A 123,640-nucleotide genomic window follows, 5' to 3' on the forward strand; every position below is an offset into this window, starting at 1 on the left:
ATTGCAGAAGCCCTTCTTAGATCACGCTGAGCCGTCCAAAGTGCCACTGCAGTGAAAATGCCACACACTTCATGCAGGTGAAGAGATTTACTAAACTGCATGCTGAAATATAATTATAGTTCTGCACTTTTTCAAACCGTCTGAATTCTTCTGTGGTTTCATCAAAACGTCTTGCCCTCACAGACAAACAGTTCTTCTGAGTACTTGATTCTGATTAGTCAGGTATAGCATTGTGGCGGTAAATGTTTTGAGTAAATAGTACTGTGCACTCTCTTTATGGAATATTTTGATTATTTTTCACCCTTAGATTCCAGATTTTCAAAATGTTGTATCTAGGCCAAATATTGTTAAAATTTAAAAAAATTTACCCTTATGACTGGTTTTGTGGTCCAGGGTCCCAATTTGGATCTCAAATGAAATAAGGACACAGTGTTGTTGACATTTTGCTCATACAAACATCCAGGCTGCTGAAAAGAAGAGATTTTTCCACATTCCGGTCTGTCCACAATATACTTAGTCTGTCAAATCGTCAGTGCTGAAAGGCTCTGATAAGCTGCTAAAGTGAGACCAGTTTAATGTCAGCTACTCATATGACATTGTAGCTCATCACACTGTCCAGTAACAGAACAGAATGTAATTGTTGACTACTGCCTCCAGCTTTAAAAGAAGTAGTTCTGACATCCTCAGTAAAGCAGTTAAGAATAGAGGTTGTGAATACATCTCCACCAAGCCATTCAAACCATGTTCACACGGTTCTTAAAGAAATCAATCGAGAGGTTTACTGCCATTCAGCTGAAATGAGGCAGAGTTGTTGTTTTCTCTACATCTGGGCGAGACCTCAAGGTTTTCTTTGTAAAATCAATAAGACTCCATTTGCTGTTGGTCTGGTTTCTGTCTGTCATTCACGTCTGGACAAGAAAACCAAAACAAACCAGTTTATTTGTAAAAAGCCACTTATATGTGTCTGTCTGCCGTTTTTAGGTCATGTTCACTTGTTTTCAAGAAAGACAAAGCATTATACGAAAATAACAAAACACAACAAAACAAAAAACTCGTCCTTCTTCTGAATTTAAACTTAGGCTATTAGAGATTCAAAAAATTATTTCTGTAGTTAATGTGACTACTCTCACATTTAGATTTAGCTGAAATTTTACTCTACATACCAGTTTTAGTGAAAATGCATGAATATAGAATGTAAATGTAAATTAGAATGTAAAGTTACATAATTTATCTAATACATACATTTTAGAAAACATATTGACAAACATCAATAGAAGATTATGCTTTGAAAAAGAAGACACAAGGTTTAGGATGAATCCATAAATCATTTATTTCATTTCTGAATCATTGTAGTTAAATGTCATGTTGGTGCCACCAACAGTTAATTTTTTCTCATGGTAGGTACAACAATACTTATTGTGCTTCAATGCTTCATTTAATTAAATTATTATAATTAAATCTAATTATTATAATTAAATTCTGTCATATAAAGATTTGCAAATAACTTGTCTAAATGGTTTAATCTAGATTTGATTTATAAGTAAATTCAAGGAGTGCTGGAATGATCCAATTAGTTGACGTGTTATAAATCATGTGGTTAAATGCCTTGTTGTCACAATACACACATACTGTATGAGATACCATGTGAGGGCTTGTAAACTTTTTTTTTTTTTACAGAAATGTGGACCAGTCAAGCATTTTATGTCCAAAAATGTGATAATCAGGCCGAAAATTGTTGTGACAGCTAGGGTATAGAAATGCATATTTATATATAAATGTTTTTCATGTTGTTGACATCTGTTTTTAGGAATTTGAAGTTTGGCTCATGCATGTAAATTAAGTGAATTAGTCGTTTTTTTAAAACTGATTTTTCAGTTTTTCAGAGTACATTTTACATTATACTAATTTAGTATTTTTATGTTCAATTTTCATGTTTAATTCAGTGAGTTACTTGATGTTTCTTTGTAACTGATGTGAAATTTAAAAGCAGAGTGAAAATGTCTACATCAATTTTTTTTTATGTACCATTGAACTCTCAAGAAGGTCTTTCTCTATCATTTACTGATAAACAAGAGCCCAGCTGGTTATATTCTGACCAGACTTTAGACATTTTAATGTCAAATTAGCTAAATGCATTAACTGTGTTAAATTTAACACTGTTAAACATATTTCGTTTAATTAACCTCATAATTAACCTCATAACTTTGGCAGCCCTATGCACATGTCATGTATGCTTTGATTGGTGTTTTGGTCACTTTCAAGTACAGAAGACCAGTCAGAAAAGTGTTGGTCTTTGCTTTGATGGGCTTATGTGAGTAACGCTAGAGATGATGAGGTGAGAAAGTGGGGGATAACAGGAAGACACTGCTGTGACGGAGGTAGAGAGGGCGGGACGTCCCAGCTGGACCCGTCTTTGAAATGTGGAAACAGGGAAGAAAGAATCTGATTCAGGGAAATACCAACAAGGTGCTCTTCACGGGAATCAGAGGAAGTCCCAGAGAAGGACTTACACTCCATTAAGTCGTAACCAAATGCATGCGCCTCTGCTTTCAACTCTGTGCACTACTTTGTTATTTGTCTATTAGCATTAGAGGCTCAATGGCTGCAGTTAAATGGAGTCCTCTTTTGCTACAGTGGTTTCTGTGGGGTTTAACTCAAATGAAAAGGCAACGTTGCGGGCTGATGTGAAAATGAATACAGAGTTAGAAAGCAGATATGAAGCAGCTTTGAAGTGGCCTGTAAAGATTTTGGCCGGTCTTAAGAGAAGCAGTTTCTCAAACCCTGGCACCCCACACATTATAGTTTTTATTACAATTGGCAACCTTCAGGAGATCTGGAGAAACGAAGATCTGGAATAATCTTTTAAACCTCTCTCCAAGTCCTTTCTTCTCCATAGTCACGGAGAGCTTTTTATTTTTGATCTGTCTATAATAATAGGTTTCACTCTACATATTAAGTTTTAAGGAGGAGTATATCCAGCCAGTCGTATTGTTAAAAGTATATAAATGCAATTTCAACACACTCCATCTATTCCTCCTCCACCTTTATTTTCCTACTTAGGCTTATTGGTAAACTTTGCTGTAGAGTCCATTCTCACCTCTAAAGTCCTTCTATTTTGCATTACCTGACCAGTTTAACCTTTGCACGATCGCTTGTTTTTCAGATATAATTAAAAGGAAATCTGTTTTAAGTAATTATTTGGTTAGACTGGATTTGACCTTCATATCATATATTGAGATGCCATTTCCTAACATTTTAAGATTTATTCCCCAAGATAATGCTAGAGTAATGTCTTTTCTAAATAAACATGCAAACATTAGTGTTTCTTGGCATCGTGGTGTGGCTGATGTTTTTCAACTCTCTCACATCTCCCGAGGGTTGGATGACGGCTGACCCTGAGCAACAAATGCAAGGGCGGGAGTGACACGGGTGGCTTCATGCTAACAAAACTGAGATGGAAAAGTTACATGCAACCTTATGGGTATAAAACGGATCCCCACCAGCTCTTTAGGGAGTTCATCAGTGGTCGAGATGTGTGTCTGTGCCGCAGAGGTCCCTGAGGTTATCAGTTCACCTGGTTTCCAATCGAAACCATCTGAGACTCGTTCACTCACCATCACACTCACATGACTCTAGCTAACTGCTTTGTAATGTTTTTAAGGTTAAAATGATGCAGTATGTTTTCAACCCTCAGTTGAATTGCCCATTAGATCTGTGGTTGCATGTAATTATTTAGAGAAGACATTTAGTGTAGGGTTTGTAAAGTGGCTTGTCACACACAGAAAGCACACACACCATCCCCCTTGCCGAGTGATTTCCCAGGGGTTGATTCAGAGGTCACAGAAAGGCCATCAATAGCTGACCTGATAATAAGTTCATTCTACTTTTTGACTGCTTTTATTTAAAGACAACATGGTATTGGAATTGATCAATTTACAGTTTTATTAAATTTCCCTGCTAGTTTTGTACCATGTTGTCCTAACATGACCAAGCTGAAAGGAAGCCATCCAATTAGGATTTGCTGCTAAATAAGAATGGAGGCTCATTCTCATTGTTAGAGCCCAGATGGTAATATAGACTTTCCTGTCTCCACAGGGCCTCCTGAGAAGAGCATGGGGTAGAGAGCAGCCCACAGCCAATTTATCCCTTCGTTGAGTTGCATGTGCTGCTGGTGAAATGCACCCTGAAACTTTCATGTTCCCTTGACTGGAAGTTAATTAGGAACGTCTGTATTTGGCAGCAGGGGCAAGCCATGACATGTCACCGACGAACGATAGGGTTATCAGTTTTATTTGGCACTGAGTAAAAATGATGACTCATTGACATTGTCTTTTACGTTGTTTAGAGTTTGCCGAGAGCTGATGAGTGATCTGAATGAATCATCGAGCAAGATCACAAATAATCAATCAATGATGTGATGGTCTGCTACCTCAGTGACAGTAGATGAAGCCAAGACATGTGCGAGCATGCAGGTACATATGAGATTGAAAGAAAAAAAATATGAGCATTAGTGTTTGTCATCCTAGACTAAAAAAGGAGTTCATATTAGCTTGTCTAATATTCTTCTTCTGTGAAACATAAATTAAGATATTTTTAAATATTTAGACTTTTGTATGAACAAAAGCAGTTGAAACGTTCTTCAGAATATCTTCCTTTTGTGATAAAAGAAAGTCATAAAAGATTGGAATGGCATGATGTAAATGATGAAAAAAAAAAATTTTTTAAAGACATAATGTAGTTCATCCAAAAATAGATTTGTTTCATTATTTACCCAACATCACGTCATTACACAACCATAAGACTTTAGTAAATCTTCAAGACACCAATTAGGATATAAACAAGCTTGATTTAGGTTTTTATTCACATATGAATTAAAATATAATGTTTACCATGTAATGTGTACTATGCATTTGATCATTGTTTAGATGCAAATAAAACCATAAACTAAATCTGTTCATCATATGAAGCTATTGTATCACTTCATAAGACAACATTAAAAAAAATACCATGGGAGTCAATGGGTTACCACAAACTCTTTAGTTAACCATTTTCTTCTTTTTTTTTTTTTTTTTTTTTTTTTTGGGTGGGGGGGGGTGGGTGAACTATCCTGTTAAACCAGTCTATTCATGTTGATCTATTTTACAATGCCTGTATGACCTTTTTAGATCTTTTATACTTGTGTTACTTGGACTTTCAATGAAGGGAGAGAAACATCTCAGGATTAATTAAAAATATCTTAATCTGTGTTTTGAATGTTTCCCAAATTTTAGGTTTGGAATGACATTAGGGCAAGTTAATGATGGAATCTAAATTTTTGGGTGATCTGTTCTTTAAGTCTCAAAGTTATCTCCTTCCTAAAGAAGAGTGATAGAAACTGCATATGAGTGGGCCGTATTTCATCTGTCTGATTTTTCCACGTTTGTGACAGTGAGACATGTCCTCTGCCAGCTGTGTTTAAGCATGCACAAGCTGTTGCCAGTCAGAGCAACTCCCCATGAGTTTCAGAAGCAAGGTGACTGGCCTTGTTATTATCTCATCAACCAAAAGAACAAAAGATGACTGCATGGTTGCAGTCATCCATGCGTACTGCAGTTGCCTTGGAAACCAGCTGCTCAGCAGGAATGTTGGAAGTAGGTACGGGCGGGGGGCCAGTGGGGTTACAGAAGGGGGCCCGGGTTACACCCCTCTCCAAAATTGGAGATTAAGCCCATTGAGAATGTAACGGTTCAGGAAACTGATCAGAGCCACAGGTCAGCACAAACTGAGCTGTATGTTTTGCAACTCTAGAGCTGACCGAGCAGTTTTCCAGCTTGGAAAAGCCTCATGTTAGAAAAAAGTGGCGTGACTGGGAGAGGAAGCCATTCTTAATTAGTTGTACCCACTGCATGGCACGCTGCAAGTCAAGTATGCTTTTTCCACATGATACAGGCTAAATGGACGTCAATATAGACCATTAGACTAATTCAAGTGATTTAACAGAATGGGAGAAGCTAAAGCAGACTGAGAGAGGTTTCTTATTTGCACCTAATCCCTGTAATTTTAAATCCATCAATCTAATTTATATTTCATGAGTTCTTCTCCATCTCAGGCCACAGGGTTCAGAGATTGAGCAGGGATATGCATTTCCAGAACCCTCTCGAAAATAAATCACACTGGCTATGGGCCTTATTCATGAAACATGAGCTACCAAAATTTTGCTCAAACCTTTTAAATGTTCTATTTGTCAAAGAATCAGCACAACTAGTTTCACATTTCAAATCAGCGTGTTTGAAGGATTTCTGAAGACTGAAGTAATGCTGAAAATTCAGCTTTCCATCACAGGAATAAATGACATTTTAAAATATACTAATATTAAGAATGATTATTTTAAATTGTAATAATATTTCAATATTTAACTGTATTTTTGATCAAATAAATGCAGACTTTGTAAGTATAAGAGACTTTTATCAAAAAACTAAAAAACTAATAAAAATATATTATCAACGTCAAATGTTTGAATTAAATGTATTATGCTGGTGTTTAATAAACAAATATTTGTATTTGGAATAAAACAGAATTCAGCCAACATTTCAAACAGAATTACTGTATGCTACATTGATGACACTGATAACTTTGTCATATGACACATTAGATTTTTTTTAAATACAAAAAAGTTTCATTAAAACACAATTTTGTATAAAAAATTCTAACAGTAAGGAAATGGGTCAGGAATGACATTGTAGATTATATTACTTCCAGTTTACTGTTAAAAATTGCTGTAAAAAAAAAAACGGGCCAAATTTTGACTGTTTTATAACTGTTTTTCTACAGTTTGTTGCTGTAAATTAATGGTTGCCAGCAAAAAAGTGTTTTTCTACAGTTTGTTGCCATTAAGTCAAGGAAAAAACAGCAAGATACTGTAAAATGTAAAAGTCAGATTTACCAAATGAAAAAAGTTAATTTGACTAAAATATTTGTGGATATCCATATAAATAAAGTTATGCGAAGTCAAACACTGATAATGAGAGTAAATATTGACCTCGACTGTATTAATGTGTGTTTGCACAAGAGAGATCTATTATTTTAATGTATTAACAAATTGTATTACAATAGTTTAATGTATTATAAATTACTGTTATTTAACGGCAAAATTTTTTACGGTGTATAAAAATGGTGAAAAGTTGAGCACATTGCATTGTGGGATAAGTGTGGTCTGTGATTTGACTTTTGTAGTAGGTCATGTAATGAATAGGAAATGCTAGAAGATAGTTTTCTCCAATATGTTAGACTTCTTTAAGTCATATTTACATACTTGTGCATGCTCTGAAAAATATGCATGCTGCACACTGCAGAATTAGTATATGTGACATTCTATTCTCATCTGCAGAGCTCATAAGTCTGTATTTGGCCTTGACTTGAGAACTGGGGTATAAAACCAATGCCTTACACAACACTTGATGATTAATGGTGTTATCGAGTTCTCTTGGTGCATTAAAATACCCACCAAATGACAAGAAGTGGTCTTCTAAATCATCCTAAAACAGTGGTGTGGAAAACAGAAAGCTTGACACAAAAAGATTGCAAGCAATAGCATTCGTAGCTGCAAGCAAAAGATGAAGGCAGAGATTGCTCCAGGGAAGGAAATGAGGTGGTCAGAGACCACTCCACATGCTAATCCTCTCTTTCCCGGCTCATAGTCAGGCTGCACCGGTTCCCGTCTCCGTGTCTGTCTCGCAGGCGAATGGGAACGTATCTGGTGCTCTTTCAGCGCCAGCACTAGAGCGCTCCGGCCATGTTTTTTCAATTGTGCTGATGAGACAGGCTGGCTCCTAATAAACGTAGCCTTTGGTTTTAAATGACACGTCTAATTTCACATACTCTGATGAGAGACTGTGAAAAAGTGTGGCACAGCCTGAGACACGCAAACCATGCATGAGTCATTTAGATCCTTCTAGATTAATTCCATTTCCTGTGAAGATAAAGTGTGCCACAGCTTTTATATCTGATTAGGGTACTTGGGGGAGTTGATTACAATTAGTTTGGGTGTAATCTCATTTCACAGCACCTCATGGGGAGGCAAATGTTTTTTTGCAAATGTATCTGCATGATTGGTCGAGGTGTTAATCAGGTTTGATCATACCTGCTGGCTAAATAAAGCAAAGAATAGACCTGTTCTACATAACATCACTGAGGAATTGTGGGTAAATGATATTGCTCAACATTATTTACATCATACAACATCATCCACTGTGAAATAGATAGTTGTCTTTTTTATATATATACAATAGTCAAAACTAGTGGTGCTTTCCCGTGTAAATTCCGTTGCCACAATGCTATGTTGTTGTGGATGGTGGCATAAACTAAGTGATTGCTAGGGTAGTTATCAGGGCATTACTAGGTGGTTGCTTACTGGCCCAAGTAAAAAGAAACCACTCTCAAGTAGCAATCCTCATTTATGGTGACAGATAAACATGTACTACCAATTTTAGTCATTGTTTCTCATTACTTCATTTGTGTATTTTTGAAACTGTATCCATAATTGCAATTTGAATTTTATTTGAAGGACAAAGAACACTACTTCCAAACTTTCAATGATGGCTTTGTCAAAGTCTTGTTTGAAACTTTTGGAAAACACAAAAACCTTGAAGGTTTATAGGGCTTACAGACAGAGAGAAGGATAGAAGGATAGAACGACAGACAGACAAACAGACAGATACACAGATAGATAGGCATCACTTAATGCATTAACTTTTTTCTAGTCATGACTCTTCATTAAAGTCCCAGTTTCACACAGACCAAAGTTTGACCAAACGGAGAGCTGTTCACCAGACAGATGGTTCCTTTTGTGTTTTTCACTTCCACCCTCTTACTTTAGCTTGCATACAGGTTAGAAGGAAAGACTCAAGACTCAGACACATTCCAAATGAAACTCCACTGCGATAATATTTGTCTTGACACCCAAAGCTTCCTGAACTCTCTGTGAAGGAAGAGATTGGAGGTGTCATCTGTATGGCACATTAAAGAGCTCTGGCTGTTTATTTGTTGTCAGATGGGGAGGCAGGGTGAGAAAAACCAGGTCTGTCCTGCTGTTCAGCACCACACAACCAAAGGGAAGTGAACCTTTCTTGGTGACCCCCCAACAGGGGCTCACTCAGGTTTTTCCAATTTATGGATGCTCCTGCACAGTTCAGTCACAAAGAGGGTCTATATTTGGGGCTCTGCAATGAAGCAGATGTGATTGAGGAAAACATCAGTCAATTCACTGGAGAGAGTGAAAGTAAAAAACTGATGAAGCTTTCTAATGCTGCATGAACGCCATATATTCTCTGAGACAGACAATGAGAGACAAAACTGCTTCAGCATATGCTGATAATGGTATACAACAGCATTCAATTATTCCCTTAATATTTATCTTGTGGCCTGTATAGTGATGAGAAGAAATCTATTTCGCGTTAAACAGGTTGTTTTTGAAAGTCGGTGCACGAAATAAAAGCTTAAGTTTGATTGATGACTGCAGAGTTAATAATTTTAATTATAGGACTATAATTCATTGTATAAATTAATAGACCTGTTAAAAAATTTTTTCATCTTCAATGAGGAGTAAGCTAGCCTAAACTTGAATTATCCTCACAGCGTGTAATGCGGTGATGCACTATGAAATTATAGCGGGGCAATAATTTTATGTAGGCCTAATTTAATAATAAAAGTAACCTACTACTACTACAAAGCTACTACTACTACTGTGATATTGATATTATTAATAATAATAGGCCTAATGATAAGAAGAATGTAACAGGCCTACATTAATTGGAAATGCTAAATCCTCTTAATATTGCTTGTATCTCTGGCTATTGTCAATACATGCATCTCAGCATGGGGAGGTAATCGCGTGCCCTGCGTGCCCGTCCACTATGCCACTGTGTGGAAATATTTGTATGAATCGTCTGCACTTTATCTATTGTAAAAAAAAAATTAAAAAAAAAATAGTTTGAATTTACCATGTTTTCCTGCCAGTTGGCATTGAGAGTGACTGACACTTGATGGTCAGAAAAAAACATTAAATAGGCTAGTGTAAAAAAGAAAAAAATCCCTACTTTCTTTCTTTTCTATGCATGTTCATAAACTGTATTAATTTGTAAGTGTCATATTTGTATCATCAAAGGTAATGTAAATGGATTAAGATTTAGCTGGTTAATATAGCCCAGGTAGTCTCTGCTGGTAGATGTTGTAACTACACCATCTGGCCCCAGAAGCCAAAATACTTAATTTCTTTAACTGGGTATTTCAGTAACACTTTGAGGAAACTACCTGCAGAGCAACATCATTTTATAAAGGGTGAATTATACTGCCAGGAGAGGGGTTCAAACCCAACAAGGACATTTGTCCATTGGATTGTAAGGCCAATGCCTAACCACTCATCCTGGTCCCTATGTGATGCTAATAACCCCTCTGTGTGTTTCACAGGTCACTTCAGGAGCACTTAAACAGCAGTGTAGCATTATTGTATGAACCCACAAAGCATTTTTATCCATGGGATGCCATTTAAAGATTGCTCTGTATGCTGACAGCATCAGATTCTGGTTTTCTCCAGGTATTAGTCAAAATTTCATAATTTTTACTCAATCTTTCCACATTACACTCAGTGCATTAATGCACAGTGAATAGTAAATGAATGAATGTACACAGCATATGCATGAATGTATGACACTTTTTGTGCTTTATCAGCATATAGTAAAGCAGTGAGTGATGTATGCAATGACAAAAAAGAGATTAACCCCTAAAATCCAGTCACAAGTAGTTACAGGCTACGAGATTCGTCTCACAGTGCCAGGTGTAAACAGATGTTTGTTAATAACTACATGCAGCCACACGATTGCATTCAAAGTTCACATTGCTCTACCAGGACTGGGGTTCAAACCAATAAAGTCACTCATCCACTGGTTCTTATTTTCAACACCTTTAGCACTCATTCTCATTTTTTTTTTTTTTTTTGATAAACTAATTTATGAAAACACAACCACATACAGTCATATTGCTGTTCTTTTAAAATTCTCACTGATTTACCAGGAGTGGGGTTTGAACCCACGAGGACATTTGTCCATTGGATCTTAAGTCCAACGCCTTAACCACTCGGCCATCCTGGTCAGTCTATTCTGTGTTACTATGTATGAGGACATTTGTCCTATACATTAGCCACTCAGACATCCTGGTTACTTTGTTGTTTTGAAAACCCCTTTGTTTCTTCTACAGGTACTTCATAACCACTTTGAGAAACCAATTGGTGGTAATGGGACCACATACAGTCACATTAATATATTCCATTGAAAAATCACATTAATCTACCAGAAATGGGATTTGAACCCATGAAGACAACTGCATCCATTAAGTTTGTCCATTGGAACCAGTGCTGATAACACAACCACATACAGCTGCATCACTATGCAGGGCAAATTTCTTATTGTTATTATTAAAGAATTCAAGATGGCCACTGGTTGTCTGCTGGCTTGTTGTCACTATGTTGCTTTGCAGGCTTGCCATGGCCTCTCACCTAGGTCAAGTGTTTTGTATATATTGTTATGGGTGATATGACTGTTAGTGGTAGAAACCTGTTCTTACTCATGTTTGCCAAGCCCTTCTTTATTTACATCTCTTTAACACAGACTGCTGCAGACATATGCTGAATGATGACCACTCCTTTAACTCATGGATGTCATCTACCTTTCCTGTGGTTACCTGTTGCTCAACAAGTTGCTGTCTTCATAATAAAAAGCGCCTGAGGAAATTAGGAAAATGCAGCGGTCTAAAGAGGCTAAAGAGATGCAGGTTTTCATTGATATGGTTTCTATTTTTGGCCCTTTTAGCTCTTTGCCCCATATTTTTAGTTATTTGGGGAAATGTTCATCCATACGCCAAAAATCTGGGTGCCGTTTTTTTTTTTTTTCAAAGTTGAGTTTCCTAAAAAAAAAAAAGTTAATACTTGTTGAAAACTACTTTATGCTACTTAAGATTAAACCAGTGCTCACATCTAGAGATTTGGTTATCATCCATGCTTTTATATCATCTTGACTGGACTATGGAGATTTGATTAATTTATGCTAACTTTCCGGGACTGTCCATATTAAAATTGAAGTTTTATTTTCATGACTGGATTTTGAGATTCCGTCCATGTTTTCTGCTTCACGGAAATCATAGCGCTGTATGCGTCAAGAACAGGGTTGACCGGGCAATCAGTACCACCGGTACTTAAAGAAACCTGGTACCGTGACATTTTCATTTTTTTCGTAGCTACCGACTTGGTACCGAAGTACCGGGTCTTTTGACAACAACTTGTGTATTTAGGAATTTCTTATTCATTGGTGAATCAGTTGCATCTTGCACAAAATGCTGCTGCAAGACTATTGACCAGTATGAGAAAGAGGGTCAGAATCACTAAGATTTTAACATCCCTGTAATGGATTGATTTCAAAGCCTTCTTAAGAATTATTATACATTTTATTATTTTCATATTTGTCAGATCTTGTTACTCTAAATAAGCCAGTAAAGAGATCTGCTGATAAACTATTGCTCCAGGTACCCTGGTCCCGACTCCAGTGAAAAGTGATTGGACATTTTTGATAGCCTTAATTTCTTTAAGGAGTAACTTACCGCTAGCCATCCACTCAGCACCCTCTCTGATCGCTTTTAAAACAGCTTTGATGAAGTACTTTTATATCTTTGCTTTACAGTTGGATTTAGGAGAGTTTTTTATGATGCTGTGGTTTTTTATTGTCTTTATTTCTTTTTTTATTTTATTGTATATCACTTTTGGCTGCTCATGTTGCTGTAGCATGTGCTTTAAAATGAACCACACTTCTTATTCACCCTTAATGCAGAATGAGCACATCCCCTTAAGTATCTTCCCCATTTGTGACACGACCGTGTTCGGCTTTGATCGCCTTCTGTACGGTTCACCAAGCAAACACTTTAATTAGTGCTTTATTGACTAATGCTTTTTTCTAGGTCTTGTGTCACTAGCTTTACCGGCCACTGCCTATTCTTTGTGGATTAACCTCTTTCTGTGCACAGTTTAACCAGCCATTGTCCTGCAGTAACGTGAACTGTTCTTCCAGGAGGTTTCCACACAAAAGCCCTTCAGAGCCCAGGCAGACCTCAAAGACCCATCATCCCTCCATCTCCAGCTCTTCAAAGACTCCTTCATCATTCTGAATCCCTCTGTTCCTCCTCAGCCCCTCATTTAGGAGCAGGACCCCACTGGCCCTCACCTCCCCCACTGACCAACACACTTATCCCAGTGTCTCTTGGGAGCTTGGAGCTCATAAGTAAGACCTGGACAGCTGATAATGACTTTGCAGCTCTTGAGGAAGGAGAGTACTGCTGCGTTTTTGTGGTTATGGCAGTGGTGGTCTTTGTGTACATTCAGGGTCCAAAATCAATACTCACCAAAAGCTAGAAGAGAGTAAAAAATTTCTTTTGGCAAAAACAGTATCATAGTGGTCAAAATTGCAAGGTAAAAACAACAGACTGAGCCTTTTTGGCATGCTTAAATGAAAAAACAAGAGAGATGCAAACAATTTACCAAAGAAAAGCTGTTTATATCTAACCACTTTTACCATGAATTTCACTACAAATCCAAAAGTTGTATTATTTTAGTTATATTTTAGTTATGTATGCGTAACTCTAGAATTCCATGTGGAAACTGATTCCTGGTGTTGGAAACAAGAAACAAAATAAAAATAGGTCTTTTATGTTTTTGTGGTGTTTCGCTTGATGGGACTGATAGACTGGCAAATAGGAGAGACTGGGGCTAGTTGTCACACTTTTATTCCAATGAATATCTCTCAAAGTAAATTTCTGTTTTAGATGCCACAAAAAGCTACTGAACATTATTGCTTTTAACAGATGCAGTTGATTGAACACACATTGACCTTTTGTGGCAATATGTCTCAACAGCAAGGCAGTGATGTCACATGAATGGGTTATCATAGTTTTTGTATTTTTTATTAAATCAATGAAATGAAGCCCTGAATGCTAAAATGTAAAAGGTAAAATCTAAATAAATTATATATAATAGTTATACGTTTTTTTGTTGTTGTTGTTTTTAGATCATGTCATATAATTTGAATCGGGAGCGGGGGGATTGATTATCCTATCCCCGTTTCTGCCAAGCACTTAAAAAAAAAAAATAGTCCGAGCAGCCCTTTCATCTGAGAGCAACTCCTTTTAATGAGCAGACCTTTGCCATGCTAATGAGTGTTCAATTGTTCCTGATTATCTGTGGCTTCTCCATCAGCAGGAGCAGCACTCTTGATTGGGGGCTTCATCCTGTCCATCTCCTAAAAACCCTGTTGGATCTCAGCGTAAAGGGGGGCAGATAGTCTCCTTTGAAGCACAAGCAGTAATTTTATTATCTGAGGCCTCTTGTTGGGTAATTGCGGTGGCTTTTTGGTGTTAATGATTTCTTGATATTGTATAGATGAGTAAATCCCAGCATGGGCTTAATTATAATTTAATTGTTATTTTTTCTCTTCTTTTGTCCATCATACCTGACAGGTTACTAGGGAAGGGTTCGCTTACTGCAAGGTGCTGCGAATCAATACACCACACTAGTTCTTTTTCGATTAAATGGCATGGGGATGGAGAAAGATGAGTTAGACAGACAGAAGGGAACTGGTTTATTGGAGACTCAATAACTGAAGCTATTTATATGCGCAGCCTCCTCGTTTCCTTAATGACCTCTTTACCTATTTCAGGCCACCCGAGATCTTCAGTCTGTGTTGAACGGACTGAACAGAGCTCTACCGCAGTCTTTGTCTCTTGATCTCTCTACAGTTACATGTCTGAAGAATGTTCTTAAGTTACTGGAATACCAGTGTTTCTAAAAATGAGTCTGTGCTCCCCCTGAGAAAAACAGTGAGAGATTTACACAGCTGGTCCATGAGCACAACACAAACGGTTCGTTCTTTTTTCTCTTTTCAATATGCAGAGGGCAGTGGGTACATATTACATTCCCTCCAGCATTACTCACCCCTCATCTGAATCCTGCGATCTGAGTGATTTGTGTGTATATTGATTCATTCTTCCATCAAATAGCAAGAGTTATTTATGTACCAGTTTTTTTTCTTTGCTCAGTTGCCATAGTTGCCAATAAAGAATCTTTATTTAATTTTTTCATTTTGATCAATTATCTTATGTTTTGTTGAGTTGATTGTGCTCACTTAAAAACATGCAATTCTGTTGGATAAATGTATGGAAATCAGTATGACGGTATCAAAGTTTCACAAACTTAAATCTTATTATATCTGTTGAAGTTACTAATGATACTGTCATTGCCTAAATATTTAAATTACAAGATTACTGATAACAGTTAAAACAAGTACTGCAGCAGGAACATCTTTACAATAGTAAGTTAGCCATTATACAGATGTTTGTGTAGCAGTCCTGTCATAACCACACAATATAGTTTAACTTAATGGATGCCAGATTTGTTCTTTGCTGATGACATGTTACCATCATCCTCCATTACTGTATTTCATTTGAAACTTGCTCTTCTCTACCAGAAGTGGGGTTCAAACCCACAAGGATATCCTTTCACTGGATCTTAAATCCAATGGAAACTCTTCTCTGCTGTTCATGAGATTTGAAAAAGGTAATTTAACATTGTTACTTTTATTTCTTGATATCCTTTTCAGATGCCATATGTCACCTTCTGGTCTATCTAGTGTGCTAGGATGGATGAGTTTGACTCAAGGATGCAGTGTGGTCATATCTGTGAGTTTATCTGAGGCAAGTCTTTAAATTCCTCTTGAGGAAGATAAGAATTGCAATCTTAACTTGCTGTCTTTTCAATCTGTCTTTGTCTGTCTGTTTCTTTTTCACTCTCATTTCAGCTCAAATTGCATTACATTGCCGTTTCATACTGGCATTCCTGTTTTCCATTGGCTATATCAATTGAAACAACAAATAGCCCAAAAATTAAACCATAATATTTTTTTCTCAAGTGTATAATCTTACTTTATAGAATATAATACACTTAAGAGTTTTTCGCATGTCACATGTCATGCAGCAGTGATTGTGTGATCAATGCTGATGGACATCTGCTCAAGAGGAAGCACAGCATGACATGTGTCCTTGCTTTTGTATCTTGACTGGAATTACTGTAAAGGCAGAGAGTTCTGAGTATAGTTTATAAGCTTCTGTGTTCATAAATCAAGCCAAAGGCTTTTTCATTCACTCATCTTTAAAGCTTTCCTCCAAACAGCTGTTAACAACAATGTTTTCTGGAATGTATCAGTTTATTGATCGAATCTTTTTAAAAGAAAGCTCCTTTCATTATTGCAACACCAATATATCTGTCAAATGCTCTGGGTAGAAACATAAACCATATATATGTGTCCACAAAATGATCTATGTACTTGATTATAAGGGGTTTCGAGGAGCAGCTGTTGTTCTCTTGCATTGTTTGTTGATTAATTATTCTCATTTCACTGCATTTGTTATATTTGTTATGTGTGAACCATTTATATTAGCCCTACATCAGTGTTAACCAGAGCCATATAGTTAACATGCTGATGTTAGCAGTTTATCAGGAGGTCTCAGCTAACCATTTAATGTTTTAAAACATTTTCTTAACATTTCATTTTGGTTTTGAGAATGTTAAACTTTCTATCTGCACAGAGCAGTAAGCTATTTTGAATGTATTGAAATGTTTCTAAGAGTGTTCAACATTTATTTGTAATATTCATATAGTGAGTTGCATTGCTGAATATGTTTAAAATACTTTTTTAATAAAGCTAAACTGTCCACATTATTTAAACATGATTTACTTTTTTTAAAGGAACTATGTAAAAAAAATGTGTCTGTGATGACATTTCTTCAATATGATCATATGCACCTTGCATGTTTTGCAATGCTTTTAAAGTGACATTCAGCACATTCAGTTTTATCTGAAACAGATGTACGTGAATCTGTCACCCTTTGATTACACTGGTCATAGTATCTATATCACTCTATATATGTAAGTGTGAACTTGTGAGTGCTCTATAGTGTTTAAAAATAACATACAACCTAAACTATACACTATGCTAAATATAAGGCGTAAATCATAAATTTGATTTCTTAGGAATGTAAGAGTACAGCTATATAATTTGTGGTCAAATTATACCTCTGCAGTGCAGTATGAATTAGTTGAATACTTAGAGTTAAGGTTTTTTTTTTTTACCCTTTTGGCAATAGTAATAATAATGGATGCTTGACTTAGCAAGCACTACTAACTAATGTTGTGATGGTGAGCCACAGAGCTGAAGGGAAGCAGGAGGTATGTGTGCAGATGGTCATATATTTATTCGTGGTCAGTCAATGGCTGCCGTCCATCACATATATATGATCAGGACATCAGGACAGCGTGTCAGGGTGAAAAATGACTGCAGCAGTGGGGGAGCAGACGATATTTCAAGGAGGAATAGCAAAGACATTACACTCTCTCACAGACTCTCACACACACTCAGCACGCTGACCTTTCCCACGCAAGGATCTGTGTGTGTGTAATCCCCGGTTGCACAAACATAACAATCTATACTACTAACTCAGCATTCTGGTCGGCCGTATCACCTTGCAATAAATAAGTGTGCAATAAATGCTTGAGTATTTAACATGCCTGAGATGAGAATCATGGCCATTGATCCTTATGATGAAGGACAATATTAATTATTGATTTATATTCAATACAGCTGACCTCCTGTCTTTGTCCAAAGGTCAAAGGTTAGTGAATATTTCTTATATGTTAAGAGACATTTAATGATAGAGATAAATCATTCATTATACATGCTTTTAATAATTAATTATTTTTTATTAAACTATTGTGTTGATCTTTGAAATTGTTCTTTCTATAATTTTTCCCGTTTGAGGGCTGTTGGACATTATTCGTTTGAACTATTACTGATTTATTAATTGTTGTTAAGAAGGGAATATTAACTTTGAAAATAAATTAAAATAAAATAGCACTCTTTTATTAAAAAAGCTCTCTCTTGAATTGTTTCTGTTCAAGGAATGTCGGAGGTAATTAGTCATTTTAATTATTTAATTTTAATTTTTTAATTATATAAAATTTAATAGGGAGAATAAACTTTGATAGTAAAATATAATAAATGTTGATCTTTAAAATGGTTCTTTCTTGAATTTCCCAGTTTTAGGGATGTTAGAGATAATTAATAATTTTTGTAAAAATTATTACTATTTAATTACTATTACTATTACTATTACTATTATTTACTATTTAATTACATCTATTAATTTTTATTCTATGTATGCACTTTACTCTTGAAAGTAGAGAAATGAAATAAAATAAAATTAATTAAATCATTATATATTTATTATTTAATTATGTCTATTTTATGTGTTATTCAATTCTTCTTGTTAATCTTTATTTTTAAGTAGGGTGATTGAACTTTAAAAATTAAATAGTTCTTTCATAAATATGAGGGACGTTGGAGACCGATTTTTTTCTTCTGATTAATCCTTTGTGGTTTTTGGGGATTTATTAAAGGTATTTTCTCTGGATCCTTTGCATGTGTGATTAATGGCTTCCACAGTGATTTCTCTTTCCTGAATCCTAACATACACACAGAGTGTTGAACTTTGGCCCTGACCCCTGGAGGACATTGGACCGCCTGCAGTAGTTTTTTTTTATCTCTAGGAGATTCCTTGTTTAATCTTGCCTCTCTGTGTTGTCTTTGGCCTCCTCCTCCGTTTGTTTGTGATTTCAAACAGAGCTTATGATAACAGAGTTGAGCTCTCTCATGAGACAGAGCTCTGATAAGGGTCTTGATATCAGGTCACAAAGAACCAGGTCTGGTTATCCCACAACTTGACCCAGACAAGGAAAGCCTCTATTTTATTGTCTGAAGAAGTGTAAGGAGTATAGATTAAACATGAGCAAGGTCACTGCGATCTTCTGATATTTTTGTAGGTCAAGGGCTTTTGGTTTTACGTCACCAGGAAGGGATCTTTAACACACATTCCTGCTCTTTTCATTTTAAAGTCCCTTATTGCTTGGAATCGTATCTCAGTCCACATCTGATTGCCATCATAAAGTTCATGTGCGGGCTTGACATGCTCTCTAATGCTTTCATCACATGTACTCAGGTTAAGGAAGATAGAGATTGTGGTTATATCACATTTTATGTAATGCATGAAATAATTTATAATTTCAATTATTATGATTTTTTTTTATTATTGTTTCTTTTTTTCTATTTTAATTATTTTATTAATTAGCTTTTTGTATTATTTCTATTTTTAATTAGAGAGATACATTTTTTATAAAATAAATAGTGCACTTTAAGGACTGTTTAAGCACTATTTATTTAATTTCATTTCTATTTAGTTCAGTCTCCTTGCTTAAAATATAAATAATAAAACTTAAAAATTAGTAAAAAGTAAACAGAGTAGTTAAATAATAATAAAAATAAAAATAATTAAACAGTGAATTCATAATAATTAAATAATTAAAATTAAATTAAAATGGAGAAAAAAGAAAATTCTGAAAGAAGAAAGTTACGTACACCTAGGATGCTTCGAGGGTGAGTAGAAGATGGACAGATTTTCATTCTCGAGTGAACTATTCCTTTAAGTTTTGTGGTCCAGGGTCACAAATATTGCTTAGTGCACCTTTAAGAACTAGTGTTTTAAGAACAATAGTCTTTATGATTATGACTGCGTACACAAAGCATGGCAACACTTTGTCTGTGAAGAAGTAGCTATAGTGGATGAAAACTGTCGAACAGTAAGAAGGATTGTGTCCAAACAACAGAAGTACTGCAGGAAAGTGACAGCTCGAAGATCCTGTTTCCTTTGTAATCGGAAAATTATGTGACAACAGGCTCTTACATGCAAAACAGATTTTTCTCACATTCTTAAAGCATAGTAATATTTAAAACAAAACATATAATAAATGACTGATGACGTCAAGTAGAGTGCTTTAATGCTTTGAGCTGTCTGGTGGTCAGGACCTCTTGTTCTTATTATGGCAATGATATTAATCAGTGATGAATGTGTTGACATAACTGCATGCATCTGTTCTTCAGCCGTTTAATGCCCCTATATGTTGTCTCACCTCTCCTCTTCTCCTACCATATTCTAAGGGACTCCTTCTCTTTTTGTTTTGGCATTTACGTAATATTCAAATTCTTCCATTCCTCCTTTTCACGTAAAACAACCGTCTGACTTTGATCAAGCAAACCACAAACTTTGAGTCAAACATAACTGAAACATCACACCAGTGTCTCTTGCACAACATTGGAGATTTGGTTTCTTTCAGTTTTTCCATCATCATACCATCTGTCACAACAAGAAGTGGACTGGACAGAGCTATTAAACATCCGTCAACCCTCATTAATATCATATCTAGAAAATGTCCCTGATGCTCTTTTGATTTCAGACAAAAGGCTGCCAAATGTATAGTCAAGACCGAGTACTCTCAAAAAACAAGCCTTTTCCACAAAAAAGGTAAACATTTTTCCAATGTTCTGTTGAAAAATTGGCTTAACTTTTAGAAAATATGTACATATATATATAACATTGTTTGATCATATGTTTATGATCATATCATATATATTAATCTTACTAATATTTTAAATCATGTTGTACAGTACTTATTATGGTATTGGCAAGAAAAAGTTAGCAAAATCCACCACGTGTAGTTTAATCATATTCTAACTCAAGAGCCAAATACATTTGAAAGTCTATTCCTCATGAAAGGTTGCTTTTGGTCAAATGACTGAGACTCTTATCGAGTGTCTATCTCCCAGAGAGCCGCTTTCTACAAAGCTTCAGGTACGGTGGACAGCAGACAGAATGGCTCCAGACAGCTTGTTAACCTTGAATCCACATAGAAGCAAAGAGGTGCAGGACTGCTATATGTGGCCAAATGAGCTGGAAGCAGCGGACCTCTAGACCCCTGTACAGTCTGTTTTCATTCCTCTACATGTCCCAGTGTCTCTGCCGAGCTCAATGGGAAAACGATACCGGTTATACACTCTCCTCAGACCATAGCCTCTGTGTTCAGACGGGGATTTGATAATATCAAACCTGACATCATGGAGAAAAAACCAGACAGAAGGAAAAAATTGGACTTCTAACAACTTTCTCAGCTGTTTCTCATAGAGTTAGCTGGAGAAATAAAAATAGACAGAAATTAAACAGCTGCTGTGATATTGTAATTGTAAAGAGCAATGAAGTTAGTATAGATAGTGGGAGAGAATTTGATGAGAAATTCTCAAAATTGTTTGATTGCAGATTTTGCTATATTGGTGGTCTGAGACATTGTTAAGATCTCTTATGAAACTCTAAAACTTGAGATTGCTGGGGATTCTTTTTCTCACAAAGAAACATTTAGAAGCTTTAAAGGAGCAGTTAATCCAAAAAACAGGAAAAGTGAATAATGACAAAATACTGTAAGCAAGATTTTTGATTTACGTTCCAATTTTTTGGTAAATTTAGTCTAGGAGAACAATTGGGATTATGAAGATTGCGTTTGTGAATTTTCTTTCTTTTGAGATGAATACATATTTCAACATAATGGAGGACATTTAAGAACAATCAGATATCAAGGCGTTTTGCTGTAGGTAAACAGCTCAATTACTTATAATTTACTTCTAAATTACTAAAATACTTCTAAATAACGGTCATAATGATCGTGACTCAGCTTTGTGATTTGAAATCCTTTGTAATTTCAGACAATACTGTGGTTCTAATTATGATTTACTATTCCTCCATACTTTCGTTTTCTTATATCTCTCCCACTGTCCGTATTTTGTCACACAAAGTGGCACAGCAGCAAAAGTCATGCTATTACATTCCTCTCTGCCCTTATTCTTTCCAGCTGTTTGAAAGACCCTGCTTGCAAATTCATCTCTGAAGATCTTATCAACCCGACTGTTTACTTTAACATGCAATGCAGCTGCAAAAATCCACCACAACTGAAGTATGCATCAAAGAAACCCAATCTGTCAAAACAAGCAGCTTTCCTCTGCGCACGATGACTGGAGACGGCGTGAAATTATAAATGGGCTGGCGGTCTGGGATTCAAACAGAGCAATTATTATGTATTCATACTGGAAGTTGATTTGAGGGTGCATGTTCCGATTTTAGTGGCTCATTTATTTTAGGCTATTACTAAATTGCATTAGATAAAAACACACTTGTTTGCTCTCTTGACAATTATTATTTTTTTTTTTTTGCTTTTTTTAGTAGTCTAAATGTATCCGTTATGGCCTAAGAATCTTTTATCTGTAACACAAATTTATTTGAGCTTTTTTGGCTCTTGTTTCCCACTGTCAAAGCCATAATACACAGCGCTGTTGTTTTGTGAACAGCAGTGGATATATTTGACAGAAGTGACATCCACTTTGTCATTGCAGACCCTGGTGAGTCTGCAGAAGAAAAGTAAAACAGCAAGAGCTTGCGCCCTCTTTCACTCACAAACATTGAACACTAGATAAATGAGACATTGTGTCTGGCTACAAGCTATTGTCAGCGTGAAAGAGAGGCAAATTCAATGTGCATGTCAATCACTTGACTTTTAACCAGTGGGTCTCACTTAATGGGAATTTGACGGGATGACAAACAGATGGCCACTGTTAAATCAAATTACTCCAAAGATTGTTCAGTGGAGGATGAATTCAGACTGGAATTGATTCAGGAGTAGCTTTGGAATTTAGTTCTGTACTTTCCAATTATCCTTAATCTTCCACAAAAGTGATTTTGTAAAGAATCAAGCTACTGCTAGACATTTTTTTTGCATCTTAGGTTTTGTGTATTGCACAAATCTACAATTGAATGATGCAGACCCCACTCTGAGTGTTGTTTTCAAGCCTGTCTGAGATTTTTAAAGCATTGTTAACTCTGGTAATAAAACCTGTTGATATTTCAGGGCTATGCAAATGGTTGGTTTGATAGGGACAAAGAAGAGAGGGGTCATTGCCTGTTTGTCTAGTAAACAAAAACAGTTCTTGGCAAATCTTTGGGTAAACATCTGTACAGTTAATGAATCACATGTGTAACTTTATGTTTGGGTGAATGACAAGTACTACGAAAACAAAATCCTCTTCATTTCATAAATCACCACTGAATAAAGTTGTTACCCTAAATCCATTGTGTCGTGTAACCTATTTACTCTAATTTGAGGTCATTTACATGTGGATGTTAATTGCACTGGATGGCTCGCTGATGACGCTGTCCTAAATAAACTGTAGGGTGGCTGTTCCTTTTTAGAAACACACTTATCAACATCTTGTCAGCTCCTTTTATAAGAGGCCTTTTGCCTTTTAGGGGACCGAGACTCGCTGTTTGAGTAAGTCTGAGTAAGATTGTCTGAGAATGTGTTTTGGGCCTATGCTGGATCCCAGATGATTCATCACCAACTTCAGTGCAGTTTTTATACAAAAACAGCTAGATGGAAAGTTGAGGATTGCTTTACAGTATGTACTAGATATGCAAAGAGTCCCAGTTTGCAAACTAAGAATACACATTAAAAGTATGTACGTGGCTGGGGATGGGAGTATGACAACGGGAATACACATTATAAACTTCTTCTTGATTGCACAGGCCCTTTTGTTGTAAAATTAAAACAAAAATATATCATTTGGACACCCTTTATTGTGCTTTTTTATGTCATTTGTAACACAGTCGACAGATTAAAATCGTATATATTATTTATTATGGACAGTATGCATGCACTGGAAGCTTCATTAACAAAAATGGCAATAAAGCTCTTTCTGATTCAGAATGCAGGAAGATATGACTTATTGTTTTTAAATCTTTAATTGATTGATGATTTCTCTTTTCCGTATACACCATATGAAAAAAATGCATGTTTGTTTATTTTAGCACATCACCTTTTTCGATGTGCAAACCCTGAATCCCAGGTTTCTTTATGAAGTATCACACATTTTTGAGCTTTTCTAAAACTGCATGCTAATATCTTGTGTATTCTTGTGATGCTCCATGTATGAAGTGCAAATAAGGGAGCTTTGCTTCATTTTAATTGATTGTCTGAAAATATAACAGGGCCCATGCTATATTTATTCATTGCATAAACCTCTTTATAGGCTGGAAGTCTGTGTTCCATCACTTGTGTTTAATGGTGATGTCAGCACTCGCAAACCTTCATATTTTATATATATAAATATATATATATAATTTATATTAACCATACCGCATAATCATGTATGGAAAGTCATTCAAAAATGTATGGAAAGTCTTACTTACTAACGGCACAAACTCATTCATACTGATAAAATATCATAGATTTCAGCTGAGCACGCTGAAAAGAAACTCAGCACTGTTCTCCCAGACAGGAAATGAAAGCAGCTTGAAATGAAAGGAGTCAGAAGCAGACAACTTTCCCCCTGGCTTCTGACCCTGGCGGCTGTGTGTTTTCATAATTTTCTCTCATGATCGATTGCAAGAACATCGACAGGCCAGTCAGTCACTCTGTGCCCCAGCTGGTATAGTTTTCTTGGTTAACCGCAGAATTCACAGTACTTTATAGTGCTGAAGTCAGGGGCAGAGTCTCTGTTAATCTCAATTATGAAGTCAGAGCTGTCATCATACGCTGACCCTAAGGAGAACAGAGCATGACTTATAGCCTTATAGCGATACTAAATTGTTTTAATGGGATTTTTAGTGAACTACTTCAATCTTGTGCTATAGGCAATGCAAATAGAGAGTGAGACCAGTGCACAGAACTGTCATCAATACCAGTTTTTCAGATTCTTCAAACAATCTCAAGTGATCAACAAATCTAAAGTAATGCTGTTGAATGTAATAATTTACATCATAAAAGAGGCTTGTTTAATTTATTTATGTGCACAAAAACCATACAAAAATGTGTGTATCTTTAATGACATGTTATCATAAGGACAGACAGTCATTAAATGATACTCATTAGAAAGAATCATAAGAATCATTAGTTCTGGAATCAGACTACAACGGTAACGTTGTTTTTTGGATTCACATACAAGAACCAATTTTCAAGAGTCATTAGTTTAGGAATCAGACTATACTGGTCACGCAATATGTTTTGATTCTTTACTGGCCACACAGTAATCAGAAATCAGGTATAAATATATATATATATATATATATATATATATATATATATATATATATAAATGGGAGAATATATATATAGTGAAATGTATATTTATTATGTAAAATATATATTTTTGCTAAATATAATGACAGATTTTAGCCAGTTATCCCAGTCTGTCTTACCCATGACATCTTACCATAATTGCATCATACTAACAAAAGATTCATGTTTTAATACTGTTGCTACTTGAAATGCACATTCTTCCAGAACAATTACTGCCCACTCTCAAGTGTTCGGCTGTTGTACCATATAATTTAGTATTCACAGAGTTCATTGCTCAAAATTCCATGATGCAAAGCCATGAAGCAAATCTTCAGTGTGTAATTAAATGTGTGAGTGCTCCCTGCGGACTCAAGGTGTTACTGAATCATTGTGCTCTAGATGAGAATAAACTTACGCACTATAAATGACCTTGGGGATGGCAAGGTCATCGCTGATGTGTTGTGCTGTTTGCAAGCGAGTGAGCATGCCTTGAGAACTCATAATCTGCACAGAGATGCCCTTCACATTTCCAATTTCTTCTCTCTCTCTGACTGTTGGCACTCTGTTACTGATGGGGTTGCTATGGTGATGCCGTAGTGCTTTCTGAAAGCATTCAAAAAAAGGCTGTAAAGTGTGTATTTTAGGTCCTGTATTTCCCATGATAAATTACAGGCCTGCAGAAAGTGTCATTGGACGAATGTGCAGTAGTCTGTCCCTTCTGAAAGCTGACAAGGTGTCATATTTAAAGGAGAAATGTCCTTGTAAGAGAGTGTGCTTAAAGGTCCCGTTCTTCGTGATCCCATGTTTCAAACTTTAGTTAGTGTATAGTGATGTTGGTAGATATAAATAATATATAATAAATAATAAAAAATATAAATAATATATAATAATATATAATTGTATAAATAATATCTGTAAAATTCTAAAGCTCAAAGTTCAATGCCAAGCGAGATATTTTATTTAACAGAATTCGCTTACAAAAAACGACCCATTTGGACTACATCCCTCTAATTCCTGCAGTAATGACGTCACTAGAACAGTTTTTTGACTAACCTCCGCCCACATGAATTCACAAACAGGGGGGGGCGTGGTCTTGTTGCGCTCCGACGGAGAAGAGGATGAGCTGCGTTTTTGTTTGTCTGTGCAAAAAAAACTAATGCAATTTTCATGTGCATCTCGTCAGTAAAAACGGTCCTGTGATTATAAGTACATCCAGCACATGCTCCTGCCCACTTGCTTCTCAAAACTAGACCAATCACGTTTCCAGGAGGGCAGCGTGTGCTCAGCTGCTGTCGAATCACAACACAGGAACCGCTGGCACTATCAGAACTCGTTACATATTTCTGAAGGAGGGACTTTATAAAACAAGGAAGTCATCAGCCCGTTTTTATGACAGTGAAAACAGCGGTATACAGATACTGTGTTTTTTTACACACAAAACATGAACACATGTTATATTGCACACTGTAAACACAATCAAAGCTTCAAAAAAGCACGAAAAATGGGACCTTTAAGGAACATACATTTCCTTACAAGGTTTACAGGGGTATATAAATACACTCAAATACTGACAAATACAGTATATTAAAGCAAAAGAAGCTGTGACCATTGCCATTATTGGATGTTTACAAATTGAGAGTTGATTTTTAAAAAATATTTTTAATGTTTTTTATCATTTTAAATTAACATATAATCCATCATCCAATTAGATTTTAGAGTTGGAACTATCTATTTTGTAAAAAACAATATTTATAAGTTTACTTTTTTCTGATATATTTATGGTATATAATATTTTTATGTAAGATACATTTTTAACTAATAATTTGTGATGTTGTTTAATTAATATAAACATACATCCCATCATTTAGAGTTGGAAATCCATTTTATATTTTGGATTTAAAAAAAAAAAAAATTTGTATTTAAAAAAACTTTAGTTACCAAAAGTTTTTTTTTTTCACATCCAGTTACATTTTTGAAAATATATATATAATTTCTTTTTTTTGCTCTAGCCACCTCTTGGCACTCCTCCCCAAGGGGGGTGATTTCATTACAATATTAAGGATTACATATGAATCATTTGTTCCAGGCTAAATGTTCCATGTTTCTGTCACCTTAGGGGAAAAAGGAGTTGATATTGATATGAGCACTACACACACCCACACCCACACCCACACACACACACCAATGCAAACACATGCTCCCTAGAGCAGGAACCTGTCAGCGCATTACAGGGATGCCTCTTTGTCACGATGTGGTCAAGGCTCGCTGGAACTGGGCCACATATCTTAATCTAACAGATCAGAGCGCTCATGCGAGCCCTGATGGCTGAACATTTGGGTGTCTTTTCATTTTGAGGATTAGGCTTTTTTTAGGCCACCCTTTATTCGATTGAAAATGCAATTTCCCAAGACAATGGGGGTTGAGTGGAAGCCATGTCACTGCGGCCGACCCGGGATGATACGTCATGTACCTTCACTAATGTCATTATTGGCAAGCAGCTTTGATGGAATATGTTGACTGATTGCTAGGGTGTTCTGTGTTGTTACTAGTTCTGGTTGGTTACTGGGTTTTCTAGGTTGTTGTCTATGATAAATATAGATAGGTCTGTAGGTATGTGACACATCTTCAGCATTAAGTTGAGCAAACAAACTATAAAAAGTAGTTTGAAGCAATAATTGTTCATCCTCCTCTAACTCCTGTGTGTTTCCTTAGTGTAGCATTACACAAACATGGGCAGCCAATATAGTCTAGTATTTTTGTATTTAAAGGCAGATAATATGCTATCTCAGAGTCTCAGTTCCCTGACTGATGTCCGATTCAACATCAGTCAGCTTCCTTGATTTATCTTTGAAAGACATCTGAGAACTGGACAGGTTGATTGACCGCTCTCTCTCTATCTCTCCGTGCATATGTGCATGCATGTGTGAGAAAAAACACATGCATGCATGTTTACACTCTGGATCCGCCTGGAGTGGAAACATATCGGCATAAATGCAGCTTCATCTCCCTTCAAACTGGCTCATCCAATTCTCAGAGCATCTAAAAAAAATTTATAATTTCAGAATAGGCATGCAGTGGGTTCTCCACAGAGCAGCTCTTTGTTGTCTGGTTTTGGCTTTACAAATGTTTGCATTAATTTAATCTCACAGTTTTAATCCAGTTGACACAGTTGGATGGCTTGATTGTCTCTCCATTGCTTTTGTTTGACAGCTTGTTAGCTTTGTTTGTGTCTGTTGATGCACGAGTATTTGCTCTTCACATGCATAGCAGTAAAGCTCATTAGTGAGACTTTGTCACAGCGCTCTCCAGCCAAGAAATATGTTGATTACAGTATCTCATGTGCAATCAAGTGTCAGAGATTTACTGTATGTGGTTAATGAGGTGAAAACTACTTTTTATGTAATCTTCATGAATGCAGATTTAGATTATAACCAAACGCAGACTTTTAAAGGAATTATTCACCCAAAAATGAAAATAATGAACATTGGATCGCTTTAATTGCATTTGCCCCCATTGTTGAGCTTCATAGATGCGATGAATTGTCCTTGTATTCAAAAGATCCTTATAAATATTGTTAAAATGTTCTCTTTATACTGTTTGTTTCACAGAACAATAGATAGCATATGGCCTTGAAACGACATGAGGGTGAGTAAAAAATAATAGAGCTGTCATATTTGCTGAAATATTTATTTAAAGAGTTCTTTTAACAATGAATGCAATTCACGTTTTCCCAAAAGCATTTTTTCTATTCTAAATTATCATAAAACGAAATACGTTCTATTGAAACTGTTTTGCAGGATTCAAGGGAATAAATGTCTTTAGCATTCCTTAATAAAGACTGGGCACCTTGAGGAGAGAAGCATCCCATTATAAGGGAGCAAATGAAAATACCATCATCATATGATGCAGGAGTAAGTGCTAGCACATGATTTTGATGACATTTATAACATTCCCAAAGCTTCTGCAGAAGCAAAAGTAGTTTGTCACTGTCGTGCACTGTTAAGTATTTCGCCGTAACATGCTTTTGTGACCTTGTAACATTCTACAAAATGTCTTTTTGTAAATTTTTCTAATTCTCTGCCATGTACTGAGGGTGTTTTTGTTAGATCTTTCTGTTTTGTATCTCACCCAGCAAATTTAAAAGGTTCGACTAACATTAGCAGAATGGTTTTCATCGAAAAGTACGGAGCGTTGGTCAGCAATATCCTTCTACTCTTCTCTTTAAAGCCAAGACTGCTGCTTTGAGTCTGGAACACTGCTGATCATGCATAAAGGGTAAATAAATTGTGCGTCATAGTGGGTTTTATGTAAACGGTCAGCAAATGAAAAATGCAGAATGGGTTCCAGCCCGTGGAAGGTCTGATTGCCATCCCTGATGAGAGAACCGTCTGCCTTTAGAATGCGTTCTCCTTTGGTTTGGTTTCTCAGTTGCAATGATCATTCGACTTTATCATGTGGGTTCCCCTCGTGCCGCAGAGGCGTTCTGTCTGCTTCTGCCATTAAACGCCGGGCTTCCAACAGGATCATAGCGTAGCCAAGCATTAGATTTAATGTTGTGCTTAGTTAAGCGCTTCCAGTCGTCTCTGAAGGAGGAATAAACCAACCCTTTTTATCATCTTGGAAACAAGCTTCAAACTAATTTCTTTCAACTCTCATCCACTTGATCACAATCTTCCTACATCATCAAGAGCAAATTAGCTTAATAATTCATAAACTGCATAAGTGCAATCGAAGATTTGTGTGTGTTCTGGTTTCATTTCTGCTTTTTATTTGTATTTTTATTTGTTTTTGTTTTTTTTTAGTAAAAAAATAGGAAAAGTAGATTTCTTTTTACTTGGTCAAAATTTTGGGGCTGGTATGAAATGTTATTAATTTATTTTGTTATTTTTTAAAAGACGTCTTTTAAGAAGGCATCTATTTGAACAAACAAATTATATTTAAAAGTATTTTCAAGTTTTCAGTTTTTTTCTAAACTGAATTTTTCAGTCTTCAGTGTCACATGATCAATCTAAAATCAATCTAATATGCTGATTTGCTTCTCAAGTAATGTTTCTCATTATTATTAAGGAATGCAGTTGTGTCAATTAGTCAATTAATTTGTGAAAAAAATAAAATAAAAATTCAGGATTCGTTCTGTAAAAGCCCATAAATAAAAGACCCTCCAGCAAAACTAAGAGCAATTCCAGGGAACGGCAAAGAGAGAGTGAATATTGCATTTACAAGGCTGGCTACGTGTATACAAGGAGGTTCTTGTGCAGTTGTGGTAGGGGTAGAACAGACCTGATGATGTTCATAATTAAGATATGAGATCCAGAAATAAGAAATAAAAATGGAGTGATTGTTTTTGTTTTGATTCTGCTGGGACAGATAAGAGAGCTCTCGCACAAAACAATCAGACGCTGCTTGTTGAGGTTTTTTTATGTTTGGACATGGTGAAATAGTTCAGATAATCAGACAGGCCTAAACAAACATGCCCTCTTTACACTAGTGCTCAGGAAGATGCTAATAGGAAATTCCAATAAAGCTGTTCGGTAGGGAGTATTTTTAATAATAATAATAATAATAATAATAATTCCTTACATTTATATAGCGCTTTTCTAGACACTCAAAGCGCTTACATAGTCAGGGGGTATCTCCTCATCCACCACCAGTGTGCAGCATCCACCTGGATGATGCGACGGCAGCCATAGTGCGCCAGAACGCCCACCACACACCAGCTTACTGGTGGAGAGGAGACAGAAAGCATTTGAGGAATGTTCTACAAAACAATCAGATCACTAAATATTAGTTCATAAATAATAGTACATAGAAAGCTGCATCTTTTCCATGTGAAAAATAATCACATTCTCACCTGTCTTCACAACAGCAGTGATTCTGTCCAAAAAAAATACAGTAAAGCATTTCTATATACACTAATCGCTTCCACAGGCAATTCTTTGTAACGGCTCTGCCAGATCCTACCGGATCCAGTTACACAGACTTTATAAGCTGTGAAATTCCTGAATGTTCTGATAAAGGCAGGTGCTGATGCTTCCAATGATGATAAGCTAAGATCTCAGTGTAATTATCTGCAATGCTAAACAAAAGACTGGACTTCAACGTATACATTTTCAACATATATGAACATAGTACAAAAGTTGGCAAAATAAAGAAAGACACTAATGAAAGACATCGGTCAATATCTGAGAAATCCATCATTTATGTCTGCTTACACTCAGAACAACTGAATAAGGGTAAACATGCACACTGAGAATTATTCTTACCCCTGACCCCTATCAACCAATCACCTTGTGACCTCTCAACTCTGCTTTGAAGTCATTGATTGACACCTAGTGTTAATAAATCAGATTCCAGCCTTCTAATAACAAATTTCCTGATGGCCAAGCAATAGTTATAGATATCAGTGAACAATTATGTAAAAATCTACACCATACATAATGTAAGATAGATCTTTATTTCCTGTTAAGCATCTTGAATAAATATACAGACAAACTGTGAAGCATGTGCTCTGCTGTAAGTCTGTAGAACCATTCTAGAATATACAAAGTGATTCACGTTTTGTTCATGAATATTAGCCTTTGTATGATTTGCATTTATGCCAAATTAAAGCATTTAAGTCTGTCTGGAAAATACTGTGGCATATTTAAACAAAGGCTCTAAATCTACATTAGTAATCACACATTACTCACACTTATTTACAGAGTAAACACGCCATCTGGTGGTTTCGCAGTGCATGACTCTTTCAAATACTGTATATAGATTTGGAATCTATTACTTAGATGACTTCTCCTTGTATTATCCCATGAAAACGTTTTCCTCCATGGATATAGTCTTGGAGAAAAATTTTTTTTCAAGATCCTCAGCATATATATATATATATATATATATATATATATATATATATATATATATATATATATATATATATATATATATATATATATATATATATATATATATATATATATATATATATAATATCATGTTAAATTGAATGTCTGTTGAGCTATAGTAGAATTTATATGTTTATATTTATATAGTATTGTTTGTATTTATACTTTTAAATTAAATATATTTTGGTTAAAAAAAATATTTTGAATTATACATCAATATAAATAAAATATAAATATAAAGAAATAGTAATTTCTTATATCGAAAAGATATTGATTATCTTTCCTCTCTTGTTGCTTCATGCATATAATGTAACATTTATAATTGATTTAAGGATTGCTCCGATTACTATGCATTATTTAATCATTACACAGAATGACCTGCTGATTCAATTATTTTTTAATGATTAATAAGGTAAAACGTAGGTTTGTAACTTTATAGTTCACTCATGAAGAACTGAAGATCTACATTTGTAGAAACAAATTGAACCCAACATGATTTTTCTAAACAATTTTTGCCTTTCAAAAGTACAAGTTGAATCAACATTATGTAAATATAACCATGCTGATATGAATTCAAGACCTTACAGTAGTAAAACTTCTGGATACACTTTACTGAATGTTTCTCTTGATCTTCATATCTTCTTGATTTAAAGGTATCTTGAAATTTGTTTCTTTATAATTTGTGCGTATGAATTTGTTTATATGTCAATATTATTATTAAGTTCCAGCATTCCCTTGAACCTACACTGGATAAGGCCTGCACCATGAGGTCAGTTTAGCTGGCCAGGTACAGTAAGTTTCAGTTTTTTTTGCCCCATCTCTTGGTTTAAGGTATAGGCTACCATCAAAGTAGCTCAGCTTTAATCAGTGTTCATTACAACAGTAACTTACGCTCCATGGATAACCTGCTCTGGGGCAGGTCATGTTCTGGTATAGAGATCCCCAGCTTCTCTTGCTTCAAATTAAAGAACACTAAAAAAATGTTTTTTTTTTTACTTTTAGATGAGTGTTTATTATTATTATTATTATTATATATGATTTATATAAATATTATACCCTACACTAGTCAATTTAGTTTAATTATAATTATTAAGCTTTCATTTTAAATGAATATAAATATATAAAGATATGCAATATAAATAAGGTTTAAAATCAATAGTTTTAAACATGAGCATTTCAACTTTTACGTGCACTGATGTGGCAAGCTGTCCTCTCTCATGGATAGATCGTTTCGTCTTGCTTTATTAATGTGTTTAAATTCTTCATATTTTTCAATCTTTTGATCTTTGGTAGTGAATCACACTGACTCTCTTGCAAGAAGTGAGTCAGAGTTTCCAGGCATATGATTGGCTGTTGATGTCACACTTCATAAACTCAGGATCAAAGCCTTATTTTGAGAAAGAAAGTTTATATCAATGATTGTGATGATGATAATCCTGTAACCCTAAGTTTGTTCGGTCACCATCATGGTACAAGCTCATGTTTTGAAGTGTACAGCATGCATGGGAACTCCTTTGATACTGTTTAAATTAATTTGCTTCACATGAGTAAGCAGAGTCAGAGCTTTTTGTAAAGGGTTGTGAATTTAAACAAGCTAAAATGTTATTTTGTTATATTTGTGCAGTATTTTTTTTTTTTTTTTGGTCACAACACTGTTCCAATACTGCAATTTGTGTTAATTAATCAACTTTGATTATTGCACTACTCTAATGTGGAAAAATAATAATAATAATAATAGCCTAAAGGAATTAATAAACTTTCATACATTGGGTGTGTCCACTACAAAAACAGTCATGTAATGCCAGTAACCATGCAATGCAACATATGTTTTGAACTATGAACAGCTCTTATGATCCTTTGTTGCCAAGGCAAATTGGCTTTTTTTCTCTCTCTCATTCTTCTGTTATTTTGTTCAGAAAAATCCATAAAACGCATGTAGCCTAAACCGGAGGTTAAGCAACTCAAATGAACAGAGGCGCATAGCCTCCAGACCATAGAGGAGCCAACAATATACAGATGATAATAGCGTTTCACATTGTTACAAATATTATTTAGTCTGTCCTCTCGTCTATTTCCCTATGTAAATCATTCAGCCCTATGTTGTAACACGTGGGTGCGGTCTCTTCTCAGAAGGGCTGGGGGTTTTCAGGCGCGTGCGTGTGTTTGTTTATGAACTCCACCCGGAATTCCTGTCTATACCTACTGCTTCTACACAACAGCAGCTGTGTGACACATACAAATACAGGTATTTGCCTTCTTTTAGCTTCCTCTCTCATTTTCAAAACTTTCTAAGCAGCGTGAAGGTTAATAGATTTGAGTTTGGCGTTTGTGTTTGCATAGCGATTTGTGTAACTGTTGAGTTTTGCCAATGTAAACTGAAAGTGGTCCTCTCATATTAACATGAAAGTCATCTTGATAGTTTTACAAATAATAATAGTAGTAGTAGAAATAATTAATTGTATCTATGGGCGCCTTTACTCAAGTAAAACTTACATGCAAATAAAACACAAGCAACAATAAAATTCAAAGCCCACATTCATAGTTTTAGAACCATTAGGCAATACATAAAATATCACCGGGGTGCCTGCCTAAAAAGATGCGTCTTCATACGAAATTTGAAAGGAGGAAGAGAGTCACTATTACAAAAAGTAAATTCTACAGATGAGGAGCAACGTAGCTAAAATTTCGAGATCCCATAGAGACAAACAAACGTGTACGAGGAAGAACTAAAGAGAATGTAGACGAGATTTTAGAGTTCGAGAGGAAGTATATGTCAAAAGTAGGTCAGTTAAGTAAGAAAGAGCCAGGTTATGTAATGCCTTAATAAGAAGAAGCACAGTTTTGAATTGTATACGCAGTTTAACCGAAAGCCAGTACAGTTTTTGGAGAACAGGGGATGTGTGTTCCAGGAGTTCTAATTATTCGTGCAGCTGAGTTCTGCACTTACTGTCTCTTGTGTAAAAGTTTATCAGGAAGACCATAAAAAGAGCATTACAGTAGTCAATACATGAACCATAATGGCAGCGCCATTTTAAAATATAGTTCATAACAGAAAAAAAGTTTTTACATTACCATCACTATATGTGATAGGATTTGAGTAATAATCAGATTTATCTGACGAGATACCAGTTTTGTAGCTTTTTATATGCTCAGCATACAGTACATCTGTTTGTGAACAACTAGTCAACACTCCAGATAAGCGACCTTGAGCTTTTAGCTTGCATAAATATGGGCCTCTTACCTCTAAGAGTTGTCCCAAATAGCAGTAAAAGTTTTTAGCTAAGAGTTTTCTTGTAAAACCTATTCACAAAGCTGCTGAGAAAAACTTTTACTAGATAGAAGTCTTAAAGGAACACTCCACCTTTTTTTGAAAATAGGCTAATTTTCCAACTCCCCTGGAGTTAAACAGTTGAGTTTTACCGTTTTCAAATCCAGACCCGGAGATCAGCTGAATGGATTCAAAAACTGTAAAACTCAACTGTTTAACTCTAGGGGAGTTGGAAAATTAGCCTATTTTTTTTTTTTTTTTAAAAAAGCTAATAATAATGGTGGGGTTGACCTTGTTGTTATGGACTAATTATGCACACAGTGATTGGCTGATAGGGGAGGGGTCTCTGTCAGTGATTTATTCATATAAAAATTGCAGAGCATGATTTTGCCAAATATAAAGGTTTAAAAATAAAAATGTTGCCACATTCAAATAAAGATTTTAAAATGCAGGCTAAGTGTCACTAATTAAACAAATATATGTTCAGCTAATTGTCAGCCTCTTACATGTATGCTTCTCATGAACAATTAGTGAATATGCACAATCATAAACAGCCTTTTGATTAACAAAGTAGAATAATCATGGCTAATAGTAATACATTTAAACTTAAAAATAAAATAAAATTAATTAATTTTAAAAAACTGGACGCAAGAGCAGCTATTAGCCTACTTCTTGCCCAAATGGTTAATCAACACAAGGATATAACCAAAGGAAAATGTAGAGTTGGAATAACCTCCAAAGGTGATACCTTTTTAAAAGGTCATTATCATCAAATGTTTCTAAAATGTTAATATTCACAGGCAGACTGATGGCAACGGACATTTTAGGATAGTTTGTGATTTGATCTTAGTTACTTGCAGTGGCGTAGCCAGGGGAGGGGCCATGGGGGCACTGGCCCCTCCTGAAAACTGATTGGCCCCCCAGTGTGCCCCCACATTTCTACTTGTCTGTCGCTCACAAATTCAAATAATAATCTTTCAGTTTAGTAAATAACTCATGATTGAGTCGCGATGCTTCTCAACGAGGACTAAGAATAGCGAGCTGCTGTTTTCCAAAAAAAAAAACACCTATTTTAAATAGCTGATGTTTTTCGATTAGCGAGTTGTTGCAGTGCAAGAAGTGTTTGGTACTAACGTTAACGTCTTTCGGTGTTAGACAGACCAGGTTCGATGACGATGTTATCTCCTAGAGCAGACCAGGATGCTAATCAATATATTTACTATGCTCCTCTGATGCTGAATTTAAAAGGGGTTTACTGCGTTACGATTTCGGCCGAACGAGCCGATAAAGGCAACAACGCAATTTAAAGCAATGGTTTTAAAAAAACTATAATAGCAATTCTAATAAAGTCATTATTGAATCATGCAGTCGATTAGCGACTTTTTTCACTCAAGTGAGGTGACGAAACAAATCGTGTAATGTTTATCTAACGCTCCACACTTAAGACTTTTTTTTTAAAAAGTCTATATGGGTGAGACACATGCAGAGGTGGGTAGTAACATTTACTTCGTTACATTTACTTGAGTAATTTTTCGGGGTAACTAATACTTTTCGGAGTATATTTAAAAATGGGTACTTTATACTCTTACTTGAGTAAATTTTTTGGGAAAAATCTGTACTTTTACTTCGTTACTGTGAGCGACGCACCTCTCGTTACTTTATCTTAATGCAATAAATGTTATAAATGCTTCAGTTTATTCCAAACGCGCCGTCTATTTTTCTCTGGGCAATGAGCGATGCCCATTCGCGAATGATTCATTCTTTTGAGTCAATTCTGTTCAAAGGCTTGATCAAACCAATTGGCAAACAAGTGAATTGGTTCATGAATCAGTTTGAAGGAGTCGTTTAGTTCCCTGAAGCAACGCGCTGAGCGTCTGAAGCGGTTCACTCAGAGTTGTAACGTTTATCATCAGCAGCGTTGAAAACGTGGCTATGGAACTGCACTGAATTGAAAGCAAATCTGTAAAGGCTATTATTTGCTTGCGATGGAGATCCTTATTAGATGAACGTGTGTGCTGTCTACTGTTTAACAGGTAATAACTTGGGCTACATTCGATTACAGTACACGATACCACTATGACAGTAGTTTGTTGTACGTGTGTGGCTTATAACAGAGGGGAGTCAAGTTGAATGCAGCTTCAAAAAGACAAAAAATAGCCGATTAAGATTTTATTAATTTTAATACAATCACACCGGTGCGAGTACGTTCAGCAAGTCATATCATCAGCTGCTAAATTCAGATCTGTGATCGCTTGCTGGCGCTGAGCCAGAGATAGACGTGTTTTTACAGCGCTGCGCATTATAACCAATCACACACGATTCTTTTGAATGCAATGGCCAATCAGAGGTGTTCCGATGAGTCATCGCTGAAATGCCGGTGCTTCCTTCACTCGCTCACTGACTGAATACCTCTTTCTGGCGAATCCTCTCGTCAGAAACAACAAAGTGCCGATGTGTGTACGAATCTATAATTAAGATATTGATTTCACAGTGTTAACAGTTTCAGTGATTTTAATGGGAGTTTCTGAGAGTGATTGCAATCTAGACTGTCAGTGAAAATTATCTTTAATAATGTAAATGTTATTTGCTCTCTTTCTGAACAATGAAAGATTAGTAGCAATATTTATATCACATTATATTAAATGTGAATTTAACATTGAAAGTTAAAGTCAGTCGTATTAAAAATATGTTATGGCATGAAACCTATATCTGTTACTTAAGTAAACAGACAGGGTTTTATAATAAATTGGAGTAAAGGCTGATGAAATATATACATTTACACACGCACACATACATTACATACATTTATCTATATATCTAAATAAAAATAGGCTCCGTATATATGACCTAAAGAAACTAGTAACTAACTACTTGAGTAGATTTTTTTATCCGATACTCTTTTACTCTTACTCAAGTAACTATTCAAGACTAGTACTTTTACTTTTACTTGAGTAAATATTTCTAGAATTACTTTTACTTTTACTTGAGTAAAGTTTTTGGGTACTCTACCCACCTCTGGACACATGCAAAAACATCGGGTTTTTTACTGGTCAATTTTGAGATTTTGGCCTGTTTGTCTTCAGTAACATGTCTTCTTTCAGACTTGTGGTGAAAAAAAAAAAAGTCCAAAATACACATATAGGTCTTTATTTTTCTACACCTTTAGTCTATTTGCGTCTGTAGATTCCTAATAAATTCAGTTGGCGTTCTAAATCACCATGGTGCTCCGCGATTGCTGTTTTATAGGATCCACATATTTTACATGTTAAACTAAAGCTACCTTTTTGAACAAGTAGCTTTCTAACAAAGTATGGATATATGATATTTTTAAATCAATATGCTCAAGATTAATTAGCCTTGACATAAGTAGATTTTGTTTATTCATCAATGCAAATTTACTGCAACTGCTGCTATGCAAATTGAATGGGATGTGGATAATAAACAAAAACATTATGAAATTATATTAAATTTATATTAGTTATATTAATTAATTAATTGTGTATTTATTTCTATGAATTATTAATGTTATTCTGCATTTATATAAATAAGGCTATTATATATATATATATTATATAAGGCTATTATAAATAAATTATATTATTATTATTTGTGAGTTGTACACTATTCATACATTGGATTATTTTATTTATTACAGTTTTTCTTTCACTTTTGTAAAGTGAAAAGTTAATACAAATTGTATTTGATTTTTTTTTTTATTTAGAGCAGTGAATAACTGCTATTAAAATATAATAGGGTATCACTGTTTATTACTGATTTTAAAGGTTACTGAACTCTTGAAATGATTTGGATATACAGTTCAAACAACACAAGATTGGCCCCTCTGTATTAATCGTGGCCCCTCTTGTGCCCCCCAGTTGAAAAAATCCTAGAATCGCCCCTGGTTACTTGGGCATCCTCTTCACTACTCCTAACCTTTCACAGGTTTAGAAGCTAGTTTTAGAGCTAAAACGCTTTGTGAAATACTCTAGGATTGACATGCCCATTATTTTTTAAGATTTTCTCCTAAATCTGCAAGTTATGAGCTACTTTTGGTCTTAAGATGTTTTTATGAATACAGGCCCAGGTGTGTACCAACAATTTTTGAAAGAAAGATAGAGTTTAGCTGTACTTTTGCTAGTTTTAAAACACATGCCTTCATGTGAGCCACAGGCCTAAATTCATGTTTTTCCTTTCAGTAAATTGTAAATCAGTATTACATAAACATTACCATGTTAACATGAATCAGTGATATACATTCTTCTTACATTAGCATATCAGTCAAACATCTGGATACGCTTGACTAAATGTTTCTCTTGATCTTCAAACAATCTTCATATTGACTTTTGAAAGAAAGATTGTTACTTTTGCAAGATTTAAACATGTCTTCGTGTGATTCAGAGTCCAAGTGAAACTACTGACGAGTCTAAACTTGCAGTGTTCAAGTGGCAACTGAATGCAGATAAACTTTTGCTACAGGGGAATAGTTTAGATTGATCTGAGGTTGTAGAGATGTATGCTTATGTGCAACTATTCAGTGTGAAAATTTGTACAAATACTCCACATTCTTACTTTAAAAGCCAAAACATGTTAGTCATGTAAGTTATAATGCACCATTTCAAAGGAACTTTATTTTATTTAACGTGCCTCTCTGTTAAGAGTGTGCATTTATTACTATTCACAGAGTTTGATAATAATACTGCATTATCTGCTATTGTAATCATCATGCATCCCCTCTGGCTCAGTGCAATGGGTGTGGTGGGAGGTTTTACGGACGAGTGAGTCATAGAAAAATGGAAGCATGTAATGTACTCCAGGGAAACCAGTAATAAACTTTACATCATTTTAAACAAACATTGACCAAATTTATTGCCGTTTTCAAAAACTGCTTAACTTTTAGCACTTAAATGCCTAATTTACCTTAGTTTAAATGTTAGAGACTACGAATGTTATGTTTTAGTGAAAAGATTACCCTTGTGCATTCAGGATTGTGAACGTGCTTAATTTAATTAATTCAACCAAAAATGAAAATATGTTGAAAATGTTCTAACCTTCAGGGCATCCAAAGTTTAAATGAGTTTGGTTCTTCATCAGAATATATTTGGAGAAATACAGCATTATATCACTTGCTTACCTACTGATCATCTGCAGTGAATGGGTTCCATCAGAATGCAAGTCCAAAAAGCTAATTAAAAACATCACAAAAATTCACAAGACTCCAGTCCACAAGTTAACATCTACTGAAGTGAAAAGCTGCATGTTTGTAATAAATTTTTCATTAGCATGTTTTTAAAATCAAACTGTAAGTTCTGGCCAAAAGACGTTACAAAAGAGTCATTTAAAGATGTTAATAGAGTTGTCTGGATTACTTGTGGATTTTTGTGATGCTTTTTATCAACTGTTTGGACTCTCATTCTTACGGCACCCATTCACTGCAGAGGATCCATTGATATAAACTGATATAATCCAACTGATATAATGCTACATTTCTCCAAATCTGTTCTGATGAAGAAATAAACTCATCTACATCTTGGATGGCCTGAGGGCGAGTACATTTTCAATTGAATTATTTAAAATAAAATTTTTATAAAAAATTTTTTATCTGCTAACAGTATAGCAAGGCCAGTGCATAATTATTTTTTTTTTGCAAAATTAATAATATCTTCTCTCTATGTGAATTTCAGATATCATGGATGTAAGTACATTTTATAATTTCAATAATTCTATTTATCTTATTTAGCACAACAAATTCCATGTTATAATTTCCATTATGTTCCGTTTTAGCTTTCAGATGCCCTTGACTTCCCACAACAAAATAATCAGCAGGCAGGAGGCCCAGTATGGCCCGGCCAACCAGCCAACCCCACCTGGCCCGGTCAGCCCGCTAACCCCACCTTGCCTGGTCAGCCCGCTAACCCCACCTGGCCCGGTCAGCCCGCTAACCCCACCTGGCCCGGACAACCAGCCAACACCACCTTGCCTGGTCAGCCCGCTAACCCCACCTGGCCCGGTCAGCCCGCTAACCCCACCTGGCCCGGTCAGCCCGCTAACCCCACCTGGCCTGGTCAGCCTGCTAACCCCACCTGGCCTGGTCAGCCTGTTAACCCCACCTGGCCTGGTCAGCCAAACCAACCAGCTTGGCCTGGACAGCCTGGGCAGCCTACAGCTCCTGGGTGGCCTGGACCTGCACCACAAACCGGCCCTTATGGTGCTCCTGGTGAAGCTCCAAGAGCACTAGTGAGATGTTTTCACTTTTCTTGGATTTGTACAACCATCATAGAGTTTGTTCTTTGGTCTATACTTTGGATATTTTTAAAGTGTTACATACGATATAGTGGTTCTTGGTTTCTGCTTTTTTACTAAGTATTTACATTTTTTTGCAAGACTGTGCCATTTGACCTCCCACTGCAAAGTGGAGTCTATAACAAGATGCTCATCACCATCGTTGGAGAGGTCAAACCCAATGCTAATAAGTAAGAACAACAACAACAACACATACATACAGTATATACAACAGTTTAGCAAAGATCTTTCATTGATGATAGAGTATATTAACTATTTAATATTTAAGTCTAAATTTAAGATGTATATGTTGAATTCCATATAGAATTTCATCCATTACACAGCTTTAACATAAACTAATAAACTTAATGTGAAGCATATACGTCAGTCATACACAAACAAAATACACTGGTTTATTATTAACTATTTAATTGTATTTAAATATTTTTTTCAAAATGCATTTATTCAAATTGCTTAGAATCAGCATAAATCTTTTACTTAAAAAAAAAAAAAACTTACACTCATTGAGTTCGAAAGTTTGAAAACTGTTAAAATATGGCTAGCTGTGAAACAATAAATATTCACTAATACTAGTACTAGCACTAATACGACTAATAATTATCATCAGTACTGATAATAATTAGTATTATTAGTAATATTCACAACTAAAAATTATTATTAGAACTATTACAGAAATCTTACTTATGTATGACAAATATGCATAACATTAAGTTGATTAATTTGTTAAAACTGCATAATCCGCATGGATGGAAATGTTAAATGCGGTTAAACATTTTGTGGCATTCCTGTGTATTCTTATGTTCTCTTCCCCAATTAGTATCACCATTAATTTAAAGAGAGGCAACGACATTGCGTTTCATCTAAACCCCCGGTTCAATGAAGGTGGAAGGCAAGCGATTGTGCGAAACAGCTTGATTGGAAACCAGTGGGGCAGAGAAGAGCGCGAGGTCCCCTCCTTCCCGTTTGTCCCAGGAAAGCCTTTTGAAGTGAGCATGGCATCAAACAATTTTGTTTCTTTTTCATCTCAGTGGTTTTATTTTGAACAAATGTCTTAAATATTTACTGTCGGGCCCTCATTGTGTTTAAAGACATCAGAGAATGTCTAAGATATCAGATAACAGATAAAAACAGATAAAGAGGTCCTTAAATAGCATCTCTTAAAATACTGCAACAAAAAAGAAAAAGAATTTGTTTTGTCCTGCCATGTTTGGTCAAAACTACATGTTCTGTTGCATGCTTGTTAAATTGCGACTGATTAAATTTGCTTTTAATTTCAGCTGAAGATCTTATGCACTGACACTGAATTCAAAGTGGCTGTGAACAAATCACACCTTCTGGAATACAAACATCGGATCCGTGAGCTCAACCAGATCAGAGATCTTAGTATCTACAGTGATGTCAGCCTCAGCTCTGTAAATGTGGAAACGCTGCAGTGAAATCACACTACAGATTTAACAAAGAAATATGCGATGATCTAACCACATGTGCAAATTACTTCACCTCCAGTAATCATCTTTTTTAAGCACTATGTGTGTCAATAAGAGTTTATATTTCCTGCAAATCCAAGAGTGTTATCAATTTGCAAGCAAATCCTGTTTTTCCTCAATGCTGTAGTTAGCTTTGCCACCTCTAGGTGGGCCTGTTATTATCCGAGAGGGTTGGTTTGTCATAAGGTTCAATGATGGAGTTAAGGAAAAAAATTTTTTTTACAGAAAATTAGCAAAATTTGTTTTATATTGATACATGAGATAATATGATGTTGATGTACCATTGTTTATACACTTGCAAAGTCTGTGGTGATCAAAGTGGGGAATGTGATACTGGCCAGTCAAGAATAATGCGTAATGCGTAGAACTGGAATATAATAGGATTCTATGAATGTACATAACCTTCTATTGTAATCGGTGCCAAAGAAGGTTCTTCTTGGTTTAACGATCCCATGATTAAAGAAACAACAACAGATGTAAACCCTGTGTGCATGTAATTACATTCCTTGGTGAGATCTGTGTATTACACTTTTACTGCCAGCTCCTAATATAAATAAAAAAACAGCAACATAAACTGAAGTCAAGGCAGTGTTACATTTTTAATCATGGAAACAGTCTGTCGGAGACGCCCTGAGAGAAATCTAATAGGCCTGACCTCAATTATGCAGAGGTCTATTTATATAGTGCCTCAAGCACCTGATGAATCTTCAAAGAGTTGAGCCCTGTTGCAGCCCACAGATGAAACCTCCAGCATTTTATAACTAATGTGCACACATTTTAAGAATGCTTCTTTGTGTTGTGATTGTGATTTTAGATCACAATAGCTATCTTAATCCACTTATATCAGATAATATTATATTAGAATGCCTCATGTTAATTATATATAGTGTTTAAATTTTATGATCTATCAGAAAATGTAAGATTCCTCAACTATGGTAACTAATCTGTCAAATAGAGTGATTTTAAAGATTTTTGTAGTTCAAGTGTTTGTTTTTAATTACTTATGTAACAGAATAATAATAAGTATATAAACTTTTTTTTTTTTTTTGATTTCACCATTTTGTGTTTCTATTTCTATATATAAAAATCATTAAATTAATCAAATCATCCTATTGGACAGAAAAGGTACCTTATTTGAACAACCACACATATATTTTCTGAAAGAGCGTATATTTTAATGGGTTATTACTGCTGGTAAGAAAAATGTTCCTGCAATAGCTTCCACAAATGTATGCAATTTAAAAACCCACACCTGCCCATCACAAGCAGTGCTCTATATATTTCTGTACTGGGTGGCTTCGTGCATGCTCGTTCGCTCCCGTGTCTTTATGCGCGTGCTCGCGATATTTAAGACAGTGCCCTCTGCGCGCTCACCTGGTCTGATCACGCGCACGCACGCAGAATTGAAGCATTGAGTCGAGAAGGACACACGACTTAAAATTATGACAAGATGAGATGAACTCATCCCAGTAAAGACAGAAGAACAAGGCGACGAAGAATTTCTCCCATCAGCGTTGAATTCACTTCTCCATTTCGACTTTTATTCTATTTCTGCTCAGGTCAGTTTTTAAGTCTTCTACTTCCTCATGGTTGGCTTATTACGCCTTCGTGTCAGTCATAAGTAACGTTACCTTTATATGTGGTTAAACTGAGTTTTAATTGCTTTAACTTGCATATAAAGTGAGGAAAATGTAGCATTTGTTCCGTGTTTGTCCCCTGTTGACTCGGTTTGGCATATGCTGAGCGGAACTAGCATTTAAACACCCCCAAAACAGGACATACATCCTTTTATACACCCTAAGTTGACTTATTTTTTGATTATGTATTTATTATGCATGTGTATTTAAGCGCTTATGGTCGTTAAAGTACTCTTTCTCTCTCTCCTTTAAAGAGCAGATGTATGTGATGGCGTTTCTGTCAGTTAGCTTTAGTGCTAATTAGGATAGACGTCTCCCATTTATAAATTTAATAAATAAATAAATATATATATATATATATATATATATATATATATATATATATATATATATATATATATATATATATATATATATATATATTATTTTCAGTGACTTATTTTTAAAGGGAACAAGTAAGTGGAAATTACCTGATGTTTAACTTGTGGTCCATACTTTTTTGGTGCAATGGCCTGTTCCTGTTTTCTCTGTTATTTATTTCCATTTAAGTTTTAGGTCTGTATGTGTTGATTTTAATGAAGTGTATTTATTTATTTACTTATTTTCATTTTCACATTTGAAAGGTTGTGATTCTTGAAGGCTTTTAAATAACAAACGTGAATTTAGGCAAGCATGCTGAATTAAACTCATCCTTAGTCCTGTTATGATAATATGAACACAAATACAGGCTGATAATGAGGATATGAGTTTTGAGATTTTTCTACTTCATTAAATTGCTGTCATTAAACCCAAACACTGACACATCATGGTGTCCATGTTCATTAGCTTACCTGAGAAAACATGGCAAATTGTTGGAGGGAAGTGAGACACTTAAATAGCAAAGAACATATAATGTTTAACTACTTCGTTAGACTTGTGAACTTTGTTCCTGTGCAAGGTGTTGACACCAGCACATCAGTCTCAACAGATACAGAAAAAATGTAACCGATTTTGACCAATAGATTAGGCAAATACATTTGCTTATTAATTGCATTCTTCGTACAAAATAAAAGCTACTTACAAATATATTTTTAAGCTATTGGCATTTGTTGTCATTACAGAAAAGTCAGTTTTTCATATTGATTATCAAACACTTTAGAAGCATGATAAATCCTTTGTGTGTGTGTGTGTGTGTGTGTGTGTGTGTGTGTGTGTGTTTGTGTGCGCATGCAAGTTTTCCTTCCTGAAGTCAAGCTTGCAGCCAACTTTTGATCTAAAGCCTGACTTGTTTTTAACAGGTCAGTTGTTACCAACAGTGGGCTGATCTGCAAGCCTTGTTTTTCCATAATGAGGGAGGAGGAACAAGCATTTTGCAGCTCTACAGTTTTGGTAATTGCAGATCAGGAGTGCAAAGAGTGGCTTTTATCTTTGCTGGACAGCTGTTATGTGGCATGTCAAAGCCAGCCCATACATCCCGTTAAAGATGTGATAAATGTGCTCATGCTTATTTAACAGATGATGAGGTAGTGGAGGGTTGTTTTGTTTGTGGTCGCATATATTTTCTGCTGTCCTTTTTGTTATTAGCTAGGCAGTGTTATGTAAGATTTATGTGCATTTACTTTTTCAGGTCATTTTATTTTAAGTGGGTCAGTGCGTCAAAGTGTAAGTGTTTTTTTTTTTTTTCTTCTGGAAGGTCTACACTGGGGAGTTGCAGAACATGTGTGAAGTTATCCTGAAGCAAGCATACATTTAGCAATACACAACCCAGAATGTCCAACACCAAACAGGCCAGTAAATGACTCTTAGGCAAGTTAATGTGATACAGAGGGATACAGCAATTGTTATACATTGATTATATACAAATTAAGTTTTTGGTGTTTTGACAAGTTATTTTACGTATGCCACAAAAATCTAGCATGTAGTCTTGGACCATTTCTAATGAGACATTTAAACAGTTCCTCTTATCAGGCTAATAAAGAGGTTGGTTTATTTGGCAAGCAAAAGTATTGATTTAAGGAACTGGTGTCGATGTGAAATGTGCAGAATTGCAGTAGCCGCCTTTTGATGTTGTTTTTCTGTTTTTCTTATGCAATGCAGTGAGAATATACCTAGTTAAGTGAGCACTTCATAAAACATTGTTGAGCCAGACCACCTGTTTGAACGCAGTTCGCTTTTGCAAGGGAAGTCTGACAACTGGACTGCTTACACCGCTAAAGAAAACCTGTTTGGCCACTCGGCCTGGGGTCATGTGGCAACTAAAGGGAAGTGGAAAGCAGAAAGGTGTACCTTACCTCACACTGAAAACCACTGAAAGCTTTTATACAAACTTTTCGTATGGAAGAAATACCCAGCAGGTTGGGACAAGCTTTTGTCTTGAACATAGGCAGGTCTGCAGTATAGTTTGTGGTTTGGATTGCATTGCCCCCTTTGGAACTGGGGTTTAGTGTGTTTTTAATCAAGCATGAAATGCTTTGAAGTATTTGTGTGGTGAAATTTAGAGCTGTGTCTGAGAAACTCTGCATTATTTGGGTGGCTTGTGAAATCCTGAGCCTTTGTTTTCCACAATTATTAATGCACTTTTAATGCATGTAGGTTTCCCGTCAACCTCTGACCAACTCTTTGTTTTTGTTTGACCTAATGTTTTTGGTCTAATACATTTGTGGGAAGAGGTGAACAATAAAGATACTAAACTACACACTTTTTAAATTCAGCCAGTGACTTGCCTGGATGACTAATGGTGGACTGAATAAATGGGCTGTTCTTTCCATATTTACAATGACAAGATCCAGTATACAAGCTGACCTCATTTGGTTAGTTTTGTGTAAATGGGCAATATTGTGTTAGTCAATTAAAATGTTCAGTTTATTATTATTTTTATTATTATTGTTTTAATTGAATAGTGGACAGTTGCCAGCATGTGATTTCCATAAGATATCATTAACCATTTAGCATATTTTAGTTGACAAGTATTTAATGCTACTACGCACTTTTTTTTCTTCCTAGAAAAGTACTTTAATGGTTTTTTCAAAGTTTTACCAATTTTATTTTTTATTTTATTATTATTATTATTATTATTATTATTATTATTATTATTATTATTATTATAAGATACACTGATATACGCTGCCACTCAAAATAGAGGTCAACTGATTAATTTTAGCGATAGCTAGGTTGGACTGCACTGGCCAGTTGCCAATACCAATTAATGAACCGATAGTTTTTTAAATGGATATTGAAGAAAAACAAAAATAGGGCTTTGCTGTTTAACTAAAATTTACTGAGCCATACTTTGTAAATTAATAAAAATATTAATATTAAATATTAATTATATATTGATCATTAAAGTTCATAGTTCATGAACTGTTTTTACAGTTAATGTTAACAAAGCAACTTTAACATTTAAAAATGTATTAGTTAATGTGGAAATTAACACACTAACAAGGAATAATACTTTAAGTATATAGTTTAATAAAGCTTATTAAACTATAGTTAATTTTACAAATGGACACTTATTGTAAAATGTTAACATTTCATATTGTCAGTCAAGCTTAAAGTTGGCCATCCTTAAATATCTACATAAAGGCCAAAGCATTTAAATTAAATGCATATGGATATTGGATGTAAACTCTTAAACTTTATTTTATTCTATTTAGGACATTTGATGATTATCTAATCAAAATAAAATGTTAGACACAAAATGAGCAAAAAGTGCAGAGTTGCGTCTAGGACAAATTGGGTATCACCCACCGGATGCGTAGGGTTCAGTTCAAGCGGTGGTCTAAAAATTGATTTAATCAGCAAATGGCCAAAAGTTCACGTCTAGAATGAACCGAGAGGCACAGATGAGTCTGAAGTTCAGAGTTTGAAAAAGAGCAAAATGGAAAAAGAGTGCGTGATCTAAATTATAGCTCTCTGTATGAAGCACACAGACGTTATTAGAGCCACAGACAAACTTTTCACTGAATAATTCACAATACACAATTTTAGAGCCTAAGGTGAATTCATTATGTACCTTAACAATGATTTGGGACAAATTTAATGTAAAACCGATCAGTCGGTCGACCTCTAATCCCAAAAGTCAAACAAACAAACAAAACGGTAACGCTAAACACTGGTTTAATGATGCTGAAAATTTGGCTTTCTTTTTTACTTATCCATCATACACAAGCTCACTTTAGAGTATTGTTTTGTTCATGCTAAACTTGCATTCCTCAAGGAAGGACTCATTGCAGACAGACTGTCGATTCCAACTATGAACATTAGCGTAGCTGGCACACCTTCTTAATGAGATCATACGGCTGTGTTCACATTTCTGCTCATTACAGAGGTTTATGACACTGGGTGATTTAATAGGAGAGTGAGAGAGAAGACAGATAGCAGTTTCAATGGCAACACATTTGTCTTGGAAAGCTGACTGCACAAGGTGTGTTCAACATATCAGGTTTCAGTAGGCGAAGAGCGTTTAAAGGCCTGGTTTTGTCTGAGGTCATGCAGTGAATGTATATTGGTGCTAAATTTTTTATGCTGCTTATCCTGGCTGGTTGTATTGGGTTGGGCTGTGGATATGCTTGTTGACCTGACCTAACTATTCCTAGTATGGTGTCAGAGTAGCAGCGCAGTATTTGGCAACAGGATGATTTCACATTCACACACCCTTATCGTGAACGGTCCATCAAAGTGCCACAGAAGCAATTAAAGAGCATGTTTGAACTTCTGTTGTGATCTGGAATTCAGAGCCATGGCTGTTGGGAAATCAGAGACTCCACAGGTAGTTGTTGAGATGTCTCCATTAGGGACTTTGAGACGGATCGATTTGTCTTTGTTAGCTTGCTGAACTACTGTTGACCTCTTTCAAAGGAGTTAAATCTGCTGAGTGGTTAACACTGGTTGGTTTTTTGACTATAAGATAGTCTTCTGATATCATATGCAAACACTGAATAGTTACACAAGTCTGTTTGAGAACAAACACTCATTTGTCATGATAATCTTATGTTAAAATTGCTGCTTTGGAGATTTGGTGTTATATATTATACTTTCACATTTGTAATCAATTTGGACGTACATGTCTTATTATTGACTGATAAGCTAGCAGTTTATTAAATATTAAACATCAGCAGCATATATATCAACCAAGTATTTGGGTCAGAAATCAACACAACAGTGGACAGAGAGGGCAAAGATAATCACAAGTTTGTTTGTGATTCAGTAACGTCCAGGAAGGCAACTTGAGAAGGCAAATCATTGCACAATAGCTCCACCGCAGCTCATCTACAGCTCAGTTATGGGAAAGAAAACTCCCTAGTGCGTTGCACTGAATGCGAACCAAATCAAATATAAAAGTGGATTTTGTCCATATGCCAAGTGCATTGAAAAATATATTTACTCCTTTTGCTGGATTTGAGTTACTTAAGTGTTTCTGAGAAGGGGAAGTTGTACTGAAGAACCAGTGGGAAGTGAACTGCTGTGGTGTGTTAAGGTGGGTTAAATTTTAGGACCGAAACCATGAATGCATACTAGTTTGAGCTTGATTGTTTTGTTTGTTGTTTTGGTAGTCAGTGGTTTTATTGCACATAGGATATATCTTTCAAGCAGTTTATATTTATTTCTATGAATGGAATTGCATTTTCTTTTTTTACAACACTAGTATGTAATTTGCAAATTATCTTTATACACAGAATAGCTGAGTGACCAAATTTGCATGTGGCATAGTGCATCTTTCAGTGCAAAGTGCTCCACTTCAATTAATTTCCTGTGTGATGAATGCATTGGGACTATTATCAATATCAACCGCTGTTAACTCTCTCTTGACTTACATTTTGCTTAAACTACAAATATTTTTTAAATTTTGAAATTAAAAAGATTATCTCCAATTTAAGCAGGCACTTTAGTAGGGTATGTTGAAATGCTTATCTTTGAACAATACATACTTTTTTTGCATACCGTTTTTGACAAATATTTAGTATTATACATTGCATACTTTGCAGTGTGCGGTATTTTAGAGTTGAATTCTGAACATGGCCTTGCAGACATGACATGTATCTTTATTGCTTTTGGTTTGGACCAAATGTTCCAAGACACTTTCGACCAACTCAAAGCCTCCTCTGTTTGCGAGAGCAGCTGAAAATGATTGGGTTTGTACCATGAGAGGTGCTTGGTTCTTTGATTTATGTTCTTACATTTTTACAGGGCCTGAGTTCTGGAAAAATCTATGAACGCTATTGTAGCAGCTGGTCTGTTTTAGACCGTCTGGAAACGGCATTGTGTAAGCTTAGCAGCCGCCCCTCCTCTCCTTTTGAATGTGTGCCATTGTTTTTGGAAAAGCGTGAGCAAGTTCAGGTAAAGGAAGTGTGATATGAGAAGTTCTCCGGTCTTTAAAGGATGTCATGCGTACATTGTGCAGTTATGTGTGCATATTTTGTTGTGGCAGAGTTTCTCACGTCTTGTTTTGCTTGCATCACTGAATGTAAAGTTTGTGTGGTGTGTGCATGCAGACTGTGCACTCCATGTGCGTTCTTCAGAGAAGGTCCAAAAGTATTGATTATCTTTGCCATTTATAGGCATGCAGCAATCTTGAATAGCCCATTGGCTCCTTATTCGACCTGTGTTTATCTCCTCCGACAGGCACACACGTGCTTGTAAGTGGAGCCCTCCTGTCCCAGCCAATCACAGCTGCTTAGGTGAAGTTCTGGAGGGTGTCAGTCAGACCAATATAACCACGTGCTGTGCTGGAGACAGTGTACATACTATCCTCTGTAATGGAATACAGTGCACATGTCAGAGCAGAGGAATTTACAATGCATTGACTTGTCGAATAGCTTGGAAACATGTGAGTAAACAAAAGACACGCATGTTTAAAATGGTCACGGTCACTCATTTGAGAAACATTGTCATTGTTTTAAGGATCTTTTTTGACAATGTGCAGGTTGTGAGTTTGCCGCAGGAGCTGCATGTACATGCTTTTACTCTAAACGCATGGATCGAAAGAGGAAATGAAGTGATCTCTGCTTTGTTTTGGTCTCTCCATTGAGACGGTGTAATCTTGTCATCACTGGTGAGCTCAGCCAGTGACCGTTTTATTAGCCAGTGTTTCATTGTTGGCATATGGATGGGACACAGGGATAATGTTTCAAAAACATTTTTTTCAGGCTTATCTGCTCTTCATACGATAAAGTATCTCTTTGAAAACAAACTGCTTTGCTGCTTTTCTAGCCCCTGGAGAGGGAATGGGCATAAGAAATCCAGATCCATGTGTTCTGTTCTGCTTCAGATGCACTTATCTATGCTGCTTTATTTTTGTTTCCAGATTATGTCCATCATAATCATTTGAGCTGTAGTTTGACTGTCAGAATGTGAATTATTTTTATTTTTTTATAATTTAATATGATATACTATTAAAGTCTTACTGCAGCTTGTTTTTGTTATATATATATATATTATATGTAAGCAAGTAGTTGATACGTGCATACTATATTGGCTATGTAAGTTAAACTGTGGTCATATTATGCTTTGTGAATGCAGAACTGAGAAACTGAACATCAGAGACTTCACATTTTGCAAACCATGTAGATTTGAGCTTTACCCAATAGTTCAATCTGTGCTTTGTTCTAATTCCTTGTGCAAATTCACTAGTCAGTTTACCAAACTTTCAGTAGACAAAACTCTCTGGTCCTCTGTGACCATGACTTAATTCTTTTTGACATGAAATACTCCATAACTGCCATTAGACCCCATAATGCATCACAGCCATAACCACGCCATCTCGCTGGAATGTACAGTTTCATGTTCTGTTGAGGCACAGCATTTGTAGCCCTTACAAGTGGTTAAAATTACCACTACAAAATACTCTGGGTACTAGAATGTATAGATTGCAAACTGGTGTCACAATGTGTTTTTGTTTGCCACTAGCCATAGTGCAACCTTTAAAAACCTGAAGGGGTCATTGAGTGTGTTTACATATGCTGCTAACTTTCAAAAATTAGCTCATGAAAACCAGGTGCAAGAAAACATGTTTGTGCCAGATTTCAAAATATTAATGTTTTCTCTCTGTATTGGCTTTAAAATTGACAATGAATCCGCTTGGATAATGGGCAAAAATGAATGTATGCAGATTTGGTTTTGCCTAAGCCACCTACACTGTAATTAAGCATAATCTGTATACAATTATGAATGTTTTTAGCAGATGTTAAAAAGGTGACTTGCAGATTATAAATACTACAACAAAGGCATTGCAAACCTAGGGTAACCATAACATGAGAAGTGCTTCAACGTTCCAGAACTGATTAGTAAATTACCAAATATGAGCTAGTACAAAGATGTATATGAGACACTTTGAGACCACAGATGGAGAACTGAGAGGGGTTAAAAGTAAGTGAGTCAAGTGTCCCATGAAAGGATCTTTAGATAGATTCAGCTGTTCCAATGGATGCTTTTACTGCTTGTACAAACTAATACAAAATATCAGAAATTAACTATTCTATAAAATACTATAGTTGGTAGTAAGTCTATACTGTAAGGGTCTTATGTTTCATAACTCTCCTATTATAGACTAATGTACATGTGTTGTGTAGACAAGTTGGAAAGACAAACTTTTCTTAATTTTGTCCATGTTGTTTTGCAGTGAGGCTGGAGTCCTGACCCTTCTGTTTGGAGACATCGCTCGTGCTGGTGGGAGGAGCCTAATGCCTCAGAAATGTGAAACTATCAGTTACTGCAGCCCCACCCCTTACCGGGAGCCACGGTTACGAGCCTCCAGTCCGCCATCAGTCTGGAGGTAATTAGTACTTACTTCACTCAAGCCTATACATGCCATCACACATTTTAAGGATAATTTGATGGTAATTCTTTCATTTGTTTAGATTGAATGAATCCATTTTGGTTTCTGCTGTTCAGTTAAAGAAAAACAACATACTCTTTCATATTTTCATCATCATCAACATGGATGTCGCCTTCCATCCATAGTAATTTTTATTAATCTGATTGGACACGACAGCCAACATTGACACTTAACAAAATGTGTTGTTATAACAAAAACTTTAGAGATGCTTACCATGTATATTTGACATTGATTTTGTGTTGATCTGTGGTAGAACTGGTGTTCAGGTAGACAATTTCCCTTCCTAATATGTCTGTCAGTTAAAGAAAGGTTTTGCTTTTATTATACTGTGAGAAGGAGGAAAAACAAGCTGTTCTGCATTTGTTTAGCTTCGCAAAAAGAGAGATCCTGTTTCCATCTCGCCTTTAATTACCACTCTGTTTTCTTGTCTGACTAAGATACATGAGAGGTAGACTGTGGCAACACATGTGTGCAGTCCCAGATTTTCAGCCTTTTCTCAAGGAAGAACAGAGTGTTACAACATAATTGGAGCAAAGTAGACTTGATAATTGTGACCTCATCCTTGTTCACTTCCCCGTCCATTCCCATCATTTGGATGGGTCCTCTGGCAGGCCCCTTGTAGAGGAAGTCTTGAGCGCTTACAAGAAGAGGGGAGCAAACAAATCTCATGTTAACTGAAGCAGTGTGCTGATTCCAGTATGAGCTCACTTCATCCTTTGACATAACATGTTCTGATATTTTGCTTTTCACATGTGGGTATTTGTTTTATTTTTACTTAATGCTTATCATTAGCTCACATGTTATTTGGCCCGTGGTCTCAAGGAAACTCTGAGTTGTGGGTGCGTTGAGGGAAAGGGCTGGGCGGCAGCTGAATGTTGTTTCCAGGTTGTGTAATGGGTAAAAATCAGCATTTGAGCGCCAGATAGGACCTGGCGTGCCTCCAGGGTAATCATACTCCCGTCCAGCTATGGTTCTGCAGTGTGTTCCTCTGCAAGCTGGGAAGTTCTTTAGAGATTTTCAGCTAATCGGTACAGTTCTATGGTCTCTTTTATGTGGTATTTTGTCCTCCATCAATATATAAGTCAAATTACTTGTTTAACCTTTTGATGTTTATCATTTCATGAACAAATGGGGAAGCTAGCTAACTCAATCCATTAACTTCCTTTATTCAGTGCTGATGTTTTTTATCAGACTACCTTGTCCTTTATGTCTGGTCAAACTATGTTCAACTGCTGAATGTATGTAACTCTAAAGAGAATATACTGTATTTGAGCATTGCTAGCTCCAATTTTTTTGCAAGAACAGGAAATCCGAGGCAGGGTTGTACCAGGAAATATGTGTGTGCCCGTATCCATGGACAATCAAAGCCACTGTTGACTTGCCTTTTGTGTTGTCCCACTTTTTGTCCAAGACACTAGTTCAACAAAATGATTCTGACCTTACAGATTGGCCTCTTTTGCTGTTTGTCACAATGGAAGGTTGGCACAGAAGGAGATGTGCTGGTCCATGAAAGCTTTCCAAGGACACAACAAATCAGTGATTCTTAACTGGTGGGTCAAGACTCAAAAGTGAGTCGAGGAGTGTACAGTCAAAGAATCAACATCAACAAAAATGGATTTCTAATGTTTTTCTGCTGCAAGACTTATTTTGAAAGGCTTGAATGACAGCTGTTGACACTTCTGTCAGATGCAGTATAAGTAAAGATGGAAAAAAAAGTGCTGTCCAGATTCAGTATCTGCAGTCAGAGGAGATGTCGTGCCTAATGTCAGTGTCACTATTCTATCATTCTTCATTCAAGTCTAACCTCAGAAAAACAATCTATTCTGTCAGACGTTATACTGCGCTCTTAATTCACACTCTACCATTGCACGCTCAAATTTTGAATATGTTTAAATGACTGTAGAATAGGAAGAATAATTTACCAATCAAATGAAATCCGTATTAACTAAATTAATTTGCACTACAGTGGAGGCAAAGAACACAAAATGGCATGTAGGTAGGTATATTTAAAGATGTTTAATGAGGCTCAGAGGCATGAGTGCAGTTAAACTAATAAATTCATGTTGAGATTAATGTTTTAAATGTATAACATTTTGAATATAGAAATATTAAATTTACTTTTAATAGAACAAATATTTCTAATTAATAATAGAAATATAATAATTTGATAATAGAAATAATAAATGGTGATATTTTAAAAATGAAAAACTGTCAGGAGGTGGTGGCAAGTCACTGGTTTTATCACTGAGTTGATTTGTTAGAACGGCTGATTCATTCACAAACGAAGCAAGTGACTATGTCTGTGATTGGGTAATTGAGTCATTGACTCACTAGATTCGCTTGGAGATCAGGCTCAGCTGTGACTTTATTGGAACTATTTTTTGTAGATAAAATAGAGCAATATCTGGGAAAAGTGTTGTAGTCAGACAGTGTATGCCATCTCACAAAGTTCTATTATAATCAACGAAGCTCTCTACACTGCACAATAAATCTCTTTTTTACATTACATCCACATTTTGTTATGAGGATTCGTGAGCTTGTATAACTCCAAACTGAACTCTGGTGTGTTGATCAGTTAGTGGATTCTGATTAACATTGCATTTCAAGGAATCAAGAGACACCAGTATGTCTGTGATGCATTACTCAATGCTGCAAAAACACCTTGTAAGTAGAAACCTTTGAAGCTCCCCTGAGTGCAAATAAATATTCTGATCCAGGCAGTTGAGCCTGGTGTGTGTGTGTGTGTGGTATGTATGTATGTATGAAAGAAATATATTCAGGCCTCTAGAGTGTGATAACCAGTGTGATAAAATTTGGGTCCAATAGCCGAATTAATAGCCTGGTATTCAAACTTGTCAATGGATATGCCTCTTTACATGTTTGCTATCTAATGAATGGCTGCAGCCCAAGTTCTTCCACACTTGTCGAGTGAGCAAGTCGCCTCCCACTCTCAGTTTGGCTCTGAAATAACTGGTCCACACTGACCAAATGCCATCCCATGTTAAGTCACGTGAGAATCCCCAGTACCACTTTATCAGGTCTGAATCTGCAGTGGAAGAATGCCTTATATGCACTTCAGTTCAGTCCTCCCACTAGATACTGCTATTGGCAGTGCCGCAGGCTTGTTTATAGGGCAGCTGGGTCTGTGTCAGCTGAGTGCTTGTGTAAGAGCCCAGCTGTGTCTGGACCTGGGTGGCTCTGCCACTATTATGTCAGCCTAAGGGCCAGAGGGAACAGCTAGCCCTTGTGCTCACTGTGATACTACTTCTGGAGTTATTTGCCATTTGCAGATGCTATACAATCACGTGCTAAATACATTACTAAGAACCTGCTGCACTGATGGCTGGCACCAGCAAATTAGATTCTAGATTCTATGGTTTCATTTATTTTAGTGTTTTACAGCTAATGTGCATAAACTGAATGTTCTGTTGCAAATTATAAAGTAGGCACATTAAAGAAGTTACTTTTTGGTATTGCTAGTTTTTATTGACTAGGGACATGCATCTTATAGGAATAGTTCACTTTCTCAACCGGTTTCAAGCCTGTATGATCCGCTAACACAGAATAATGTTTAGCAGAATATTTTTCTTTTTGTCCATACAGGGACAGCATGTAGTAAACCTGGACTGTCGGGCTTCAAATCCCATTCAGCTCGTCCCATATTTACATTACATTTAGTCACTTTGCAGACTAATTTATCCAAAGCGACATACAATTGGAGAATACATACCGATATGATTCTTCTTACTATTTGTTGACACCAGATGCGCCTTGCGCAAATAAATCGCGATATTCGCACATAGTTGGATGCTTGAACATTTGAGTTTATTCAATTCATTTGCGCGTGAAATTAACTTCACAACAGATGTGAATTTGCGTCATGGGAGGGGCTTCTGCCAGTTGAGTTCACGCAGCATTGTGATTTCAGCCACCATTTTTTCAGATAATTTTCTAAATATTACTGTTATTGTGTCATGAAATGTAGTTTTAAAAGTATTTCAGGCAAGAATGTAGTTGGTTTTAAACTCAAATATGCAGTTTATTTATAAAGACGGCACCTATTTAAAAATGTATTTTGCCAATTTCGGAGACGGTCCGCTCCAGGCGATTAGCGGGAGCTCTGTGATCATGTATCCGCCTAGATCACTCTCAACTCAGCTAGTCCTTCTGACATTGGTTCAACATAAAATATAATTTGTTTTGGGTAAATCTAAAAGGTAATCTTTGGACTTTATTCAATTAAACTAATTTCTTCCAAGCAAGCTCCTGATTGGCTAATGCGGCGCTGAGAATTGATTGTTCTAGTTTTGTCTGTGAAGAATTCGACAAAATCATCAGCTGTTCTAGAAGTGGTAGGAGGTGGTGGAGGGGGACAGAGGAAAGAATTACATTTTTAATTTAATAGAATTTAGTTTTAAAGAGATTACAGTACAGGTATGTGTGTCTGGAGCACTGTTGATCTTGTTGTGGAAATATGAAGATTTGGCAGTATGAACTTCAGCAAAGAAAGATGAAAGCAAAGACTGAAACATACTTGAGTCTGCCAAATCTTCTGATCTGCACCTTTTTTTTCCCCCCTGCTGCCCCAAGTTTATTTCAGTGCTCACAAATAGCATTGGATAACCAGGGGTTAGAGGGGGCAGCCCATGCTAGAGAGAGGACAAATATCGTCTAGATAAGAGGTTAAAATAGAGCATAAAGTGTCAGTTGATGCATTTACATCCAGAGAGGAGAAATGGGTTGGTGAGAAAAGAGAGGAGTATATTACAGAGGAAAATGGGAGGAGGGAAAGGGAGCATGGGTTTAGTCTAAAAGTAACCGGTATAAGGGTTTGTTGCACACAGGTAGCAAGATGTAGCTTAAATGTAATGAATAAATGGTCAGGGATAGGTAGGGATTCTACTAAAATGTTTTCTGCAATACAATTGCGTGTGTAAATTTAAGTCAAGTTGGTTGCCTGATTTGTGAGTGCTTGTAGTGGCGGTTTGAGCAAGTCTGTAGCATAAGGCTTGTCCAGATGAATGTTAAAATTGCCCAAGACTAAAAGTGGACTGCTATCCCCTGGGAATGAGGACAGCAGCCCATCCAGCTCCTCTATTGAAGGTGCCTAGAATTTGCCCAGGAGGGCAGTAAATTACTATAACCTGGAGTTTTATAGGAGCTGTTACAGTAGTTGCATGAGATTACTGTACTGAGCTTTTCAAGTCTTCTAAAGCCATACAATACAAACTTTGTAATTTGTATGAATGGACTAAAATTCTACTGGACTGAAAGATTCCTTTAAGATGCTTATGTTACCTTGGAATAGTAAAAGTGTTTTTTTGTTTTTGTTTATTAAACCGTTTTTTTTTAGTGGAACACCTTGTATTGTTTTAAAATGGTCTCTTTTACCTTTTTCTTAGGTTTACCACCATGCACCCCAAGCCATACCCCAAACCACAAGATAAAGAGATGCGTCGGGAATCTGTGCATGATGGAACAAGAGGCCTCCATGCCGACCAGCAGGGAGTGCTCAGGAAAGAGTGGGGCATTCGCCAGGAGTGTGGGCTCTTGGGCTCATCTGGCAACGGCACAGCCAACCGGTGTCCCCTCAGTGTCATCTCCACCAACACCCTCCGATGTAGCAGTGGGAGTAATGGACAAACTAGATTTAGTTGGGCTCACAAGAGCAGAGCATCCTCTGTCACAACATTTACCAGTTCTTTAGTTCTGCTCTCACCTTTGACTGGTTTGGAGAATGAAGGCTCATTTAGGATCTACCAAGGAGAAGATGCAGAAGGGTTTTTGGATATATGGGCTGTCATTAAACCTGGGAACACAAAAGAGAAAATCGCCATTTTTGCATCTCAGAAGTGTGGCAGAACTTGCAGTGGTGTTATTGACAACACCTCAGAAAAAGAAGCCATTGCCCCAGAGCTGCGGACTGTTTCTGTGAAAAACAAAGGATGTTGGGATGGTGACTGGTCTGTGGCTAAGCGCAGGAGAAGGTCTGGAAACCCAGACAAGTCAAAAAGTATGGAACCTTCTTCTCCAAAAACTGAAATGCCTAAAGTATCTCAACAGGAGACCCTCAATGAGAATGTCAGTCCTTGCAAAGGAGTTGCTGAGGATGCAGTCAGGACAGAGGGAGAAGATGAAAAGATGCTTTCTGTGGTGGAGATGGTGGCATACTTGGAGCAAAGAGCCAGCGACCAACAGGTGAGCTCCAAAGTCCCATTCTTACGCAGCACCAGCACCATCACTTTGTCTAAAGTTGGAACCATCCCTCAGCCTGCAGAGCAGCAGTCCAAGGTTGCAGAAAAGCTGGAGGTCCAGGAGGAGGAAGGTGAGTCTGTTCGGGTTCTGGATATGGTGGCCAAGTTGGAGTCGCAATGCCTGACTAGACAAAGCCTCCGAGAAGGTGGAGGAGACCTTTCTCGAAACAGCAGCTTACGGAGGAAGGTGGGGCGTGTGCTTCTGGCTGGGTCAGAACCTTACTCGCTGCTGTCACAACCAGTGTCACCTTCTGTCTCTCAGGACTGTAGAGTTGAAAGGGTCCCACTGGATAGTGATTTAAACAAACTGAGTTCCCCACCAATGACCCTTGAGCCGATAGAGACCTTGCAGTGTGGGATTGACAGCTGTGCCCTAAAGGAGAAACAAAGTTCTTGTATCTCAAGACAAGAAACTAGCACAGCTGCTGAGACCGTGCAGTTCTCACCAAAGGATGCCACCTCAGAGTGCAGTGAGGAACCGATACCAGGCAATTTGTTCTTTGCCAAATCTTCACCTCAGCCTCCGAAGAAGCAGCAACTGCCCTTCTCATCAAAGAGCAGATTGCAAAACCAAGAGCCTTCTCACATCCAGTACCTTGAGTCTTCTGTCGACACTTCAGTGTCTTTCAGAGAGGAGAGCAGGGATGGACTTGTGGGTGTCCAAAATCATCCAAACTTAGAAGAGACCAAGGGAGGGGGGACTTGCTTAGTTAGTCAGGAGCCTGTACCTATTCCATTACGCCGCGTGGTGTCTCATGAATTTCTAGAAGCTCGCTTCAAGATCCAGCTGCTTTTGGAGCCTCAGCAGTACATGGCTTTCCTGCCGCACCACATCATTGTAAAGATCTTCTGCTTGCTGCCTACTGAGAGTCTGGCTGCCCTCAAGTGCACCTGCCATTACTTTAAATTTATCATTGAGAGTTACGACATACGGCCGGCAGACTCTCGTTGGGTGAGTGATCCACGCTACAAAGATGATCCCTGCAAGCAGTGCAAAAAGCGGTATGAACGAGGTGATGTTTCTCTCTGCCGTTGGCATCATAAGCCCTACTGCCAGGCACTACCATATGGCCCAGGCTACTGGATGTGCTGCCGCAGATCTCACAAAGACACACCTGGTTGCAATGTAGGACTTCATGACAACCGCTGGGTCCCTGCCTTTCATAGCATCAACATGCCAATTTACAAGAAAAACAGGGATACTGATGAGGATCTGTAGTGTGCAAGAAAGATGACTGCAGTGAGGGTTTTATTTCTGAGGTCTGTGTATATGTGTGATTTAACTAGTGTGAGTAGGCTGTTTGTTTCCAGTGCCTATGTGTTGCCAATGAGCATGTGCGCTTTTGATGTATAGTGCTTACTTCCAGGTTGCTGAAACCTAATAAGAGATTGCTGGGTCTTTGAGCTTCTACTCTGCCAACCAGTCACCAATTCTCCTGTCGAAAACCTTTCTCAGGTCCTTATTGTTGGTCTGCACTTTAACCTTTAGATTGAATTTTGCAGAGTTCTATCTGGGTACTGCTTGATGATTTTTACTTCGAGTAAGCATTACTGACTAACTTTTATTTTTTTTTCAATCCACCCACCATTCTTTTTCTGTAACACACCTTGACTATTTCCTGCACTGAATTTGACTCGGCCTAATATTGAAAAATTTTGAGCATTGCAGTTCTGTTTATCTCCCAGTGTACTTGTATGCATGATTAACTCATTGACCATAAGGGAATCTTTAAACAAGGGCACAATGAGTAATTAATACATTTGCTCCATTTCCCTATCTTCCATTATCACCTCTTTGTACCGTTAAAAATTCCTTGGATACTAGGTGGCGAAATGACTTAGTGACTTTCTGAGATTATTCTGAGCCCAGATGTTTACATTGTACATAGAAAAGAATCCTATATATCATAACATGGTGATGAATGATGGCACGAGTGTGGTGTGAAATGCATTTAATCTTAATATGGGGTAAAATGCCTTGTTTTTTTTATGCTAACTTTTTTGTTGTGTATATAGATATCTATATGGAATGGACGCTCTTGTTCTGCAGTGGGAGTCTTATTATAAAACGTGTGTGTATGTGAATACACATCCGTATGTGAACGGAGTGCATATTCTTCTCCGATTTTAAGTATTGAAATCTCCCTTGTTTGATGTGTTGTTTTTTGACAGAAAACATTTGAATGTGGGAAGAGAGTTTCTTCATCTTGACAGTGACTAACTGAACACCATCTGAAAAAAGAAAAAAATATTGCAATATACTGTTATCCAAAGAGTGTCAGATTTTAAAAATTGTTAATGACATTGCTGTGCTCTGCCTGTTAAGGCATTTTACTTCAATAAAGTATATCTTGAAGAATTTGTATCCAATGTTCTGTGTTTTTTTTCCTTTTCTAAAATGCTTAGTGTTTCAATCCATAGAGGACAACCTTACATTGAATACTTGTATTAACCAATTAATTTATGGCTTTCTTTTAGATTAGTGTGGGAGGGGGGAAAGGTATTCCTTTTGGATTATGTCTTGGGGTTGAACATTTGAATTCATAGTTTTTAAATGTACTATAAAAACCTACATCTATCAAAATTTGGCTTTAATTTCCATAATACATTTATAAAAACAGGTAGATACTTGAAACTATTTTCAAGATAACCAATACTAGGTGAAAGGGTTTTCCCTCTCTCATACTTGTTTTGCCTGGCCTGCCTTGAAGTGTAGGAAATACAATGGAGTCAAGACCAAATACTACACGATTAACCAGTGTAACAAAGTTAAAAGATTAGCAAAGTCTGTATACAGGAATAATGCTTCATTTCCTGTTACTTTTCAGAGAGGTATTATGTTTAATAATTGAAGAGGTTGGCTAATACAAATTAAAACATTTCTACAATGAAAACTTAGAAAAAAAATAATTCAACAACTAAAGAGGGTGATAAACAAATAAATCCTAAGAGCAAATAGACAGCCAGCCTCTCCACTGGGTAACAAAGCAGAATTGTTGTGCCCAATGTAATCCACAGTGTTTGAGGAAATTTAAAGGAAAATAATACAACTTATTTGTTCATAAAATACAATTCCTCTTGTACATTTAAAATCTAATAAAACAAGACACACCAATAACATTTGCCATTCTCTCAGACAAGTCCAGCAAAATGTATACAGTAAGGTTCTTTGAAGAGCTGGTGAGGTGCAACCAGTCAAACTCTAAAAGCGCAGTCAAGTTAGTCCAAACTATGCTTCAAATGTACAATTTCTGCAACGATGAGCAGACAAGAATATTTGGCAATGTACACTGAATAAAGTTGACTAGTGTCTACAGTATAACATGAGCTACAAAACATCAGACATTTAGAAGTAGTTCACCACACACTTCCATTCTGCAATAAACCCACACAAGAGTTGTTTCTGAACACATCCTTTGCTCTGGTTTCCACCATACACTTTAGTATGAGCAGTTAGATGAAAACTTTATTTCTCCCAATAAGCCAAGCTGACATAAATGAGGATGACAGTAATGGGGTGTTTGCATAGGTCAATCTGGTTTAACCACCCCCACATCCACCAGATCTCAGCGCTGCCCGGTGTAGGTGCGAAACCAGGACGTGACGGAGGCAGCTGCAGAGGAGATCATGCCCCCTGCATTGCCAACTGGCTGGGATGCCTGCATGCCGCTCTGTGATAGATCCATAGGCTGGGAGGGGATGTCACAGAAGCGAGGGCTTGGAACCGTCTCCCAGTCTGTGCCCAAGTCTGTTTCTTCATCCGTCACTGCCTCCTCTCCGCTCTCCTCCGCCGGGCCAGCCGCCTCTGGTTCCACAAACTCCATAGAGTCTTCCAAAGCAGCACTCACCTCAAACGGCCCGGTTCTATACAGTGAACAACAGTGGAAACGTTTTCTAAACATTAGTTTCCATCATATGCCACTGACCAAAGGTTGGGGGGTCTCCTATGCTCACCAAAGGCGCATTTATTGAATAAAAAAAATACAGTAATAACAGTAACATTCTGAAATGTTATTACAATTTAAAACAACTTTTCTACTTGAATACATTGAATACATAAAATGTCATTTTCATTCAGATGGTATTTTTAATGGTAAAAACAGATGTGCTGCTTAATATTTTTGTCAAAACGTTTTATTTTTTTCAGTATTCTTACATGATTAAAACATTCAAAAGAAGAATTGAGATGTGATTATAATTCCGTACAGTCACTTTTGATCAATTGAATGTTTTTTTTTTTTTGCATTTCTTTCTTATATATATATATATATCATACTGATCTCACATTTATTGAAAAGTAATAATTTTTTTTAAATCAATGGCAAATAAAATAAAATTCAGCAGCAAATAACTACGACAAGACTTGGTTTTATCTATTGGAATTTGATTGGATCATGAATAGTGGACTATAACACATCATGGACAATATGATGGAAAATAGTTTTCACAAGGGAACAGGACAATGTAATTTCTCACCTGCCAAGTTTTTTGTTTGCCGTTGACACAAGAAACATGATATTCCTCAAAGTGTGGTGCGGATGGAGCTGTTCACTGTCGACATGCTAAAAATCCAGCATAAACATGAGGTATGATCACAATATGACTCCTCAGATCAGAGTGCTCTCAGTTTTGAGAAGAATTTACCTGTGAGAAGCAGAGGTGCAGGACGTTGGTGTTTAGTTTGTTTACAGCACGGGTGAATCGGTAGCGGGTCAGATTATCACCACAGAACTCACTGTAGAAAAGACGAAACAGAACACATTTATTTTAACATTATAATTAAATATTTTAAAAAGCAAACAAACTTGTTTCATCTAGTTGTCAGGGCAACATTTATCAGTTTCATTTAGTAACTTGATCTACAAAAAGCTAAAAACTTTTTTTAAGTGTCAAAAACACACATTAACTAAAATAAAAATACAAAATACAAAACAGCTGTCACCTGTTGCACAATTTTTTTGGAAGGCTGACATCCAGAATATGAGACAGGATATTGACGAGCTGTGTAGCGTAGCAGAGGGCGGCACTGATGGTGTGCGCCGGGTTGATGTGGTCCAACTCTACACAAGAAAATACATAAGAATTGGTTAAAAAAAAAAAAAATATATATATATATATATATATATATATATATATATATATATATTTTTTTTTTTTTTAAAGCGGAACTGAAGCATTAAAACTGAATGTTTTACATTACACATTTAGTTAACTATAACTGCACTGAAAAATAACAATAGTTGGTTGGTTGGTGTTTTAATGCTATTCCAGCATCCTTGGATGTTTTCATAGCGAGTAACAAGTTGAAAAACAAGACAAAGGTTTTTAAAGTTTGCTTTTAATTTAATGCTTGAAATGTACAGAAAATAACCAGCGTTACTGCTATCTGTACCTGGCCCCTGATTCCCACTCTTCTCCTCCACCCAGCTGTAATAGGCTGAGCAGTCTCCATTACTGGGAAGTGTGACGTGTGGAGCAGTGATACTGATGCTCGTCTCTCCGTTCTGATCGTCCCAGATCCAGCGGCCTGAGCTGTAGGTGATTCGCCTCGCCTCTGCGAGTTCACTGACGGTGCTGGAGGTCAGAGCAAGGTCATTTTCAGCCTCTGCTGGGTCCCTGCAAGGCAGAAACACTCAAGATGATGTATTATGTTTTAGACATAATTTTCAAAAACCAGCCTAACAAGATTAGTTCATGATCATTTATCAATGCCAAGTGAAAGTAAGTAATTACACAATTATCCAGAGTGTCCCTGGAGCAACTGAGTGAAGTGTCACAACCAAAAGGCACGTTCATAAGCAATTATTCAGTAGGATTAGGGTTCACATACCAGGTGAGGAAACAGACATTTCATCCTTCAAAAAAAAATTTAATTCTAATATGGCTACTTTGTGATGAAGAAACATTTCTTATTATTAAATGTTAAAAAATATCCAGAATGCATTGCAACAAGCTCAGTTAAAATATTATTCCGAGGCTAGAGCACTAGCACTATGTGTAGTGTGTTAATGAGCATGATTTTTAATGTTCATTAGAATGTGTTTATGCTTATCTCATCTGTTCTGACCTGCTGCCCTGCTTCTCCTCTTGGATGTTGAAGATGTGAGCGGTGAGCTCCAGGATGTGTTCTCTCCGCACTTCAGCCAGGACCTCCAGCCTCCCCTGCAGCTCTTTAGATCTCTTCTCCAGAAGCTCTCCCAGACGCTGGTTATGACGCTTAATTTTGTCCCTCTTTTCCTGATGTCGGCTGGCCCTGCGCTGCAGTCGCTGTCCTTCATCTTGGGAACGCAGTAACAGCTCCCTGCCTGAGGTGAAGAAAAAGAAACAGCCGTAACAAACAAAAGTGTGCTATTTTTATTTTTTGTCCTTTTACTATTGAAATGACAATTAAAAAAAGAACTCAAGAGTACATTAGTGTGATTAATGAATGTTTACACACTTTTACTCACCACTCTTCACTTCTTCATTGCCGGTGCAGATGGCCTCTTTGAGTTGCTGGATTTTCATCTTGCATGACATGATTTTCCACCTCTGTGTTGAACAAAATGCACAACCATGATTATAAGAACTATCTTAAAAACAGGATAAAATATTTTCACATCATCAAACTCAAGCTCTTAAAACAAAACAAAACACAAAAATACTTACAAGCTGGTCTGCCTGGACCTTCTTGTCCATGGCGCTGATGACTCTGAAACAAAAGGAGAATTCAGACTGGGTGTCATCTGAACATAATGTTGAATTATGCATCACACAATTCTGATATAATACCTCTGTTGAAGATTCTCCTTCTCATTTTTGAGCTTTTGGAGTCTTTCAAGCTTTTCTGAATACCTGATGATAGAGAAGCAATACACAATTGCTATTCATTTATCTATATAGGTCCTTCTCAAAATTAGCATATTGTGATAAAGTTCATCATGTTCCATAATGTAATGATAAAAATTAAACTTTCATATATTTTAGATGCATTGCACACCAACTGAAATATTTCAGGTCTTTTATTGTTTTAATACTGATGATTTTGGCATACAGCTCATGAAAACCCAAAATGCCAGTCTCAAACAATTAGCATATTTCATACGATCAATAAAAGAAAAGTGTTTAATACAAAAAAAAGTGTCAACCTTCTAATAATTATGTTCAGTTATGCACTCAGTACTTGGTCAGGAATCCTTTTGCAGAAATGACTGCTTCAATGCGGCGTGGCATGGAGGGAATCAGCCTGTGGCACTGCTGAGGTGTTATGGAGGCCCAGGATGCTTCGATAGTGGCCTTAAGCTCATCCAGAGTGTTGGGTCTTGCGTCTCTCAACTTTCTCTTCACAATATCCCACAGATTCTCTATGGGGTTCAGGTCAGGAGAGTTGGCAGGCCAATTGAGCACAGTAATACCATGGTCAGTAAAGTGGTTTTGGCACTGTGAGCAGGTGCCAGGTCGTGCTGAAAAACGAAATCTTCATCTCCATAAAGCTTTTCAGCAGATGGAAGCATGAAGTGCTCCAAAATCTCCTGATAGCTGGCTGAATTGACCCTGCCCTTGATAAAACACAGTGGACCAACACCAGCAGCTGACATGGCACCCCAGACCATCACTGACTGTGGGTACTTGACACTGGACTTCAGGTATTTTGGCATTTCCTTCTCCCCAGTCTTCCTCCAGACTCTGGCACCTTGATTTCCGAATGACATGCAAAACTTGTCCAAAAGTCCAGTGCTGCTTCTCTGTAGCCCAGGTCAGGCGCTTCTGCCACTGTTTCTGGTTCAAAAGTGGCTTGACTTGGGGAGTGCGGCACCTGTAGCCCATTTCCTGCACATGCCTGTGCACGGTGGCTCTGAATTTTTCTACTCCAGACTCAGTCCACTGCTTCCGCAGGTCCCCCAAGGTCTGGAATCGGTCCTTCTCCACAATCTTCCTCAGGTTCCGGACACCTCTTCTCGTTGTGCAGCGTTTTTTGCCACACTTTTTCCTTCCCACAGACTTTCCACTGAGGTGCCTTGATACAGCACTCTGGGAACAGCCTATTCGTTCAAAAAAAAAATTCTGTATCTTACCCTCTCGCTTGAGGGTGTAAATGATGGCCTTCTGGACAGCAGTCAGGTCGACAGTCTTACCCATGATTGCGGTTTGGAGTAATGAACCAGGCTGGGAGTTTTTAAAAGCCCCAGGAATCTTTTGCAGGTGTTTAGAGTTAATTAGTTGATTCAGATTATTAGGTTAATAGCTTGATTAGAAAACCTTTTCATGTTATGCTAATTTTTTGAGATAGGAATTTTGGGTTTTCATGAGCTGTATGCCAAAATCATCAGTATTAAAACAATAAACTTGGGAAGTCGTGGCCTGATGGTTAGAGGGTTGGACTCCCAATTGAAGGGTTGTGAGTTCGAGTCTCGGGCCGGACGGAATTGTGGGCGGCGGTAGTGCATGTACAGTTCTCTCTCCACCTTCAATACCACGACTTAGGTGCCCTTGAGCAAGGCATCGAACCCCCAACTGCTCCCCGGGCGCCGCAGCATAAATGGCTGCCCACTGCTCCGGGTGTGTGCTCACAGTGTGTGTGTGTGTTCACTGCTCTGTGTGTGTGCACTTCGGATGGGTTAAATGCAGAGCACAAATTCTGAGTATGGGTCACTCACCATACTTGGCTGAATGTCACTTCACTTCACTTCATAAAAGACCTGAAATATTTCAGTTGGTGTGCAATGAATCTAAAATATATGAAAGTTTAATTTTTATCATTACATTATGGAAAATAATGAACTTTATCACAATATGCTAATATTTTAAGAAGGACCTGTATATATATATATATATATATATATATATATATATATATATATATATACGTATAAAATAGTTAATAAAGATACAGTCTCTCTCTCTCAAACACACACACACATATGAAACTGTCACATTTGGCAACATGACACAGCTAAAGTTAACACATTGGCATAACAAATACTGCCACAGAGTTTCTTCACAAGACTTGGGTAAGCCATGACAACACTTTTAATTAAGGATTTAAACCCTATTTAAATAGCTACATCAATGACATCTGACAGGAGATGGACGAGACAGCGCAAACTGGAATTTCTTTGTTGTCTGATAGTTTGTTTACAAAGTTAGCAGTTAGCATGCTAGGGCCATAAATTAACAAAATGCGATCTACTGTCTTTACAAAACGCTTTTAAACTCCGACAACACTTCAAATCAAAGGGGAACGTGTGCTTAAATAAACTAAATAGATGTGAAACAGCTCGATTGTACTGAAAACTGTTCGCATGCTAGAGTGAGCTGTGTTAGCATGCAGTGTAAATAATTTAAAAAGTAGTTAAAACACAACACCTCTCCGGATTTCTCCCGTCAAAAAACACGAAATCGCCGTTCTGAATGCATCGGGCGCAGGTCAGTCTGCGTCTGGCCGTGTTGCAAAGCGGACATCTCTCCACGGCTACAAAGAGTCCCTCTGCATCATCCAGAGCCTCCACCATGACCGCGGCAGTAGCACTCACGCACGCCGGCTGAAGGTGCTGCTGAGGCGGCTGGGGTCGAACGGCCTCCCGGGTCTCTGATGCAGACTCTGGATGCTCTTCACCAGGCCCCAAAGCCCGGGGTTCGCCTGATAAGGAACAAGCCATGATTATACAGGCTCTATAAATAATAGACGCCTCTTAGAAACGGTCACTATTAGATTAACATGATCTGTAGTTGGAAATATTAAATGTAACCAGTAGTTCTGGTCCTAACGTCTCTATGCTCAGAGTGTAATAAATGTCTGCGCTACGCACTGTGTCTTGTGTTGTTTGTGTTTGTCACGTGTGTGGTGGTGGCGTCTCTTACAACAAATTACCATGGTAACCATACTTGAATCTAAAATATCATATCATTTTGCCATGGGAAAATCAAAATAGTATGAGTCCCATTCGAGAATTTCTGACATTTGATTCCTGGATAAATTTATATTTATACTTCATAAATATAGTATAATTATGAAAACAGTAACAAAAAACGTATGTATAAAGGAAATTAGGCTTAATTTCATTTCACTCATTTCAGTTCTTCAAAAGAGAAGTCTTTGACATTTATTTACCTGCATGAGCAAGTAGCAGTTTAAAATGTACAAAAGGGAAAAAACATAACCTAAGTGGACATGTCTGCATAGGGCAAAGCTGAGTATTTTAACAAAACATTACTTTTCACCATACGCTTTGGAATCCTCTGTTATTTCAGCAAACCTCACCAATGTAGACAACACATAAAGTAAACAAAGACATTAAACAAAGTGCAATAACTAAACTTTTGATTAAATTATTGCATTCAAACCTTTAAGGATCACTCATATATGGATATGAGGCGCATTGTTCTAGACAAATATTCAGATGTAGCTCATATAAGCATAAGTGCAGCATTTCTACTGCTTCCTGAACCCTTTGAAGATGGGGTAAATATTTTCAAAAAGCTTCATAGATCTCTGACTGTTCTTTCACACCTAAAAATCATAATAACATGAAGGGAACAGGTTTTAAAAACAATTTCAATGCATGGCTGCCTAATATTTTTTAAGATTGGACTTGGAATAGTTCCCACACAAACATGGATCTGTTCACTACACAAGCTGTTAATTGATGGACTGGAGTGGTGTGCATTACTTGTGGATTATTGGGATGTTTTTATCAGCCGTTTGGACTCTCATTCTGATGGCACCCATTCACTGCAGAAGATCCATTCGATAAAGAAAAAACTCTTTTATGGCCTGAGGATGAGTACATTTTAGCTAAATGGACTATGTAAAATTAGACTAGTGAAAAAGACTAAACCAACTGTGAGCACGACTTTTCCAGACACAAAAATCAGCAGTACAATACGTGGCTTCACCATACACTCAAAAAAAAAAGTTGTTGAATGAACTTAAAAAAATTTGAGTAAACTTTTCCACGAAATTGAATTACATTTTCCAAACAATATCGAATTAGTTTGAAATTATTTGTTGTAATCTTGTTGTGTAAACTTAAATTATTTTAGTCAAGACAACAAGAAGAAAATTGGTCCATTCTACTAGATAATGTTTAGCCATGCCTAATAGAGAAAGTTGTGTCAGGTTAACTACTCTGAATTTTGTCATGCCTACTATATAAAATAATGCCATGTTAACTACATTAAATTTGGTCATGTCTACTATATCTAACAATGCAATGTCAACTACAAACATTTTTGTACTGCATACTAGAAACAATTTAAATCATTACACTTTTCTAACTTGATTCTACAGTTACTTCCAAATGAAAGTGAAATAATTGTGTTCTATTACATTAAAACCTTTTTACTGTATACCTATAGTCTACTGTGAAGAAAGTCAATATGTTAAAAGTCAATCCATTTAGTAAAAATCTGTATTTAAAACATGAGCACATTTAACCTTGAGTGTCTTCTTGCTTAAAACTGCAAATATGGCAATTAAACATGCTCATTAAGTTACAAAAATGACAATTCAAATAAAACATGAGCATATAAGAATATAACAAAATGTTATTTTATTTTGTTTTCTTAAACATGATATTAAATGTGATTGAGAGACGTAATCACCTCTGCTCATCGTGCAAAAATTCAGATACAACAAAATCACATGAGCATACAAAGAAATAAAACAGCATTCACAAAGGGATCCTCAAACACAGCACACCTAAGTGAAGAGTTTTGTTTTCTGCGCCTGTGCTTTGGCGGACAATTTACACAAGTTCAGCTCGAGAATCATTTTTTGGAGCACCTTAAAAGTGTAGTGGATCTCCTGTGGATGAGTAAGATTTAAAGAGTATATTAGTCCAAGTAGCATGGCTGTAGCCAATGCTACATTACCTAAACCAGAAAGCACCTCCACATCTTCCAGCACAATGCAGGTATCTTCAGGGTCTTCTGTTGCATCAGCAAATTCATGCTTTACATCACAGAATCCCTAAAAGGTCTTCTTTATGTCCGCTTCGGTTCTTGCAGGGTCATCATCCTTTAAAAAAAAAAAAAAAAAAACAGTTATTTTTAATGAACAACTCTACTTCCACAGCACATTCATACATTCACGAGCCATCTAAAAACAATGCTATTGCATTCGGTCACCAGATCACAACCCAACTCAACACCTTTGGCAGACTGTTTTCCACTTTATAATGTAAAATAATACAGTGCCTTTGTCAATATCACAACAATGAATAACTATGCTTCCTTAAAATCTCTAACTATCACTCAGTGACTGTTTGAAATTTTTAATTAATTTAAATGACATTAACAAATTACATTTATAAAATACCAGATATTCTCAAGAGCCATTGATACTTCGGTAACACTTTAGAATGATGTCCATTAGTTAATGTTAGTTAATTCATTAAGTAACATGAACAAACAATGAACAATACATTACTGTTCCTCCATTGATTTAAAACATAAGAACTTGAAATTTATTGCCAACAGTTATGATTTTTTGTTGTTGTTGTCTTGCAGCCATACGAAGCAAAAGTCATTTTATCATATTTTGTATTTTGAACCCGTGAAGCCTGGACTTAAACTGCTGTTTTCATCAGGCCAGAGGAGAACTGGCACCCAGATTAAGTAAACTTTCTCCCAAAGTTTATTTTTCATTTCTGTCACTAATTAAAGGGATAGTTCACTTTCAAATTAAATTTAGGTATGTTTTAGCTTACCTCAAGGGCATCCAAGATGTAGGTGTTTTTTGTTTCCGTAGTAGTTTACATTTTGATATTTTTAGGTCAAACTGTTCTTGTCTGTGACTAATATAATGGAGGTCTATGGTCACCACCTCAAAGAGCATGCACAGAGAAGTCCGAATTAAACAATTCCCACCGTAAGTACACATTGATGACCTAAGACACGAAACAAACGGTTTATGTAAGAAAATGAACCGTTTATTTTGGTTTTATCTCCTGTACACAACCACGTCCAACTGATCTGAGTGCACGAGTGCTTCCTGACGTGACGTGCGCACGCGCTCTGGCTTAGTCTGCGCAAGCGCGGAAAGCGCCAGAAGCGATCTCTCGCGCGTGTACATCACTCATTGTTTACTGTTTACCACACAATACACCACCAATCTGCATTGTCTGAAATATAATGCAGTAACTGTAATTATTAATTTGTTTATAATGCACCCTATAATCGTTGCAATTATAATAAACAACACATTACTCACTATTGACAGTGTGCCATTGGGTCCCTCTGGCATTGGACGTCGCCTCCAGTTTATACGTGGCAAACTAAACACAATGTGCAAAACGCTGCGGCTCAACAGCGGAGAAAACTCAGGATCTTCAGTCAGGCAGGTGTGATGCGATACAGTCAATGTCCTCGTCGTCTTGTAGTTGTTCCATTCGTGACAACATACGCTCTCCACTTCTGTCGGCATCTCACAACACTTGCTACTAAAACACCACCAAATTTTAAGAGATCTCTGTCTCTCTGAGGCTTGAAGACGTGCTGCCGCAGCGGATGCTTCCATGATCGCTCCTGAGTACTTCACTGTAAACCCTAATGTTGCCTTGACTTAAAAAATCAAGTAATGTTGACTAAACATTACTTAAAATTTTGCATTTTGGTCCTGTCACTTAAAAATATGAGTTAATTTAACTAATTTACCTTCAAAATGCATAAACTTAAGATTGCAAGTGTTGTGAGCTCAAAATCATGAGTAATCCTTTCGAAAAACTCAACGTCACTCTGTTCTTCCTTTAATGTGATTGGCCATTGGAGAAATTCTGCCAAGCAACAAGAGAACAAAAGCACTGATTGGTGGGTTACAAAATTCGTCCTTTTGGTCTGTTTGGTTGCTGAACTACAATTCAAGAGGAAGTTTTTCTTTGTGTACTATGTTCGGTGACTAAAATTATGTAGATATAAAGTTGTTTTGCATGATTTCTTCTGGTGAAATATGTTAATTTAAATCCTTGTGGTACGTGATTTTGAGATGATTATTGAAATTACAACTTAAGTATTTGATGAAGTGGCCCAATCGTTTTCCTTTGAGCGAAAGAACATGGCAGCTAAAGTTACTGCTTAACTCGTTAGATCGAAAACCCTAATAAGTTGAATGAACTAAATTGATTGAGTAAACTCATTGCCTCAATTTAATTGAGTAATGGAGTCCCCCAAAACTTACATATTTAAGTTTATTTAACTTGACGGTTTTGTAGATTGTACTTAAATCACTCAGTTCACCAAACTTGATGCTAATTTAATGTACTTAAACAATTATGTTCACTTAACTTGGTACTAATTTCAAGTGTACTTATACATTTAAGTTAACTCAACATGTAAATTTAACTGAAAATTATGTTCTTATTTTTGACAGCAGACTGAAGTAAAACAAATAACAGCATATTTACACTTTGACCTTTTGACAAACTGTCACAATATTTATGAAAATACAGTAAACCCTATACTGCACTGTAAAAAAAAAAAAAAAAAAAGTATTTTTATGTCTTTGCAGACATTGAAAAGACATCCACTGAGGAGAGAATGTTTTTATGACGTCTTTTTTTAATGTTTTTTATGTCTTCTGTACATCCGATATAGATGTTCACATATCCTCCTTACAAGGTTCTGTGACTTTATTTCTGTCAGACATCTAGAGAAGCTCTTATTGAGAATTAATAGAGGTTTAAATGTGCATACTTGATTCATTTGAAGTCACCATTGTGGTGGAAAATGTTTGGTTTAGTTGGGATCTTGGTCCAGATACTTCTTATGTTCGCTTGTCTCTTGCTGCTATAACAGTATATTTTAAAATGCTGTTTTTGTGGCGAAGAAAGACAAAGTTTAAAAGAGCTCAGGTGTTATCAGCTCTTTGTTGGTGTAAGCTTGTCTTTTGCTGCTGTAACTTGTGTGTTGTAAAACACTGTTACTGTGGCAAAGAGAGTTGAGATCTAACATACACATATCTTGCTTGTAATGGTGACTTATTATAGTAAAATAAAATATTTTGCTGCAACTATGGATATACTTTTATGGATATAAACTTTGTAGATAAAACAATGTACTTACTTTTAGAAAACCGATCATGTCGTCACAAACAGACATCAAGATTTTGGATATGCATCACATCAATGGTGACAATCAGAACAGAAAAAGGCTGGAAAATAAGGATGAGTTTGTGCTATGGAGCTCTTTTGTTTGTCACCATTATTGTGGTGCATATGCTACATCTAGAAGTCTGTGTGTGTGAAAACTTGATTGATTCTTTTACTCAAGTTATTTCAAACGCATTCATTTCGTCCATCTTTAAAATAAGTATTTTACTCCTGGTGCCTGTTAAAAATATCAAACAAAACTTATTTTATGATCTCAAATACGTATTATGTGATGACTCTCTCATCAACAAAAAACATCAAATAACACCTGAGCTCATTTAAATTTGTCTTTTTTCACCACAAAAACAGCGTTTTAAAATACAACAATAGAGCAAGAGACAAATTAACACAAGAAGTAACTGGACCAAGATCCCAACTAAACCAAACACTTTCCACCACAATGGTGACTTCAAATGAATCAAGTATCAACATTTAAACCTTTGAGGGATTTAGGTAGTCTACAAAACCGTCAAGTTAAATAAACTTAAATATGTAAGTTTTGGGAGACTCCATTACTCAATTAAATTGAGGCAACAAGTTTACTCAAATTTAGTTCAGTCAACTTATTAGGGTTTTCAGTGTTTATCTGTGTATTCTGGTTTAAATATGGCTGTGACAAATTCAACGTTGTCTGTTGATGTATTGAAATCATCTTCCATTGCAATTTCCTGTACGTATAAATATGTTTAAATCTTCACAGTGTAAGGTAACACTTCAGAAATCTCTGTGTAAACCATAGACAGTAAGTGTAAACAATGAGTGTGCTTTCCGCGCTTGCGCAGACTAAGCCAGAGCGTGCACACGTCACACAACAGGAAGTACTCGCGCCCTCACATCAGTTGGACGTGGTTGTGTACAAAAGGTAAAAACGATATAAATACTGTTTGGTTTCTTACACAAACCGCTCGTTTCGTGTCTTAGGTCATCAATGTGTACTTACGGTGGGGAATTGTTTAATTTTGACTTCTCTGTGCATGCTCTTTGAGGTGGTGAAAATAGACCTCCATTATATTAGTCACAGACAAGAACAGTTTGACCTAAAAATATCAAAATGGGAAATACTGCGGAAACAAAGACACCTACATCTTGGAAGTCCTTGAGGTAAGCTAAAACATACCAAAATTTAATTTGAAAGTGAACCATCCCTTTAAGTTTTGGTTCCTTGCCACTGCCACCTTTGGCGAATGGGGATGCTTGACTGATTGCATAGACACTATTGGAAGAGAGTTGAACTGGATGATGACATCACTGAATAATCAATGAACTGACTTTTTCTTAAAAAACAAAACAAAAACTGTCTGTTTGTTATTGTACTCTTGCATTACCGACAAACTATTTTCCTGTTTAATTATGCTGCTTTGACAATGTGTATTGTGAAAAGTGCTATATAAATAAAGGTGAATCGAATTGACTATTAAGAACTGTGCTTATCAAACAGGATGGTAACACGTAAACCTAAACCAGTGGCTGTGTGGAGTACAAAGGTTTAAAGAGAAGTTAGCATCAGTCATTTAATTCATATCTGAGCTTTACAATTTACTCAATATTTTAAAATTAAAAAATGTACATTAACTCTTTACCCATCAGCAGTTTTGATGGGGAATGTCTTTTGATATTTAAACATACAAACGTGTATATATATTTATATTATATATTATATATATATATATATATATATATATATATATATATATATATATATATATATATATATATATATATATATATATTATATATAAGAAAGTGTCTCTGCTTTTAAATTGAAAAAATTTTAGGCACAGTTCATGTCACGTCTTTTGCAAGGTCAAGTTTGTTATTACTTGTGATAACTGTTTGTAACGAAAAAGAACTCACCAAATACTCCATCATATTCATCTTCATTCAGGTAGATGCATAGCCCCTTGAGAATGCACTCTTGCTTGGTCTCCATGGTGGCATTATAAGAAAACAGACAAAACATTTTTTCAAGTTTCTGATATTCATACATGACACCCTCCAATACACATCTCTGAGCCATTATGAATTACAGAGCACTATATCAATAGCTTGTATTAAAAAGCAATTTATAAAAAAACTGAAAAAAATAAAAATACTACCTGAGACATTGGCAGCATCACATCTTGAATCTTTTTTCTAAACACTCCACCCTTTTTGGTAAACACTTTTAGCAGATCATCAGAGAACAGATCCAGTTTGGACATGAATTTTGGAGTGTAAAGGAAGGGTTGTGATCCGATGAAATTCATTTATCTGAAGACATAAGTTACAGAGGTCTTGTTTATGGGCAATTCAGCAAAGACAAAAAAGGTTAAAATGCTACAAAGAAAACAAAATATTTAGTACAGGGTCAGGGTGACAACTTATTTATGACAGAAATCATTTTCGATTATTCCTCTTGATATAATAATCGCAAGTAACAGAATAACATTAACTTACACATACAAGCGCTTGGAGAAACAAAACGTTATTAGCTGACTACACAGACATAATGTCGGTCCATGACCATAATCTAGCTAGCAGAAGAAATGCAAAAACTCCACTTACAATTACTGAAGCAGCGAAATGTAATACTTACGTCGCTAAAACACTATTTGTTGTTTAAGACGAGAGACTTCGTGAACGCAGTGAATTCAGTCACGAGCACGTGAATTTAACAAGCGTGACTAATCTAAAGCCTTGGATTGGCTGCTGTGCGCTTTGATTGGCATCTCAATCGTTTTAACAATGACGAGCAATAAATTAAATATAGATGAGGAAGACCTAAAATATACATTTGAAACTTTGTCACCCTAACAACAGCTGAATGCAGAGTAAGAATTTAAAATCCTAGGGGACAATTTGGCAATTTCTAATTATCAGTCGTGTCTTATGGCCCTGGTTTTATACATTAATTCATGGTACTGAAGGGTGTTCTGTTCTCTCTTGTTCCGCGATTCTTCATTTTAACGTTATTTGATACTTTTAGGAAAAAAAGAAAGTCTGCACCACGTGCTGAATCCAGAAACCTAACATCAGCTACAAATGACACACTTAAGAGCTATATTCATACAGTGCTTATAGAAAAATAACTTTCTGGTATGCAACAAGATATTAAGAAAGCATATTTTAATTAGTTTGTTAATTAAATAAAATTAGATGGACGGTGATAGACAAGAAAAAAAGGCCACTTACCCAACTCACATGTTAGCTGCTGAGCAATCCATCTGCATCCGTTTCCGTTGATGACGTGCATCCGGTTAAGATGAACAAAAAATATTCTTGTTGACTCAATTTAAAAAAATGTTGTAAACCTAATTTTTTGAAAATTACATTGTTTCTGTTAAATATAATTAAGTTGACACCATTTTTACAAAGAGTTATGTTGTATGTGCTCATGTTAATTAATTAAATTGAACAAAGAGCAAAAATCATTTTTTTGAGTGTACGATATATCAACTCAGGAAACAACTCTGGCTCATAGCTAGAGGGGTAAAATGGTTAAAGACAGATGTTACGAGGTCACTCATGTTGTGGGCCAGTAATCATCAAAGTCATTTATGACAGACAGATGCCTGTCCAGACCTGCTGAAACTGCTGGTGAGTGAGGACCAGGCCTTCTAAGCATATAGGAAAGCAGACACAACAGTCACAACTTCCAACTGGATTTTGAAGTCAAGAAATCTGGCATGCAAGCTAAGTTTCTGTACTGTTTTCTGCTAAGATTAACAAAGGAAAAGGCAAATATAGGGTAAAAGACACATGTGAGACTATTTCTGAGCTAAGTTGATCTTTTTTACAGTTGTGTTACTGTAATGTGTTATGGTTAGAGTTCTGAATATATATTTTGTGTACCTCTTGGCTCCAGTGCAGACCATTTTTCCAGAGATGAATATCAGGGCAGTAGTTCTTGGTTCAGGGATCTTCATTATAACTGCAGCAAAACACTATGCATAGGCAAAGTTTGGAGTTATGCTACTGAAAAGACTGAAAAATGGACATGAAACAGTTCACCCCAAAATGTTTATTTTGTCATTTACTTTACTCATCCTTATGTCAATGACATACAGAGTAAACAATGACAATTTACAAGAACTATTCCTTTAAAAAAAAATGCTATTTAAATGTACGTATATATGATTTAACAATTGTTGTATATATAAACTAGTAAGAAAGCACCTCTGGGTTGTATTCATCATTTCGAGCTTGAAGTGGAATGAATTAGAGATCCAAAAGGCAAGCAAGTTTCACTGTTGACACAATATTCCTGTGTATAACCAAAAACAGGTTTGGACATATAGACTTACACAGATGCATTACTCACAAACAACTAGGATGCAATGTCTGGTGGTTCAAAAGTAGTCACTGTATACTTAAAGAAGTGCAAAGGATTCTATTCAAAGGTAACTAACTTACTGTAAACATTTTGTTTAGCTAAATCATGGAGTCATGCATTTTACAATCTTTTAAACATTTAAAAATAAATGTTTGTAGTGATGTAATAAAAGGACAGTTTTTGGTTCTCAAAGCTTGACCCTTTAGGCCCAGATCAGATGAACCCTTAGATGGAAAAAAAAATGTCATAAATGCATTAAGTCTTCAATTCAATCAACTGAATTTTAACACATAATATGTTGTTAGGTTATAATCAAATTATAGAATGCCGATAATAACCAGACAGACATAAAGATATAGGCCTATAGATAATGCACATGCAATAGTTATAGTATTTTAAGGTAAATTATTTATCATTAAATGTTTATCATTATATATCATTAAACTTAAAACATAAATAGGTGAATCTCGGTAAATAATAGCATGGGTCATATCTTAACCTCAAAATTAAATATATATATATATTTCAAGAAAAGTGTATTGTTACAAAAACAGTGATACTATGTTTTTTTTTGTTTGATTGTTTTTAGGCATGCCCAAAATATAAGCATATCAGTGACATCAGTCTTCTCTTCCTCAGAGCTTTATCTCAGGCCATGTCCACACGTATACGGGTATTTTTGTTTTTAGTTTTTCCTTCTTCCGTTTTTTTTTTTTAAATCTACGTCCATATGAAAACGCAAAAGCACGCGAAGACGCACGCTATGATGCACTGTCAAGAGCATTCCATACCAACAGGTGGCGATATAATCTCAACCGCAGAGACGTGTTGGCCGATGAGAAGCCTGAAAAAGTTTCAAGTTTGACCCTATGGTTTGACCAAGGATGCATCAGATTATCACAATCAGTGCTCCAGAGAAGGAACAAATTGTCACTTTGTTTTTGACAACTAAAAATATTATTTAAATTTAACCCTCAACAGATATTTATATTTTCAGATATAAATGAAGTATAAATCTTATACTGTATATGATGTAATCTAATTTTAAAAGTGTGAATTCCAGACACGGAAAAGTGGAATGAAACGGAAATTAATAAAACCGTAAAACGCCATGGTTATTTTAACAATTATAAATATTTCTAGTTGTATATGGATTGACCTTTTATAGCCTACCGTATGGCAAGGAGCAGTTTTCTATCCAGCTATTTTATTTGTCTAGCTTAGCTTGAACACTGAATGTTTTTTTAACAAGAACATGGCCACAGGACTGTCTATTGACATTGTGTTTTATTTCTTTCTTGTAGAGCTCTACCAGCCAGCGACAAACAGACAGAAGATGGCATCTTTAAAATAGCAGATGAGGAAGATTCAACCAAAGTGGAATTATAAAATGTATAAACATTATAAATATTTATTAAAAAGTAATTTTATATTGTTATAATAATTTCAGAATAATGTGTGGAAAAACTGTATAACATCTTGCATGTTTTGCAGGTCCCGTGGATCCCTCTAGACTCCTACATGCTGGCTAAACCTCTCTGCACTGTGAAAGCTGGAGAGATCTTGTACCTGCCCTCCTCGTGGTCCCACCACTGCTCTTTTTTTTTTTTTTTTTTTTGTCTTGGCAGTGAATTTCTGGTATGACATGGAATATGATATGAAGTACAATTACTTCCTTGACAAATGCTGTTGAGATGTGCATGCACATTTTTAGTGATCTAGAATAAATATTGCAATAAACAATACAGTTTAACATGTAATAAATACAGTTTTATTTGTTTGACTTCTCTGAGAAAGAGATTTTAGGTGACGGATTGTATAAAGAGAATATAGAAACACTTGACTTCGGTTTGGAGCAAAAGGTAAGACAAAGTCACAAGTTTCTGAAAGAAAGTACTGGTCCATATGTAATGCCAAAAAACATCTTGATCCATTGACCATAGTTTACATGAAAGCAGAGCTGGTCACCACTGAGAGATGATGCTAAAAGCAGTAAGTCTGCATGATTGTTCACGAGGAGCAGGTCAAGCATACAACCATGCATTCTAGTTCAGGAAGCGAGCCTTTCTTCATGCATGTGCAGTGTATTCATGCTGATTCTCACACAGTACTTTTGTTACTGATGCAGTCTTACTGTACGGTTTTCATTTCTGCTACATCACTGAAGCCCACTAGCTAGCTAAATAAACTCTGTTTGGGCTTACATTAATTATCATTTTTATCTCATGCATTTTCAGTCTTGGCTATGAGATGACAAATAAGAGCTTTTGCTGCATACTAAAATGGGTGTAAATAAATCTATTTCACTACAAGACTGCAAGTGCAATTTGCCATTGGTGAAAAGGGGTACCAATTGTTGTTGCACATTTTGCATCTTTCATCATTAATACATTTGTAAGAACAGTTTGACAGAATGTGACAAGAAGTGGAACCTCATCAAGTCAATAAATGTAATTTGTGCATCCTAGACCATAGGTAAGTTGCATCTTAACTAGTTGCAGTGTTGATTTAAGCTGGGTGTACACTGTGCAATATTTTTTAAATGTCAGATCTTACAATATGACACCAGTGAGATGCTGGATAAAAGGTCATGGTGACTGTGACATCAACCGTATTGTATGGCTATATGATATAAATCTTTGGTCGCCACTGATGGCATTTACTAGGTGTTTAGATTGTCAATCGTGTCATGTTCTAATATTTTTATTCACAAAAACCATGTCATGTTAAGCAATCAAAGAGTGTTAATTTGGCCTGTCAACAAAAAACAATCTTTTGACATCCCAAAATCATACAGTGTGCACCTGGCTTTAGCTTGGATTTGTATCAGAAGAGCTGGACGCTATAAAATATTTGCAGGTCCATCTATATAAGAAGTTACAGTACACTGAAAATAATATGCCATCATTGAATCAAGCTTAATGACAAAAAAGTGTCTTACTGTACATTATCAATATTAATACAGAAAAGAAGAGTTGTTTCAGGCAGAGGTCAGAGAGGCAACACCTTAAACTAGTTAGCAAGGGATTTTGGGAATGACTGGATTACAGTGGTGTTTAGCTCTTGGGAAAATAACAGTATATCACATAACAATAAAAACATAACTTTAAGAAGACATAATTGGAAAACACTCCAAAATAAAGTTTTTCTGAAAAAAAAAATGCATTTCAGGATAAAGGAGTTTTTAAAACTAAAGTTCTGTAAAATCTGTAAACTGTTCTCATAATTTGTGCACAAAAGTTCAACAAACTTTATCTACTTGGCTATTGCAACTTCATCAGTATCACCAGAATGAGCAATTCAGTTCAGTGTTTTATGGCAGTTTTGTTTCTGTCACCATATGTAACCTAGAATTGATCAATTAGAGGTGGACAACATCCAAATATCACAGATCATGAATTACAAATGCCATATTCATTCCTTCAAGCAAATTGCTGGTCGAGATTAAGGCACCCATATCCATGAGACAGTTACTATTCATGTACAAAAAAGTCCTGCAAATAAAACAATACAAAATCTTCCAAAATCCCCCAATTGTTTTTCTCTGGCACCCAACTGACTCTGCTGGCCATCAGGACATTGATATTATACAACAAACACAGTTGAAGAACCTCTGTGCGACTCATTGACCTATCACAGAATAAATATGCCCCCACTGTCCTAATTCAACTTGAGAGTTTCAGCAATAACACAAAATACAGTATAAAAACCATTCCATAATAAAAGGTAAAAGTGAGACAAATCTGCCTTGCTGACGTCCAGGGACATTGGTCCCTTTGTAAGAGATCTTCGAGAATATTTGTAAATATTAAACAAGTTCATATAAATGACGCTAGCTGGAGATTCTTCTCAAAAACAGTTTGTTTTTACACATGACAGAATATTGTATCCATATAAAATAGCTTTTTCGTCTTTTAAGACAATAACCAATGAATCGATTTTGTTGTACCATGCAGTCAACAAAACACATGTAACCAATTACTCTCCCTGATGCCATTTGGGTCATTTGGGCGAAACTTTTTGGATACGTTTTAGTAGCAGGGCACAGAATATTGCAAAGAGGTGTGAAAAGTCAGGGGTGTGTTGCTGCCATAGTAGCATGCTAAACAGGGAGGTAGGATAGTGGCATTTATCTTTATTAAAAGCTCCTTGCTATCTAAAACAGTCTGCTGTGCAGTCTCATGGCTAGGTAACCTGTTGCAGCCACAGCTCACATAGAAATCAGATTTTGTTGTTCATCCTCTTTTCCACTGCACTGAGCAGCAGTTTGGAGTACAGCTCTAATAGGGCAAGTGTCCTATCATCACCTAATGTTGCATCACTGTTGGCTAATGTGTGCACAGTGTAAGTGCTGGGAGATCTTGAAGGAGTGCATGGTGGCAGGCAGTTCAGCTCATCTCTCATCCCCTCTAATGCTTCGGCCAGCACACCCGCCATTTCCTGCTGCTCCTCACTGGAGTCAGTGGAGTTGTTTAGCTACAAGAAAGCACACACATATGCAAAGTTCAATTCAAGTCGCCTGCACAAAACAGTTTAGGCAGATGTGTGGGCTGAAGCGCAGCCTGCTCTACAATTAAATGTGTATGTGGCCAAATGATAACCTACCATTTTGTAGAGGTGGGAGGCTCTTTTAAAACTGCTCTGCAATTCATTGGCAACCAGCCTACAAGAATCCACACTGAGAGATGTGTCTGCGGAGGAGAAATCAAACCCTGTTAGAGTCAAAACAAAAACATATAAATGGGACTGAGCTTACAGTGAAAAGTAAATCTGAGAACTATAAAGCAGGGGAAATTATTTAGTGCAGTGGCACTTAGCACAAAATATCTAAAAATACACCATTCGTTGTTCCTGGAACAACATTCCAGTTGACTTACAACAACCCTAACCCTAATATTAAAACCAAAGGGAAATTATTAATCCTAAGAATACTGCTGGAGGACAGTATCCTAAAGACCCAAGGTTAACGATTGGTTGGTATGAATGTTGTTCCAGTTCCAAATTCTGCTCTTGAAGGGCACCTTTCCACACTAGAAACCTTCAGGCAGGTGTGATGGAGCTAAACCATGCAGGAGAGCGAGCCTCTAAAAGACTGGACATCCTTGCTTTAACCCAATCCTACCCTAGAAATGATCAGTTAATATCATGTTGTTCCTGGCTAGAAATCTAAAATCAGAGGACAATAATTGGTTGGTAAGAATGTTCCAACTAAGGATGTTGATCCAAAAAGCTTCTACTAGTGTAAATAATGTTAATGCTTTGAGAATCATCCATTTATTTGGATTAATAGAGAATGTTTTAGTGAGAAAATAGATATGTCAAATAAATGGCCCCTTAATTGGTTGAGTACCACTGGATTAGAAGATGGATGTTACAGCAAGTGTTAGTAAGAGCATGCCTCACCCTGCAGGTGGTAATAGTTAATGGGTGGAGAGGGTGAAGAAGAGATGAAAGATGTGATGGTGGAGGTGGAGGATGAGATAGGCCAGGAAACTTTGCTAAAGAAGTGTTTAGACAGCCCAAACCATTGCAGAACAGGAGATGCAACGAGGTAAGACTGATGTCCTAGCAAACCTGAGTCTTGAGATCCTGAGGAAGACTGAAGCACACTTAGGCTGCACTGGCTCATGGGAGGGCACTCAGCCTTGGAAGTATCCTCTTTTCTTGGCTCTGTATGCGAGTGGAGTTCACCTTCTGTTAAATTCTTGGTTTGGCTTGGAACAAGAACCATACTAAGCTCAAACTGGTCTGGGGTTTCAGATGTGTTCAAACAAACAGCTGTGACCGGTTGTACAATGCTGTTAAGCAGGTGAACCGCTCCAGGATTTGAAGAGGGAGTTGTTGGAGTTCTACTTGAGGGCTCCTTTACCTTTTGTGAAAGTTTGGGTATCTTGCTGCATGGTGAGAAGGAAGATAACAAAGGTTTATCTGGAAGAGGATTGGGAATATCTATATGGAGCAGTGGTCGAGCACTGCCAGTCAGTTTGACCTGGAGCCCTCTAGAGGAAGAGTTTCCAGTTGAGCCAGCACTCAATGTGGGTGTGACTGCTGCATAGGTGCCTGGAAATAAGGATGCCGATGTATTAGGGGATGACACCTGGGCAACAGGACTAGTGGGCTTGCTTTGGGAGGCCCTCTGAGGGTTGGAAGTGTTAGAACTTGAGCCCCTGTGAAAGTCTGAAGATCCTGTGTCTTCTAGTTTTAACACATTCAAGTTGTCACCCATGGAAACAGAGCGAGTCATCTTGGCCATGGAGCTAGTGGTAGGACTCATATAGGAATGGGATCTGGACTTGGTAGGTGTGGTGATGTCCCTTGACAGGGTAGATGTAGGGCTGGTGAGCGGGATGGTGGGAAGGGAACACCATGGTCTTTGCATCTCTGAGTGGTCTGGGGTCTGGGGCTGTGGGTGGACTTCCTTAGAAGGACGACTGGATGTCTGGACCATGTCAGCTGATTAGGGACGGAAGAGGTATGGAACAGATGATTAATGTGAGAAAAGAAGACAGGCCCCGTGGAGCAAATAATGCATAACATAATGTGTAATACTCCATAAACCTATATTCAGCAGCACAAGTTTATGGATGATTTACCTTCTGAGGAGATGTTGTGGATAGACTGAGCTTTCCTCATGCCTGGAGAACTGTTGTGACTTGCGGCAGCTTTAGCGACAGGGCTGATCAGTCTGCGTGAATCCATGACGGTTGTGCTTTTCTTCTGAATTAAACGCTGACCTGTTGTCCTCTCAGTGTCGTGGGATTCCTGCTGTTTGTCTGGACTCTTATTCTCCATGAGGGGCTGCACCTCTGAGATAAGTGGCTGTACAGCTTCACTGGTGGTTTTAATGTCACTGCTTTTGTTTGTGGGGAATGGGATTGCAGTTCTGGTAAAGAAAGGGCATAACATGGTTGTTTTCTCCTTAGAAGTCTAAATGTCACTGGGAATAGAAGTCACGGTTAGAAGGGATTTGGTCAAAGAGCGACTGCTTCTTACCTTCTAGGGGAGTTCTGATTGAAGAACTTTGATGACATGCTGTCAGAGATATTTGGAGTTACTTCGGGACTCCAAAGACTCTTGAGAAAGGACTCCTGGTCTGGGGTCTGAGGTACAGGAGTCTGAACCTCATTCTTCCTCATGCTGTTCTCCTCTTCCTCATCAAGATCTTCCATATCCAGTTCTGATGAGTTTTCATCTACACTCAGTGGCTCGGTTGTCTCAGAGTCTTCAGCAAACACAGAATATCAACTCCTTTATCTCATCAAGTACCCATTGCAATTAGTTAAATGATTGTGGGAGTCTCTTCAGTGTGAGTTTGTTTAGTTTTTAATACCTTCTCCAGGGTGTTCAGGGCTGGAGAGGTGACTGCTGGAATATTCCGTAAAGCAGGCGCTGTCTGGACTCTGCTTCTCAGGAAAAGAGTTCCCTTTAGCACATCTTACTCCATGTGACAACTTTTTCACTTGATACTCACTATGCACAAACAAAGAAAAGAGAACAGACAGGTATTTGAAGATCATCTCGGAAATTATGCTTTAGATCATTTTATGAATTCTAACTGCACAATTATAGGTATGCTCCACCCCCAAAAAATAAAATTTCTGTCATTATTTATTAACCCTCATGTTGTTCCAAACCCTGAATTATCAAAAACTTTCAGATGAAATCAGAAATGCCAGAAACAATCAGTGTATACTGAATATTTACACAAACAGTATAAATAAAATTATGCTAGTGAGATTTGTTTTACTACGGAGCCCAGCACAGGATACGAAGGAAAAAATATAAGGCTAAAGCGTGTGCATGATTTACTAATTCATTCCCTCAACAATTTATTTATTTTTTCTTGCATGTCATGTGCGGGGCTCCGTATTTTACTGACCTGCCAGCAAGACTGATTTGGTCTTCTTCACATCCCTGAGGATATAGCACCTCCATCTCTGGGGTTTGAGGGGACAGTGGGATGGAAAGAGGGCATGTTTGTCCTCGTGCTTCACTCTTTTCAGGTACCTACAGAGAAAATGTAGAAGTAAAATAGAGACAAAACAGACAAACAGGTTCATGAGTACCCAAAAAACGGAACTGATTTCAAGAGGTCTCAATCTCATCATTCTCGGTAAATCAGTTTCTGTATTATATCTAAGACCAGTTGTAGACCCTGTGGTATTATTTTAATGAGTTTCCATTTTGTTGCATGCAGGTTTATTATTGTTGCATCATACATTTCAAATTTCATCTAAAAAATTTACTATGTTTTGTCGATTTAAGCTGTAAAATGAAGCAGATTTATGCTGGTATAGTGAAAAGTCTAGCTCCATGAGACTATATCTGATCAGATTAGTTTTTAAAGTTAGAAGTGTACGTACAGTTTGTCTTATTTTCATATTAAGCTTACCCATGCAGCAATAGTCTGCAGACTGATGGTGCTTCCTAGTTCTTGGTTCTTATGTGGTGGAAGGTCTTTATGAACATCTTGGGTTTTGCCGGGGAAGAAAGGCATGGCGAAAGACTCCAGCTGCCTCAGGTCAAGCATGGACTTTACCTTCAGATCAATACTACCCAGTCTCCTGGAACAACGCTGTCTTAGCCGTGAACCCTCATGTTCACAACTGTTCCATTGCTGATAAGAGACAGGATGTTAAAAAGAACCAACAAAATGAAAGCTAAAATCATGCAAACTTCCTTACCTTCTTAATACGTGAATTGAGTGTATTGCGTTTTTCTTCAGCTGAACCTTGCAACAGAAACAATCAATAATATGAGAAGCTTACAAAACAAAACAAAAAAAAAAAACATTTGGAAGAAGTCTCACCCAATAAAGTCACATGCCGTAACCCAACCTAACCCAAAAAAGTTGGATATAGTGTGTATATATAACCAGCCAAACCAGTTTAGTAAGACTTCTGGAGAATGTCGGATGCATTACCTGTCTCCTCGCCACCACTGCTGCCCGAAGACATGTGAGGGAACATCTCATCTTCCTCCAAGTCTTTGTCACTGTCTGACAACATGGTGCCAATAACAGGGTCACTGTGGATTTTTTTCCTTGTGCTGATACAAACCAGAAAACATTATGAAATCACCATTTCATGTTGTGTAATTTCAAAAGCAACAAATGATAAGTTAGCTTTATACCTAGGTGTGTGTTGTTTATTTGTTGGGTTCTTCTGAACAGGTCTGCTGTTCTGTTTCAGTTCTGAGAGCCGTTGTATCATTTTGTTGGTCAACTCAGAACAGAGCCGCCACACAAAGATACAGCTTGAACACACAACAGCAGCCAAATTTAACATGTAATATGATGAACTGAGTCAAATAATGGATTCTTCATCTGAGAACTAAGTTATTTGGAAACACTTACCTGTCTCCCGATACAGATATAAGATTTTTACAGTCATTAGTAAACTTCAGTCCTGTTACAATCTCTAAAAGAGGCCCAACAAACACAATGCTTAGACTTGATTTCAGAAGATAAAAAGGTTTTCCTTTAAAATAAGGTATTATAAGTTGCATAATCTCACATGCAGAGCTCATCTTACCAGAATGGCCAAACATGGTGGCCACACATTCTCCGGTGCAGAAGTCAAAGATGCTTATGTTTTTGTCTGAGCAGCTTGTGGCCACATAAAGACCAGAGGGATCCATCTGAACCTAATAAACATATTCAGACAGATCAATAACCATATGACTGAGATAAAAAGCAGCATCTGAACTAATTTGATACCTTATCTTTTCATTTAAGGTCTGCCTACCTTGATAAGGTTCCCGTCATCCCCTTGGGAGCCCTTGTAGACTTTCTCTTGCTTGCCATTGCAGATGTTAAAGATCCTGCAAAAAAAAAAAAAAGTAGCAGAAAACTTTTTATATTGAAGCAGTTTCAACTTTTATCCACATTTATATTACTGAGAAATGTTTCTTGAGCAGCTATTCAGCATTTTAGAATGATTTCTGCGGGATCATGTGATACTGAAGTCTGTATTTATGGTGAAAATACAGCTTTCCTATCACAGGAATAAATAAAATTTGTACGTAAATTAAAATAGAAAACGGTCTCTTTAAATTTGAATAATATTTCACAATATTAATGTATATTTTATCAAATAAATACAGCCTTGGTGTGCATAACTAACTTTTTTCAAAGAAAGGTAAAAATAAATTACTGGTTTGATTCAGAAAAAACCTTGGCTAGCATTATAAGTGGCCTGGGAATAGTAATAAAAGCTAATAGTGTATAAGTTCACCATTTAAATCTTCTTTTTCGAAAAAGCCCTTTAGAATGCCATTCAACTGCCATTTCCTTACAGCAGGTTAAACAACGCACTGCCAGTGCACCCCTCAGACTTCACATGACTTACACAAGATAAAAAAAAGAGTCTGTGGCCATTAGAGCCATTGAAACCCCAGAATGAGCTCCAGTACAGAGGCCTTCAGCACTGACTACTCTATTGATATATTTGTTTAGGTAAGGCCTTCTTCTTTTAAGATCATTCATTGCTGCTGCACTAACAGCATAGAACAGACACCACTTCCAGTGAGAATGACACAAAGGCAGTAAATGACCGGTATTTTTCTTCCCCACAGAGCAGAATAAAGATTGCAAGTCATGCACTGTGCTGGTTCCTTCCTAATGTTGCCCTTTTGTGTTGGACAGCACAGTGAGACTTACAAAACACAATGACCTCTACATTTTTGTGACATTCAACAAGTAATCACATGAGACAATCAGATTGTGTAATGATTTTGATTGGTCAGGTGTCTCAGACATAACAGAAAGGCTGACTCAGTACGTGTGTGTGTGTGTGTGTGTGTGTGTGTGTGTAGTCTCCAACATGCTAAATGTGACTGGATTAACCAGTCAAGCCTCTAATTCCATCCAACTGTACTTGAGTGGTAATCTTCGAATGCTGTGAGTCTTACTACAAATGACTGTAACACCTGTCAGATGAGGTCCAAATATATATATTTACATTTACATTTAGTCATTTTGCAGACACTTTTATCCAAAGCGACTTACAAATCAGGAAAACAGAAACAATCAATACTAACAAAAGAGCAAGGGCAAATGACAAGTCTTGGTTAGCCTAACACAGTACACATAGCAAGGTATTTAAATATAAATATATATATATATATACACACACACACACACACACACACACACACACAATGAAACCATAGTAAGTAGATAAAACATAAAAAATATATGTAAAATAAAATAAAATAATAAAAAACATTTTATTATATAATAATATTGCTAAAAAACAAGAAAACCAACCTGATGCTGCGATCCTGACATCCAATGACGGCATATTTCCGTGTGGGGTCGACATCCATGTCATACAGTGTAGTCTTCCTCACTATGTGATGAGTACGTGTGAAAGCTGTTCCCTCCTCTGTCTGTTTTGGCATGTTTAAAGATTAGTTCAGTGCAAAGAATAACGAATATAAACACTACTTTAAACCATTTTTTTCTTTAAATAAATAAATATAATTCATAATAATTTATATAAAAAAAGTTTCTGAGTTCATCTTCTTCCTTGAATGAGAATGGAAATGATCTTTAAGCATGATATAGTGGATTTATATAATAATCCCCGGTCCTGGGTCACATTAAGGTCAGAAATAAAACAGATTTTACAGTTGCACAAGCTCCTGAAGACGTCACATCTGATCACTATCTGCTCCATTAGTTTATTCCACTTATAAATGAACTGTCCACCTGAATCTGGTTTTATGTTTGGTGTAAGGGTTCTGAGAAGCAGAACAATTCTTCTCAGACATTTGGACATACATGTTAATTCTAACTGGAAAATATTTAATTCTATGTAATGTTTTGTGGATTAATCTCAACAGATCTTAATTCTCATTCTTAATGTTCACCCAGAAACAAACTCAAAGACTTCAAAGTTGATATGTCAGGATTCATTTAGGATGTCAGAATTTGACAGCTCTGACTCAGGACTCTTTCATTTCACTCAATGAAAGAAATGCCACTCTTTCCATTTTAAAGATGACCAATGAAAAAATAGGTTATTGGTAAATAATAAACATCTAAATGTGACAAAAAAGTGATCTCACCTTCTGTGCCGTGCGGAAGTAGATGCTCTTATCAGCACCGCAACTGATCATCCTGACTTTCCCATCATTAGCTGAAACAGAGACGTCACACATGAACATTTCCAGCATTTGTTGTGAAATAAAACGAGGCACGGCTGTCAGGATCTCACCAGCGAATCGGACAGCAGTGATAGAGGAAGAGTGTTCATCCAGTGTTTGCAGGAGGCTGTATTCCTGATCCGCATCCAGAACATGGATCAGTCTGTCTCTGCTGGCGGTGGCCAACAATTTCAGCCCTAACACACACATATTAAACATAATATAAAATGTTCTATGTGCCAAAAAAATCCTGAATATACTTTGAACAATGATTATTTCCTGAGAAGCAAATCAGCATATTAGAATGATGTCTGAAGGATCATGTGACACTGAAGACTGGAGGAATTATCCATTCTGCATCAACCTTTGAATGGCAGTGTACATGAAGACAATGTTAGTAAAATGAACATGTCACGATATTATCATCTGATACCGTTACCAGCAGCCCCTCAGTACATCTGTAAGCATATACCAGCCAAACTGCATTTCTGAAATAATGTTTAAAAGATCAATATTCAGAGAGCCGTTGAAAGCAGCTCCTAGTTTTGTTCTTGAACTTTTCACACCACAAGCTGATTCACTAACACACCGTGTTCATGTGCGGCTTCACACAGTGAAGAAAAGATGCAAATGCCTCTGAGGGAACAGAACATGATATGTTTTTGCACTAAGCAGAAGAAAAGCCAGATTGTGTTGAAAACTCTACCAGCTGCAGAGCAGACTCACAAATGATAATGTGATGTTCCTTACTGCAAAAACGAATCAAAATGCAGCTCATGAGGATTACAGATCCGTGCAGGCCATTTAGAATTGATCAGTTGTTTTCTGAAGTGCATGTTAAACAGGTACAGAAAACCAAATGAGCAAGTTTATATTCCATTCATTCCAAACAATTCAGTGCAGAAAATGTCGAAATACTGTGCAGATTATGGTAGATAAGCCATTTTGGCCTGTTACAGTGCGTGGGATCAGTGGTCCATTAAACTGAGAGAACCCTTTCATAGTGTCACGAAAGAGCAGGAGAGGAAAGCAAGCAAGAAGGCGAGATTGTGTACCTCTATGTGTTCTAGTAGATGTCCTGTTTCTCATCCAGCTGAACACAATGTCTGGCCTTGAGCCTGATATAAACCACCAGCCAAGGCAACACATGCTCAGCACAACTGAACTGCACTAACCAGGGGAAGATCATGACTCTCAATATGCCTGCTTTAAACCCCCAGCCTTGCGTAGAGTCTCAAGAGTTTTAGAGAACTAGAGAGCATTACATTATTCTAGTTAGTGGTAGTTGGAGGCATTTCCAAAGTAATAGGGAAGAATAAGCATGAAAAATTCTTATGGATTCACATTGAAGAAGGGACCAAAGCATTGTTATTATTGTTAACTAAAAGTAAAATTATTAAAAATGATAGTTTTCTTTATTGAAATAAATAAATAAATAAAATAATCAAAATTAAAAAAGAAATATTAAACCAAATTTTTAAACAAACATTTTAAAATATTGCCTTGGCAACTACCTGAAATGAAATAAGTTAGAATACTAATTTACTACAGTTAAACAGATTAAATAAAAATTTTTAATATTTTTAAAAACTAATATAACAAAATCACTAACACTTAAACTAAAATTAAAATAAAAACTGAACATCTAAAAATAAAAGTTACAAATATTAATAAACAAATATAATATTTTTTAAGTGTATAGATCATTCTAAAATATCACGGGACTCAAGCCATATATAATAAAGCAGCATCGTGGCAACTACCCGGAAGAAATCTTGTGCATGATTTTTCTGGAACATTATCACAATGATAATACTGTAGCATTGCTACACTTTTTTGTGAATGCTGACAGTTTCCAAAGTATATTATCTTGCTGTTTAAGATCAACAACTGTTTAGTCAACTATTACTGGAATGTCAGTATCCTCTAATCATGTCACGTCTGCTCTCTGAAATAGATCCCCGTGGCTCTTTCGTTTCCTTTTCAGTTCCTCTGAAAAATAACTTTCTGGGTTACTTACGACTGAAGCTCTATCAGAAGCACACGTGGCACGCTATCGATTACCACAAAAATAGAGCCAATGATAACTGCATATTTTAAATGTTTACACACATTGCTGCTCGCTTGTATTCTGATGCATGTTTTTTGTTGTTTCTACATCCTGAAGTACAAGAACAATTTTCTTTGGTAATTTACAGCCTGTCACAGATGTTAGTGATAGTTTTTAAAGATGATTTCTGTGTTACAAACATCACTAAATGGAACTGAAAATATGTTTTCAAACAGTCTTCCTGAACATTTCTGCATCTGCCATTGGTCAGTCAAACAGGTAGTGTCCACTGATTCAGCCAATGCTTCTATGTCAGGATGGTCGGGGCGTTCAAACAAACATTTCAATGTTTACATATTATTTAAACTTTTTAAAGATAGATCAACTAAAATAATGACTTAGTGTTGTCTCTGTATATTAAGCTGTGGCACTGAACATTGAGAGGGTGTTTTTGGATTGAAAACAGGACTTCAATATTAAGTTAAACCAGGTTGAGCTGATTTTAGTTTACACTGGAAACCATAGCTGTAAACTGCTGGTGGCATATGTGTGAAGTGATGACTACAAGGTTACAGAGCATCTGCTGAGATCAGCACTTCCTTTTTACTGGAGCATTAAGCGGCACCTCAGTGCAGGATTTAATCAGCTACACATCTATATATATATAAAAAACAGCACTCACCGGTCTCAGGTTTGGAGTACTCTAGACACAATATCTCAGAGTCGTGGGCCTGAACGTCTAGAATTTCCTCCATGTTCTCCAAGTCATGGATTCTGGAAACAACAGAAGTTCAGTGAGGGTCTGATTGGCTAAAACATCTTTTACATTTTCTGAAGTAGAATGTAGTTTCAAATCATTGAGAATACTTTTATAATGCATTAAATACACAGTTTTCATAGATGGTGTAACGTGCATGAGACACCCAGTACACAAAAACATTGTCCTTTCCATTAAAACCCTCAGAGGATCAATAAACTCAAACCAATTAGAGAAGAAGTGTTAAGCAGTCGTGAGAAAAACAGACCTCAGTGATCCATTGCGGTCCCCTGATGCCAGGTGCAGGCCGTCTGGGCTCACGCAGATGGTCCTGATGCCTGTCCGGTTGTCTGAGGTCTGTGGCTCGACCTTCTCCGAGTTACTGGAGATTGTGCAGTCTGGGTCCAGCAGGGAGGAGCTGTTGCTGTCCATATAAATAACCTTCTGGAGGTCCTTTAGAGACAAATAATTATAATTTGTGACTTATTCATTACTTTTTTAAATATGCATACTGTATTTTTAAAGTTACTTACAATGCATGAATATTGTTATTTTAGATGAATATCAATGCAAAGGGCATTTGTAAATCCACCAAATCAGAACTAAATAAAACTTTAATTTTTGCAATATGTTTTAACCAACTTCTACTGAGGTTTGACAGTAATAAAGTGTCCAATATTTGAATGTTTGACGTGAATTAAATGTTTAAATGCATTTTAATGCCTGAGTTACTGATAGTACAGCAGCTAATTTTTTTTATGAAAATTTGCGGTTTATAAAAGAAATATGAATCAGTTCACAGTAGCACCCTAAGTGTGATGCTTGTTTTTCACAGAAAATACACTACCATTGCTTTATTTGCTAAAATAAAATAGAATGAACATTAATATTGCGAAATGTTATATAAGTAAGGTTTTTCATTACACCAGTCTTTAGTGTCACTTGATCCTTCAGAAATCATTCTAATATGTTGATTTGCTGCTCAAAAAACATTTCTTATAACTATAATTATTAATATTGAAAACAGTTGCTGCTTAATATTCAGTTTTTTGATGAATGGGGAGTTCAAAAGAACAGCATTTATTTGTGACATTATAAATGTCTTTAATGTCACTTTTACCTTTTTTTTTTTTTTTAAATAATAATAATAATAAAAAAAAAAACTACTGACCCCAAAATCTTTAAACAGTAGTTTTTTTGCAGTAGCCAAAAAACAAGGTTGGATTTGTTTCCAGTCTTTCAGAACTCACATTGCTGATGAGGTTTCGGCTGAGGGTGGTGTTCTGAGCGTCTGTGTTCCATAAACGGATCGTATTGTCAGAAGAACAGCTGAGGAACGATCCGCGAGACAAACGTGGCTCTCCATCCCCCGTCTCTGGGTACACCTGCAGGACAAAGGAATGAGAAGTGATTCAGGCAGACAAAATACACAACATTACATCACACAGACTCTTACAAACAAACAAATACAGGTGTATTTACTCTAATGTGGTATTTCAACTCTATTAGGTCATTATCAGCCAATCAAGAAGGAGCAGTCTTACGTAATGAGCGTTAATCACACATCCTCTTTATACAAACAGAGAATACTCATCTGTGACACACAAGGCCTATACACTACAGTCTAGCACTGGATAGGAGAGCATTTAAATGAAAATGTGTCTTTATTATTTGTTTTATTTAGCAACTGTGTATAAGATAAAAATATATTTTAGGCATATTTTGAATACAGTCACAGCTGAAGCTGTCTGTTGAATATTGTGTAACAAAACCTTTAGCTGACACTGTATATTTACAATAATTCAGTTTATTATTGATTAAATATTAAGGCCTGTACCAGTATTATTTAAGTATCACTGATATAGTCTTATAGGTTTTGTTATTATTTAGAATTAAATTACATTTAATTTCCATTTTAGTTTTAATAATTTGTTTTTGTTATTATATTATTAAACATTATATAAATAATATATTTTTAAAACATCTATATAAGTATCTTTTATTTATTAGTTGTAGCTGATTTAGTTTTAATTATTTAACTTCAAGTTAAACATTTTTTTAAAACTATACGTCTGTTACAGTTTTTTATGGTTTTAGTTTTAGTTAATTATAATAACCCTGACCTGTAATTATAGACATATTTCAGGAATTTTGATGAGGTCACAAAATGCCAGACAACTAGAGACAGACACAACAAACCAAAAGGAAAGTCATATTCATAATCATGTGATCTGATTTGTGCATACAGCCCAAGACATATCCTGAAAATACAGTAAATGCTGCATGTCAACAAATCCCACAGGTTTTAAAAAAAAATATGTAGCCCGTCACAATGGAAAAAATACAAAATTTGTCTGGTACATAAGACTGAAACCTACAGCAGGTGGGTTTTCATTAATACAGTATGAGTATCATATGAGTTCACATCAGGCCTCACATAAATAATACAAAAACATGAGGCTCAAATACAAAAGACGTGCCTCACATTATTCCAGCAGGCGAAATGTCAACATACAACACAATGAAAGGACAGAAATAGACAAAAACATGTTACCATACTCACCATTCAGAAGTCTTAATACATTTGGCTGAGTTTTTTCATAATCCTAAACAATAATTATTCTACTTGAAATGCATGCAATTAGTTTGTAGGTAAAAGTAAACACCTATGTATGAACTGTTATGTAATTTTTAAGCACCCTCTTTCTGTCATCACGTTAATGCTTGCATGAAATGTTTGTCTTATTTGCCTCTGCAAACAGCTGAAATAAAACAAGTATTTTTTATTTTACTTTATTTCAGTAAGAGTTAAAAATGTATGTCTTGTTTCTCACCTCCACACTCCAAATGCGGGACGAGTGGTAGAGAGCTGAGTACACCTTGCCCACTTTCTGAAGATCACGTACATCCCACACATACAGACTGTGATCGCTGTAGATGCAGGACAGCCAGCGGTTCGTGGGATCATAAGACATGGCCACCGTGTCAGGATAGCGGACGTTTTCCTTGTAGGCGAAGAGATGGCTGTGGAGACATCAGATAGATTACAGGAACATTAAATACTCTTGTAAAGTGTCACAAGAAAATGTTTCCAAGCAGAACCCACACTTAGACCACTGCTATTTCCTGCCAATTATAAAGAAAGACAGAATGACAGTGTGCATTCTGGGAGTGGTGTGTCTGAAGCATGCTTGGGTCAGTTTTTTAACAGTACAGTTGTCCGCTATGAATATTTGTCTTACTATGAAATGGCTTTCAGTGAAGGTAATACATGGTACTGTAAGTCTCACTAATGTGTCTGATCTTACCTGGCCTCTGTTACAGCGGCGATGTCTGTGCCCAGGCTGTGAGGGTGAGGCAGCGTACAGATAAAGTGCAGGTCACTGGGGCTAAACGCTCTCACTGTCCCATCAGCACAACCACAGAAGATCAGATCCTCACTGACCGACAGAGACGTGGCCGTACTAGTCTGAGAGAGAGAAACATTGAGAAATTGAGTTGAACGAAAACTCCTAAGAAGAGAGTTTTGGAGAGGCATTTAAGTCATTACTGCAGCGTGGGCTGCTAATTAATATTATTAATGTTCTAATAATAATAAAAGTATAATAATAATATTATATTTCTTAACATTTCGTTATTTTTTTTATTTTTATTTTTGCATTGCCTGTGCAGAGTTCTGCAGAAAGCATTTAAATTGTTTTATATAATTTATATATATAAATATATATACAGTATAATATATATAAAACAATTTATATGCTAATATATATATATATACATACATACACACAGCAATTTTTCTGTTGTTTAGGATGATAATAAATTATAATAGTTTTTACTATATATATATATATATATATATATATATATATATATATATATATATATACAGTAAAAAACTATGTTATATATATAAAGTGCAGTCTTTCAGATGCAGTTCTAGTAGTAAAAATAATCAAACACGCAATGGGTGGGTGGTGGAAAAACCAACATTTAAATTCTGTTGAAACCTGCAGAGCAACCACCCAAAAGTACATTCACCATGTGGGCATAATCATTTTGTTGGATGAACTGCAATGAGGCAAAATGAGAACTCTAGGCATTAAATTGGGATGTCTTATTAAATTCCATTGATAATTGCATGGGAAATGCACAATGCACCAACCTCAAATAAACACTGATGAGATATAAAACATAAAAATAAAATGGAACAGGTGGCAATAAAAAGATTCAATGTGAAAAAAATGTATGCATTAGTGCCCGAGTACATGTAGGTTACAAGTGAGAAGCTCATTTGTGTGTTTTTCTGTTGGCTGTAAGATGTTCCTAATGAGAAAAATCTAATATTGAAATTTAAGTTAGTGAGATAAGAACAGCGGGGACTACTTGCTAATTAAGCTTTTTGTCAAGAGACCAAAGTTCATTTTTAGATAATCAAGCTGTACAATGACACTTGGGCTCTTTGTAAGGGATAATCTTCATCCAGCCGGTTGTTATCGCAGAATAACCCCCAACACAAATCGGAGGGGACTTGTATCACCCTGAAGGGGGTAATTCTGCGATAACAACCGGCTGGATGTACATTATTCCACTTATTACATGATTATTACTTAATACTGATTTGTGTCTAAATATTCGAATGCAAAGCTTCCTTAAAGGAAGCGGTTGCGAGCAAACGGCAATTCTAAACTAGACAAACATTTAAAGATAACGCTGCAGTCTACACAACATTTGAGAAGGGTATAACTGCAGCCTGGAGATCTCCAAATGGGGGCAGGAACTCCAAAACGGGGTGGGAGCTCTAAAAAAGGGCATGGCTTCCTCACATGGACAAGACAGGCACACGACAATCATGCCCCAATCCACATCAGTGCAAGCTCTTCACCAAAGCTGATTCTTAAGTTTTTATTGGCTGTGTCAATTAAAGTGTTGATTTCTTACACTACGATACAAAAAAATGCTAACTCCTAAACCTACGCCACACCTGACCCTATAGCTTAACCTGAAAAGCATGGTAAAGAAAGTTGCAGTTCAGGAGATATGCAGTTAATAAGATTTTATTTTAGAATAACTAGATAAAATGTTTAATTTATAAAGTTTTATTTTGAAATGTAAGTCAATAACAATTGGCTGAAGCCACAGGCAATGGTGAAAGTCTTTGCGCGAAGAGACCCTTCCCCCATTTTGGAGGTTCTGCCTTTTTTATTAGCTAAACAAATGCAAAGCTTCCACCAAGAAATAATAGTTCCTAGCAAAAGTATAGCACTGACTTCAGTTACCAGGATGAGCCGGTGTTATCAGCTTTTACTGGTTGTTATTGAGGAATGTTGCAACTGACCAATCAGAATCAATTATTCCACAGAGCTGTGTAATAATACTTGATAAACTATTAGACAGAGAGGCTTTTGTATCCTTTACCATCCTCTCTGTACCCCTTTTCTTTCTGGCACTCTTCTGACTCTTTCTTGTTTTTGCTGTACAAAAGCAGAATTGTGCAGTGCCCACCTGCTCTAACCGGGACCCACTTTGACAGTTTGACAGTCAAATCAAGATCTCATATCAGCTCTAAATCATGTGTTCAAGTTCACAACATGGCTGACTAGTTCCCACGGTTTTCTAAAGGTCTTCCGAAATGCACATTTCTTCTTCTCTTTTGTGAGATACAGAAACTTTTTTTTAAATAGACATTAATACTCTATCTGATGTTTCAGTAAATAAAAATAATCCACCGACTTAAATTATAAAATACCATGTTGGTATTTATATATTGGGTGATTTATGTTAAAACATTACATTTACATAAAAACATAAATATAATATATTATTCAGACCCTTTCAAAATACAATTGAATGCATAATACTACTAATAAATTAAAATAATTAAATATGTAGCTAAAGTATTATTAAATACCATTTCAAATAAAGTTAAATTATTAACACTATTAAATAATAATTAAAATAACTAAATACATAATTAAAACAATGCAATATAACAAATATATTACAATTATATTATTTAAACACAAAATGTGGTGTTCTATGCAATTAAATAATTATTACTAATAATTAAAATAATGAAATACTAAATAAAAAATATAAAAAAATGCAATGTAAAAATACAAAAATCCTATTAAAATGAATATCATAATAATTATATTTTTTAACACAAACATGCAAAAGGGCAGTGTATGCAGTGAATGCAGAAAATGATGGGTATTTAAAAATTAAGCAAGTTTGTGGGTGATGATTCTGCATCCTGGTCATACATAATGTGAAATGCTTTGTCTGAGATATGAGTGATAACTGGTAAGTGAAGGTAATGAGGTCAAACATCCAGTGTACAGGTGAGCATGACGTTCACTGAGTTTTACAATGAGATGTGACAGCTGAATCCGCAGCCCTGATGTCAAACTTACTGCGAAACTGTCATTTTTCTGGACAGTGTGAAAGGACAAGCAGAACAGACTAATATTAGACGACAGTAATAGCAGCATTAGTAATTAACACACTCCACTCTCGCTTAAAACAGCTGAGAGCTTAGAAAAACCCACCGTTACAGGGGCTTTAATATCAGAAAAAGAAAAAAACAGCTTAACATGGATAAAACACAAAACACACAGACAAGGAAGCCTAAACAAAGCTCAACTACAAATTAGGAGGTCAATATGTGACAACTGAACTTTTTAAGTTTAACTCCAAGTCTAAAACAGCTTTAATTCCATGCATATTATTTTCACAAACATGTTCGAGAATGACCTTTCAGAATTATTTACCGCATTCATTTCCCATTGAGATTTTAAAAAATTGTTCAGAACAGCCTGCAAAAATTGTATTTTCATATAAATTCAGTTTTTTATGCCCTAATGGACTCAAAAGCCTTTATTATCTAAATATAGATTCATAGTTAGGCAGCTAAACTGATCAAAATCTGTTTCAAAGTTGTAAATAAAACAAAAAATACTGGAGTATGTTTTACAAGAAAATCAAAATGTCATGTTTAATCCATTGTTACTTCATGTTTCTTTGTAATTTTTTTCTAGTGTTTACTACAAAAACTCATATCCATGAAATCATAAAAATATGGATATTTAATGATTTTTTTAAAAAATATATAAAATAGGAGCTAAAATCATCTAAAAATCAATTCTGAATTCCATTTTTACTTTTTGAATCGAACTATGGCATTGAACTCTATGGCAACTACTCATTCACGCATATTTGTGACAGACCACACAATCAACCAATCAGCATGCTCGTCACTCACCCTGAGCTCCACCCACTTGTCCAGCATTCTTTTGTCATTGAACTCACAGAGCCGCCCAGATGAAGTGATGCAGAAGGTGCTGTTCGCCTTCGGACCCTTTCCACAGGCCACATCACTAAAAAAATGATTGCGCAGTTCTCCAAGAAGACCAGAGCGGCCCTGTAATGGTGCTGTGGTGTTCACCTGTGAGAGATGACATTTATGAGACTTTCATCTAGAACCTGGATAATATTCAGTACAGTGTGAATGGGCTGGGATTTCATCTGTGTTGAGACAGAAAGATCAAAAAGAGATTGTGTTTTGAGCTGTTGTTTGCCAATTTAGCAACGTGTACCTTGGACGACTTGGTGTGGTCAAGATACCAGAACTTCACGTGTCTATTTCCAGCTGTAACAAAGTATGAGCTGTCATCTGAGAAAGACACAGCCGTCACTTTACTGGACACCTTGTTGGTGGCAACCACAACATTTTTCTGAAATGACAAAAACACAAATATTCAGTCTAGGAAATTTTTATGCTATGATTGATGGATGTGTTTTTTAGGCTATTGGTTGAGTAAAGTGAAACAATCAAAAGGGTTAAATCGTGGTAAACACAAAGTATGTAAAACCGAACTACATTAAAGGAATAGTTCACTAACAAATAAAAATTTGCTTAACATTTACTCACCCTGAGGCCATTCAAGATGTAGATGAGATTGTTTTAGAACAGATTTAGAAAAATTTAGGATTACATCAGTTGCTCACCACTGGATCTTCTGCAGTGAATGGGTGCCGTCAGAACGAGAGTCCAAACAGCTGATAAAAACATCCCAATAATCCACAAGTAATCCACGCCACTCCAGTTCATCACTTAACATCTTGTGAAGTGAAAAAGCTGCATGTTTGTAAGAAACAAATCTAGGCAATCCAACTTTAAACCATCGCTTCTGGCCAAAATACCAGTACATAATTTATTATAACGCTTCCTGAAAAAAAAAGTCCATCCCGAGTCATCCTCTCACTTCAAAAATCCACCATCATATATGTTTAGAACCATTTTGGACTGTTGTTGGTTGTAAACGGTACTTGATCTGTGCAGATTTCTCTCCTGATTCAGACAAGATTACTTTTTCACTTTAAAAAAAGCAATATTATGGATAGAGGACTTGTATTTGAACCAAAAGCAACAATTTGACGGATTTTTTTTTTTTTTACAAATACAATTACAAATACACAGCTTTTTCGCTTTATTAGAAGTTAATTGATGGGGCTTTGTGGATTATTGTGATGTTTTTATCAGCAGTTTGGACACTCAGTTTGCACCCATTCACTGCAGAGGATCCACTGGTGAGAAAGTGGATTTCTCCAGATTTCTCCAAATCTGATCTGATGAAGAAACAAACTCATCTACATCTTAAATGGCCTGAGAGTGAGTACGGTTTTCATTTTTGGATGAACTATTCCTTTAAATGACTCTTCTTTTCTTTCTTCAACTATAAGCATACACTGTATAAATTATAATGTACGTTCTTTATAGTGCACTACAAATATAGTGTTGCCTTGTGTTAACACCATTCCTTTATAGCATTGCAAACACTGCTATTTCCTCCAGGAAAAGCACATCAAACAGCAAATATAAAAATAATAAACTAAATGAAAACCATCTTTCACGACTGTACGAATGTTGCTAGTCACCTTCCAGGCCCAGACGTTAACCATCATGTCATGTTGGAAACCCACGCTGACGATGTATTTACTGTTGGGAGAGAAAGCCACACACGCCACGCCGTGTTCATGGTTCTGTAACTCTGCCACCTGTGTCCTCTCTGCCACATCCCAGACACGCACCGCCGGCATATGACCGCTCTAGAGAGAGAGAGAGAGAGAGAGAGAGAGAGAGAAAGATTATGAAGGCTGTCGACATGTTTTAGTCCAGACAATCTCAAAACAAGAGCTAAATCTACCAGATTAAGAACAAAAAAAAAATTATATTTAGAAACATACAATAAACATATATAAATATATATATATATATATATCAGTAAGATTTTTTTTTATGAATTTATACATTTTATTCTTAGAGAATGCATTAATCAAAAGTGGCTGATCAATGGTAGCAAAGATAATATTTATAATATTAAAAAAATATGTCTATTACTTAACATATAATGCTATTCTTTAAAACTTTCTTTTCATCAAAATATTCCTGAAAAAAATGTAGCAAAGGTTTCACAAAAATATGAACCTGCATAACTGTTTTCAACACTGAAAATAATAAGAAATGTTTCTTGAGCATCAAATCATCATATTGAAGGATCAGATGACACTGTAAAGACTGCTGGAAATTCATTCAAAGAAATTAAATGTTAAAATATATACAATTAGAAAAGTTATTTTAAATTGTAATAATACTTCATAATTTTATATTAAATTTCCACTGTGTTTTTTTTTGATCAAATAAGTGCAGCCTTGTTAAGCATAAGAGAGTTTGTTCAAAAATGAATAAATAAATAATTAAACACATAAACAATGTCTATACTGTATGTTATATATTATAGAAATGTTGATTTTTCCTGGCCTGAAAATCACTATCATATTTACATCCCTTGATATTTTCATATTTTATCTGACTGTGGGAACCTTGGCTTTGTATTTTGATGTATTGCAAGCATGTATTCAAGAGCACCTTTCTGTTTAGTGCAATGCTTGTTTGTGCAACACGTTGACATAGATCCCACGTTACGCAACTCCAATCAAGACAGATCATGTCAGATCACCGCAAACCAAAAGGAATTAATGAAGATTCGTTGTGATTAATCTAACACAACATCCCGCTTTAATACAGGACTGTGCTGCCAACATCTAAACAGAATTCAGTGCTGCTGGGGATTCACGGTGAGTATGTAGGGGTCAGAGGTCAAACCACAGTGCGCAGACAAATGCCGATTCCAGACTGTTTCGGTCTCTTCCTCCAGGCACATTTTCTTTCTCTTCCTCCCTACATGCTCTCTTCCTTGCCCTTTCTTGGTGCTCCCGCTTTGACCTTTTTATGACCGCAGACACAGTCTGTGTGCAGGTTGGCATGATGCCGCCTGTTGCCATGGCAGCCAGTGAACACAAACTCACATCACTTTCACATGCTGGAGTTAAAAACCCCTCTCAAACAGAAAGGATTACTTTTTTGTGCAAACACACACACACATCACCCATTCACATGATTTAGTGGATTAGAGAAGCAGACAGGATCTGTGCTCATGTTCAGTCTTGCAAACAAAGTCCAAGCAGCTCTTATCACGGTCCACACTACTGTTCCAGACATTAGTGGCATGCCTGTGACCAGAGGTATGGACGCTTCATCAATGCACATTTTTCTTAAAGGGATAGTTCACCCAAAAATTCAAATAAATAATTTAAAGTATAATTTAACCACCTTAAAGGACTTACTTTCTTTTTTTGAGATGAATAAATCAAGATATTTTGAATAATGTCTTTTTCTTCCATACAGTAGAAGTATGGTCATCAAATCTGTTTGGATAACGGCATTGCTCGATATACATATACATATACATATACATATATATATATATATATTTGTGTGTGTGCGTTTGTGTTGCACAGAAGATATAAAGTCATACAGGTTAGAAAAAAACATGAAAGTGAGTAAACTATAAATAATAATGCTTCAGAACTGAGCAGAACTACCAAAATGTATAATGACTATATACATTTTCATGATTTTATTAAATAAATGTTTAAAGGCCTTGAAAATTAAACTTTTGAAATTCCCTGAAATTTCAGTATAATAGGGAACCATTTAACACTCTAGCTAGAAACACTATTTCAACCCCTTTTTCTTCTCAGATGACATAATTAAGTCTGCTCATAAAGGGAAAATTAATAATAATAACTGGTATTATCAATCCAGCTGATCAAATGATCCAATCAAATTCAGACAGACAAAATCAGCTTTCATTCTGCATTACTTCCTGCTAATATTTCTAATAATATGTCAGATTACAGAAGTTATACGTTTTGTTATATTTCATGTTGTCTTTAAACAAACAAAGTAATTTTTTATACTTTTTAAAATACTTTTAAAAGTTTTAATACTGTTATTGTTTCAATCATTTAGTTTTATTCTGAAGATTGTAATACCGTGTGTCTGTGTTTTATTATAATTTGGACTTCTGTGCGATTTATATATTGCAGTCAAAGCAATAAATCCCTCCTAATCCAAATGTTAGTGCTGCAAAATTGAGGAAGGAAAGCAACCATCATCACATTTGTCTGTACTTGACTCCACTGTGATAAGAGACAAATTACACTGATGGTTAGTCATTGCTCACAGGGATTTCAGATTTCAGTACTGAAGGTACAAGATAGAGAGCTTTATGTTCATACAGCGCCTACATCAGCTTTATCTAAGTGAGATACTGTTCCAGAGCTCCTGATTTCCTACTGGATCATGTGATGTAACCACAAAGCACAGATATACTGAGCAGTTGAGTACTTACCTCACCAGTGACCATGTATCTGCCATCAGCAGAGAAGGAGAGCGTAGTGATGGTTTTCCTGTGAGAGAGTGGACGGAAGTATTTAAGACAATGTTGAAGTGTATGCATCCTGCTATGTAAGAGACTTCCTCTCCATCTGGTCACCCATTACTTATGATGATTATATGTTTGAGCATCCCAACACAATGATATTTGCTGAACCAGTGGCATGAGTTTGGGACAGGACTATCTGTTTGGTCAACCAGTGGCAGACAGGGTTGTGTGACAGTAAGCCAGTTTAGAAAAAAAATATATATTTTTTTTTAGTTCTTAAAAGAAACAATTTTTTTTCTTAGTGTAAAGAACATTTTGACAAACTTCCAAAATGTTTTTATTTTCCCAGTAATGAAATACCATTTTGTTTTCCATAAAGAAACTTAGTGAACAGTTCTGAAAGGAACCGTTTTGTTAGTGTGGAGAACATTTTAAAATTTAATTAAAATTCCTCATGAAATCATTATTGAAGTTTTTTGTTTTTTTTGTATGAATATGTTAGCCTTAACATGCGACAAAATTCGCATTTAGAAAACATTTTTAAAAACTTTTAATCAATATGGATCAGTTGATTTTGACCCTGCACTTCAGCTTCTCATCAAACTTTCTGTCCAATCAAATGCTCTCTAGAATATGAAGCGTCCCGCCCCTATATTATAAACAGATACTGAAGCTCTGGCTGAAATCGTTCACTTTTTCACAGTATGAATTGGTCACTATACTGGGGATAATGAACGATTCAGACAATGTAAATATGCTTTCCATTGGGATGAAACATTGCGCAGCGCACACAGTGCTTTACCAAGCTCAATGGCTCTGGCCCGAGATGTGAGATTATAAATGAAACGCTATTGGTTATTTAAAAAGAGGACGGGGCTGCTCTAAATGTCCCAACCTGTCGTCCCATTTCAGTTGAAATTACCTCAACACATAAAATAACACTGTGCATTTTCAAACACTTCAGTGGCTCTTTAAAGGTGCTGTAGGGAACTTTGGTAAAAAAATATTTTTTACATATTTATTAAACCTGTCATTATGACAGTAGACAGTAGAATATGAGACGGATAATCTGTGAAAAAATCAAGCTCCTCTGGCTCCTCCCAGTGCTCCTATTGCCATTTGCAGAAACTCCATCGCTCCCGGTAAAAAATAACCAATCAGAGCTGCGGTCTGTAACTTTGTTTGTGTTCAAAATGTAGAAAAATGTATATAATAAGCGATTACACCATGAATCCATTTTCCAAACCGTGTTTTTGGCTTGTCCTGAATCACTAGGGTGCACCTATAATAAGTGTTTATATTCTGACTATTTTAGATTGCTTCGGGGGTACCGCGGCGGAGTAACCCAGTACCTTTGTGATTCTTCATAGACATAAACAGAGAGAAGTAGTTCCGGCTACGATGTTCTTCAGCAAAATGCAGTTCTGTTTATTAACCGCTAGAGCGTCAAAAGTGCCCTACCGCAGCTTTAAAGATCGTTTTTCAACTATAAAGAACCTTTTTTTGGAATGGAAATGTTACACAGGTGTTAAAGGTTCTTCATGGAACCATCAATGCCGTCAAAGAACCTTCTTTTTTTTTATAATGTATAGAGAACCTTTAGTGGAATAGAAAGGTTTACCCTTAGATGCCAATAAAGAACCTTTATTTATAAGAATGTAGTACACTTGTGCAGCTAATGAGCCATAAGAGGTGACATTTATCCACATTGCGCTTGGTTACAAAAGTATGAAAGTCTTACCTGGAGCTATTGAGGATATGATGCTGTTTGTTTTTCTTAGGGTTCAGTAGCACCACCACACACCTATAAAATGACAAAAGAAAGGGGTCATTAAAATGGGATTTAGCTGACACTTTCAATCCAAAACAACATAAACAAAACAATTTTCTTAATCAATGACAACCTTTGGGTTAGCAGCCCAGAAGCCACAATCCCACAATTCCACTACCTAAATCATGGAGTGGTGTTTTCTACTACCTAAATTAGACAAAAAGATACTTATTTTAACATGCTTATACCTGATTTTGTAGGCCAACATTTAACAATGTATCATATCCTGTGTCTGTTAATGTTTTAGTTAGAGCAGTTACCATGATAGTATTTGAAGTACCTTGGAGTGCTACTGTATTTACTGTGAATATCATGTTTTATGTTTCTGGTGAACATATTATAACAAAGTATGGTATTGCTATCTAAAAGGTCAATGTACTATACTGCTGCCACAATTTATTTTCTAGGTGTGTTATTTTGGGTTTTGTGTTGTACGGGTGCAGTGTGTGACAGAGTCGAGTCTTATCCTCTGCCTTTTTTATCTCCCAAATACAGGAACAATCTCATTCCTTTTCAAAGAATGAAAAACAAACACAAGCCCTTTACAGCCTTTCATATGGAAGTACTGTAGAGCTGGTGGTATAAAGACTGCCTGAGACAATGTCAGAAAAGGAAGGCAGTCAGACAAACAGAACACAGAGGAAACACGTCAACGACCACTGCTGAATCCATTGGTACAGTCAGAAAAATAAGAACAAGTAAAAACTGCTAAAACACACATTTTCACAAATAACTGCATAAACAAAATGCTGAAGTCCCTACTAAAAGTAAAATGCTGATACAGAGACAGTTTGTGCTTAAATCAGTTTTCAGAAAAGCAAAAACACCCTGCCATGCATTTCCACAGCCACGCAAAGGAGAAGAGTGCTCAGACTATCTGATACATTAGTTGCAATTAAACTCACAAACTAAATCTATAAATAAAGATATAGATAAAGAAACAGATAGTTGGATGAATATTTGGATAGATATATAGATGCATGCACAGCATAAATTAATACAGTTTTTAAATTGATGTAAAATTGTATATGATGTAGAATTAAAACATATAGCATATATAAAAATAAATAAAATTAATGATATTATTTATTATTATAATTATTTATTTATTATAATTTAGACTCATATAAAAAATAATCATTGGATAGGGAAGAAAGGAAGGAATGTAGGAAATAAATAAATGAATAAAATATTTGTACTCATTCATATACACAAAATTGCAAGGGTCAGGCTCCCTGCTACGCGCCTTCTTAGAGTTCAGGGTCCATGTTTTCTGCCCACACACATGTTTGTGAGACTCATGACATCGAACATGACAGATAATCAAGAGATTTATTTGAGGTACTTAGTAGTGAGAAACAGGATTTCCTCAAATCACACCTTTATAGTCTGCTTCATTTTCAAAACCATCATATTAAATCATATTACAAAAAATTCTTACCAAAAGATCTTCCATGAAATTTGTTATTTTACATTACATCCTCACTAAATCTTACATAAAAAAAATAAAACAAAGCCATACAGGAAGCCCCATCCTGTCTAAATGGGGGATGCTTAGACAGAATTAATTCATGTGCAAACGTGTACCAGACTTTATAGAGATAATCAAATGTCTGCTTTAATGAAACTACATCTTCAGAGTAAAGGTCTCTTCCACTGGCAAAGGTCCAGCTCTATTGGTCAGTTTAAATGAAACACACACACAAAGAAAGCTCAAAGCCACACAAGCGCTCGGTCTCCCCCAGCCACAGGAAGAGCCCCGTTTGGAATCGGCCAAGTTAAAGCCTCCCTGTCATCAAGCTCTGTGCGTCTGAGAAGAGAGGGACAGAACAGATGACCTCATGCTTCAATTGCACATTACTCATGTCTCTAGAAACCACTGATACCAAAGACAGGGAAACAAAGGAGAAGTGGACCTTCATTGTTGGCAGGTAATACCAATAATGGATCTCCTGCACCACATACAAGCCAAGCTGCTGATGGGATTGACAGGCCTCGGATCAATGACTATGCAAGCCTGTTGTAAGAACATCTATGGCTCCTTCCATTACAAAGATAAGCTGATATGAATCAGTGCACAGTCAGCAAATATGCCTGGCCTTGTAAACAAAAAATATCTAAAAATTTAGCTCAAATTAAAAGTGTCGTTCACGGTATGTTCATATAATGCAATGTTAACAAATGTGATCTAATTTTAAAGTCTAAATCAGGATAACTTTGAACAATATATTTTTATATTGTTTGAGTTTTGTTCATGTAATCTTCAGGCGAATGTTGTGTTATATTGATGTCTAATCTATATTTAGCTGTCTTAAATGTCACATATCTCAGCCAACATCAGCACTTATTTGCATACTCTCTTCAACAGGCTGAGCAGGTTGATGTTTTTCCAAAATACTTGTCTTGGAAAACAAGTTTACAATAGGTCGAGCCAGCAAATGAACCCTAACATCGAACTGAATCAGTTAACATACCGAGGCACTGAATTGTGCCTAACGAAGTCTATAGAGATATAACTGTTCTCAAAAATAAACTATAAAAGCACCCAAAGCACAGCCTATTTCACAGAATTTAGAAGGGAAACTCTAAAAATAATTCAGTGCTTATGAGATATAGGACAAATATAATTGTTTGAGCTGTTATATAAACAAAAACTGTTATTAAACCATTTCAGTGTTATTTTAGTACTATTATAGTATTTAATAATATTTTGAATTAGCTTTTATTTTAATATTTTCAATTTTCATTTAATTATTTGTTTATATTTTAGTAATTATATGGGCTTTTGTCACATATTTCCATTACCATTTTAGTAATTTCTATTGACTTTTTTTTACTTATTAAAAATATTTTAATCTAGAATTTTTATTTTATTTTAGCTGTAATTTAATTCTCACATTTTACTCTATGAGCATTGGGATAAACATTCCACCACCAAAGTCTACAACTGAAACTAAACTAAAATCTTTTATTTTTCTTTGGTAATTCTTCACTATACAGTTTCAGCCCAGAGCTAAACTCAAATTTCTATGAAAATCTGGAGTTTTCAGCAGAGTTCCATACAATTTTGACTGATTTCATATGAATGTCATTGTACCATTTCAGACATGAGAACTTTATAAGAAAAGCTCGGCAATGAGGAAGTTTATATGAATCATGAGATTCTGCGTAAAACAAGTTATCAAGTAATGACAATGTATCTTGCGTGTGAATATATTGGCTGTTGTTGTGAAACTCTGCAGGGCCCACGTGTGCCATCATGTGCTTCTTGAAACCCAGAAAAAGCTGATCCAGCTCATTATCTCACCTAGCAGTGAATCGAATAAGCCAAGTGAAGTGTAGCAATGCACAGATCAAGCAAATGACTGCTTCAGTGATCTTAGGCCACCAAACCCTCTACAGTTCTCCATATCTCCATAACCAGACTATTATAAACAGATACAGTGACATTACATGTTGATAGCAAAGTCAGAGGTGGGTAGAAGCAAAAGTACTTATAGAAAAAAATTACTCAAGTAAACTAAAAGTAATAGTCTGAGTAATTACTTGAGTAAGAGTAAAAAAGTATTGGATAAAAAAAAAACTCAAGTAGTTAGTTACAAGTTACTTTGGATCATGTAGTAAAGTCAAGTCAAGTCACTTTTATTGTCACATCACCACAGCACATGCGCTTTGGTGAGTGAAATTCTTGGGAGCTAGCTCCAGAAACAGTTAACATATAACCAACAGACATCAATGGGTGAAAGTGTGCAATATGCACATTTATATGGTCAGTACACACAGTGTACCATTAGACAAACTTACAGTTAACACTACACATAACACAGTTAGCTATAGATATACTGTATATCTATAGTCAATTTTTATTTATATATATATATATATATATATATATATATATATATATATATATATATATATATAAAAGTTATGTAATATATAAGCATATAGCATATAATATGTTCTTTTTAGCTTTAATGGTGAGACTTTTTTGGCAATCAGGTTCTCAAAAATTATGTAAAAATGCGGATTTAGATTTATTGGCCAACATATCGGTTATCGGCTTTCATATTTAAGGAATTATCGGTTATTGGTATCGTCCAAAATCAGTGCATCACTACTTTCTATTCATCAAATAATCAAATGAAAAATATTAAGCAGTAAAACTGTTTCCATCTCTGGTAATAAGTCAATATATTAGAATGATTTCCGAAGGATCATGACTCTGAAAACTGGAGGAACAGCTGATGAAAATTTGCATCGATAAATTAAATTATAGCCTACATACAATACATTGTATTTAATAAGTTACACACACAACAAACTGGTAATGTCATATTGGTATTGTGTGCTGTAATCGAATGTAGCCTATCTAACTGATGAACTGTAGATAGTGCACGCGGTGTTCATCTAATGAAGATCTTCATCGCTAGCAAACAATAGCCTTTGCAGATTTGTTTTCAATTGACTATATATCCAGAGCCATGTCTTCAATGCTCTTGATATTCTTATACTTTCTGTTACAAATTTGAGTCAGAACTGCTTCAGACGGCTTAGTGTGTGCGGCAGGGAACTGAATGAATCATTAAAATCAAATCATTCACGATTCGCGAAATAATTCACTTGTTTGCCAAATGGTTTGATCAAAGTCTTTTAACATAATTGACTCAAAAGAATGAATAATTCGCAAAGTGGCATCGCTCATTGCTTAGCGAAAAGTAGAAGGCTTTTGGAATAAACTGAAGCATTTATAAATTGTATTGCATTAAGATAACAAGAGGAGGGTCACCCATAGTAACGAAGTAAATGTACAGTATTTTCACAAAAAATTTACTTGAGTAAAAGTACCCGTCTTTAAATATACTCCGAAAGTATTAGTCACACAAAACATGTACTCAAGTAAATGTAACGAAGTAAATGTAACTCGTTACTACCCGCCTCTGTGCAAAGTACTTATGGACATCCAAAACAGTTAGTCGGTATTCAATGTTGCTGTCACTTTGGAATGAAGAATTTCATAAGTGAAATTCTTTAGATATTTTTCAAATATCTTTCTTTTTCTTTAGCCAGAAGCAACAGTTTGAAGTTAAAAATGCCTTTATGTCTTTGTTTCTTATAAAGAAGCAGATTTTCACATCACAATTTGAACCAGCATTACTGTGAACATCATCAAGTGTGATACAAAACAGTAAGAAACTGTTTATTCATTCTAGAAAGTACTTAAAACAAGCCCAAAGCTGATGTATAGCAAAGGCTAAAGATAACTAGATCACAAACAGCTTGTGTTATGGTCTCTCAGATTAAACAACTGTTCTGGTTGTAGACAGTTTTGTGTGCGTCTCTCTGTGTGTGTGTGTGTGTGTGTGTGTGTGTGTGTGTGTGTGAACAAAGGTTCAAGATGAGGCAGATCAAAATATGGACAGTTTTAGTCTTCCTTCCTCTGGTGAGTGGGATAAAACACAGACAGGTGGTGAGGCGCACACACAGGCATCACTCCCCATCACAACCAAGACTGAGCCCAGCTGTAAGTCTGGCTATTAGCCAGACCTCCCCAGTGACCCAAGCCTGGTCGCTCCTCTGCCTCAGACAGATGGTGACCAGGTTGTCCTAATCCTGCGCGTCTGGGCCCAGCAGTCAGCACACTTTCAGATGGCAGAGGATCATGCACTGTAGGGAATACCTGCTACTATGATGTGCTTAGGCAACCTTCCTGCTCATCTCTTCTGTGCCACGATCATCACCCAATGCAATTGCAAAAATAAGGATAAATAAAATAAATAAAAGGATAAACAGGCTTTCAAAACACTCCCTTGAGTAAAAAAGAAAAGACTGGAGTAATGATATTCAGCTTTACATCACAGAATAAATTACATTTGAAAATATATTAAAACAGAAAAACATTTAATATATATATATTTTTTTTTTTTTGCAGTTGTAATCATTTTACAATATTACTGCATAAGAAATATTTAGCATAAGAACATTCTTACATAAACATTAAAAAAAAAACTTTTGACAGGTACCTGTATATAATGTCAGTTTTGTTTTATCTATTTATATATTCAGATGGAGCCGGTGCATGTAAATATAAAACCTACTAACATTCTGCTTTCATTGTAAGGAAATGAGAGGGTTAAAAATTGAAGAAGTAAAATATATCTTCATGTTTGCTGTGTTAAACTTTTATTTCAAATATTGACTTATTTCATTCTCAACCTGTGAAAATTAGTTTTGGTCAGAGTTTTGGTCATCCTGGATCACAGATGGCAACATTACTTCCTTCAAGTGACCATCAGCTTTATGCAGTATATATCACTAACCATGTACTTGTAGAAGAAAGATGTTAGTAAAGGGATTCCACTGCTTTCGTACAGACCAGCCTTGCAAAAATCATCCTTCCGCAGTGACCTTCAAGTGAGTTAAACTGATGTTGAGATACGTGTGTGTGTGTGTGTGTGTGTGTTTTGCATATTCATCAGTTGAATTCATCACTCATCTATACACTTTTACAAGTAGCCAACTACGATTTTCAATTATTGTCATTCTTCAAGTACATGACTGCAGAGGCAGAATAAAATTGATACTTGTATTTTAATTTATCCTAAAATGATCTCCGGCATGAGTGGCTTCTACTTGTTTGGTATTCCCACGGGTGTCTTTAGATTGCGGCTCTGCTCTCGGAGCATGTGTGTGTTAGCGTGAGATGTCATTAGGGATTGTGTGTGTGTGTGGAGCCGGAGAGCCTCATGAGTGCTGAATACTGCAATGCAGCAGAGAGAACGACCACACACACCACAGCAATGCTAAATCAACCTCTACTGCTACAACCTTCCTTTATTTTTTTACTCTGCCCATGTCACCCTTTCCTCCCTTCCTCATATCCATCATCCGTCCGTTCTGCTCTACTGACCCACTTTACCGCAGCACACACATTTTCATGTATCTTTGATTAACACAGAGGGCCATTTATTCATTACGCTCATATCTATTCTACAGTGACCACCACATTACACCAGAACTCATTCATCATTCAAATGCTCAAATACAGTTCACAGATGTTCCTGCATGCAGAAATTGATAAATTAGCTAAGGGTGCCTTAATACTATAAATGACTATGTAGATTTGCAATAAATTGATCCGTTTACTTCAGTACATGTGTTCCATACATAAATATGATTTTAATGCATGCAAGTCATTTGTTTTGTTTTTTCATGAGCCTGCAAATTCACAGCATTGAGAACTATACCGAGAAAATTTTACTTCCTCTGTATCTACAAAAAAAAAAAAAAAAAAAAAAAATTGCTAAGAGATCAAAAAGGCATGTGTAACTCAGCTTTTGCAGTTTGCTTCTGGTTCTACTGGTTTTTCCTGGCTTTGCAGAAGACGCTGTCCTAAACCACACAAAGTACACCCCTCTTATAGCACTGACACTGTACTGCACAACAAAGCCTAATATGAAGGGTTACAGTACTTCTCCTTAAGACAAATATTAAAAACAAAACATTGTGAGAATCATGGCAGGGTGTTGAAAAAAGGGCATGAAATGGCTCGCTCAACAGCAAGGTCATTTTAAATCAGCATAATATAAAAAGGACACCTTTTACTTTCTTAGAACACTTTTCTGGGGTCATCAAGAAAGAAACTCAGGTAATATGTAATATATAAAGTTTATAATCAATATTTTTTTTTATGTTATTGAAAGCACGTATTAAGATATTTTAATGTTTTTGAAAAGAAAGTTTCTTAATCTCACCAAGTCTGCATTTACTTTATCAAAACTGCAGTAAAAACAGCAATAGTGTGAAATATTATTACAATTATAAAAATGTTAATGTAATTTATTCCTGTGATGAAAAAATGCAATATTAATTAATTATAAAATTAAAAAACTTAAATATATTTGTTAGTCTCTCTCTCTCTCTCTCTCTCTCTCTATATATATATATATATATATATATGTGTGTGTGTGTGTGTATTTATGTATGTATTCTGTGTTAATTTTCAGAAAAGGAATACAAAACGTCAGGAAACGACAGAATTGTATGTTTTGATGTTAAGGTTAAAAACCAAACAGCAAAATGCATTACTGGCTGATGGTCCATTCACGCCAAACAAGTATAAAATAATAAAATACTATAACAAAAACTCAAATGAAAAACAAATTCACTGTGATATGGTGGCATTTATTAACAAACAAGCTTAGTGGCACCAAATATGTGTAGCTACAGCGGTTTTGCAGGTGTGACCCAAATCTTAAATCATACTGGCCTGCAAGTTTCTCTCATCTAATGAAAAATAAAATGACCAGTGTGAATATTCCCTACAAAAGCTGTAGCACATACTGAGATCATGCAGATAGAACCAGACTGCACTTAAACAAATCTAGTGCAAAATTTAGGTACAGTTCATGAAAATAGGACAACTTCCTGCAAATAGCCTCATCTTTAATTAATACAGTCCAGAAGGAGTTTACAGCTCTTTTAGACTTGAATTAACATTCATATTTCATTTGAATAATAATAATCCAAGATTTGATTTAATCTCGGAAGCTTTGAATGCACTTTGACCTCACATTAGTCTTAAAGTTAGATGATCTAATAAATCGAATAAACAGTTAAACTTGCAGGACAACACAATGCTGGGGAACATCTGCTTTGTGGAGGAATATACAGTTACTACAACAATGCAGACTTGGTTCCTTTACATTAACAGTGCATGCATAAACATATACTACAGTAAACTACCTCAGGTAACCTCACATTTGTTTACAGCATCGGCACAGTATTCAAATAAGAAAGTTCATTTTACAGCCCTCGTAAAGGACTGGCTCGATATCTCTTAGACGTGTGGGGTCTGTTAGTGGATCTGTGACAGCTGCTTAAGCCTGCGCTAATTTTCCTACCTATAGCAAGCCAAGCCATCAGCACCAAATGCTCGCTTGGCTCAATCAAACTGCTGACTTAGCATCGAGTGAGGTTTGTTATAGAAGCTTTGTGAGCCTTAAAAATAAAAAGAACACTTCTACTGTACCTTCCTATACTGCAGTCAACAGTTTGCAGATTTGTTCAATACATAATACCGTTCTAGCCAGGTCATGTTTAACTTTTTATAAGTTATGTTTATTAAGCATGCATTTTCAGTGTTTCATCAGCTGGACAATCAACTATCCTAACAGTCTCGTTTTCTATTATAATATATTTTATAATGTAATTTATTCCTGTGATACAAACTGAATTATCAGCATCATTACTCTGGTCTCCAGTGTCACCTGATCTCACAGAAATCGCTAAAGAAATATTTCTTATTAATATCAATGCTGAAAAGAGTTGCGCTGCTTAATATTTTTGTGCAAACCAAGATGCATTTTTCAAGGATTCTTTAAAGAATAGAAAGAATCTATTTACTGTCATTAGTGATCAACTTAAAGCATCTGAATAAAAGTATTAATAACTTTACTGACCCCAATCCTTAGAACAGTAATGTACACATACTGTACACAGTACTTTTATGACTTTATTTTCAATTATATACCTGAACAGCACTACTGGAGTCCCACTGACTATAGCTTTTGAACTGTAATCTATTTCAAATAAAATAAATGCCACTCATGATGACGCATGATGCTCCAAAGTAATTAAAAAAATACTGTGGTATTGCTATTGTGCAAGTCCGGAAACATTTTGTTTCAAAAACTTTGTGATTGTAATAATGTGTTATACTATAAATCACAAGACCAGGTGCACTTTTCCAGAGATTAAATAGCCAAAGCAATTTTTATTCTTGGCCACTGCTCTAATTCAATACATTTGGAGGTCAAAAATATCAAAATCAAGCTGCATTCATGCTTTGGAGAGAGAACGAACATCTACAGGATGTTTTAAGAGCCAAATTGTCTTTGTAAAACGCTAGACTAAATCCTGCATTTCCTGTTTGTACCACACCTAACGTCACTAAGATCACTCAACTGTTATCAGATTCTTAACTCTCCTCTTTTTTCTCTCTGTGGTTTCTTTTGCCAGTAAGAACTTCCTTCTGCGAGTCACCAAGCTCTGTTTTTAGCAATGTGCTACAAAACTACCTCCAAAATGAGATCTGACTCACCATCATAGATCATCATTTCACTGATTACATTCACCTGGTTATTCAGGCAAAGTGTCACAAAATTATCCCCAAAAAAAACTTTTCTTATTGTGAGAAATTGAGTTACTTACCCGGCTGGGTAGGCAACCAGTCCTGAATGTGGGTCACACGCCAAAGCACGATTCGCGACGGAAGTGATTCCCAGGACTTTTTCCAACGTCACCTGAGGAATTACATTAAAATAAAAGTTTTGATGGGCACTTCACATTATTTGAATGTTGTCTGAACACTGAATTATTCTTGAATATGAACAACACAAAAATGTAATATATAAATGTAAAATAAATGTAAATATTTTTAAATAAAGAAAATATATAAATTAAAATATTAATGTTTTACAATATATATTAAATATACATTAAAAAAAAATATATATATATATATATATATATATATATATATATATATATATATATATATATATATATAATTTATAATATATAAAATATTTTAAAATATATAAAATATAAATTGAATATATAAATTAAAATACAAAATATTTTAAAATATCTAAAACATTAATTAAATATTCAAAATTTTCCATGAGACTTTAAATAGTGCTGAACTGTTCAAACTGAAGGAAACATGTTCTTGAAGCACAAAAACAAAATTAAATATTTAATGCTTAAATCTGCAAACAGTAAACTGGCTGGGTAATGTGTGAATAACATTCCCATTATAGTGTAAATTTACACTACAACTGCATAAGCACTGACTAATACTAATTTATAAAAATGTGGTAAATCATTACTCAAAAGTTGTTACTACCATAATTACAGATTATGTATAATGCATAATATGTATAAGATGAACACACAATGTCATACTATCATTCCAGCAAAAAACAATGAGGAATCCACATGCACTGTGAAAACCACATAAAAACCAGTTTATTGAACATCTACACCTGTCTTCAGCATCTGAGACCTTTATTCTATGCATTAAAACCTCTGCCTAGACCATCTCTTCAAAGAAAGCATGGCCATATCCAAGCTCAGAACACTCTCATATCAGTCATGGCCACATTAAGTACAGGTCAAGAGAGAACTGAAAGGAACAACACCCGGTTTATAAAAGTGGTCTTCTGCCATCATTTCATTAATAAGGACGCAAGCTGTCTTTCCGTTTACTACTGTTTTATCCCCAAAAAATGCACGTTTCAACAAATCAAAAAGCTGAAGTCAGCGTTTGGACATCAAATTATATGCATGCACATCCATTATCCTACTGTTAGCTGGATGTAGCCTCAGTACTACCACAATTTGTGCTGAACATGCTGATGCTAAAAACACCATAATTGTGGTTGTTGCTTTGATTTATCATCTTTCCAAAGTTGTTTTGACAGACCTCCATATATCCACTGTGTCTCAGAGTGCTGTAACAACGGAAAAAGAGCTCATTTTCAATTGCATGCTGTCTTTAAACCATTTCTCATCCAGCATCTCTAATGGGAATTTCTGAACCCACGGCTGTGTCATGCACTTTTCCAGAAACTTTCTTGCAATCATTGTATGTCGGATCACCGGAGAACAGCAAAGTCCTTGAGCCAGGAGTCAATGAACTGCACAGCACCTTTCATTTTCATACAGTGTGTAAACCTTGGAAAATAGAGCCCTGTCTAAGAGATCAACTGATGTATAGTCTTACAAAAAGCTCAGATTCCTTTGTCTGGGTTATGTACACCAGCGATTCCTAAAGTGCTTTAGGCAAAAAGAGAGACAGATCTCCTCTTTTGTACGAAACAAAGACACCTTGACAGAGTCTTTTGCATAGCGCTTAAATGGTATGTAAAAATTATTGTCTCTACAGCAGTGATCATCACGGTTTGATACTGAATTTTTATTATTATTATGACATGCATGTTAAATGCATGAAATGTAATTGCATAGGGTGACTTCTCTGAAGCATTGTGCATTGCAACCAGGAACCATAAATGTTTAAAATTACTTATTATATTCTTGTCCCACAGTACAGCTTGTGTCCCTCCTTCATTAGCCCCTTTCACACAGTCTTTACTGGTAAATAACAGGTAAATTACTGTTAAGAGATCATGTGTGAATGATGCTTTTATGATATATTTATCAGCTGTTTAGACTCTCATTTTGATGGCACCCATTCACTGCAGAGGATCCATTGGTGAGCTTCAAACCTTTTAAGGAAACAAGGTCATCTATTGAATGGCCATAGCAAATGTAACATTTTGGGTGAGCTATTCTTTTAAAAATATAATATAATACAATTGAATAAGTTTAATTTGAGATGGGGCATAAAATGAGCAATAATATCAGTGATGCCTTATCCAGCACCATAAACACTATAATACAGACTAGTGAGACATTCCATTTAGATATGAATTTGGTTACAGAAAATGTGCTTGTGAGAACAACAGTGTACAATTTATGAACAACAAATCATATGCAGCTTAGGTCTCAGAGTTATTTAAGGCATTTGTTTCAGTTGCACAACAGCCTCAACAATCATAAAACCACAAGGCTCCTGTGTATGAGAGGGAAGTACAGTCATCCAAGACAGGGTCTGCAGCAGTAAACAGGTAATCTGAATGGAATGCAACAGTCAGTAGCCTAATTAATACTCTGATACAATAATCATAATGCATATTTGAGCATTATATTTTCACAATATGCACTTTACCACTGCTTGAATTTTTTAAAATATATTATATACTGAATAAAGGGTGCCCTCATCCCCAAACTGAAAATGCACTCAATATTATGTTATCTTATATTGAAAACTGAGGGTTTCTGTATATTGCAGCGCATTTTTGACCAATTTATTTTCACTGCAACATTACGAGTGTTTAATTAATTGAGGGCCATTCATATTATTAATATTACCGTGCATTATAATCTCCCAGCATGACATTTAGCAGGGCTTGAAATGATTTGTGACATGTGGCAAATGGGTCAGTAATTTTTAGTCTTCTTGCTGTTGCACTGTACTGAAAGAACCACATTATGCCTTTGTGAAGTTTACACAACAAAACCCTGGAAACATTTTGACATATAAGTGCCAATTAATTGTCACCTTGCATTAAACTGCCGAAAATCCCAGCTATCGGATACACTGTCAGCTGCAGATAACAGATTACATACGTAACGTGCTTCATGTAATTTAATGTAAGTAGTGCACTGTACCTTATCCCTGAGATTCTCTTTGTTGTTTCCAGCTTTACTTCTTCTCAATTTAATGAAAGGCGAAGGAATCTGATTTTTAATCCGACTTTTGATAGTTGTGTGTTCCCCTGTCATCTTGATTTGGTGCGCTGTTGATTCAATATTTCCAACAAACAAATGGCGGGGCGCTACAATCACAGTCGTTAATCAATTAGACAAACAATACGCGTTTAAAATAAGCCATGATCTGTTCACTGCGAGTTTATTTCCTATACTAAACCAATCCACCACTATCGGAGCTTTAAATCCTGTGCTGTAGTCCTGTCGGTGAGAGACGTGCTCCTCACTGACGTCCATTTGTTAAAATGGACCATGTTTCGTGTATAATCAGCAGTTTGACGGCGAGCCGGTGTGAAAGCTCCGCGAACAACCTCCAGTCATGATACCTTCACCGGTGTGGTGTGTGTATTTACAAACCCTACTACTGTAAAGGCAAGGCTCATGAATATTAATTATGCAAGGCGACGTTTTTTCAGTCGGCTGTTCTGATTGGCTGAAAGGCTAAAATCGGGAGGCGGACGCTTGGCAGCTGGCCAATTAACGATTTATGTTATGGCGGACCTCTTGGCTCCTGAATATAAATAAGATAACGCGACTTGATATCTCAGGAGTACAAAATGTTGCGTGCTTCTCTTAATTAATATAAAAATTTGCCTTAGCCACTTAACCATTATACTTTAAATACACATATGTATACAATTAGTTTACTTTAGGCAAAGTGTTTATTTTGATGTTTGCAAATAATTGAATAGTAGAAAACTGTCGCATTATCGTATTCATTACCCACAACTGTATAATTCAGTTTAAGCTTGGAAACTCGTTTTTTAACGTTTTCCGCTCTGGTTTAAGCTCAGGACAAAACACAAATACCGGTATAGCATCTTGGTCTGGACCAGTAACATACCATCTACAGGATAAATGTTGTTTGCATTTTACAGCAATGGTTCCAATGTAAACATTGCATGGTTGCAATTCTCCAGTCTTTGCCAGATGCCATTCTGTAATACCCATGTAGCTTTTTTTCATGCACATGCCAAATGTTGGGATATATGAATGAATGATGCAGAGATTAGAAATAAGGATATTTATGGCTGGCAAATGGAGATTTATGACAAAGAACAAATCCAGCCTGCTGTGCCATTCAGACTGAAAACAGTTGTAACTAAATGACAAAGCAACATTTATCATTCCCTTAAAGGGTTACTTCACCCAAAATGAACATTTTGTCAATATTCACCCCAATGTCATTCCAAACCCGTAAAAGCTTTGTTCATCTTCGGAAAACAATTTAAGATATTTTGGATGAAAATCGGTAGGCTTGAAACTGTCCCATAGACTGCTAAATAAATAACAGTGACAAGGTCCAGGAAAGTATGAAAAGTATCGTGAGAATAGTCCATCTGCCATCAGTGATTCAATCATAAATTTATGAAGCGACAAGAATACTTTTTGTACATGAAGAAAACTAAAATAACGACTTTATTCAACAATTCCTCTCCTCTGTCTCTCTCCAAATTAACATAGTGCTATTTTGGCAAATCTGAGTTGTACGCAGATGGCTTACCCTCCACACTGCCCTGATGCATTGTTTGCTTTCAAACCAAAGTGTAAATACACGTAAATAAAATTTGTTTTGGCATACACTCTTCTGTCAAGAACATGAAAACATTAAATGCATCAATTTACAATTGAGCACCTAGACATTTATGGGTGGTCTTTAAAAACATCACTTTTTTAATTTTTCTTATTTTGAGTTTTTTTCCATTCTGCCTTTGGAACCACCATTAAGTTGGATGACACTGGCAGGTTTCTCTGAAGACCTTCCCAAATCTTGTTTCTTACCTACCTGCAAGAACTTTCTAGCCCAGTTTACTAATGCAACCTAAGGAAACAAATCAATGTGTCCCTGCTGCATGTGGAAAATTAAAGGATCAAGACATGCATTGAGGCAGTACAGTATTTTGGAGGATTCAGAGAACAGGTTGACCACCCATGCAACCCAGCAAGCATTTAAGCAGTGATCCAAACTGAAGAAAATTATACAGGCAATGATGTGAAGCAGCTGCCCTGGCACCCAACACACCAGGAAGTTGGCAATGAAAACGGCAATCAGCCAGATGGTCTTGTCCAGACCTTGCATGTTGCCTGGTCCCCAATGCTGCCATGACTGCTTCTTCTGGCAAATGATATTCACATAGAAGGGAATGATGAGGAGCAGAGGAACAGAAACCTCAATGGAGTAGTAGGACAAGAGATTGTAGGTTACTTCAGTGGAACCCGGAAATCACCACCGCTCAACACACATAGACGCCATCATTCCTGATCCAATAGAGAATGTTAGGATAACCAGACCGGTGTGTAAAACTCTCAGACATAGTATAAAGATTCCAGGCCGAAAACTTTAAATATTTGACATACTTTTGAATATCCAGCATTTAGTTGATCCTGATAAGTGCTCTTAATCACAGTTGTTAACTCAATGGCTTTCTTCTTTCGTGAGGGGGTTTGGCGCCACAGCATTTTTTTTTT

General features: G+C 36.2%; 4 protein-coding genes, 2 long non-coding RNA genes, 1 other non-coding gene and 1 pseudogene across 33 annotated transcripts; 3 read left to right on the forward strand and 5 right to left on the reverse strand.

Moving 5' to 3' along the window:
- Positions 1-11,040: 11,040 nt before the first annotated feature.
- Positions 11,041-11,123, reverse strand: trnal-uaa (transfer RNA leucine (anticodon UAA)). Its single transcript has one exon. It is a non-coding gene; the product is annotated as a tRNA-Leu (tRNA).
- Positions 11,124-40,916: 29,793 nt separating this feature from the next.
- Positions 40,917-43,635, forward strand: LOC127933370 (galectin-3-like). 20 transcript variants are annotated; one of them, XM_052530329.1, is made up of 7 exons: positions 40,918-40,961; positions 41,051-41,214; positions 41,269-41,322; positions 41,377-41,503; positions 41,651-41,739; positions 42,387-42,555; positions 42,847-43,635. In XM_052530329.1, exons 1-7 carry the CDS (start codon positions 40,956-40,958, stop codon positions 43,003-43,005), a joined length of 768 nt encoding a protein of 255 aa, XP_052386289.1. In that variant the 5' UTR covers positions 40,918-40,955; the 3' UTR covers positions 43,006-43,635. The 20 variants fall into 20 exon arrangements, with proteins under 20 accessions (XP_052386282.1, XP_052386289.1, XP_052386290.1 ...); XM_052530330.1 differs by having other exon boundaries at positions 41,051-41,187; positions 41,242-41,322; XM_052530333.1 differs by having other exon boundaries at positions 40,919-40,961; positions 41,051-41,187; positions 41,242-41,295.
- Positions 43,636-44,403: 768 nt separating this feature from the next.
- On the forward strand, positions 44,404-62,124 carry LOC128031768 (F-box only protein 34). 3 transcript variants are annotated; one of them, XM_052620162.1, is made up of 3 exons: positions 44,404-44,615; positions 53,290-53,442; positions 58,908-62,124. In XM_052620162.1, the coding sequence occupies exons 2-3, from the start codon at positions 53,351-53,353 to the stop codon at positions 60,976-60,978; spliced, it is 2,163 nt and encodes a 720-aa protein (XP_052476122.1). In that variant the 5' UTR covers positions 44,404-44,615; positions 53,290-53,350; the 3' UTR covers positions 60,979-62,124. The 3 variants fall into 3 exon arrangements, with proteins under 3 accessions (XP_052476122.1, XP_052476123.1, XP_052476124.1); XM_052620163.1 differs by lacking the exon at positions 44,404-44,615 and adding an exon at positions 49,972-50,148; XM_052620164.1 differs by lacking the exon at positions 44,404-44,615 and adding an exon at positions 51,347-51,498.
- A 445-nt stretch (positions 62,125-62,569) lies between these two features.
- On the reverse strand, positions 62,570-69,570 carry LOC128031769 (beclin 1-associated autophagy-related key regulator). Its single transcript, XM_052620165.1, has 10 exons — positions 69,105-69,570; positions 66,531-66,593; positions 66,408-66,450; positions 66,209-66,290; positions 65,827-66,064; positions 65,152-65,375; positions 64,702-64,819; positions 64,404-64,494; positions 64,236-64,321; positions 62,570-63,623 (listed from the first exon to the last, which is right to left on the reverse strand). Exons 1-10 carry the CDS (start codon positions 69,395-69,397, stop codon positions 63,326-63,328), a joined length of 1,536 nt encoding a protein of 511 aa, XP_052476125.1. The 5' UTR covers positions 69,398-69,570; the 3' UTR covers positions 62,570-63,325.
- On the forward strand, positions 68,653-80,949 carry LOC128031772 (uncharacterized). Its single transcript, XR_008188170.1, has 3 exons — positions 68,653-68,749; positions 80,501-80,588; positions 80,691-80,949. It is a non-coding gene; the product is annotated as an uncharacterized LOC128031772 (long non-coding RNA).
- On the reverse strand, positions 70,171-79,257 carry LOC128031770 (TATA box-binding protein-like 2; annotated as a pseudogene).
- LOC128031771 (uncharacterized) lies at positions 71,268-78,126 on the reverse strand. 2 transcript variants are annotated; one of them, XR_008188168.1, is made up of 4 exons: positions 78,056-78,126; positions 76,981-77,134; positions 76,739-76,808; positions 71,268-71,757 (listed from the first exon to the last, which is right to left on the reverse strand). It is a non-coding gene; the product is annotated as an uncharacterized LOC128031771 (long non-coding RNA). The 2 variants fall into 2 exon arrangements; XR_008188169.1 differs by having other exon boundaries at positions 78,065-78,102.
- A 934-nt stretch (positions 80,950-81,883) lies between the features above and the next one.
- LOC128031766 (mitogen-activated protein kinase-binding protein 1-like) lies at positions 81,884-121,532 on the reverse strand. Of its 5 annotated transcripts, XM_052620159.1 has the most exons (30): positions 121,073-121,513; positions 117,989-118,080; positions 107,687-107,749; positions 105,913-105,970; positions 103,094-103,264; positions 101,752-101,889; positions 101,418-101,600; positions 100,570-100,587; positions 97,462-97,622; positions 96,988-97,177; positions 95,404-95,538; positions 94,422-94,606; positions 94,079-94,170; positions 91,418-91,543; positions 91,269-91,339; positions 90,466-90,587; positions 88,943-89,018; positions 88,730-88,841; positions 88,552-88,615; positions 88,329-88,451; positions 88,120-88,244; positions 87,881-87,927; positions 87,589-87,813; positions 87,076-87,203; positions 86,527-86,666; positions 86,190-86,418; positions 85,790-86,079; positions 84,771-85,649; positions 83,802-83,887; positions 81,884-83,672 (listed from the first exon to the last, which is right to left on the reverse strand). In XM_052620159.1, exons 1-30 carry the CDS (start codon positions 121,184-121,186, stop codon positions 83,418-83,420), a joined length of 4,698 nt encoding a protein of 1,565 aa, XP_052476119.1. In that variant the 5' UTR covers positions 121,187-121,513; the 3' UTR covers positions 81,884-83,417. The 5 variants fall into 5 exon arrangements, with proteins under 5 accessions (XP_052476119.1, XP_052476120.1, XP_052476117.1 ...); XM_052620160.1 differs by lacking the exon at positions 100,570-100,587 and having other exon boundaries at positions 121,073-121,532; XM_052620157.1 differs by having other exon boundaries at positions 88,552-88,841.
- Positions 121,533-123,640: the final 2,108 nt, after the last annotated feature.

The sequence above is a fragment of the Carassius gibelio genome, chromosome A17 (assembly GCF_023724105.1).
Source record: "Carassius gibelio isolate Cgi1373 ecotype wild population from Czech Republic chromosome A17, carGib1.2-hapl.c, whole genome shotgun sequence".
In the NCBI taxonomy this organism is placed as follows: domain Eukaryota; kingdom Metazoa; phylum Chordata; class Actinopteri; order Cypriniformes; family Cyprinidae; genus Carassius; species Carassius gibelio.

Coding starts and splice junctions, on each gene's coding strand:
- LOC128031766 (XM_052620157.1), bottom strand. CDS start 121,186: ATGACAGGGGAACACACAACTATCAAAAGTCGGATTAAAAATCAGATT. Junction 103,265..105,912: donor GATACATGGTCACTGGTGAG/GTAAGTACTCAA, acceptor CTCTCTCTCTAG/AGCGGTCATATGCCGGCGGT. Junction 87,814..87,880: donor TCAATTCACGTATTAAGAAG/GTAAGGAAGTTT, acceptor GTCTCTTATCAG/CAATGGAACAGTTGTGAACA.
- LOC128031769 (XM_052620165.1), bottom strand. CDS start 69,397: ATGGCTTGTTCCTTATCAGGCGAACCCCGGGCTTTGGGGCCTGGTGAA. Junction 65,376..65,826: donor GAGGAGAAGCAGGGCAGCAG/GTCAGAACAGAT, acceptor TCTGCCTTGCAG/GGACCCAGCAGAGGCTGAAA. Junction 64,495..64,701: donor CCAAAAAAATTGTGCAACAG/GTGACAGCTGTT, acceptor TCTTTTCTACAG/TGAGTTCTGTGGTGATAATC.
- LOC128031768 (XM_052620162.1), top strand. CDS start 53,351: ATGCCTCAGAAATGTGAAACTATCAGTTACTGCAGCCCCACCCCTTAC. Junction 53,443..58,907: donor AGTCCGCCATCAGTCTGGAG/GTAATTAGTACT, acceptor CCTTTTTCTTAG/GTTTACCACCATGCACCCCA.
- LOC127933370 (XM_052530318.1), top strand. Junction 41,740..42,386: donor GTCAAACCCAATGCTAATAA/GTAAGAACAACA, acceptor TTCCCCAATTAG/TATCACCATTAATTTAAAGA. Junction 42,556..42,846: donor TCCCAGGAAAGCCTTTTGAA/GTGAGCATGGCA, acceptor TTTTAATTTCAG/CTGAAGATCTTATGCACTGA.